Source organism: Oncorhynchus gorbuscha, linkage group LG10 (assembly GCF_021184085.1).
Source record: "Oncorhynchus gorbuscha isolate QuinsamMale2020 ecotype Even-year linkage group LG10, OgorEven_v1.0, whole genome shotgun sequence".
NCBI lineage: Eukaryota > Metazoa > Chordata > Actinopteri > Salmoniformes > Salmonidae > Oncorhynchus > Oncorhynchus gorbuscha.
Genome location: NC_060182.1, coordinates 43145729 through 43289907, shown reverse-complemented (window position 1 = coordinate 43289907; position 144179 = coordinate 43145729). Strand labels below are relative to the sequence as shown.

Below are 144179 nucleotides of genomic sequence, written 5' to 3'. Positions count from 1 at the left end.
GCTAATCAAATGGCTACCCCCCCTCCTCCTTTTACAATGCTGCTACTCTCTGTTTATTATCTGTGCATAGTCACTTTGACTCTACCTACATGGACATATTACCTCAATTACCTCGACTAACCGGTGCCTCCACACATTGACTCTGTACCGGTACCCCCTGCATATAGCCTTGCTAATGTTATTTTACTGCTACTCTTTAATTATTTGTTATTTTTATTTACATTTTTCACTTAACTCTTATTTGTCTTAAAACTGCATTGTTGGTTATGGGCTTGTAAGTGAGCATTTCACTGTTAAGTCTACACATGTTGTATTCGGCGCATGTGACAAAAAACATTTGATTTGATTTAGTGCAGACATCAGCAGATTGTTAGACAAGTTGAATATTATAGTCCACATTGAGGTAAATTACATGAGAAATGTGTGTTAGAACTGGTCAATTCAGTATCTATTTTTTAATAATTTTTATTTCACCTTTATTTAACCAGGTAGTTCTCATTTACAATTGCGACCTGGCTTACAATTGCAACCTGGTATTCCACATTGGTTGAATGTCATTTCACATTGAGAATCATGTGGAGACAAAGTTTATTCAACCAGTGTGTGCCCAGTGCTTTGTTCTGGCTGTCAGCTTAAAATATAAGAGCAAATAGACTGGCTCCATGCAAATAATGTACAGTTGATACCCCTAGCACAATGCAGGCTGAGACAAGGCTAACTAATCTCCTTCAACCTTTAAAAACCTCACATTTCAGTTCAAAGGGTTCTAGGCTGGGCTTCGCCGCTTGTCAGGGCTTGCCATCCTGGAAAAATATGTGATGGAGGTGTAGGCCTATCAATGAAGGGGGCGTATCAATGAGAGAGGCCCTATATTTCACACACGGAGTTGAAACTAAGTTCTAAATCTATCTGTGACCATGGAGTTTGTGACATTTAGCCTCCCCACATCACAAGGCAACAGATTCACCGCAATAAAATATTGTTTACCCTTTGACAGAGGGGCGTATTTGAAAGCAGTTAATCAGCTGGCTGGAGTGTTTACGGACATATTCAATCTCTCCCTATCCCAGTCTGCTTGCTTCAAGATATCTGCCATTGTTCCTGTACCCAAGAAAGCAAAGGTAACTGAAATAAATTACTATTGCCCTGTAGCACTCACTTCTGTCATCATGAATGAAGTGCTTTGAGAGGCTAGTTAAGGATCATATCACCTCTACCTCACCGGACACCCTAGACCCACTTCAATTTGCTTACCGCCCCAATAGATCCACAGATTGTGCAATCGACATCGCACTGCACACTGCCCTATCCTATCTGGATAAGAGGAATGTAAGAATACTGTTCATTGACTATAGCTCAGCATTCAACACCATAGTACCCTCCAAGCTCATCATTAAGCTCAGGGCCCTGGGTCTGAACCCCACCCTGTGCAACTGGGTCCTGGACTTCCTGACAGGCAGCCCCCAGGTGGTGAAGGTGGGAAACAACACCTCCACTTCACTGATCCTCAACACAGGTGCCCCACAAGGGTGCGTGCTCAGCCCCCTCCTGTACTCCTTGTTCACCCATGACTGCATGGCCACGCACGCCTCCAACTCAATCATTAAGTTTTCAGATGACACAACAGGAGTAGGCCTGATTACCAACAATGATGAGACAGCCTAAAGGGATGAGGTGAGGGCCCTGGGAGTGTGGTGCCAGGAAAATAACCTCTCACTCAATGTCAACAAAACAAAGGAGCTGATTGTGGAAAAATCAGAGGGAGCACACCCCTATCCACATCGATGAGACCGCAGTGGACACGTCTCTGACAATCAGAAATAGTCCAGCCACACAGACGGTGTGGTGAAGAAGGTGCAACAGTGCCTCTTCAACCTCAGGAGGCTGAATAAACCCTCACAAACTTTTACAGATGCACAATTGAGAGCATCCTGTCGGGCTGTATCATCGCCTGGTACAACAACTGCACCACCCGCAACTGCAGGGCTCTCCAGCGGGTGGTGCGGTCTGCCCAACGCATCACCGGGGGAAAACTACCTGCCCTCCAGGACACTTACCGCACCCGATGTCACAGGAAGGCCAAAAATATCTTAAAGGACAACAACCACCCGAGTCACTGCTCCTGCTATCATCAGGAGGCGAGGTCAGTACAGGTGCATCAAAGCTGGGACCAAGAGACTTAAAAACAGCTTCTATCTCAAGGCCATCAGACTGTTACAGAGCCATTACTAGACATATTCCACCCAGTTAAGTAATCCTGCAGATTAAAGGATGCTTGTAACGGCGTTCGTTCGTCGAAAGTGAGTTGGACCGAAATGCAGCGTGGTGGTTACTCATGTCTTTAATGAAACAAATGAAATATGAAATAACTTAATAAATACAAAAACAACAAACGGAACGTGAAAACCTATTACAGGCTATCTGGTGAACATTACACAGAGACAGGAACAATCACCCACAAAATACACAGTGAAACCCCGGCTACCTAAATATGGTTCCAAATCAGGGACAACGAGAATCATCTGACTCTGATTGAGAACCGTCTCAGGCAGCCAAACCTATGCTACACCCCTACTCAGCCGCAATCCCAATAACTACAAAACCCCAATACGAAATACAACAAAATAAACCCATGTCACACCCTGGCCTGAACAAATATATAACGAAAACACAAAATACAATGACCAAGGCGTGACAGAACCACCCCCCCCCCCCAAGGTGCGGACTCCCGGACGCACCTCACAACCATAGGGAGGGTCCGGATGGGCATCTGTCCATGGTGGCGGTTCCGGCTCGGGATGTGGACCCCACTCCATTAATGTCGTAGTTCCTCCCCTTCGCGTCCTGGGATAATCCACCCTCACCGCCGACCATGGCCTAATAGTCCTCACCCAGAACCCCACTGAACTGAGGGGCAGCTCGGGACTGAGGGGCAGCTCGGGACTGAGGGGAAGCTCGGGACTGAGGCAGCTCGGGACTGAGGGGAAGCTCGGGACTGAGGGGCAGCTCGGGACTGAGGGGCAGCTCGGGACTGAGGGGAAGCTCAGTACTGAGGAGAAGCCCAGTACTGAGAGGAAGCCCAGTACTGAGAGGAAGCCCAGTACTGAGATGAAGCTCAGGCAGGTAGTTGGCTCCGGTAGATCCTGGCTGGCTGGCGGATCTGGAAGATTCTGGTTGACTGGCAGATCTGGAAGAATCTGGTTAACTGGCAGATCTAGAAGATCATGGCTGACTGGCGGATCTAGCTGCTCTATGCAGACTGACAGCTCTGGCTTCTCCATGCAGACTGACAGCTCTGGCTGCATCATGCAGACTGACAGCTCTGGCTGCTCCATGCAGGCTGGCAGCACCTTGCAGACTGGTAGCTCCCTGCAGACTGGCAGCTCCTTGTAGACTGACAGCTCTGGCTGCTCCATGCAGACTGACAGCTCCTTGCAGACTGACAGCTCCTTGCAGACTGGCAGCTCCTTGCAGACTGGCAGCTCCTTGCAGACTGACAGCTCTTTGCAGACTGGCAGCTCTGGCTGCTTCATGCAGACTGACAGCTCCTTGCAGACTGACAGCTCCTTGCAGACTGGCAGCTCCTTGCAGACTGACAGCTCTTTGCAGACTGGCAGCTCTGGCTGCTTCATGCAGACTGACAGCTCTGGCTGCTTCATACAGACTGACAGCTCTGGCTGCTTCATGCAGACTGACAGCTCTGGCTGCTTCATGCAGACTGACATTTCTGGCTGCTTCATGCAGACTGACAGCTCTGGCTGCTTCATACAGACTGACAGCTCTGGCTGCTTCATACAGACTGACAGCTCTGACTGCTCCATGCAGGCTGACAGCTCTGACTGCTCCATGCAGGCTGGCAGCACCTTGCAGACTGGCAGCTCCTTGCAGACTGACAGCTCTGGCCAATTTTGTATTACCGATTCAACTTGTTAGCCAGGGATCGTGCAGATAACCAAGAATTTACAACTTTCAGATGAGACTGAATTCAGGTGTGGATTAATATTGACTGCTATTGATGTAAAATATTACTAGGTCTTTAAGAGTTTATTCAGAAGATAACAGCTCTATAAATATTATTTTGTGGTGCCCCGACTCTCTAGTTAATTACATTTACAAGATTAGCTCAATCAGGTAATATTAATTACGGAGAAATGATTTTATAGAATAGCATGTCATATCACTTAATCCGGCATAGCCAAAGACACGACACCAGTGATTTCAAGTCTATGTATATAGGGCAGCATTGTCACGCCTTGGTCATTGTATTTTGTGTTTTCGTTATATATTTGTTCAGGCCAGGGTGTGACATGGGTTTATTTTGTTGTATTTCGTATTGGGGTTTTGTAGTTATTGGGATTGCGGCTGAGTGCCCTACATTATTCATCTCATATGCATATGTATATACTGTACTCTACATCATCGACTGCATCCTTATGTAATACATGTATCACTAGCCACTTTGTTTACTTTGTCTACACACTCATCTCATATGTATATACTGTACTCGATACCATCTACTGTATGCTGCTCTGTACCATCACTCATTCATATATCCTTATGTACATATTCCTTATCCCCTTACACTGTGTATAAGACAGTAGTTTTGGAATTGTTAGTTAGATTACTTGTTGGTTATCACTGCATTGTCGGAACTAGAAGCACAAGCATTTCGCTACACTCGCATTAACATCTGCTAACCATGTGTATGTGACAAATAAAATTGGATTTGATTTGATTTGTCACCGATTGAAACACTATTTAGCGCACACCACCGGTAACTAAGCTAACGTTTCACATCCGTTACATTAACAAACACTACAGGAGCAAGATTATCCACATGTATCAATCACATTTTTACTAATACTGTAGAACTTTGTTCTAAAGCTCTATCCGTACCAATTTGGTGAAGTGATCACAATATAGTGGCTATATCCAGGAAAGCCAAAGTTATAACAGCTGGGCCTAAAATAATATATAAGAGATCATACATGTGGATGATGTAAAAAATATTTGTTTGTCTGATGTGATTAATGAGGAGCATCCAGACGCTGCACTTGATGAATTTATGAAATTGCTTCTTCCAATTATTGATAAAAATGCACTTGTTCAGATACTGACTGTTAGAACTGTTAAGGATCCATGGATTGATGAGGAGTTGAAAAACTGTATGGTTGAAAGAGACAGGGCAAAGGGAGTGGCCTATAAGTCTGGCTGCACATCTGACTGGCTGACTTACTGCACATTGAGAAATGATATGACTAGACTCAACAAAAAGAAGAAGAAACTGTATTATGAAGCCAAAATCAATGATATAAAGAACAATAAAAAACTTTGGAGTACTTTAAATGAAATTATGGGCAGAAACTCGAATCAGATGGCTTATTCATCACAAAACCATTTAATGTTGCCAATTATTTGACTGATTACTGTTACGGCCGTCGAAAGAACTGGACCAAGGAGCGTATATTTTTCCTTTATTTAAAATGACGCCAACAAAACAATAAACCATACAAAACGACTGTGAAGCTTAAGGGCTATAGTGCCACAAACAAAGACAACTTCCCACAAACACAAATGGGAAAAAGGCTAAAAAGCACTCTAAGGTCAGGGCGTGACAATTACTTCATTGGCAAAGTGGGCAAACTTAGGCAGGAAATGCCAACAACGAACAGTGAGCCATAGTATTCATGCATTTTTTTAAATTATGAAAGAAAAGCATTGCAAGTTTGAATTCTATAAAGTTAGTGTGGGCGAGGTGGGAAAATTATTGTTATTGATCAATAATAACAAACCTCCTGGCATTGACAACTTAGATGGAAAGCTACTGAGGATGGTAGCTGACTATAGCCACTCCTATCTGTCATATATTTAATCTGAGCCTAGAGGAAAGTCTTTGTCCTCAGGCCTTGGCGGGAAACCAAAGTAATTCCTCTACCCAAGAGTGGTAAAGCGGCATTTACTTGTTTTAACAGCAGACCTATAAGCTTGCTGCCAGCTCTTAGCAAACTGTTTGGGAAAAATTGTGTTTGACCAAATACAAAGCTATTTCTAACAACAGACTTTCAGCATGCTTATAGAGAAGGGCACTCAACAGGTACTGCACTGACACAAATGATAATAGGAAGATTTTGGGAGCTGTGCTGTTAGATTTCAGTGCAGCCTTTGATATTATTGACCATAACCTGTTGTTGAAAAAACAAATGTGTTATGGCTTGTCAACCTTTGCCATATTGTGGATTCAGAGGTATCTATCTAATAGAACTCAAAGGCTTTTATTTAATGGAAGATTCTCTTAATGTCAGACATGCAAAGTGTGGTGTACTGCAGGGCATCTCTCTAGGTCCTCTACTCTTTTCTATTTTTACCAATGACCTGCCACTGGCATTAAACAAAGCATGTATGTCCGTGTATGCTGATTATTCAACCTTATACACATCAGCAACTACAGCTAATGAAGTCACTGAAACCCTTAACTTCTTGGATATAGGGGGCGCTCTTTTAATTTATGAATAAAAAAACGTTCCCATTTTAAACAAGATATTTTGTCATGAAAAGATGCTCGACTATGCATATAATTGACAGCTTTGGAAATAAAACACTCTGACGTTTCCAAAACTGCAAAGATATTGTCTGTGAGTGCCACAGAACTAATGCTACAGGTGAAACCAAGCTGAAACTTCAAACAGGAAGTGAGCCAGATTTTTGAGGCGCTGTGTTCCAATGTCTCCTTATATGGCTGTGAATGCGCCAGGAACGAGCCTACACTTTCTGTTTCCCCAAGGTGTCTGCAGCATTGTGACGTATTTGTAGGCATATCATTGGAAGAATGACCATAAGAGACTACATTTACCAGGTGTCCGCCTGGTGTCCTCCGTCGAAATTGGTGCGTAATCTCCAGCTGCATGTATTTTCCCATGTGACACAGAGGAGAAACAAAACTGCCACGAATGACTTATCATCGAATAGATATGTGAAAAACACCTTGAGGATTGATTCTAAACAACGTTTGCCATGTTTCTGTCAATATTATGGAGTTAATTTGGAAAAAAGTTTGGCGTTTTGATGACTGAATCTTCGGGGGGTTTTCTCAGCCAAACGTGATGAACAAAACGGAGCGATTTGTCCTACACAAATAATCTTTTTGGAAAAACTGAACATTTGCTTTCTAACTGAGAGTCTCCTCATTGAAAACATCTGAAGTTCTTCAAAGGTAAATTATTTTATTTGAATGCTTTTCTTGTTTTTGTGAAAATGTTGCCTGCTGAATGCTAGGCTTAATGCTATGCTAGCTATCAATACTCTTACACAAATGCTTGTTTTGCTATGGTTGAAAAGCATATTTAGAAAATCTGAGATGACAGTGTTGTTAACAAAAGGCTAAGCTTGAGAGCCAATATATTTATTCCATTTCATTTCCGATTTTCATGAATAGTTAACGTTGCGTTATGGTAATGAGCTTGAGGCTATAATTACGATCCCGGATACGGGATTGCTCGTCGCAACAGGTTAACAAAGAGTTGCAGTCTGTTTTGGAATGGGTGGCCAGTAATAAACTGGTCCTGAACATCTCTAAAACTAAGAGTATTGTATTTGGTATAAATCATTACCTCAGTTCTAGACCTCAGCTGAATCTGGTAATGAATGGTGTGGCTGTTGAACAAGTTGAGGAGACTACATTTCTTGGCGTTACCTTAGATTGTAAACTGTCATTGTCAAAACATATAGATTCAATGGTTGTAAAGATGGGGAGAGATCTGTCCATAATAAAGAGATGCTCTGCTTTTTTGACACCACACTCCAAAAGCAAGTTCTGCAGGCACTAGTTTAGTCTAATCTTGATTATTGTCCAGTTGTGTGGTCCAGTGCTGCAAGGAAATACCTAGTTAAGCTGCAGCTGGCCCAGAACAGAATGGCACATCATGCTCTTTATTGTAATCAGAGGGCTGATATCAATACTATGCTGCCAGTCTCTCTTGGCTAAGAGTTGAGGCTGACTGCATCACTTCTTATTTTTATAAGAAACATTGTGTTGAAACAGCTCCAAAACAGCTCTGACACACACTTACACCACCAGACATACCACCATGGATCGTATCACAGTTCACAGCTAATGGGGATCTAACAAATACCATCCTAATCTTGTGTTACAGTAATTTTGGTATTTATCCTCATCGATTTTGTCCAATATTGACTCCACAAACTCCCCATAGGAGGTTTAGGGATTTTTTCCTCTCAAGAGACTTCAGTGCATATATATTTATATATTTTTATATACATAAGCTCTGTCAAAACAATGGCACTAGTTATGATTGGTCCAGTACAGACAGATTGATGGAGTAACACACCTTGTCATCCAGCCAATGAGACCTGGGTAAGCAGCACCATTGGCCAAGCAGTCTCCCATCCAGACCACACAGTGATGCCAAGCTGCAGCCAACTAGATCATCTGGCTCATGGCTTAATTGTCAAGTCATGTGACAGTGGTGCGATCGGGCGCACTCATCTAGTCCACACCTATTTATGTAGGCGCCGGCATCTCTACTATACTACAGCCAACCAACGGTATGACACTGTCTCTTGGGCATGTACCAACAACAGCTCCATGAGCCTGGCAATGCCGGACTGTACAGAGGATCTGCAGCAGGTTGAGAATATTTGTGGAATTCATCATCATGTACATTTAAACCTAATGAGCTGTCATGGTTCATGATTCATTGTCATGTTCTTCACTGACCCAATTTCATACATCTGTTCTGTGTGTGAAGGCACAAATTCAGTAAGTCACCAGGTAAGCCAAATTAGTCCTACTATTCAATTAATTTGTATAAAATTACTTAAATTTGGCCTCCAAGACTAACTGAATACCTGTCAATACCTAACCCTAACCCTAACCCTAACCCTAACCCTAACCCTAACCCTAACCCTAACCCTAACCCTAACCCTAACCCTAACCCTAACCCTGTCACAAACAGTATGTGTAAGGACTTTAGGTGTGGCTCTATACCCGACAGGCTATAGAGGCTTCTGCAGGTACTTGCAGCACAGAGTATGACCCCAGGGGAGCCTGTCAGCGAAGGGGTGTGGAGCAGAAAGTGAGAGTGACTGAGTATTGTTCTGTATTTAAAAAAATAAGGGGAGAGGCCGTAAAAGACGGAACAAGAAATAGAAAACTGTAAAGTATACTATGGAATATACAACGTACACAGACATTGACATAATCAGATATGGAGACTACTGATCGTTGCAGAAAGTTCAAAGGGTTACTCATCGGTTCAATAAATCGAAGTGTTAACACATTCGTTGTTTTTCGGTCATCAGGTAGGCTATGCCAGCACATTGTAATCAATAAAACATGTAGAAATGTAGCAATGACACATATAAATAACCATTTTAGTTCGGTTGACTACACAGTATTGTCATTTTTCTAGAAGTTGGTTTGCATCTTGAGGTCTTTGAGGTAATCCCTTTCCTGCAGTCAATGACCAAAAGCATCCTCTTTGGCCTCATGGGCGGACTGACTAGTGATGGAAAGGGTAGCGCTTTTTTACTGATTCAGAACTTTTTGACTCAGAAATTTTTCCACGAATTTAGTTCATTTGAGTCAGTAGTGCCCAGAGCATGCAGGACCAGCGAACAACGAACTGAAAATTCAGAAGAGTCCAAATTTGGCACAGACGTCAATTCAATGTCTGTTCCATGTTGGTTTGAAATGATTTGGAAACGATGTTGATTCGGCCAGTTGTGCCAGTGAGGGTCATGGTTCTACAAGCGTCTTGTTCACCATAGGGGCCAGCCAGGATCACCTATCGATGAACAACTAACTGATAACTCGAAAGAGTCATGACTCTACAAGCCTTTTGTTCACATGTCATTCACCAAAGGAGCTGTCATTTGTGAGTGAGACTTGTAAAAATGTGGTTTAAACAAGGTACATTTGTTGATTGCTAGGCATACAGATACGATTATGTCTTGATACATTTGAAACGAGACCTAGTTGTGGCCACAACCGGACTAAATTGTGAATTACACTTGGTGGAATGCATTACTTGACTCTCATGAGGATGATAAGCACAATGTAATTTGCGCACCATGCAATCAATTATCAGTTCTAAATGTCTTTTTCTTCTCTGTGCTCACAATCATCAGTATTTCCCTGTGCACATAGGACAGTTGGTGATCAGAGCATGTCTCTGGAGCTGCTGAGCAGAATGAGCGTGTATTCATTCTGCTGTAGGACTCATTGTGGCCAGCACTAACTAACTCTAACTCTAACTAACAGGGCAAAAAATGTATTAAGTGGACAATAGGTAATTAAGGAAATAAAAACAACAGTTTAAAGACAGTTAAAAATAACAGTAGCGAGGCACTATACATTAGCGAGGCTATGACAGTAGCGAGGCTATATACAGGCACTGGTTAGTTGGACTGATTGAGGTAGTATGTACATGTAGATATGGTTAAAGTGACTATGCATATTTGATAAACAGAGAGTAGCGGTAGCATGAAGGAGGGGTTGGCGGGTGGTGGGTGGCGGGACATAATGCAGATAGCTTGGTTAGCCAATGTGCGGGGGCACTGGTTGGTCGGGCCAAATGAGGTAGTATGTACATGAATGTATAGTTAAAGTGACTATGCATATATGATAAACAGAGAGTAGCAGCAGCATAAAAGAGGGGTTGGGGGGCCACACAATGCAAATAGTCCTGTTAGCCATTTGATTACCTGTTCAGGAGTCTTATGGCTTGGGGGTAAAAACTGTTGAGAAGCTTTTTTGTTCTATACTTGGCACTCCGATACCGCTTGCCATGCGGTAGTAGAGAGAACAGTCTATGACTGGGGTGGCAGGGGTCTTTGACAATTTTTAGGGCCTTCCTCTGACACCGCCTGGTGTAGAGGTCCTGGATGGCAGGCAGTTTAGCCCCAGTGATGTACTGGGCCGTACATACTATCCTCTGTAGTGCCTTGTGGTCGGAGGCCGAGCAATTGCCGTACCCGGCAGTGATGCAACCAGTCAGAATGCTCTCGATGTTGCAGCTGTAGAATCTTTTGATGATCTGAGGACCCATGCCAAATCTTTTTCTATACAGAAGAAAACCTTATTTTGGGAAAGAACAAGTCCATATTATGGCAAGAACACCTCAAATAAGCAAAGAGAAATGACAGCCCGTCATTACTTTAAGACATGAAGGTCAGTCAATGAGGAACATTTCAAGAACTTTGAAAGTTTCTTCAAGTGCAGTCGCAAAAAACATCAAGCGCTATGATGAAACTGGCTCTCATGAGGACCACCACAGGAAAGGTCCCAGAGTTACCTCTGCTGCAGAGGATACGTTCATGAGAGTTACCAGCCTCAGAAATTGCAGCCCAAATAAATGCTTCACAGAGTTCAAGTAACAGACGCATCTCAACATCAACTGTTCAGGGGAGACAGCGTGAATCAGGCCTTCATGGTGAAATTGCCGCAAAGAAACCACTACTAAAGAACAACCATAATAAGAAGAGACTTGCTTGGGCCAAGAAACACAGGCAATGGACATTAGACCGGTGGAAATCTGTCCTTTCGTCTGATGAGTCCAAATTAGACATTTTGGGTTCCAACCACGGTGTCTTTGTGAGATGCAGAGTAAGTGCACAGATGATCGTGCATGTGTAGATCCCACTGTGAAGCATGGAGGAGGAGGTGTTATGGTGTGTGTTGTTTTTTACTGGTGACGCTCTCTGTGATTTGTTTAGAATTCAAGGCACACTTAACCAGCATGACTACCACAGCATTCTGCAGCGATACTCCATCCCATCTGCTTTGTGCTTAGTGGGACTATCATTTGATTTTCAACAGGACAATGATCTAACACACCTCCAGGCTTTGTAAGGGCTATTTGACCAAGAATGAGATGGTGCTGCATCAGATGACCTGGCCTCCACAATCACTCAACCTCAACCCACTTGAGATGGTTTGGGATGAGTTGGACTGCAGTGAAGGAAAAGCAGCCAACAAATGCTCAGCATATGTGGGAACTCCTTCAAGACTGTTGGAAAAGCATTCCTCATGAAACTAGATGAGAGAATGCCAAGAGTGTGCAAAGCTGTCATCAAGGAAAAGGGTGGCTACTAACATCTAATATCTAAAATATATTCAGATTTTTTAACACTTCTTTGGTTACTACATGATTCCATATGTGTTATTTCATAGTTTTGATGGCTTCACTATTATTTTACAATGTAGAAAATAGTACAAATAAAGAAAAACCCTTGAATGAGTAGGGTGTGCCCAAACATTTGACTGGTACTGTATATATGCATTTATTCATTTACACCAAAGAGAACAAGTGATAGATAGCAGTTTGTAGGTGTAAAAAAGGTTTGTTAAAACCTATTAATTATAAATGTATAAATGAATTGATCTTCAATCATCAAATTATAAGATTTGTTTTGTTTAACTGTGTGTGTGTGTGTGTGTGTGTGTGTGTGTGTGTGTGTGTGTGTGTGTGTGTGTGTGTGTGTGTGTGTGTGTGTGTGTGTGTGTGTGTGTGTGTGTGTGTGTGTGTGTGTGTGTGTGTGTGTGTGTGTGTGTGTGTGTGTGTGTGTGTGTGTCCATGTGAGTGTGTAAGAGTTAGGCTACATGGAGGATATTACTATATGTAATGTATTTTCATAAAAATATCATTTTACACTGAGAAATATGCAAACAAGGTTGAATTAATTCTCAAGTTGAATTGTATGGTCACTCTATCTAATGCTATTTTGTTGACCATATTCACAATCCTATTTCAGTTTACAATTGTATGTTGAATTAACTTCTATTTTACAGTGAAGGTGGTCTGTCAGCATTTGCTTTCTTTATGCAGTTTGTTGTGGTAAACTAACAACAGACAAAGCTTGGGATACCCCCAGGTCAGCGCACTCTCTGGCCTATCAAAAACTACCGGAGGAAGAGAAGAACCAGCGCTACTACAGACCTTGAGGCTCTGGTTTGAATATCCCTGACCTAGTGTGAGTTAAGTAATGGCTTGGAAACATCAGAGCTTCTGTGATTTGGCTTCTTATTAAGACAATGATGTACTCATTCACCTCAGGGAGGACATATATTATCAGCAGTAATCTCAGTGACAGTCTTACATTCTTTCCTACCCCTTCCATCCCTTAAAGTAGGGCCAGTAGGTGCTGGGATTTGTACACACGCAGGCAGGAGATAAACATATGTGCCATGGGCGGCGGCATTAACTGCAAGGCCACCCTCAGGCTGACAGTCTCACATTCTACCTATAAAAATAGTATTTAGTATAGTATGTAAAATATATGCATGACTGTAAGTCCCTGTGGATAAATATATCTGCTAAATGTTGTTTAGAACATACACACAATGCTACAAATACCTATAGAGACACTCTTGTCAAAGAGAATTCTCTGTTGTTTAACCATACTCCCTTAAGAAGAGGTCTTATATTTTTTTAAGTTAAGTAACTGCTCAGGAGGGTGCGGTCTTCAACGGTTACATTTGACCTGGAGTGCCTGTCTTAACATCTGCACGTCCTTTGTTCAGAGTGTTCTCACCTTCTGTTTCCAAGCCTGGTACACTCAACTATTCATCTCAAACAAAAACCATCCACCTCCACCATCAGGTCGTCTATACAGATCCCGTGTACACAAACTGCCAAAACGCTGAAATCATATTCGTCGCCCCCCCGCCATGAATCTGACCTGTATGAAATGTTGCTTACCATATGAACTATATAATGTGTTGTTTTTGTTGTTACAATTTTGCTTGTGATTTACATTGCTGTATGTAGGGGAATATATGTATTTAAGCACGATACGTGGTGATGCTGTGCTGTTGAGTTTGAGATGAGATTGCAAGACAAATTTCCCAAAAGGGACACACCATAAAGAAATTATTATACCGGCAGCCAAAAGTCAACTGTTGGTGCAATAAGGAGAAAGTTAGAAACAATGCAGCATCATCAATGAGACATTAGCTGCGTGAAGCAGATATTCTTTCCTGTACTGCTCCACTACTTCTCTCTTTTCTGTCATACTCTATGTCTCACTCATCACATTTAACAAGGGCTGCGCCTACTTTAATTTTCTTTAGCTAAAGCAGGAATTTCACCATTCTTACTTTCACTACTATTACTTTTAAAACTCTTTGCATTCTCAGCGTCATTGTCATTCTCACACCCCTGAACTTTAAACTGAGAAGAATGTTCTTTAAGGACTAAACTCCCAGGGCGAAAGCACATGCCATAGTATGATCATTAAAATCAACCTTTGAAAATGTGTTCTCATCACTTCTTTGGGGAGCGGGTTCACATTTGTTGGATTTCATGCATGATTTATCTACTCAAATAACACGCTTGTTTACCTCAGCAATAAGTCACTGTAATGACTGGAAAGAGAATGTTCCTAACACCCACCCACAGTTACAAGTGAAATGAAGTTAATCTGAACAGAATGGTACGCTGGAGTTATAATTGTGGTTCTAAACCCGAAGACAATGTAGAGCTAATCCTTGGTGACTCTTGTTCAGGAAAGTGCAGCTATAGGTAGACCTAAAGCAGGGTATCTCAAGTATACCCTTGAAGTATTTTGAATATAAAATGTAGAATAATATCTGCCATTTAGCAGACACTTTAATCCAAAGTGATTTAGTAATGCATGCATACATTTTTTACATATGGGAGGTCCCAGGAATTGAACCGACTATCCTGACGTTACAACCTCCATGCTCTTACAACAACTACAGAGGATCATTTTATTGAAGTGTTTTTATAAGCTATACCAGCAGTGTTACGTATAACACACCATGTACAGTGGGGCAAAAAAGTATTTAGTCAGCCACCAATTGTGCAAGCTCTCCCACGTAAAAATATGAGAGAGGCCTGTAATTTTCAGCATAGGTACACTTCAACTATGACAGACAAAATGAGAGAGAAAAAATCCAGAAAATCACATTGTAGGATTTTTTATGAATTTATTTGCAAATTATTCTGGTAAAATAAGTATTTGGTCAATAACAAAAGTTTATCTCAATACTTTGTTATATACCCTTTTTTGGCAATGACAGAGGTCAAACGTTTTCTGTAAGTCTTCACCACGTTTTCACACACTGTTGCTGGTATTTTGGCCCATTCCTCCATGCAGATCTCCTCTAGAGCAGTGATGTTTTGGGGGTGTTGCTGGGCAACACGGACTTTCAACTCCCTCCAAAGAGTTTCTATGGGGTTGAGATCTGGAGACTGGCTAGTCAACTCCAGGACCTTGAAATGCTTCTTACGAAGCCACTCTTTTGTTGCCCGGGCGGTGTGTTTGGGATCATTGTCATGCTGAAAGACCCAGCCACGTTTCATCTTCAATGTCCTTGCTGATGGAAGGAGGTTTTCACTCAAAATCTCAAGATACATGGCCCCATTCATTCTTTCCTTTACACGGTTCAGTCGTCCTGGTCCCTTTTCAGAAAAACAGCCCCAATGCATGATGTTTCCACCCCCATGCTTCACAGTAGGTATGGTGTTTTTTGAATGCAACTCAGCATTCTTTATCCTCCAAACACGACGAGTTGGGTTTTTACCAAAAAGTTATATTTTGGTTTCAACTGACATTCTCCCAATCTTCTTCTAGATCATCCAAATGCTCTCTAGCAAACTTCAGACGGGCCTGGACATGTACTGGCTTAAGCAGGGGGACACGTCTGGCACTGCAGGATTTGAGTGTGTTACTGATGGTAGGCTTTGTTACTTTGGTCCCAGCTCTCTGCAGGTCATTCACTAGGTCCTCCCGTGTGGTTCTGGGATTTTTGCTCACCGTTCTTGTGATCATTTTGACACCACTGGGTATGATCGTGCATGGAGCCCCAGATCGAGGGAGATTATATGTGGTCTTGTATGTCTTCCATTTCCTAATGATTGCTCCCACAGTTGATTTCTTCAAACCAAGCTGCTTACCTATTGCAGATTCAGTTTTCCCAGCCTGGTGCAGGTCTACAATTTGGTTTCTGGTGTCCTTTGACAGCTCTTTGGTCTTGACCATAGTGGAGTTTGGAGTGTGACTGTTTGAGGTTGTGGACAGGTGTCTTTTATACTGATAACAAGTTCAAACAGGTGCCATTAATACAGGTAACGAGTGGAGGACAGAGGAGCTGTTACAGGTCTGTGAGAGCCAGAAATCTTGCTTGTTTGTAGGTGACCAAATACTTATTTTCCACCATAATTTGCAAATAAATTCATAAAAAATCCTACAATGTGATTTTCTGTTTTTTTTTTCTCATTTTCTCTGTCATAGTTGAAGTGTACCTATGCTGAAAATTACAGGCCTCGCTCATATTTTTAAGTGGGAGAACTTGCACAATTGGTGGCTGACTAAATACTTCTTTTTTTTTGCCCCACTGTATGTACAGTAGGGCCTGCACTTTATAATGTTCAGCTGAGTTAAATGAAGAACTCCCAAACACTGCCAGAGATGTGACATGCAATGATTCATTGAAAGTATAACAAAACAGTCCCTTAACATCAATAGTACTTCTTCTGCCAGAGGCTTATTTTACTCACATAATCACTCTAGCTTTTCTCATCAAATCTGCTGCCAAGTGCAGATAAACTGGATTTGAGCTGAGCTGTCACTGAAACACTCACAAGAGCATACCGCATGCAGCCTGCACCAACAGGCAAGCTGAAATGTCACATGTCATATCTGAGAAGATCAGATAAGATCATCTAGTAGCTGTACAAGATTGCATCTTTTCAACAATGCAACTCAAGTCAACAGTATAGTCACACAAGAGTCGTAGTCTCTTTATTATCCCCATGGGTGTCACGCCCTGACCATAGAGAGCCCTCTAGGTCAGAGCGTGACTAGGGGGTGTTCTAGTCATTTATTTTCTATGTTGGTGATTTGTATGGTTCTCAATTAGAGGCAGCTGGTAATCGTTGCCTCTAATTGGGGATCATATTTAGGAAGCACTTTCTCCCACCTGCTTTGTGGGATATGGTTTGTGTATGTGCTTGTTGAACTACGTTACGTGTCTTTGTTACGTGTCTTTGTTACGTGTCTTTGTTTGTTTGTTTGTTTGTTTGTTTGTTTGTTTGTTTGTTTGTTTGTTTGTTTGTGTTTGCTTGTTTGTTGAGAAGTTTCCTTTTGAATAAAGATGTGGAACTCAAATCACGCTGCGCCTTGGTCGGTCCATTCTAACAACCGTGACAATGGGGTAATTCATTTTGCCGGACATAGTAAAAACAATAGACACAAAAACAAAACAATATATACAACGATATGTACACAGAAAGTAAACATCTAAACTAGACATGAAAAGAAAGTCCGTCTGTACCTTAACAGTACAGTACTACAGCTTATTGAGAAAGCTGATAGTGTCATGTTTTGTCTTATATTGTCTTGTCATTTTGCTTTCCCTTCTGTTCGTTTCCCCCTGCTGGTCTTATTAGGTTCGTTCCCTTTTTCTCTCTCCTCTCTCTATCGTTCCGTTCCTGCTCCCAGCTGTTCCTATTCTCCTACTCAATCATCTAGTCTTTTCACACCTGTTCCCTATCTTGCCCTCTGATTTGAGTCCCTATTTCTCCCCTTGTTTTCCGTTTCTGTCCTGTCGGATCCTTGTATTATGTTCGCCGTGCTGTGTCTTTGTCTCGCCCTGTCGTGTCTTGTTTCCCTCAGATGCTGCGTGTGAGCAGGTGTCTGAGTCTGCTACGGTCGGTGCCTTCCCGAGGCAACCTACAGTTAATGGTCGAGTCTCCAGTCTGTCCTCGTCACTACGAGTGGAATTTAGTTTTTTATGTTTTGTTTTCTGCTCTGATTGTCCAGGAGTATTGCCTATATCCATTACTGGAATAAAGACTCTGTTTTCGCCAAGTCGCTTTTGGGTCCTCATTCACCTGCATAACAGATAGCAGCTGGGATGAAGTAGAGCAAGATTCCCCAACTGGCCCCCCAAGTTTTCTGGCGCACACACAGATAAAATTATTTTATATAGAGGTGCTGACTAACGGCAAATAATCTATAAGCTCTAAAAAATTAAGAGTCACACACAATATATAAACTCCCAGTAATTTATTGGGTAAATCACCAACATTTCGGCATGACTGTGCCTTCAAATGTAATAAATGTTTTGTTGTTGGACATAAAAGATTGTAAAAATACCAGCAAATCAATTCCAAGCGATTTACATTTTGGAAATCTATTCCAAGGTGTTCTCTCGCATAATAGAGAGATATTCATTGAGTGTACAAAACATTAGGATTAGGAATTTCTAATATTCAGTTGCACCCACTTTTTCCATCAGAACAGCTTTAATTCTTCGGGGCATGGACTCTTTCAAGGTATCGAAAGCATTCCACATTATGGAATGGCCCATGTTGACTCCAATGCTTGCCACAGTTGTGTCACGTTGGCTGGATATCCTTTGGGTGGTGGACCATTCTTAATACACACTCAAACCGGTGCGCCTAGAACCCACTACCACACCCCGTTCAAATCTTGGTCTTGCCCATTCATTCTCTGAATGGCGCACATACACAATAAATGTCTAAATTGTCTCAAGGCTTAAAAATCCTTTAACCTGTCTGCTCCCCTTCATCTACACTGACTGAAGTGGATTTAACAAGTGACATCAATAAGGGATCATAGTTTTCACCTGGATTTACCTGGTCAGTCTATAGTCACACAAGAGTCGTAGTCTCTTTATTATCCCCATGGGTGTCACGCCATGTACTGTATGTACAGTAGGTCATGGAAAGAGCAGGTGGTCCTAATGTTTTGTACACACAGTGCATGTGATCATACACAACCAATGTAAGCAAGGTTTTTAAATTATTATGTTTAAGTCAAATGTTATATTTGTTTGGTCTTTTTGCAGTCAATTTGCAGAAACACAAATGATTTGCAATTATGTTCCTGCCCCCCCCCATCCGCTGAAGAAAGAATTGGCCTGTGACTGAATCTAATTGGTAATCCCTGAACTAGAGTTTAGACCTAGGGCGCCTGTATCTGCACTCAGGGAACCAACGAAAATTCACCAAACAGAGGATGCAAGGAGTGCCTCAAAATGGATTGCACCTTACGTATGACAGGTGTCTGATACAGGTGAGTAAATTCATACCCATGATCCTGCTACCTAGTTTCACAATATTACCCAGCCTGTTCTTGCTCTCTAGGTTTAGATTACTGAACCAGCAGATCATATTGAGTGTTAGCTCTTGTGTATGAGCATTCATATACAGTACTGTATTTGCATAAGGTACATTTGCTTACAACCATACTGTAAAGACCATGCAGACCTTTATATTGATATGGCATTGACAATGTCTCCGATATCAGGTTTCCTTTTTCTGACATTACCATGTTTGGGAATAAAATGTTCTTAGAAGCCCTATGTGTGTGTGTGTGATGGTGTGTTGAGTGTGTACCTTCCATATGGGTGAAATACACCTGCACCCTGCAGACATTTTAGGTGTACTACGGAGAGAGGTATGTATCCGCCTGTGCCAAGTCTGAACAAGTATTTGGTGGTTATTTGAATAAGTCTTGACAGGTACTTTGTTCTCATTTTTACTACCGCTGTCTTTTCTTCTAAACTGTCAATGAAATAGTTCCGTTTTTGAATAATAAACTTGAAATAGCCTTTAAGGTATAGGACCATTTACAGTTAAATAATAAACCACTGAATGTTGGATACAGTGTGATCGCAAAAAAACTTGTTGGCATCTTTTAGCACCAAAGCGATAAGTGGTATGCTTCCCCCTGGCAGCCCATGCAGTAACAGGCCAACACACATAACACAGCCAATGCCATAGATTATGACTGAAAGGATTAGGGCTTTCTACCACCTCTCTTCACCTCAGCTTCTCTCCTATGCCTTTCACCAGGAGATGATGAGCCAATTAACAAACCAAATTCATACATGATGCTACTTGTCGGGACAATAATGAATCATAGCCTTGATATTTCTGTTATTAAGGCACTGTCAAATTTGCAGTAAATGGTGCCAAAAGTGGCGTCCCTTCAAAGCACCAACAACTCAATCCATAGTAAATATCTTTATCTGTGCTTTATCTCCCTGTGCTGGTTCTCTCTGTGGATGAGATCACTTACAGTATGTGTACCGACAGCACTGAGCTCACCATGTTTTGACTTGACAGGGTAACTATAGCAACACAAGGCCTACAGTCAACCCTAGATGTATAACTTCTTCTATGGCTTTTCTGCATTCCCTGCTTATCTCAACTGCCATTCCACAGTCTAGCTCTTTTTCAACCTTTCGTCGTTTCCTCAACCAAGACCAAGAGTAGCCCTAGATCAACTCTCCGCAACCACAAGACAGAAAACATACAGGAGAGAGGTTGAGACAGAGGCAGCATTTCCCCCCTGTGCTGCAACGCCACCTACAGAACGTGTTGATCAGAATGTAGTGTCAACGTATCTCTGTCACGCCACTATGAGGTCGGAAGAACCCTAAGGATAGTGCTGCAGAAATATAACCCACGTGATAATTGTGGATGTATCAATCTGTATATATGTAATAAAAGTGTCTTAGACCCTAACCAACACCAATAAATGTCAACAAAACATCCAACTATTCTCAGGCAAAATGATGGCCAGTCCAGTCTCCAGGATGACTCAGTCCAGTCTGTGTCCATGAGTGAAACATTGAGCAGAGAACAGAGATGTGTTTGTTTTTCCAGACAGTCCTAGTCTCTGTTGAGATGAGAAAGATGATAGCCTCTTCTGGTGAGAGATTAGGCGTGGTACAGTCTTCAGCAAATGTTACTCACTCAACATTTCCAGTAACCAGTACGCTATGCTATACTATACCGTCCATGTAGCAGTGGAGGCTGCTGAGGGGAGGATGGCTGATAACAATTTCAGAACGGAGCCATGTGGAAACCATGTGTTTGAATGTCACTACCATTCAAAAGTTTGGGGTCACTTAGAAATGTCTTTGTTTTTGAAAGAAAAGCAAAACAAATTGTCCATTTAAATAACATCAAATTGATCAGAAATACAGTGTAGACATTGTTAATGTTGTAAATGACTATTGTAGCTGGAAACTGATGATTTTTTATGGAATATCTACACAGGCGTACAGAGGCCCATTATCAGCAACCATCACTCCTGTGTTCCAATGGCACGTTGTGTTAGCTAATCCAAGTTTATCATTTTTAAAGGCTAACTGATCAATAGAAAACCCTTTATGTTAGCACTGTCATGTTTTGTCATTGATTATCATGTCTTGTCCCTGTGCTTCCCTTCTATTCGTTTCCCTCTGCTGGTCTTATTAGGTTCTTTCCCTCTTTCTATCCCTCTCTCTCCCCCTCCCTCTCTCCCTCTCTCGCTCTCTCTCTCTATCGTTCCGTTCCTGCTCCCAGCTGTTCCTCATTCTCCTAACTACCTCATTTACTCTTTCACACCTGTCCCCTATTTTGCCCTCTGATTAGAGTCCCTATTTCTCCCTCTGTTTTCCGCTTCTGTCCTTGTCGGATCCTTGTTTGATGTTTGCTGTTCTGTGTCCTTGTTCCGCCCTGTCGTGTTTTTTGCCTTCTTCAGATGCTGCGTGTGAGCAGGTGTCTATGTCAGCTACGGCCTGTGCCTTCCCGAAGCGACCTGCAGTCTGTGGTCGCGTCTCCAGTCGTTCCTCTCTACTGCCGAGAGGATTTCAGTTTTCCTGTTTTGTATTTACCTAAGATAATTTCCAGGATTATTGTTTTTGTTTAAGACTGGAATAAAGACTCTGTTTTTGTTAAGTCGCTTTTGGGTCCTCATTCACCAGCATAACAGAAGGATCCGACCAAGAATGGACCCAGCGACTACGGATTCTCGCAACACTGCCGTCGAGATCCAGGGAGCAATGCTCGGCAGACACGAGCAGGAATTGTCTGCTGCTCGTCATGCCGTTGAGACCCTGGCCGCTCAGGTCTCCGACCTCTCAGGACAGTTTCAGAGTCTTCGTCTCGTGCCACCAGCTACTTCCTGGTCTTCCGAGTCTCCGGAACCTAGGGTTAATAACCCACCATGTTACTCTGGGCAGCCCACTGAGTGCCGCTCCTTTCTCACCCAGTGTGATATTGTGTTCTCTCTCCAGCCCAACACATACTCAAGAGAGAGAGCTCGGATCGCCTACGTCATATCACTCCTTACTGGTCGGGCTCGGGAGTGGGGCACAGCTATCTGGGAGGCAAGGGCTGAGTGTACTAACGATTATCAGAACTTTAAAGAGGAGATGATACGGGTTTTTGATCGTTCAGTTTTTGGGAAGGAGGCTTCCAGGGCCCTGGCTTCCCTATGTCAAGGTGATCGATCCATAACGGATTACTCTATAGAGTTTCGCACTCTTGCTGCCTCCAGTGACTGGAACGAGCCGGCGTTGCTCGCTCGTTTTCTGGAGGGACTCCACGCTGAGTTTAAAGATGAGATTCTCTCCCGGGAGGTTCCTTCCAGCGTGGACTCTTTGATTGCACTCGCCATCCGCATAGAACGACGGGTAGATCTTCGTCACCGAGCTCGTGGAAGAGAGCTCGCGTTAACGGTGTTCCCCCTCTCCGCATCTCAACCATCTCCTCCCACCGGCTCAGAGACTGAGCCCATGCAGCTGGGAGGTATTCGCATCTCGACTAAGGAGAGGGAACAGAGAATCACCAACCGCCTTTGCCTCTATTGCGGTTCTGCTGGACATTTCGTCATTTCATGTACAGTAAAAGCCAGAGCTCATCAGTAAGCGGAGGGCTACTGGTGAGCGCTACTACTCAGGTCTCTCCATCAAGATCCTGTACTACCTTGTCGGTCCATCTACACTGGACCGGTTCGGCTGCTTCCTGCAGTGCCTTGATAGACTCTGGGGCTGAGGGTTGTTTTATGGACGAAGCATGGGCTCGGAAACATGACATTCCTCTCAGACAGTTAGGGAAGCCCACGCCCATGTTCGCCTTAGATGGTAGTCTTCTCCCCAGTATCAGATGTGAGACACTACCTTTAACCCTCACAGTATCTGGTAACCACAGTGAGACCATTTCCTTTTTGATTTTTCGTTCACCTTTTACACCTGTTGTTTTGGGTCATCCCTGGCTAGTATGTCATAATCCTTCTATTAATTGGTCTAGTAATTCTATCCTATCCTGGAACGTTTCTTGTCATGTGAAGTGTTTAATGTCTGCTATCCCTCCTGTTTCTTCTGTCCCCTCTTCTCAGGAGGAACCTGGTGATTTGACAGGATTGCCGGAGGAATATCATGATCTGCGCACGGTCTTCAGTCGGTCCAGAGCCAACTCCCTTCCTCCTCACCGGTCGTATGATTGTTGTATTGATCTCCTTCCGGGGACCACTCCCCCTCGGGGTAGACTATACTCTCTGTCGGCTCCCGAACGTAAGGCTCTCGAGGATTATCTGTCTGTTTCTCTCGACGCCGGTACCGTGGTGCCTTCTTCCTCTCCCGCCGGAGCGGGGGTTTTTTTTGTTAAGAAGAAGGACGGACTCTGCGCCCCTGCGTGGATTATCGAGGGCTGAATGACATAACGGTTAAGAATCGTTATCCGCTTCCCCTTATGTCGTCAGCCTTCGAGATTCTGCAGGGAGCCAGGTTCTTTACTAAGTTGGACCTTCGTAACGCTTACCATCTCGTGCGCATCAGAGAGGGGGACGAGTGGAAAACGGCGTTTAACACTCCGTTAGGGCATTTTGAATACTGGGTTCTGCCGTTCGGTCTCGCTAATGCTCCAGCTGTCTTTCAGGCATTAGTTAATGATGTACTGAGAGACATGCTGAACATCTTTGTTTTCGTTTACCTTGACGATATCCTGATTTTTTCACCGTCACTCGAGATTCATGTTCAGCACGTTCGACGTGTACTCCAGCGCCTTTTAGAGAATTGTCTCTACGTGAAGGCTGAGAAGTGCGCCTTTCATGTCTCCTCTGTCACATTTCTCGGTTCTGTTATTTCCGCTGAAGGCATTCAGATGGATCCCGCTAAGGTCCAGGCTGTCAGCGATTGGCCCGTTCCTAAGTCACGTGTCGAGTTGCAGCGCTTTCTCGGTTTCGCTAATTTCTATCTGCGTTTCATTCGTAATTTCGGTCAAGTGGCTGCCCCTCTCACAGCTCTTACTTCTGTCAAGACGTGCTTTAAGTGGTCCGATTCCACCCAGGGAGCTTTTGATCTCCTCAAGAAGCGTTTTACATCCGCTCCTATCCTTGTTACTCCTGACGTCACTAAACAATTCATTGTCGAGGTTGACGCTTCAGAGGTGGGCGTGGGAGCCATTCTGTCCCAGCGCTCCCATTCTGACGATAAGGTCCATCCTTGCGCTTATTTTTCTCATCGCCTGTCGCCATCGGAACGCAACTATGATGTGGGTAACCGCGAACTGCTCGCCATCCGCTTAGCCCTAGGCGAATGGCGACAGTGGTTGGAGGGGGCGACCATCCCTTTTGTCGTTTGGACTGACCATAAGAATCTTGAGTACATCCATTCTGCCAAACGACTTAATGCACGTCAAGCTCGTTGGGCGTTGTTTTTCGCTCGTTTCGAGTTCGTGATTTCTTATCGCCCGGGAAATAAGAACACCAAGCCTGATGCCTTATCACATCTCTTTAGTTCTTCTGTGGCTTCTACCGACCCCGAGGGGATTCTCCCTGAAGGGCGTGTTGTCGGGTTGACTGTCTGGGGAATTGAGAGACAGGTAAAGCAAGCACTCACTCACACTGCGTCGGCGCGCGCTTGTCCTAGTAAACTTCTTTTCGTTCCTGTCTCTACTCGTCTGGCTGTTCTTCAGTGGGCTCACTCTGCCAAGTTAGCTGGCCACCCCGGCGTTCGGGGTACGCTTGCTTCTATTCGCCAGCGGTTTTGGTGGCCTACTCAGGAGCGTGACACGCGCCGTTTCGTGGCTGCTTGTTCAGACTGCGCGCAGACTAAGTCAGGTAACTCTCCTCCTGCCGGTCGTCTCAGACCGCTTCCCATTCCTTCACGACCATGGTCTCACATCGCCTTAGACTTTATTACCGGTCTGCCTTCGTCTGCGGGGAAGACTGTGATTCTTACGGTTGTCGATAGGTTCTCTAAGGCGGCACATTTCATTCCCCTCGCTAAGCTTCCTTCCGCTAAGGAGACGGCACAAATCATCATTGAGAATGTGTTCAGAATTCATGGCCTCCCGTTAGACGCCGTTTCAGACAGAGGCCCGCAATTCACGTCACAGTTTTGGAGGGAGTTCTGTCGTTTGATTGGTGCTTCCGTCAGTCTCTCTTCCGGTTTTCATCCCCAGTCTAACGGTCAAGCAGAGAGGGCCAATCAGACGATTGGTCGCATATTACGCAGCCTTTCTTTTCGAAACCCTGCGTCTTGGGCAGAACAGCTCCCCTGGGCAGAATACGCTCACAACTCGCTTCCTTCGTGTCTGCTACCGGGCTATCTCCATTTCAGAGTAGTCTTGGGTACCAGCCTCCTCTGTTCTCGTCCCAGCTCGCCGAGTCCAGCGTTCCCTCCGCTCAGGCTTTTGTCCAACATTGTGAGCGCACCTGGAGGAGGGTCAGGTCTGCACTTTGCCGTTACAGGGCGCAGACTGTGAGAGCCGCCAATAAACGTAGGATTAAGAGTCCTAGGTATTGTCGCGGTCAGAGAGTGTGGCTTTCCACTCGTAACCTTCCTCTTACGACAGCTTCTCGCAAGTTGACTCCGCGGTTCATTGGTCCGTTCCGTGTCTCTCAGGTCGTCAATCCTGTCGCTTCTTCCGCGACATCTTCGTCGCGTCCACCCTGTCTTCCATGTCTCCTGTGTCAAGCCTTTTCTTCGCGCCCCCGTTCGTCTCCCCCGTCCTTGTCGAGGGCGCACCTATTTACAAGGTACGGAAGATCATGGACATGCGTTCTCGGGACGTGGTCACCAGTACTTAGTGGATTGGGAGGGTTACGGTCCTGAGGAGAGGAGTTGGGTTCCATCTCGGGACGTGCTGGACCGTTCGTTGATTGATGATTTCCTCCGTTGCCGCCAGGGTTCCTCCTCGAGTGCGCCAGGAGGCGCTCGGTGAGTGGGGGGGTACTGTCATGTTTTGTCATTGATTATCATGTCTTGTCCCTGTGCTTCCCTTCTATTCGTTTCCCTCTGCTGGTCTTATTAGGTTCTTTCCCTCTTTCTATCCCTCTCTCTCCCCCTCCCTCTCTCCCTCTCTCGCTCTCTCTCTCTATCGTTCCGTTCCTGCTCCCAGCTGTTCCTCATTCTCTTAACTACCTCATTTACTCTTTCACACCTGTCCCCTATTTTGCCCTCTGATTAGAGTCCCTATTTCTCCCTCTGTTTTCCGCTTCTGTCCTTGTCGGATCCTTGTTTGATGTTTGCTGTTCTGTGTCCTTGTTCCGCCCTGTCGTGTTTTTTGCCTTCTTCAGATGCTGCGTGTGAGCAGGTGTCTATGTCAGCTACGGCCTGTGCCTTCCCGAAGCGACCTGCAGTCTGTGGTCGCGTCTCCAGTCGTTCCTCTCTACTGACGAGAGGATTTCAGTTTTCCTGTTTTGTATTTACCTAAGATAATTTCCAGGATTATCGTTTTTGTTTAAGACTGGAATAAAGACTCTGTTTTTGTTAAGTCGCTTTTGGGTCCTCATTCACCAGCATAACAAGCACAGCTGAAAACTGTTGTTCTGATTAAAGAAGCAATTAAACTGGCCTTCTTTAGACGAGTTAAGTATCTGGAGCATCAGTATTTGTGTGTTCAATTATAGGTTCAAAATGGCAGAAACAAAGACCTTTCTTCTGAAACTCGTCAGTCTTGTTCTGAAAAAAAAGGCTATTCCATGTGAGAAATTGGCAAGAAACTGAAGATCTCGTACAGCGCTGTGTACAGCAGACGCCTCACAAGTCCTCAACTTGCAGCTTCATAAAATAGTACCCGCAGACACCAGTCTCAATGTCAACAGTGAAGGGGTGACTCCGGGATGCTGGCCTTCTAGGCAGGGTTCCTCTGTCCAGTGTCTGTGTTCTTTTGCCCATCTTAATCTTTTATTTTTATTGGCCAGTCTGAGATATGTCTTTTTCTTTGCAACTCTGCCTAGAAGACCAGCATCCCGGAGTCACATTTTCATTGTTGACGTTGAGACTGGTGTTTTGCGGGTACTATTTAATGAAGCTAATGGTTGAGGACTTGTGAGGCATCTGTTTCTCAAACTAGACGCTCTAATGTACTTATCCTCTTGCTCAGTTGTGCACCGGGGCTTCCCACTCCTCTGTCTATTCTGGTTAGGGCCAGTTTTCCCTGTTCTGTGAAGGGAGTAGTACACAGCGTTGTACGAGCTCTTCAGTTTCTTGGCAATTTCTCACATGGATTAGCCTTCATTTCTCAGAACAAGAATAGACTGGCGAGTTTCAGAAGAAAAGTCTTTATTTCTGGCCATTTTGAGCCTGTAATCGAACCCACAAATGCTGATGCTCCAGATACTCAACAAGTCTAAAGAAGGCCAGTTTTATTGCTAATTTAATCAGAACAACAGTTTTCAGCTGTGCTGACATAATTTCAAAAGGGTTTTCTAATGATCAAGTATCCTTTTAAAATGATAAACTTGGATTAGCTAACACAATGTGCCATTGGAACACAGGAGTGATGGTTGCTGATAATGGGCCTCTGTACGCCTATGTAGATATTCCATAAAGAAATTATCCGTGTCCAGCTACAATAGTCATTTACAACATTAACAATGTCTACACTGTATTTCTGATCAACTTGATGTTATTTTAATGGACAAAAAAATGGCTTTTCTTTCAAAAACAAAGACATTTTTAAGTGAACCCAAACTTTTGAACGGTAGTGTAGTTGTTACCATTCCACCAATTCCGCTCCAACCATTACCACAAGCCTTTTCTGCCCAATTAAGGTGCTACCAACCTCCTGTGCCATGCAGATATTAGTCTGTGCTACCAACCTCCTGTGCTAAAAATCCAGATTAAACTATGTGATGAACATTTAGTCTTCACATGAGAAAGTAATGACTCTGAGCAACCTCGTCCGCTCTCTCCCCAGCACTAACTGAATGGGATTGTCAGTCTTGCTTTCCCCGCCTCTCCCCTGGGGTCCTTCTGCCATTCCTCTGTGTTTGCACCTGGGTGTGCCGGAGCCTGATCAGTTTACAGGGTCTGGCACGGATACCTGTCTGACGAGCTCGATCACTCCAACCCTTCAGTCTCCAGGTGCGACAGCTAGGAGGCAGGCCGATGCTGGGGAGGAGCCCTGTACCAGACAGGTAGATATAAGCCACCTGCCATCAGAGAGGAGTCACTCAGAGGGGCTTGACCTTCCTCTTAGTAAGCGCACCTGCTTCACCAATCCTCTCTGTCTCTCTCTCTCTCCTTTTCTTTTACTCCCATCAGAGGATCAGAAAAGCTGCAACCATGAGTTACAGGAGCAGTGGCAGCATGAGCGGAGGCTTCAGCTCTGGCGGAGGATTCAGCTCCGGTGGCGGCGGCACTGTGAGGAAGAGCTTCTCAAGCTTCTCCTCCTCAGCAGCCCCTATGGGCTCCAGCCGTATTAGCAGCTCAACAGTTAGACGCTCCGGAGGCGGAGGTGGGGGCGGCTTCGGCATGGGCGGTGGTGGAAGTGGAGGAGGCTCCAGCTTCAGCTATATGAGCAGTGGTGGAGGCATGGGCGGCGGCGGCGGTGGAGGCTTTGGTATGGGTGGCGGCGGTGGAGGCTTCGGCCTTGGTGGCGGCGGTGGAGGCTTTGGCCTGGGTGGCGGTGGTGGAGGCTTCGGTGGAGGTGCAGGCTTCGGCATGGGTGGTGGTGGCGGCGGAGGTTGCTTCCCCCCCATCACAGCTGTCACAGTCAACTCAAGCCTGCTTGCCCCCCTCAACCTGGAAATCGACCCCAACATCCAGACCGTCCGCACCAATGAAAAAGATCAGATCAAGGGCCTCAACAACCGCTTTGCCTCCTTCATCGACAAGGTCAGTACACCTTTATTCTCTTAAAGCCCTTCAATTTAAGAGGATGTTAAACATATAAAGTATGCCATAACTATGGGCCTGTCCAAGTAAATTAAAATATGTTGCATTGCTCCTCATCTACCATATGCCAGCATAAACAGGGTACAGATATGCTGCAAAGGAGATACTGCAAAGGGATACTGCAAAGTATCTGGAAAAGGACACTTTGCAATAGCAGTTTATGGCTGGGATGTTGTTTTATGGTACTGGCTGCAAATAGCACACTTGAATAGTTGCAAGGCTGTGTCTCTTGTGTGCTACTGTAGGGCTCATGAAATATTTCACAGCCACTGATAACGCAGCCCCCGGGGAAACCGGGCCGTATAGGATCCAGTTAGAACTGGCTCTGAAAACAAATACACAGAATGATATGGTGACTGCATCCTCAGCCTGAATGTATTAACAGGGGCATATCACCTTATCACAGGTGGTCAAAGTCCTAATGTGCAGCCAGTTGCATCGGAACTGACAGTTGAGTAGTTTTCTTTGGCCGTAATTGCCCTGGCTCTGTGAGTATGGGAGTGGGAGCGGGAGTGGGTTTGGAAACCATAGCACAAGCGGATCTTATGACCATGAGGGAAGGGATCGGGTTATAATAGCCCCATTCCCATGGCAGCAGGAAGGGACTCACTGGCTTTCAATAGAATGCTATGTCTCTGATGGTGCACCTGAGAGTTTATCCTCTCTCCCATCTCTCCCTCACAACCTGCAGAGACACAGACACACACCTGCACAAAGTTGAAGCTGATACGGCTAATAATATACTTTATCCATATGTCTGAAACAGCAAGGAGTTGTGTTAAATTAAAGGTTCTTCCTAAACACTTTCATCTTTCAGACAACAGCACGATAGACAATAGTGAAAATCAGACATTTCCTCAAGGGAGAGTTAGAAACACACCCTGTTAGTGAAACTGCACAGTCAGCTTTTCATAGACTCTAACCACACCTGCTTTTATTTTGAATGAATGGACAGATTCAATTAAATCACCTCATTTTGCCTTCTTCTGCAAAACAATTGTATTTACCTTGTGCAAGGTAAAATACAACAATTAACCCTTAATTCCGCTGCTGTTACAGTCACAAATCATTAAATGCAGGTCATTCTCAAATTCGGCAGAATGCCTTATAATTACAGTGCATGGCAGCATGTAAGTTCATTCACTAAGAGGCGATTCCACCTCAGGCTAAGGCAGGGAAACCCAGCCATATCTGCTGGGACTTGCTATTACTTAGAATAAGGGGGGCTAAGGCGTGGCAGGCTTAGACTTCTCGCTCCCGCCTCAGGGATCTTCTGAGAGCGAAATATAAAGTGGATAGATCTCTTCATGTCTGCCCCAGCCCTTAGGGAATGACTCAGCTCAGTACAATAGGCTATGGAGGGCTGTGTGTGCAAGTCACTCCTTTTTTACAGAGGTGTGGGAGAATGCCAGCTCTGTCTGAGAAAGTCCCAATAAAAACTTCAAGCAGACCGTTTTCATTACGTCAGTGAATGTAAGTCTAATTTTGAACCACTACATAAATCCACAAGTAAACCTTGCCAGGGAGCTGTTGCCAAGGCAACATCACATGATACAACTGGATATGACATAATATGACATAACCCACGTTAAATTCTCAACGTAATGGAAGATGTGTGCCAACCTGGTTCGAGCAGTACATATGACCTGGTTGTAACTATTATATTTCTCTCTCTACACACAGGTACGCTTCCTGGAACAGCAGAACAAGATGCTGGAGACTAAGTGGAGCCTCCTGCAGGACCAGACCACCACCCGCTCCAACATTGATGCCATGTTTGAGGCCTACATTGCCAACCTGCGCAGACAGCTCGACGGCCTGGGAGGAGAGAAGGTCAAGATGGAAGGAGAGCTGACAAACATGCAGGGTCTGGTGGAGGACTTCAAGAACAAGTAAGTTTTACACAAGACATGGTATGGATGTTCTAACTGTCCTACATGCTGGCCCATGTAACCATTGGTAATCTGTTTTTCCAGATATGAAGATGAAATCAACAAGCGTGCCGCAGTGGAGAACGAGTTTGTCCTCCTCAAGAAGGATGTTGATGGTGCCTACATGAACAAGGTTGAGTTGGAGGCCAAGGTCGATGCCCTTCAGGATGAGATCAACTTCCTCAGGGCCATCTATGAAGCGGTGAGGGCCATGTCAAACCACAAAAAGCTTAGTTTTCAAAGCGCTGTAATATGAACAAAAAATCATCGACATTATGGCTTTCCTGACGTCCTTCTCTCTCATCTCTCTCCAGGAGCTGAGTGAGCTGCAGGGACAGATTAAGGACACCTCAGTGGTGGTGGAGATGGACAACAGCCGTAACCTGGACATGGACTCCATTGTGGCTGAAGTGCGCGCCCAGTATGAGGACATCGCCAACCGCAGCAGAGCCGAGGCCGAGTCATGGTACAAGCAGAAGGTATGAGGAGACTTAAGTATATTTCTATGGATTTCCTATAAATGAGAGGTGCAGTAAAATACAATACATAGGCTTCAGACTGACTAATGACTGTGCCAATCCTCTCATCCTTCAGTTTGAGGAGATGCAGTCCTCTGCAGGACAACATGGGGATGATCTGCGCAACACCAAGTCAGAGATTGCCGAGCTGAACCGCATGATCAGCCGTCTCCAAAACGAGATCGAAAACGTCAAAGGACAGGTATGTACAGTATGCTGGCAAATGACGGTCAATTCAAAATAGCATCAGGTCTGGCACAACACTAACATTCAATTAAGTGAAAACATCAATCTTACTTCTGATCTTGTCTTTTCTGTACCTGGTAGCGTTCTACCCTTGAAGGCCAGATCGCCGAGGCTGAGGAGCGCGGGGAGATGGCAGTGAAGGACGCCAAGCTCCGCATCAGAGACCTAGAGGATGCCCTACAGAGAGCCAAGCAGGACATGGCCCGGCAAGTGCGCGAATACCAGGAGCTGATGAACGTCAAGCTGGCCCTGGACATTGAGATCGCCACCTACAGGAAACTGCTGGAAGGAGAGGAGGACAGGTGAGCACAGGGTCAAATATAGACATTGTGAAACAACACGAGACAAATGCATGGCTAGGAAATGTAAAGGCACAAGAAATGGAAAATCTTCTAGATGCAGTCAGCTCTTTCACTATAGTACATGCTTAGAGATTATGTCAACTAATCTATAAATCTTTACAAAGAATTACCTCTGGAGGGGGAACGGCAACCATCCACATAACCTCCGGCAGCAGCGGTGGTGGCGGTAAGAACTTCATACATATGCACTTAAATTCAGTTGGACAAGAAAAATAAAATAATACTTGTAGGTCTGATTATCACCATCTTCAGTCCAAGTAATGACTTTTATCCTACCATCTTTCTCTCCCAGGCGGAGGTGGTGGATTCGGCATGGGCGGAGGCGGCGGAGGAGGCGGTGGCTTCGGATATGGCGGCGGCAGTGGCATGTCCATGAGAAGCGGTGGTGGCGGCGGTGGCTTTGGCATGAGCGGCGGTGGTGGCGGCGGTGGCGGCGGCGGTGGCTATGGCATGAGCAGCGGTGGTGGTGGCAGCGTGTCCATGTCCCGCTCCTCCATGACCTCCACATCCAGACGTTTCTAAACACAGGAGTCTGTATGTCTGTCCCCACCTCCCCCTCTCCTCTCCCTCCACAACCAAAACAAACTACAAACTCCTCCTGTCACATGCAAGGCACAGAGCGTCCACTGATCTACACTATAACTCAGGATGGGCTGTTAAATCTGACCCCTCCTTAGCTGCATATTCCCCATAGCTACTGACTGGTAGGAAATAGTAGATGATATCAGAGGATGCACTTTGAATGCTGACAGATCTTTTTTATCCCAATGTTTCCAGTGTTTTTAGTCCTACCTCTTCAGCATCCTGTCCCTCACAGATTCAGAACATAGCCCTTAAAGATAGAGGCAGTGATAGTAAGAACCGGAAGCAGAGAATTATGTCTGCTCCCTCTTCAGTCAGCCTGTCTTTAACTTGCTGGACGGTGCCTGTCATGGTGACACAACATTGGTTGGCGGTGCTGTGACAGTGCATCTTCATAAGGCAACACTAGTTTCTCATCGCACACAACATAGCGGCAGTCTCCAAATGAGCCGGCAAGGCAGGTGCCATGTTGTTCACTAAATGTTGAGACAACTGACAGTACAACATGCCCCTACCCTCTGTGTTCCACTGCCCCCATATTGCTGTGCATTCTGGTGAATGCCAGATCAATTTAAGCAGCTATACTAAAGTGGCACCCCCTTTCTCTGGGGTAAACAATCTAGCGTTAACTCTTAATTCTCCCTTTCCTAGGGACAATGGGTTCTCCACTGAGGTTTGCAGACAGTGTTTGGTTCTGTTTTTACTTTTCATTCTGATCAAAAAGGGATGACTGGTACACCCAGATTTATTGAATGTAATTGATCATGTGTCATCAACTAAACATCCTGAATAAATCTGAGTTTTATAAAATACCTGTGTTGAAATTTTTTCTTCCGACTGTATATAGGGGTGGCAGGTAGCCTAGTGGTTAGAGTATTGGGCCAGTAACCAAAAGGCTGCTGGATTGAATCCCCGAGCTGACAAGTTCAAATCTGTCGTTGCACCCCTGAACAAGGCAGGTAACCCACTGTTTCCCTGTAGGTCGTCCTTGTAAATAATAATTTGTTCTTAACTGACTTGCCTAGTTAATAAAAAAATTAAAAAAATAGGTTGTATTTACATAGACGGGTAGAAAATAGCTCTAGATTCGGGGTCAGATGAGTATCATTCAGAAGAATGAGACACAATGACGTTATTGACAGGGCTGATAGGATTACTTAAAGCAACAACAGTATTCAAATTGTCAGTTGAGTATCCATCAGAAGAAGTAGAAACAATGACTTTACTGACAGGGCTTATAGGATTACTTTAAAGCAACAACAGTATAAATGTTCTTAAAGAGTTAATTTAAATGAACTCAAACACTGTAAAATGCCTTCTTGACAGTTTAATCCACTTTGGCAAGTAAACGTAAAAACGTAATCCTTATGACTCAACACCTTGTATTTATTTAATGCCCATGGATAAAAGCTGTTACACGGTGCATACCCAGATAATATATAACCGTTAAGGCCTCTGACACAACGTAAAGGGATCTATCATCACTATAAACTATAGATAAACGCCAAGTTATTAAAGGGATAGTTCACCCAAATTAACAAATTATATATTTTTCCCTTACCCTGTAAGCAGTCTATGGACAAGGTATGCTATACTTTGGTTTCGTTTACCTGGGAGTTGTTTCAAATGCTGCCTTTTTAGCATTTGTGTCAGAAATCCAATGCAAGTCAATGGCACCTGTATTAGCATTTCTGCGCTTCATGCTGTCATACCTTGTCCATAAACTGCTTACAGGGTAACAATACCAATATATAATATAAATATTTATATCTGCTTCAATTTCGACAGGTAGGCTACAGGCAGACAACTTTAACTAATGTAAGATATGCATATGTCTACCGTACCACAAGTGAAGTGACAACTTGACCTATCTAACCCATTCACAAAAACACATCCCTCGGCTTATGCTGCCCTCTAGTGAGAATAGAGGGCAGCATACAGTAATAATATTATACTGAACAGGTGTCGTCTACTGTACAGTATGTGTAATTATTCTTTCAGATTCGGTTTTCTGGTATCTAACATAATCTTTCATTTTACCCACATGAAAAAAATAATATATTTTACTATAGAATACTAGAGTTGAATATACGGTCCTTCTGTAGCTCAGTTGGTAGAGCATGGCGCTTGTAACGCCAGGGTAGTGGGTTCGATCCCCGGGACCACCCATACGTAGAATGTATGCACACATGACTGTAAGTCGCTTTGGAGAAAAGCGTCTGCTAAATGTCATATATATAGAACACTACAAATCAAATCAAATCCAATTGTATGTGTCGAATACAACCTTTTAGTGAAATGCTAGCTTACAAATACGTGTTAAGTAACAGATAATTAAAGAGCAGCAGTAAAATAACAGTGGCTAAATAGAGGGGGTATCAGTACAGAGTCAATGTGCGGGGGCACAGGTTAGTTGAGTAATTCAGGTAATATGTACATGTAGGTAGAGCTATTGAAGTGAATATGCATAGATAATAACCAGAGAGTAGCAGCAGCGTAAAAGAGGGGGGGGGGCAATAAGTCTGGGTAGCCATTTGAGTAGCTGTTCAGGAGTCTTATATGGCTTGGGGGTAAAAGCTGTTAAGGAGCCTTTTGGCCATAGACTTGGCGCTCCGGTAGCATCATGAATCCTGGATGGCAGGAAGCTTGGCCCCAGTGATGTACTGGGCCGTACGCATTTCCCTCTGTAGTGCCTTGCGGTCGGAGGCCGAGCAGTTGCCATACCAGGCAGTGATGCAACCAGTGCTCTCCATGGTGCAGCTGTAGAACTTTTTGAGTATCTGAGGACCCATGACAAGTCTTTTCCGTCTCCTGAGGGGGAATAGGCGTTGTCGTGCCTTCTTCCAGACTGTCTTGGTGTGTTTGGACCATGATAGTTTGTTGGTGATGTGGACACCAAGGAACTTGAAGCTCTCAACCTGCTCATCTACAGCCCTTTCGATGAGAATGGGGGCATGTTCGGTCCTCCTTATTCTGTAGTTCATAATCATCTCCTTTGTCTTGATCATGTTGAGGGAGAGGTTGTTGTCCTGGCACCACACTGCTAGGTCTCTGACCTCCTCCCTATAGGCTGTCTCATCGTTGTCGGTGATTAGGCCTACCACGGTGATCAGGCCTACCACGGCGAACTTAGTGATGGTGTTGGAGTCTGTGGATCTGTTGGGGTGGTATGCAAATTGGTGTGGGTCTAGGGTTTCTGGGATAATGGTATTGATGTGAGCCATGACCAGCTTTTCAAAGCACTTCATGACGACAGAATTGAGTGCTACAGGTCGGTAGTCATTTACGAAGGTTACCTTGGCGTTCTTGGGGCACAGGGAGTATGGTGGTCTGCTTGAAACATGTTGATTTTACAGACTCGGTAAGGGACAGGTTTGTCATTACAGGGCTCCCGAGTGGCGCAGTGGTCTAAGGCACTGCATCTCAATGCAAGAGGCGTCACTACAGTCCCTGGTTTGATTCCAGGCTGTATCACATTTGGCTGTGGAGTCCCATAGGGCGGCGCACAATTGGCCCAGCGTCTTTCGGGTTTGGCCCGGGGTAGGCCGTATTTGTAAATAATAATTTGTTCTTAAAACCTCTTAAGGATCCACCCCTCTTTTTCAATTTTTGCCTAAAATGACATACCCCAATCTAACTGCCTGAGCTCAGGACCTGAATCTAGGATATGCATATTCTTGAAACCATTTGAAAGGAAAAACTTTGAAGTTTGTGGAAATGTGAAATGAATGTAGGAGAATATAACATATTAGATCTGGTAAAATATAATCTAGTGGCCAGCTACAGGCAGTTAGATTTGGGAATGTAATTTTAGGCAAAAATTGGGGCGGATCCTTAAGAGGATAATTATTAACAAAAGACTCATCTGAGTGTGCCAGAGCGCAGAATAACTGATGAATTTACGAACGCTCAACACCCAATGAATATGACCGGTGTCAGTAAATGTGGCAAAAAGCGTAATTAAATTGTTGCCAGCAGCACAGTTACAGTCACCAATGCTCTGGATAACATGAAAACAGCCTAACCATTTCTGATAGGGTGAGTAAAATGGTTCAAGTAGGGTGTTTTCTCATTTGTGTCTGGAAGTAGCTAGCAAGCTAGCCAATGTTAGCTAGTTAGCTTGAGTGCTTGACTGCCGTTGTGAGAACAGAACGTTAGAATCAACCCTACTCATCAGCCAGAGCATCCAGTGTGCACTCTGAACGCTCTGGAATTTACAATCTGACAGCACAGTTGCAGTCAGCATCACTATGGGTAATATAACAGCCTAATCAGCTCTGCTCGGGCAAGTGATTTTCAGTGAGCTGTTCTCTCATTTGTGTCTGGAAGTAGCTAGCAAGTTAGCTTGGGTGCTTGACTGCTGTTGTTAGTACAGAGCACTCGGACCAACCCTTAAAGAGATGGGTGGGGCTAAAGCTTAAGAGGGTGTGAACGATGCTTAATGGGTGCAAACAAAGAAGGGCTCTCCAGTAGTAGTACCAAAACATTCAAAGGCCATTTTCTCAAAAGTGAGTTTACAAGTTTATCAACTTTCAAAGCAGAATAACATTCCCATTGTTCCTCAACAGTACAGTATGATATACCATTTTGTAGCTCTGAGTCTCTACTTTAATCCAATGTAAAAAAAACACCATTTCAAATTCTGTTACATGAGACCGATTTGAGCTGGTCGGTCACATATTGTAAATACCTCACATGTTTATCCGACTCCGTTAAGACGATTAGCAATATGCAAGAGACGACAGTTGAACCATGTGCCGTCAAGTATTATCCATTTAGCAGACTAAGAGCAATGAATGGTCATGAGAAGCGAATATCAAAGCGAGTATTATTTAATAACTTTGTTAAAAAACAAACAGGTTCACATACAAGGCATAAAGCTTAAGTTACAAGGCAATACTGACATGAACAAAGCAAAATTCTAGGCATATAGATCCTAAGGTTAACTTGAGAGACAAAGCATGTACAAAGAGATGCTTACTAGGCCAGAGAAGAATAGAAGCCTAGGAAAGTAGAATTGATCATACAACCTTCCTCCATGGCTGGAAACAGGATAAGAGAGAGAACAAAGCCATGTAATTCCATTTATAACATCTGAAGGTGTAACCTTTCAACCCAAGACCAACCACCATTGACCAATCAAATGATACCAGGTTTACAGTGTAACCTGACCACAAAGGCCCAATCTACACAGGATGTCACAACATCTAAATGCTTGTGTAGCGGATTGGACCACTGTAAATGAGACAGAATTCCTGAGAGGACGATAGCACCGCTGAGCGTAATTTGAGTTCACCCTATACAGATACAAGTAACCACAGAGATCATACATACATATACACGTGTATATATCAGTTATTCTCAGTGAACAAGTTTCAGATAGATACAGGACATGGATACTATAGTATTATTATATCACATCCAATAGTTAATACTGTAACAGAGAGAAACATTTTGGCCCCTCGGTGGGGGAAGGGCTGACTAGTCCTTTTGCATTGTTCTCTGTCTTCCAACTCCAGGCGTCTGAGAGCACAAGCCTGCACTACATGGAACCCAATAGGGTTCGACCATAGGAGACCGATAGAGGATTCACTTTTGTATCTGTGCCATTATAGCGTCTATGTGAATTCTCTTATCCACGAATGGCTGATCCCTCCTGATGACCCGGTTGGACATGGATTCAAAAGGGTCATCCAAGAGGGATCAGCCAATGATGTTGAAAGTCCCACCCAGTTGACTACATTAAAATAGTGGAAGTACTCAATGGCGCTGACCATGCTAATACAGCCTTTCAGCCACTAGAGGCCTCTATCAAAAAGGGTTATACCAAAAATATTTCTTCAAAGGGTTCTCCTATGGGGACAGCCGAAGAACGCTTTTAGGTTCTCGATAGCACCTTTTGTGAAGTGTGTATGACCTTCCCTTTAAATATGAGGATTCCATAACAATTCTGACATACAGTATGAAATTTCATAAAGTCATAGACCATGTTGTGAAATGTGATACGCAAACTTTTTATAACATGTGATAACATGTTATTTTAGTTTGTCATGCAGTTCATATGCTAAACTCCATGGTTCAAAAACTGGGGGGAGCCAGTGCTCTGTGGCGTCTGTCCACTACAATGCAGTTGCACTGGGGTTACTGGGGTCGAAAGCCATAATCTCCATGTGGATCAGACCTTAACAGGAAAAATCAAAGCATTTTAGAATTGTATCACAGGAATCACACCATATAGTATTTTAAAATATCAAATCCTGAAAGGGAAACTTTGCAGAACTTTAACTGTAAGTCTCCAAGAATCGTGAGAAATTCAGGATAAATCATAGAGAAGATACACTCACTACTCCACTTCAAGCTCCAGGCTTTCAAAGGAGTCGTCGTATGTCGGGGAGTCGGGTTCAGATTCTGGGTCATGGAACTCAGCCAGGTAGGGGTGTGAGAGGCCCTCTTTAGCCGTCATCCTGGTCTCTGGGTCCAGCAGCAGCACGTTCTCCAGTAGATTCACCGCTGGACAGAGGAACACACAGGACAGAGAGAGAGAGAGAGAGAGAGAGAGAGAAAGAGAGAGAGAGAGAGAGAGAGAGAGAGAGAGAGAGAGAGAGAGAGAGAGAGGGAGAGAGAGAGAGAGAGAGAGAGAGAGAGAGAGAGAGAGAGAGAGAGAGAGAGAGAGGAGAGAGAGAGAGAGAGAGAGAGAGAGAGGGGAAGTGAGAGAGGGAGAGAGAGAGAGAGAGAGAGAGAGAGAGAGAGAGAGAGAGAGAGAGAGAGAGAGAAGAGAGAAAGAGAGAGAGAGAGAGGAGTGAGAGAGAGAGAGAGAGAGAGAGAGAGAGAGAGAGAGAGAGAGAGAGAGAGAGAGAGAGAGAGAGAGAGAGAGAGAGAGAGTCAAGAGAGAGAGAGAGGGGAAGTGAGAGAGGGAGAGAGAGAGAGAGAGATTCTAGAGAGAGTGAGAGAGAGAGAGAGAGAGAGAGAGAGAGAGAGAGAGAGAGAGAGAGAGAGAGAGAGAGAGAGAGAGAGAGAGAGAGAGGGGGGGATAGATAAGTATTACATACCTTAAGGGATGGTTAGTGAGAAAGTCCATATTGCAAATGTACGGTCCCTTACTAGACGTCCGAAAATGTTTGTAAAATTTGCGGACGGCGTCAGGCCGAGCGGCAGGGCCGGACCTACCGGGAAGTCATCAAATGAACTTTGTCGGACATTCGGTTTCCGTTTTACAAAAATAATCACATTTTGGTCATTTTTCCGCTGTCCCGGAAATTCCCACAAGAGGGCATAAGCAATCATATTGCTATTGGACAAAACATCACGATTCACGACGGGGCCTTATCTCGAAAACGGAAAATATTTTGAAGCCGAAACTCGGTGAGCATAGGTTTGACATAATGGGCAGTTGGCCCCGAACAAGATGGTGTCTAGGCCTCAACGGTTTTTGAGTTATGGCCATTTATCTGGGATTAAAGGTCCAAAATGAAAATAGAGAAATTATTTTTCCACTTCACGTCAAAGTCAAGGAGCCTCCGGTATCAATAAAAAAGAACCAGCCATTTATCTATCGTCATTTAAGAGAAATCGTACAATGACAGATTGGTGATGTTCACGGATAGGTGTTTTTTTTTCAACGGTTACAGATCCAGTTGCAGGGTGTTCTTACGAATCTTTTTAAAGTGTGCTGCGGAGCTCTGCGAGATTTCTGTGATTTTCTATGATTTTCTGAAATAACACACACTCACTAAATCCTCCGTAAATAACTCAGTTCTTAACGTAAAGACTTAAAACTCAGGATTCTGTAAAGGCATACCCCAATCAGGATATGAGTTTATTTATAGCTTCCTGTGCCAACCGGAAGTGTCTTAAATGGTGTCACAGTGGCAGTTTCCAAGGGTTAAAAAGGTCAGATCTTTTCAAAACTTCATATGTGTGATTAGGCAACCCCCATAAACTGTAAGTCAGTCATTTCTCCCAACAGATGTCAAAGAAAAGCTCTCTCTCACACACACACAGAGAAACACACACACAGCAAGGATGGAGTGACAAAGTGCGGTGCTTAAAGACACACAAAGCCTACAATGGCATTTCCATATTCTCTAGGCCGTGCCGAGCTCAACAAGCTGCCTCGCTTGACCGTAGCTCGCTCGGTCTAAGCACAACGACCATTAGAAAAGTAGGCCCAAAATGAAGGCTGGCCCTCAATGTCATTTGCTTTTGGGTGACAGTGAGAGAACCTTTAAGGTGAGAAGCACATTCGACCTCAGGAACGTACCTGAGGTCCTCCCGATCCGTGCAAGCCTAACCTTGACCATGTGGCATTAACCCTTACCATTTAAAATGAGGTGTTTACATCAAACAGATTGCATTGACTTCTCTCCCCATAGGAATACATTGCCTGCACCTCTAAATTCAACCTGAAGCCTATGTGGGTTATGAATGCCTTATGAACCTGTCTTCTATGACAGTCCATCAGACCACTATGAGGTCTACCTGTGTCGATTCTAAGCTACCTGGAGCAACCGGAAGTGGCTAAATTGACCCAAAAGGTGTTTTGATGTACATAACCTTCAAAGGTGAAAATGACTACATTCAACCCTGTGTAGATCAGTCAATTCTTAACTAAAAGACGTAAAACTCAGGATTCTATGAGAGGCTACCTCAGTCAAGACAGGTGTTTACTTATAGCTTCCTGTGCCAACCGGAAATGCCTTTAATTGGGTCACACTGTCTGTTTTGAAGGGTTAGAAAAGTCACATCTCTCCAAAACTTCATATGTGTGACTAGGTAACCCTCCTAAACTGTAAATCAGTCATTTCTCCCAGCAGATGTCAAAGAAAAGCTCTCACACACACACACACACAGCAAGGATGGAATGAAAAAGTGCGGTGCTCAAAGACACAGAGAGCAGGCAATGGCATAAACATAATCTATAGGCCGTGCCGAGTTCAACGAGATATCCCACTTGACCGTAGCTCGCTCGGTCTAAGCGCAGCGACCATTAGAAAAGTAGGCCCAAAATGAAGCCTGCCCCACAACGTCATTTGCTTTTGGGTGACAGAGAGAGAACCGTTAGGGTGAGAAGCACAATTCGATCTCAGGTACGTTCCTAAGGTCCTCCCGATCCGTGCAAGCCTAACCTTGACCGTGTGGCATTAACCCTTAACAGTTAAAAGAAGGTGTTTACTTCAAAGAGTTTGCATTGACTTCTCTCCCCATATGAATACATTGCCTGCACCCCTAAATTCAACCTGAAGCCTATATGGGTTATGAATGCCGTATGAACCTGTCTTTGGTAACAGTCCATCAGGCCAGTATGAGGTCTACCTGTGTTGATTCTAAGCTTCCTGGACCAACCGGAAGTGGTTAAAATCACCCTAAAAGTGTATATCCATACCCTGCCTGCAGTTTGATAGACATAGTGCATTCAACCCTGTGTAAATCAGTCAATTCTTAACGTAAAGACTTAAAACTCAGGATTCTGTAAAAGCATATCCCAATGAGGATATGTGTTGACTTATAGCTTCCTGTGCCAACCGGAAGTGCCATAATTGGTGTCTCAGGAGCTGTTTCGAAGGGTTAAAAGAGTCAGATCTGTCCAAATCTTCATATGTGTGATTAGGCAACCCCCATGAACTGTAAATCAGTCATTTTTCCCATAAAATTTCAAAGGAAAACTAAATCACACAGACACACAACTTGTAAGGAGGGACGTATTGGGGTGCGAAGAGACTGACAGTGCCTGCAATAGTTAGCTTTGTTCGAGTTAAAAAAGAACCTTCAGACCTAGAGTTCCGAAACTTTAGAAACCTGTTCTAGACCTCAGGTCGATAGTGCGTGGTGAGTTAGGTGGCTCTAGAAGGTTCTCGGACCGAGAAACAGCCTCGTACATTTGCAATGACTTCAATTCATTTTGACCATTACGAAAAAATGACGACATTTAGAAAAGTCTCAGAGACACAAGACTAGGTGCATTGAAACCGGCTCGGCCCATAGAGACGGACCCCAACGTTTCTGTCCGATAGCTCATTCAAGGACCCCATAGCTAGGCATGGAAAAAAGTGGATTTTCAGCACCAATTAGGGTTTTGCTCAGACACCGAATTACCGATCGAGCCGAAACTTGGGATTCGTGCACGTGCACTTGCAATATGATTCAACAGTGAAAAAACATCACAAAATGGACATGATGAAGTCAACACAACGAGCGATGGAAAGGAGCAACTATCACTGCCAGGCCATTCTGTGTTCATCAGGCCAGTCAATTTTCCATTTCTGCAGGATTTTTGAGCATGTCAAATTTCTTATGGCATTTGGCACCCCAAAAAAGTGACTTTTGACTTTGACTTTTGACTTCCTATCAAATCATATTGAAAATGGACAAAACATATTACTTATGCGCATGTAAAAAAAAAAATATGATAATAAAAATGGACAAAAGTGTATTCATACAGTTCTTACACATGTGTAATTGACAAAAAAAATCGAAAGAATTTCGAAAAACGGTCCAGAAAGCACTTTTTTAAGGGTGTGTGAAGTTTTTATTTTTATTTTGACATTTTTGACTTTTGACTTTTGACTTCCTATGAAATCATATTGAAAATGGACAAAACATATTACTTATGCGCATGTAAAATAAATAAATAAATATGATAATAAAATTGGACAAAGGTATATTCATACAGTTCTTACACATGTGTAATTGACAAAAAAAATCGAAAGAATTTCGAAAAACGGTCCAGAAAGCACTTTTTTAAGGGGTGATAAGTTTTTGACCAAAAAATCATTTTTTCAAAATTTTGCTTTTGGATGTTGACTTGGGTTACATTTCCAATATGAAAAACCATGGTGGAGCGGATTCGCCACCTGTTGGATTTTTAAAGTGTTACAATTGGCAATTGCCATATGGCATTTGCAATACACTTTGCATGAATCAACGCCGAATTGGGTGGTATTGGACAATGTGTATATGGTTTGTCCGATGCTAATGACATGCCATTCATTTTTGCCCAATACAGGGGGGTATTCCCTTACACAGTGAAAGGAAGGCATTAGGAAGTGGTGCAGGGAATACAGAGTCAAGCCAGCCCTCAACTGTTCTCGATACAAAGTAGGAAAACTGAGATATTCATAACCACCTTGCAGGACGTAACATTAGCACAGTGATAATAGACCAACTCACCGTTTACATGCAAGGAGCGAAAGACCTCCTTGAAGTTTTTCTTCTTTTGGATAGGGAGACTCTGTACATATGAGCGAGCCTGCAAGACAATACCAACAATGTTCAACTGTCAACTGCAGTTTTTCAACGTTATCTCCTTTTTCTTACAAGTTACCACCATAGTGAGCATACTTCTGATTTCAACACCAAGCTACGTTGAATAGTTGCGAGCTGAACAATTTGCCATTATATTGAGATGACAGTAGGCCTACATCTTTGCTCTGCATCTTCTGCACCAGGGAGGATAGTGGTGTTCCTGTAACGTTGAGGATCTTCTTCAGCTGGTCAATGCCTGAACAGGATGGTCAAGGATTGTGTAGGGACACACAAGGCAGACAGTAGAAACCACTACAAGCAAAATACTTAGAGCACTGATCAGTGAACAGTCTGCGACATGATTGGTGTTGTCCCTTGTGCAACTGCAGAATGATAACTAATTAATGAGATAACTACATGATACGTACATCAGTCATATACAAAGGAATGGGGTACAGAATATATGTTTTTGTGTTGATGTAAACTTAGTGAGTTATACAGGTGTTAAGAGGAAACTTGAGAGGATACTGTCACTGCCTGGGAAAAGAACCTGGCCTGTGATCATCTCAGCCAGGATGCAGCCAGCAGACCACAAGTCCACTGAGAGTGTGACAGACACACACAGAATAAATAACACATGAGCTACAGCTGAACCAATAGTACAAAATTAAGATCACCCCAGAAGTGCAGTGCATGTAATGTGAAGCCCAAATAAATGAAAAGGTATTTATTGTGTGTTGGTGACAGGTCACCTGATTGGCTATAGTGCATCCAGTTGAAGATGACCTCAGGTGACCTGTACCAGCGTGTCACCACATAGCCTGTCATCTCACTCTCTGCATGTCTTGCTAGACCAAAGTCTAGGATCTGAGATAGAAAGAGAAAGCGAGGGAATGTGAAAGAAAAGTCAATCGAAGCTTATAAAAAGAGAGGCTAATACGTAACCACAACAATCAAACAATAAAGTGTAGTCATTAAACACCAGTGTGTTGTCTTCCTAAATCAAGTACATTATGTTTATCTTACTGTCTGAAGGTTTTACAATAAAAGGTTCAGTATCATTAAACAATTAATAATTCAAGAATTTTGCCAAATTCTTAATTACCTTTAATTCACAGTTCTCATTCACAGCAAGGTTACCAGGTTTTAGGTCCTGAAGAATACATTTTAAAAAACAAACATAGGATCTTATATGATCTGGCCACTCAAATGTACTTAGAAATGTATTTCATGTATATTCATAAGAACCTAATACAAACCCGATGGATGATCCCTGCAGAATGGATATACTAAGGGAGAGAAAAATGTAAAGAAACATTATCTTCAGGTGAATATAAGATTACGATTTAAGATTAAGATCAAGGTCCAACCAAAATTTGACTTCCGCTTTATCCCGTCCCTTCTGAAAGATACACGCATATACAGGTTGAGAGGTCAGAGCAGGGGTGTGCCACACTGGGCGCCTATGGAGCAGTTGTTTTGGGGTGGTTTAAGTGCATTGCTCAAGGGCACAACGGCAGGCAAAGGCATCTAGGATTTGATACCAGCAAACCTTCGGTTGCCAACTCATTTCCAGATGGATAACCTTTTCCTCACAGATCGGGGATTCAAAATGGCAACCATCCATTTGCCAGCACCCCTCTCTGACGGCTAGGCTACCTGCCACCCCATCTAATACAATGATTTCTTAGTAATGGTGAACACCTTCAGGCCACGTAGCAGCTGGTAGAAGAGGTAAACGATGATGCGATCGGTCAGTCTCCTGCTCTTCATGATGCGACCGAGGTCCTGAGCCACAAAGGGCATTACCATGTAACTGTAACATGGAGGAGAGATGGGAAGTCAGATGTAAACAGTGTTACCATGTAACTGTAACATGGAGGAGAGATGAGAAGTCAGATACAAACAGTGTTACCATGTAACTGTAACATGGAGGAGAGAGATGGGAAGTCAGATGTAAACAGTGTTACCATGTAACTGTGACATGGAGGAGAGATGAGAAGTCAGATACAAACAGTGTTACCATGTAACTGTAACATGGAGGAGAGAGATGAGAAGTCAGATACAAACAGTGTTACCATGTAACTGTAACATGGAGGAGAGAGATGAGAAGTCAGATGCAAACAGTGTTACCATGTAACTGTAACATGGAGGAGAGATGGGAAGTCAGATACAAACAGTGTTACCATGTAACTGTAACATGGAGGAGAGAGATGAGAAGTCAGATGCAAACAGTGTTACCATGTAACTGTAACATGGAGGAGAGATGGGAAGTCAGATGTAAACAGTGTTACCATGTAGCTGTGACATGGAGGAGAGATGAGAAGTCAGATACAAACAGTGTTACCATGTAACTGTAACATGGAGGAGAGAGATGAGAAGTCAGATATAAACAGTGTTACCATGTAACTGTAACATGGAGGAGAGAGATGGGAAGTCAGATACAAACAGTGTTACCATGTAACTGTGACATGGAGGAGAGATGAGAAGTCAGATACAAACAGTGTTACCATGTAACTGTGACAGAGAAATAAAGTAGGGAAAGGGAATGATACAATACGTCATGTACTAAAGCTACCTCCTCAAACTAAGCATTACAACTGTATAAAATGATTACATAACAAAAATGCTGGTAATATCATACACTATCATACACAGACATAAAATATATGTTTTAACTCAGCTAACAGATTATATCACATACACAAGCACATACAAAGGAGCGAAGGCGAAGTAAGCACAAACAAACATGAATAAACCTGCACACACACACAGCTTTGTTTTGGAGTGTAAAAATGTTTGACAATTAAAAATCGTATTTTCCCTAACCCCTAACCTAACCCTAACCTAACCCTATAAACTTAACCTGAAAAACCCTGAACCTGACCTTAATCCCAAAACCTAATCCTTAAATTTAAAATAGCATTTGAACAAATTGAGAACATTCGGTTTAAATTTGAGGACATTGGGGTCCTAATAATGTAGGAAAACAAGTACACACACATGTACAAACTTCATGATACACTCTCAGCAGCCTGTCTCAACAAGCTGTGACAACTGGCAGAGGAATGTGGTTCACAGCTCCCCACTTACAACGTCTGGAATTTCTCCAGGGAGAAATCAGGTGTGAAGACATCGAGGAGGCTGATCACCTTTAAGGAAAACAACAGGAAGAAGGAAAGTAATGAACAGTTTATTCCTACAAAAAGGGACCACACAAACATATACATTGCAGTAATACTCATTCATCGCCAGTAGTACAAGTAGGCCTGAGGAAGTACAAGTGCTCTGTGAATATGTTGAGTGAAAACACTGGCCCATAACAGGGGCTATTCCTCTCCGCCAAACAGAAACATAGGAAGGAGGCAAAGGAATAAAACTGGACGTCTTTGGGTGACTGATATTCAACATACAGATTTGTTTAAAACTACAAATGATCCTGAGGTGAAGTAGAATGAATGACAATTACTGCGTTGTGATGGCTTTTCATGTTTGAGTGTCTGGAATCTCTGTCCAGGGGAGTGTATCTCAGATGTCCACTATTATAGTAGGTAATAAGGACTTACATTGTCATGCTGGATATGGCGTAACAGTCTTAGTTCACGGTAGGCCCGTTGAGCGTGGATTAGGGACTGAAAGGGACGATAGAGCTTCTTTATGGCCACCTTCTCCTTAGTCTGCTGGTCAATAGCAGAACTAATGAATAAAACAAGTTCAAAGTCAAATAACATTTGTGTTGGATAGAATAATTTTGCCACAGAATATAGACAAGGGGGCTATAGAATGGTTACTCTCAATGCCAGTAGTGATACTTCAAGTCAGTATAGATCAAAGGGTACAGAATCTTTGAGTAGCTATCATGTCAGTTTGAACGAATTGTTATAAGTAGTACTACAAATAACATTTCAGATGCTTGTGTGTTCATTCTATATTACCGATATCTGGCAGAGGTAAAACTGGGTTTCAAGATCTGTTAATATGGGGCTCGCTCCAGGTTGGGAGTGAATAATTAGTCTCATCTCGAGACCTGCTTTAATTGGCTAATTTCCTTGAGGCAATAGTGCCTCTGTTAGCAGTGTCCTGAGTCTTTTGTTATGGGAAGAAAATGGAACAACAAGCTTATATGACACAATATCCAATATTGTAAAATCTTGCGTATGTAACTAATAAGAAATGAATAAACAATTATAGGCTTAGGTAAAGTTGTTCCCTTATTCTGTTTATGTTCTATATTTTAAAGTGTATAAAATGCATGCTGGTTTGGCGAGAAGTTATTCCCGGAAAACTACCAATAATTGCCCCTTCACAAAGCCCCTTCACTCACCATACTGTCCCGTAAGCGCCCGAGCCAACTGCTTTCAGCGCGATATATTGCTCTGGAACATCCCATGTTGTTTTCTTTATCTCCAGTCTATGGAAACCTGTCTTCACAGGCGATTCCATTTTGTCAATAAAATATGTCGATCTAGTTCAAACCAGTGTGGTACCTATTGGTGAATTTTCATAGCCTTGAGGTTTCGATATGACAGGTAAGCAGAGGTAGCCTACAACTGTGAGACCCCACCCCACCTCACGTGATGTAAATGGCATTCCCACTGCACTGTACACACTCACCTGTCGCAGGCTCTGTATAAAACGCATACATAGGCCTACTAGTATAGTAGCCCAAAATATTGCTGCTCTTTCTGTAGCACCATTCCAAATACTGCAAAAAGCTGCCAAATTCCTCTTACTCTTCTGTTCGATCAGATGTGTAAAAAACAGGATTGAGTTGGTTTGTGAGATCTGGTATTAATAGTGCTTCTTGTTCCTGCTAAACGTCTCTGTCATGTATTGTATTGTCATGTCTTGTCCCTGTGCTTTCTCTTCTCTTCGTTTCCCCCTGCTGGTCTTATTAGGTTTCTTTCTCTCTCTCTATTCCTCTCTCTCTCTATCGTTCCATTCCTGCTCCCAGCTGTTCCTCATTCTCCTAACGACCTCGTTTACTCTTTCACACCTGTCCCCTATTTTGCCCTCTGATTAAGTCTCTATTTCTCTCTCTGTTTCTGCTTCTGTCCTTGTCGGATTCTTGTTTGCTGTTTGCTTTGCTTTTGTTCCGTCCAGTTGTATTCTGCCTCATTCATCAGATACTACGTGTGAGCAGGTGTCTCTATCCTCTACGGCCCGCGCCTACCCGAAGGGACCTGCAGTCTGTTGCTGCTAGCCCTGCAACTCTCCTCAACAACTAGAAGGGGGACTCTCCTGTTAAACTAGAGGATTTGTGTTTTCCCTGTTTGGACTTCCCCTGTAATGATTGAGGATTTATGTTTTCCCTGTTTGGACATTAAAAGACTCTGTTTCCGTTATATCGCTTTTGGGTCCTCACTCACCTGCATAACAGAAGAATCCGACCAAGAATGGACCCAGCGATTTCGGATTCTCTCTACTCAGCCGTCGAGTTCCAGGGAGCGATGCTAGGCAGACACGAACAGGAATTGTCTGCTGCTCGACATGCCGTTGAGACCCTGGCCGCCCAAGTCTCCGGCCTCTCGGAGGATATTCACAATCTCCGCCTCGATCCACCAGTTACCTCCTGGGCTTCCGGGTCTCCGGAGCCCAGAATTAATAACCCACCGTGTTACTCTGGGGAGCCCACTGAATGTCGCTCGTTCCTTACCCAGTGTGATATAGTGTTCTCTCTCCAGCCCCACACGTACTCCAGGGGTACTGCTCGTATCGCCTACGTCATATCTCTCCTTACTGGACGGGCTCGTGAGTGGGGCACGGCTATCTGGGAGGCAAGGGCTGAGTGTACTAACCAGTATCAGAACTTTAAGGAGGAGATGATATGGGTTTTTGATCGTTCTGTTTTTGGGAAAGAAGCTTCCTGGGCCCTGTCTTCCCTATGTCAAGGTAATCGATCCATAACGGATTACTCTATAGAGTTTCGCACTCTTGCTGCCTCCAGTGACTGGAACGAGCCGGCGTTGCTCGCTCATTTTCTGGAGGGTCTCCACGCTGAGGTTAAGGATGAGATTCTCTCCCGGGAGGTTCCTTCCAGCGTGGATTCTTTAATTGAACTCGCCATTCGCATAGAACGACGGGTAGATCTTCGTCACCGAGCTCATGGAAGAGAGCTCGCGTTAACAGTGTCCCCCCTCTCCGCATCTCTACCATCTCCCCCTACTGGCTCAGGTGTTGAGCCCATGCAGCTGGGGGGTATTCGCATCTCGACTAAGGAGAGGGAACGGAGAATCACCAACCGCCTCTGTCTCTATTGCGGTTCCGCTGGTCATTTTGTCATTTCATGTCCAGTAAAAGGCCAGAGCTCATCAGTAAGCGGAGGGCTACTGGCGAGCGCTACTACTCTGGTCTCTCCGTCAAGTTCCTGTACTACCTTGTCGGTCCATCTACGCTGGACCGGTTCGGCAGCTTCCTGCAGTGCATTAATAGACTCTGGGGAGGAGGGCTGTTTTATGGACGAAGCCTGGGCTCGGGAACATGACATTCCTCTCAGGCAGTTAGGGGAGGCCACGGCTATGTTCGCCTTGGATGGTAGTCCTCTCCCCAGGATTCAGCGTGAAACGCTACCTTTAACCCTCACTGTCTCTGGTAATCATAGTGAAACCATTTCTTTTTTGATTTTTTTGTTCACCTTTTACACCTGTTGTTTTGGGCCATTCCTGGCTAGTGTGTCATAATCCTTCTATTAATTGGTCTAGTAATTCTATCCTCTCCTGGAACGTCTCTTGTCATGTTAAGTGTTTAGTGTCTGCTATTCCTCCTGTTTCTTCTGCCCCCTCTTCACAGGAGGAGCCTGGTGATTTGACAGGGGTGCCGGAGGAATATCATGATCTGCGCACGGTCTTCAGTCGGTCCAGGGCCACCTCCCTTCCTCCTCACCTGTCGTATGATTGTTGTATTGATCTCCTTCCGGGTACTACTCCCCCACGGGGTAGACTAGACTCTCTGTCGGCTACCGAACGTAAGGCTCTCGAAGATTATTTGTCTGTAGCTCTCGACACCGGTACCGTGGTCCCTTCCTCCTCTCCCGCCGAAGCGGGGTTCTTTTTTGTTAAGGAAGAGGACGGGACCCTGCGCTCCTGCGTGGATTATCGAGGGCTGAATGACATAACGGTTAAGAATCGTTATCCGCTTCCCCTTATGTCTTCAGTTTTCGAGATTCTGCAGGGATCCAGGTTCTTTACTAAGTTGGACCTTCGTAACGCTTACCATCTCGTGCGCATCAGGGAGGGGGACGAGTGGAAAACGGCGTTTAACACTCCGTTAGGGCATTTTGAATACCGGGTTCTGCCGTTCGGTCTCGCTAATGTTCCAGCTGTCTTTCAGGCATTAGTGAATGATGTACTGAGTGAAATGCTGAACATTTTTGTTTTTGTTTACCTTGACGAGATCCTGATTTTTTTCACCGTCACTCCAGATTCATGTTCAGCACGTTCGACGTGTCCTCCAGCGCCTTTTAGAGAATTGTCTTTATGTGAAGGCTGAGAAGTGCGCTTTTCATGTCTCCTCCGTCACTTTTCTCGGTTCTGTTATTTCCGCTGAAGGCATTCAGATGGATCCCGCTAGGGTCCATGCTGTCAGCGATTGGCCCGTCCCTAAGTCACGTGTCGAACTGCAGCGCTTTCTCGGTTTCGCGAATTTCTATCGGCGTTTCATTCGTAATTTCGGTCGAGTGGCAGCTCCTCTCACAGCCCTTACTTCTGTCAAGACGTGCTTTAAGTGGTCCGTTTCCGCCCAGGGAGCTTTTGATCTCCTCAAGAAGCGTTTTACATCCGCTCCTATCCTTGTTACACCTGACGTCACTAAACAGTTCATTGTCGAGGTAGACGCGTTAGAGGTGGGCGTGGGAGCCATTCTGTCCCAGCGCTCCCATTCTGCCGATAAGGTCCACCCTTGCGCGTTTTTTTCTCATCGCCTGTCGCCGTCAGAACGTAACTATGATGTGGCTAACCGCGAACTGCTCGCCATCCGCTTAGCCCTAGGCGAATGGCGACAGTGGTTGGAGGGGGCGACCGTTCCTTTTGTCGTTTGGACTGACCATAAGAACCTTGAGTACATCCGTTCTGCCAAACGACTTAATGCGCGTCAGGCTCGTTGGGCGCTGTATTTCGCTCATTTCGAGTTCGTTATTTCTTATCGTCCGGGCTCAAGGAACACCAAGCCTGATGCTTTATCCCGTCTCTTCAGTTCTTCAGTAGCCTCCACCGACCCCAAGGGGAGAATTGAGAGGCAGGTTAAGCAAGCACTCACTCACACTCCTTCTCCGCGCGCTTGTCCTAGGAACCTTCTTTTCGTTCCCGTTCCTACTCGTCTGGCCGTTCTTCAGTGGGCTCACTCTGCCAAGTCAGCCGGCCACCTCGGCGTTCGGGGTACGCTTGCTTCTTTTCGCCAGCGTTTTTGGTGGCCCACTCAGGAGCGTGATACGCGTCGTTTCGTGGCTGCTTGTTCGGACTGCGCGCAGACTAAGTCCGGTAACTCTCTTCCTAGTCCTGCTCCTGGCCTTGCTGTGTCTCAGTCTGTCCCCAGCCACCGCATCTCTCCTGGTCCTGTTCCTGGTCTTAGCCTTGCTGTGTCTCAGTCTGTCCATAGTTGTTTCTCTCCTGGCCTGTTTGGTCCTGATTGCTCAAACTCTTACAGTTCTCTACCCGTGTCTCATTTTTATAATAGTAATTGCACTAGATTCCCTCTTCATCGTTTCCCGTTACGGTCCTGAGGAGAGGAGTTGGGTTCCATCTCGGGACGTGCTGGACCGTTCGCTGATCGATGATTTCCTCCGTTGCCGCCAGGTTTCCTCCTCGAGTGCGCCAGGAGGCGCTCGGTGAGTGGGGGGGGGTACTGTCATGTATTGTATTGTCATGTCTTGTCCCTGTGCTTTCTCTTCTCTTCGTTTCCCCCTGCTGGTCTTATTAGGTTTCTTTCTCTTTCTCTATTCCTCTCTCTCTCTATCGTTCCATTCCTGCTCCCAGCTGTTCCTCATTCTCCTAACGACCTCGTTTACTCTTTCACACCTGTCCCCTATTTTGCCCTCTGATTAAGTCTCTATTTCTCTCTCTGTTTCTGCTTCTGTCCTTGTCGGATTCTTGTTTGCTGTTTGCTTTGCTTTTGTTCCGTCCAGTTGTATTCTGCCTCGTCATCAGATACTACGTGTGAGCAGGTGTCTCTATCCTCTACGGCCCGCGCCTACCCGAAGGGACCTGCAGTCTGTTGCCGCTAGCCCTGCAACTCTCCTCAACAACTAGAAGGGGGACTCTCCTGTTAAACTAGAGGATTTGTGTTTTCCCTGTTTGGACTTCCCCTGTAATGATTGAGGATTTATGTTTTCCCTGTTTGGACATTAAAAGACTCTGTTTCCGTTATATCGCTTTTGGGTCCTCACTCACCTGCATAACAGTCTCTGTAGAGGTCAAAGTCATGCACATATTGCCGACAGAGTAAAGCAGTCACACAGATCACATTTACAGTATAGTAATAATCTAAGTTTTCTGTACTACCAACCATGGACCAATCAAAAACTGTAACTAGTATCTGTGGGGTGTATTACAACTTGAAGGCTACTGTAAAAACCATAGATACGTTATAAGAGCCTCCACCTTTGTCTGACCCCATTAAATGATTTACTAACTAAGATTCACTATCTTGTTCTTACCATTAGTGGAACATGGGCATCCTATAGACCCCCCTGGCAAAAATATTGTTCAATACAAAAAGTTTATGATTCAAAGCTAGCTCAAATTTTCTCATTTGAATGCTCAGATTGAATGATCAGCAACCAGAGTGAGGGACAGATGTATTGGGCATAAAGCAAGCATACTGCAGGGCACTCCGTCTGTAACGGTGCTGTAACGACAGATGCTTGGAGACGAGAAGCAAGTACAGGGCGTGCATTTAAGAATAAATAAACATGAAACATAACAAGAACAGCGTCTGGACAGGAGAAACATAACATCAATGCTGACTCGGAAATTAAACTGAGGAAGTGACAGATATAGGGGAGGTAAATGACATGATGGAGTGCAGGTGAGTCCCATAATTAAACGCAGGTGTGCGTAACGATGGTGGCAGGCGTGCGTAATGATGAGTGAACTGGTGACCTCGAGCACCTGAGAGGGGGAGCGGGAGCAGATGTGACACTGTCAAATAGGCCTACATTACATTCCTCTAGTCAAGTGGGATGAAAAAAAGTGCAGAAAATTCAGAGTCCACTACATTATTAAAAAACTTCTTCGGGATCGGTGTCCCTTCCATGGGACGGTTGAGCTAACGTAGGCTAATGCGATTAGCATGAGGTTGTAAGTAACAAGAACATTTCCCAGGACACAGACATACCGTCTCTGATATTGGCAGAAAGCTTAAATTCTTGCTAATCTAACTGCACTGTCCAATTTACAGTAGATATTACAGTGAAATAATACCATGCTATTGTTTGAGGAGCGTGCACAATATTGAACATGAAAAGTTATTAATAAACAAATTAGGCACATTTGGGCAGTCTTGATACAAAATGTTGAAGAGGAATGCAATGGTTCATTGGATCAGTCTAAATCTTTGCACATACACTAAATTGCACCTGGGCTGGAATAATACATTATGGCCTTTCTCTTGATTTCAAAGATGATGGTACAACAAAATACAAACGAACGGTTGTTTTTTTCTTTGTATCATCTTTTACCAGATCTATTGTGTTATACTACATTCATTTCACATTTCCATAAACTTCCAAGTGTTTGCTTTCAAATGATACCAAGAATATGCATATCCGCGCTTCAGGGCCTGAGCTACAGGCAGTTAGATTTGGGTATGTCATTTTAGGCAAAAATTGAAAAAAGGGGCTAATCCTTAAGAGGTCCTGAATGAGTCCAGGTCACTGTAAAATGGGAAAAAGCTGAATAGATAAAGATAAAGCTGGATTCCATTGAGTATATATTTTTTCAATGTAATGTGTGATTATCTGAAAAGTAGTTTTGTGAGACATGTGAGATTGCAAAACGTGTTCATACATGCAAAACAACCATTTTTCAAATGTCCATCTTTGGTTGGGTCTTTTGTTTTGTCCGTTTATTAGCAGCTAAGATAAAAACATACCAATAGGCTAATTCCGTAAAGGCAGATCTAAACACCGTAGGCACATTTTATTGAACTTTGAGCATTGACTGTAGGTGGAAAGGCACTTTATACATCCAATCAGTTATTTCAATTATTATTATTATTTTTCCAAGGTGTTACAGTGATAATGTAACTGTAATAACTGTACCACAGAGATTTTAAACCTGTATGTATACCATAGACAGAGATAGACAGCTCTAGCGCCCCAAAGCTATTTTAGTCAACTTGGTGGGACTTCCTATGGGTTAAGGAGGATCACATAATTCCATCCAGGTCATCAGGAAGGCTCAGCAAATTAATTATTCTCCTGCAAAAACATTCCATAACTGTAGGAAGCAGTACATTTCATTGAAATTACATGGAAACAACGTTGATTCCACCACTGTGTGCCCAGTGGGATATTGCTTACACCTGTAAAATCCTCTCAGATTAGTGTGTAGGGCTTAGGGGTCCATTTGGGAGTGGGTCGTTTACTCTCTTTGACTACATGCTCTCCATACCTGGGCATACCTGAGGTGCATTCAATATGACAGAGTGGTGTTCATCGTTTAATTAATACGGAAACGGTACTGTACTAAAAAAAACAGTTTGCGAACGATATGGCCCAGAGGGTGATTGTGTAAGGAGGTGTGCTGCATGAGTTTTGCGATTTCAAATGGTCACACCCATATTGATCAGGCCACACTCACCAAACGGGAGTAAATATACCTCAAAAGAACAGTTTGCACCATTTTGGGAAAACGTGTAGTTCGGTACAATGTTGATCCGAACTGAATGCACCCCAGGGTTGGGGTCAATTCCATTTAAATTCCAGTCAATTCAGAAAGCAAACCAAATTCTTATTTAAATTCCAAATGTTCCTCATTGAAAACCATTGTAATTGTAATTTCAGTTATCTTCCTGAGGTAGTATTGCATTACCATACCTCCAAATCAGTTTATATTAGCTGAAACGTCTAGATTAACCCCGTTCAACAGCCCTGCACCCCCACAGCCAAACATCCCCTATTTCCCCTTCACCTAAATCCAGATAGCTGATGTTCTGAAAGAGTTGCAAAATCTGGACCCCTACAAATCAGCTGGGCTAGATCATCTGGACCCTCTCTTTCTAAAATGATCAGCCTCAATTGTTGCAACGCCTATTACTAGCCTGTTCAACCACTCTTTCATATCGTATGAGCTGCCACGGTCATCCCCCTCTTCAAAGTGGAGACACTCTAGACCCAAACTGTTACAGACCTATATCTATCCTACCCTGCCTTTCCAAGGTCTTCAAAAGCCAAGTTAACAAACAGATCACCGACCATTTTGAATCCCACCGTTCCTTCTCCGCTATGCAATCTGGCTTCAGAGCTGGTCATGGGTGCACCTCAGCCACGCTCAAGGTCCTAAACGATATCATAACCGCCATCGATAAAAGACAATACTGTGCAGCCGTATTCATCGACCTGGCCAAGGCTTTCGACTCTGTCAATCACCACGTTCTTATCGGCAGACTCAACAGTCTTGGTTTCTCAATGACGGCCTTGCTTGGTTCACTAATTACTTCTCAGACAAAAATGAAATGCATGCTCTTCAACGGATCGCTACTGCCCGCCCGTCCAGCATCACCACTCTGGATGGTTCTGACTTAGAATATGTGGACAACAAAAAATACATAGGTGTCTGGTTAGACTGTAAACTCTCCTTCCAGACTCACATTAAGCATCTCCAATCCAAAATTAAATCTAAAATCAGCTTCCTGTTTCGCAACAAAGCAGCATTCACTCATGCTGCCAAACATACCCTCGTAAAACTGACTATCCTGCCGATCCTTGACTTTGGCAATGTCATTTATAAAATAGCCTCCAACACTCTACTCAGCAAATTGTATGCAGTCTATCACAGTGCCATCCGTTTTGTCACCAAAGCCCCATATACTACCCACCACTGCAACCTGTATGCTCTCGTTGGCTGGCCCTCCCTTCATATTCGTCACCAAACCCACTGGCTCCAGGTCATATATAAGTCTTTGCTAGTTAAAGCCCCGCCTTATCTCAGCTCACTGGTCACCATAGCAGCACCCACCCATAGCACATGATCCAGCAGGTATATTTCACTGGGAACGAATTGCAAAAATCACTGAAGCTAGAGACTCATATCTCCCTCACTAACTTTAAGCATCAGCTGTCAGAGCAGTTCACAGATCACTGCACCTGTACATAGCCCATCTGTAAATAGCCCATCCAACTACCTCACCCCCATATTGTTATTATTATTTTTATTTTTTTGTTCCTTTGCACCCCAGTATCTGTACTTGCACATTCATCTCCTGCACATCTATCACTCCAGTGTTTAATTGCTAAATTGTAACTACTTCGCCACTACGGCCTGTTTATTGCCTTAACCTCCCTAATCTTACCTCATTTTCACATACTGTATACAGATTTTTTTCTATTGTGTTATTGACTGTACGTTTGTTTATTCCATGTGTAACTCTGTGTTGTTGTTTGTGTCTCATTGCTTTGCTTTATCTTGGCCGGGTCGCAGTTGTAAATGAGAACTTGTTCTCAACTGCTCTAACTGGTTAAATAAAGGTGAAATAATAACACAAAAAAAATAAAAAATAACAGCCAATAAAATGTAGGCGCTGTAAGCCACGCCTACATTTTACTGGACGTTACATTTCTAGAACCCTCCCCCATTGTCTCATGTCAGATGGCTTTAATCTAATGCTACATGCACTTGCCAGGAGCCAGCGCAGACGGCAGTCGCTCTTTCTGATGTGTGACAATGCCACCCCCCCCCCCGACATGCCTGTAGATTGGATGCTGCATGTAATGACATGTGTCACTGGGTGTTCGTGCTCCTCACTCCAAGGACGTTCTATTTAGTACAGTCTTGTGAAGACGAGAGTGTGGAGAACTCATCAAAAATTACTTTTGAAGCACTGCACACTCATTGCTACTGCATTACCTTTGACCAATACAGACAAAACCAGATAACTACATAAATCAATAGCTAGCTTGTAATTTCATAATTATCAGCCTTGATGGGTAGCTAGCTAGCTACCAATGTTTCATCAGTTCGCCTGTGATCTATGCAAACTACAGTGGATATTTCAGGCAGTTAAACATGCCATAATTAACACAGTACATATTTATTAATGTATCAGGATAAAATGTTGTAGTCAGGCAACATACTTGTTATGTCTCGTGGGTTTCATAACGTCTTTATGACATCACGTCTTTATAACAATTCAATAATAATGATACAAGAATTCAGTTCATCCTTTTATCTCGAACGTGATCATCTCAACATACCACAACTCCCATGATGCTCTGCGGCATAACCCCAATATACAAAATCTCCTCCATTCCTTCTTAAATTGCCCCCATTATGAACAACAGTCATCAACTGCTGGGAAATGTCACCCGTATTTCTGGTCCAACAACTGACATCTGCTTTTCTAAGTCCTCTGAAGTCTGGACAGTGTGGGACCAACCAGTCCCTAACAATGCTGATAGTTTCTTCAGGTTTGAAAGCTCTGTCCTTTAATTTTTTTATTTTTTTAACTAGGCATGCCAGTTAAGAACAAATTCGTATTAACAATGACCCTTAAACCCTGGGACCACCAATCATGGCCAAATGTGATTGAGGATTGAACCAGGGTCTGTAGTGATGCCTCTAGCACTGAGATGCAGTGCCTTAGACCGCTGCACCAGTCGGGAGCCCGCTCAGTTCATGTTGTCACACTGTCTCCTTTGCGTTCAAAGGTTTGAGTAGGTTGAAACTTGTGCGTAGCTCTCTCTTCATGAGTAGTGATACAGAAAAAGCCTTGGTTGTATGTGGCATGTTCCTGTAGGATAGCAGGAAGCTATTCAAGCATTGGTGCCGTTTCCCTTGACCCTGAGACGCTTTCAAGTCATGTTTCATGGTCTACACAAACCTCTCCACCAGCCCGTTGGTTGATGGATGATACGGTGCAGACCTGATGTGCTGTACGTCATTCACCTGTAGGAACGAGGCCATTTCTTTGGACATTTCTGTGGTCCGTTGTTGTTAACGAGTTGGAGTAGCGATCCAAACCGACTAAACACTTCCACAAGCTTCTCAATGGTCTTCTCAGCGGTAGATCTCAGGATGGCAACCCCTGGCCACTTTCTATGAGCATCCACGACCACGAGAAACAAACTTCGACTGAACCTGTGAAGTTGACATGCATGCATTTCCTTGCCTCCTCCATCCAATCCCATGGATGAAGAGCTGCAAGTTGAGGTACGGTGTGAACCTTTTAGCACAGGGAACATGTTTTTGCTTTCTCCTCAATGTCTCCATCCAATCCAGGCCAAAAGTAGCTTTGTGTGATTTCCTTCATGCAAACCATTTGTTTCGCATTTCATTCTGCCTTCGCTGGTTTCATCAGCAAAGGCGAAATGATAACTTTCCTCCCCCACAGCTGGAAAGGTAAGGTTTCAGTTCCGGAGCATTTCCTGCGGCTTTACCTTGGATGATGATGTCCATCACTTCAGATAACACCAGTTCATTTCTGTTGTTTCTCCGCACTTGTGATGAAGATGTCAACTTGGCATGACTACGTCTTGACCACAGGTAGTGGTAACCTGGAAAGTTCATCTGCTTAGCATTACAGTTCTGACTTGTGGCACTTGATGTCGTAGGTGTATGCTGACAACAACAAAGCCCACCTTTGCATTGCTTGCTTGCAGTATGCGGTACAAAGATGCTAGTCAGTGGACAATGATCTGTAGGATGATTAGGACAGTGGAGTCAATCACCACCTTCCGGAGACACCTGAAACCCCACCTCTTTAAGGAATACCTAGGATAGGATAAGTATTCCCTCTCCCCCCCCCCCCCCTTTAAGATTTAGATGCACTATTGTAAAGTGACTGTTCCACTGGATCTCATAAGGTGAATGCACCAATTTGTAAGTCGCTCTGGATAAGAGTGCGTCTGCTAAATGACTTAAATGTAAATGTAAATGATTAGTAAGAAGGGTGAACTTCCTCCTGTACAAATACTGGTGAAATTTACGCACTCCAAAAACTATTCCTAGGTCTTCCCTTCTATTGCGTTGTTACTTTCTGCTTTCTACAATGTCCTTGATGCGAAAGCAATTGGCTTCTCTTCACCGGAATGGCATGATATAGGACATGACTGCTCCCACATCATAGGGACTAGCATCACAAGCTAGTTGGATGGGCAATGAAGGGTCGAAGTGTGTCCAGATGAATCTAAATCCCTCAGTTTCTTCTCTGCAAAGAAACCCACAGTACCTCCAGAGATGATATCTAGACCACGAACACATTCTAACCATTCTGATTGGTCCCAGAAGTTGATGGGTTGAGCCAGAGCAAGAACACACATGGTTAAAGCAGTGTTTTGAAAATGTGTCATTGGCTTTGATACTCTGATTGGTTAGAAATGATCCACTCATTTTGACATGAGTGGTGTTATACAACATTTGACTTAGATGATGGCAGTCACACTGAAGCATGTATCAAAACATAGAGCAGAGGAAGAAATCAGTTTGAGTCTTTAGGCAACAAATTAAGTGTAATATACAATGACATCGCAACACAAAAAAACACATAATTAGGAGGCAAAAATGGTTCCTACACAAGTAAAGAATAAAAGACATGCTATACAATTATGAGCGGTAATCAAATCTGTTATTTAATTTTTTTCCCTCGCCGGGTACGTTAGGTTATTTTTTGTGTAACTGTGCTTTCAGTCCCGCTGGCAACCACCAGAGGAGGCTCAAATCACATAGGTCTGCATACAAATTTTGAGGTGACGCTATCATTGAATTTCCTCCTGTAATTACCACCTGGAACTGTGAATTTATACCGTTCTTTGTTGTTTATAACTAATTATGTTTGCGGTGGTAACACTTATGTTTTGGGCAGGGGATAGGCCTACGTATGGGAATTTGCTAAGTCATTATATAACGAACATAATTAAAACGAGAATAAAATTATCCATTATTTCAAGTATTTAACTTGTTTTTGTGAAAGTTCGACGATGTCATTCATTTATTGCGCTTCTTGCTTGTCTGTAAACAATGGCTCACTGCGGGACGAAGCAATTGCGCTTCTACAAAATAAGTTGCCCACTCCCAGATATGCCTAGAAAGAAGTCTGCCACTCAGCTTGGGCTTGTTCGTTGTAGGAACTGTTCCTCTGAACTACCCGTGCGCAAACCAAGCGGCTTGTCAGCTGTGGGGATCCTCAAAGACAACGAATGTACCATACAACTGACAGTGCTGCTCGGTAAAGAATAGGAAGGGGCAGTAAAGTAAACGCACGTTTTTAGAATAATTTGTCAAACAATTTGCATTTGGATTAGCTGGAGAACAGACACTTTTCTCTCGCTTATAACGCCGGGGAGCTCACATCGAGACTCCGTGACATCGTACTTTTTAAGGTAAGAATACAGTTTGATTTGAGTCCCTTTTAAAACTCAAATTTACTTAAAAGTTGTTTTTAGTGCCTAATAAACATTATAACATAGAGGAGAAATAAATGCGACAATACGGGCTAGAGTTTCAAATGTAACCTCATTCCATAGATTTTTAAGATGGGAAGGTGCAATAATATATTACGTTGTTGCAATACTTTAAAAGTTCCTATGTTGTCAAAAAACAAGTCCAAGTCGAATGTAATATCACTCAATACATCCATTTGTCCATGAGCCTTTTGTTAAAACGTTTTTAACACTAACCCCTGCACCGAATGAAGGTATCCTTGAAATAAAAACTGGTTTTGCGTATGAGTGTATTGAATTGCTCAGTGGATAGTTGTCTAGTGTGATTATTCCACTTGGGGTCGTTGTTCAAACTGTCTAGGCATAGACCATCAAAACAAATGTTTTGTTTGTGTATTGTCTGACTATCATTTGGCAATTATCAGACAAACTATTGATGTACCACCATCACTTTTTGACATTATGCAAGTAAAGCTGCCAGCATGCCATTCTCCTCCCATATGTAGGGATTGATGAGAGGATGATCCAGCTGACAGGGTTGGGCTCCACTGTCACTTGAATACTGCAACTGGATGTGTTGTGTGATTTTTTTTCTTTTCTTTTTTTTTCTCCAAATGCCATTTTCAGCTGCTGTCATAATCTTTTGGATACAGACAGACACATCCTCTTCCTAACTGTCTAAAGCTGTTGTTCCCCCTTTGAAATTAGCTTACAACTTGCCATTGGCAAAATCAGTTGAATTTGTACATATCTGTATGTTTGCCTAGGTGTGATTCTGAAAAGGTTTGGTCTTATCTTTTAACAGGTGCTACAATTATAGCCTAACAGTGGAAGTGTATATTTTTTTTACATAGCCACTCCCTTTCTTTTTCTTTCTACCGCAGGAAATTATTGTGTAATATTCAAACTTTATTCATACAGTGGCCAACGTTTATAAAGGATCACACTTTCAGCTGTGATCAGGCTAGAAGAGGCTTTGTTTCAAATCCCCCAAAATCCTGTTTTGCACCTAATAAACCCTATTGAGATGGTGCTTTCATTCTTTCCCACCCCAGTCGGTTTTCACTTTCTTACCCTGTGTAGGTAATCCAGAAGTGCAATAAACAAAACCAGATTTATATATATTTTTGTATACCAAAGGACAACCTTTTTCTAGGTGTATTGGCTGATCAGATGTAATTTGAATACGTTGGATTAGGGTTTTGATTATCCAGCATTTTACCCTAGCCCAGTAACATCATTACAGGAAGACTTTGTAGTAAAATGGCCATGGGCATGACCTTCGAGCTCTTACTCTTTCACTTGTTTTGCTGTTCAAAACCCAGACGGACATTCTTGAATAGCAGGCCATCTGCTAGTCCAAGTGCTTTTTCCATGAGCACAATATCACATTACCCTCAGATCACTTTGCAATAGAGTGGGGGATGTGATTTGTTGGCAAGGGGGAATACAGTCTCATTCCCAGTAGTATGTCTTCAACACAATGTCTGGTAAAAAGGCTTTTACATTTTTGTGGGTGGCTACCACCAACACCATCTTTGCTTCTGCTAAAAACCCTGCCATCTGATTGGTTGAGACTTGTGGGCTCACTTTCCTTGGCTGGCAAAGACACCACCGGGGATAACTCTCAGATTTGGATTGCTGTGTACTTTCCATCATGTCTTAACTGTCTGACTATTTGGCCCAGAGGCCTATTTCAAGTTTTCAGGTAACAGGACTGAACATGCCGGCCTCCAGTCACCACTAGCCGGCCTCCTTTCCGGTACCCTGCCTTGAACCTTAGTCACTATTAGTAACCGGCTACCACCCGGTACTCTACTCTGCACCTTAGAGACTGCTGCCCTATGTGCGTAGTCACTTTAATAATGTTTACATATTGTTCTACCCACTTCATATGTATATACTGTATTCTAGTCAAGGCTCATCCTATATAACTACTGCTGTACACGCCTTTCTATTCATATACTGTCCATTCATACCATTTTCTATTTATATTCTAGACTCTGACATTGCTCGTTCTGATATTTTTGGGATTTGTGTGTTGTTTTATACTGTTAGGTATTACTGCACTGTGGGAGCTAGAAACATAAGCATTTCGCTGCACCTGTGATAACATCTGCAAAGTATGTGTACGAGACAAATGCAATTTTGATTTGAAAAGATCAAACGTTGAAGGCACTAGGACCTCTCGGATGGACAAAATAAAAAAACTTCATCAGCAGCTGCCGTTCAATCTTGCTTTGTGACTACATTTTTTACAAGCAATAGAAGGGAGGCTGTTATCTACAGGATATATATATATATACTTGATTGATAAGTGAAATGTTAAAGGGATACTTTGGGATTTTGTCAGTGAGCCCTTTTATCTAGTTCCACAGCCTCCAATGAACTCGTGGATACCACGAAAGTTCAAGTTTTAAGTTTCAATGTCGCATGCACAAGTACAGTGAAAGGTCTTTCTTGGAGACACAAAGCCCGACAATGCAATAATCAATAACGATGTATTGCTAGAAAACAAAAAAACACGAGTAAGTAAGCATACCATATACAGGAAATATTTCAAGTAATTTCCAATGCCATATTTACATGTGCAGGGATACGGGAGTGATGGAGGTAGATATGTATAGCGGTAAGGTGACTAGGCTACAGGATATAAGAAACAGAGTAGCAGCAGCTTGCATGTGTAGGTGTGTAAGAGTCAGTAAAAATGTATGTGCAAATTATCTGTGAGTGAGCAAATGATGGAGTGAGCGTTTGTGTGCATTTTGGTGTGCGAGTGTGTAGGGCTCTGTGAGTGTGCATAGACAGTGCAAATACTGAAATAGAAGGTCAAACTCGGTCCGTGTAGCTATTTTGTTAGCTATTTAACAGTCGTATTGCTTGGGGAACGAATCTGTTCAAGAGCCTATTGGTGTCAGACTTGATGCACCGGTACCTCTTGCCGTGCGTCTTTGACGATTTACCGGGCCTTGTTTTCACACCGCCTGATATAGAGGTCCTGGATGGCAGTGAGCTCGGCCCCAGTAAAATACTGAGCTGTCTGCACAACCCTCTGTAGTGACATGCGATCCAGGGTGGTGCTATTGCCATACCAAGCAGTGATGCAGCCGGTCAATATGCTCTCAATGGTACAGCTGTAGTACCTTTTCAGGATTTCAGGGTCTATGACTAACGTTTTCAGCCTCCTGAGGGGGAAGAGGCACTTTCGCGCCTTCTTCATGAATGTGCGTTTTAAACATTTTAAGTCTTTAGTGATTTGGACACTTGAAGCTGTCTACCTGCTCCACAGCCGACCTGTCAATGTGTATGGAGGCATGACCCCCCCCCCCCTGTTTCCTGTAGTCCACAATCAGCTCCTTGGTCTTGCTGACGTTGAGGGAGAGTTTGTTGCTCCGGCACCACACTGTCAGGACACTGACCTCCTCCTTGTAGGGTGACTCATCGTCGCCGGTGATCAGGCCTACCACTCGTGTTGTCAGCGAACTTGATAATGGGATTAGTCGTGCGTGGCCACATGGTCATAAGTGAACAAGAAGTACAGGAGGGGACTAAGCACACACCCCCTGTGGGGCCCCTGTGATAATGGTCAGCGTGGTGGAGGTGTTGTTGCCTACCCTCACCACCTGGGGTCAGCACGTTAGAAAGTCCAGGATGTAGTTGCAGAGGGAGGTGTTCAGACCCAGAGTCCTAAGCTTGTTGACGAGCTTCGAGGGGATAATGGTGTTTAACGCTGAGATGTAGTCAAAGAACAGCATTCTCACAGGTATTCCTCTTATTTAGGTGGGTGAGGGCAGTGTGGAGAGCAATTAAGATTGCGTCATCGATTGATCTGTTGGGGCGGTATGCAAATTGGAGTGGATCTAGGGTGGCTCGATGTTGTCAAAGCGTGCATAAAATGCATTGAGTTTGTCTTGTAGAGAGGCATCGTTGGGTAGATCATGGTTGGGTCTTCTTTTGTAATCCGCAATAGACTGTAGAACCCTGCCACATGTGGTGGGCGTCGGAGCCTGTGTAATATGATGCCCCCATATTCCTATATTTTCCTTTTGCTCGCTTGATGACTCTGCGGAGGTCATAGCAGGCCTTCTTGTGCTTATTTCTGTCTTCGGCCATAGCATCAGGGTTGTCTGTGATAGCTCTGTGTTCAGTAGCCCTGCTCTTTAGTTTAGCTCCAACCTCTGTTAATCCAGGGCATTTGATTGGGGAAGAAGCGAACCCTCACCGTGGGTACAACGTCGCCGATGCATTTTCTAATGAAGCCTGTTGCTAACTAGTGCTAGCGCAATTGCTAACCATTGTGCGAACGTTTGCGAAACTACCTCTAACTTCCTTCATACTGAACACAGAGACAAATGGTAAACACAAGTTAATCTGACTCTGGGTAGTATCCCTTTAATGATGTAGGCTAACCCTTTTGCTTTTCTCAACATGAGAACAAGCTGACCGATGGGGTGATTTGTTGGCACTTTTGAAACAGGATGCTCACTGTATGAGTAGGGGGTTTCCCAGAGTGACAGTTGCAAACCAGTATGTTCTGAGATAATAAAAAGTAACTCCTCACATGTAACATGAGCATTAATGGAATTTAGGGATTTTTTTTTTAGCTCTGGCCAGCTGGTCTAGCCATTTCTCCTCATCCTACTCCGACTGGTCGTGTAGACTTGTATTCTAGGCCCCAGAGACATAGACTATTGACTATTGGATTGGTGGAGATCTCAAGACACAGTCTCAGTTCGGCATGGCAAAGGGGATTGACACTTGTCTTCCTCTGAAGCAACAGTAGATGTACTTAAAGTAATTATTCTCACAGTGGAGCAAACACTAGCCTAGATGACAGAGACTTAACAAATAACTCCAAGCATATCTAGACAGAAGGACATTTTATAGTAATCTCCTTTAAAAAAGATATATTTTTGAGTGTTTGGGGAGAAGATGGCCATCTTGAGGTTGGGGGTGGGGGGGATGGTTGAAAGATCTGAGAGGTCAAGGATTGTTAGGAGGTATTTGGGGCGTCCACCCCATCAGTCACTCTAGCAGCAGCTGCGCCGCCCTTATGATGCGTCCTTGTGCTGCGGGGTGTGGTTTTATGATCTGCCGGGGTGTGGGAGGTTGACAAGGGGGCACCAACCATGGGGCACCACTCTGGACATACTGCGCAGAACATCACTGTGAGAAAATGAAGGAATATTACAAAGGATTTACATGGTGAAAGTATATAAAGTATTTTAACTGTTTAACTGGCAAAAGTTATGTGACTATCATAGGTAACTATGACGAACATACTGTACATCCTGCTGTTTTGGTAATTACATCTTTCAGCCAGACCTGTAGCTTGATACACTGCACAGGTTGAGTGTACTGTGCAGTCGCCATATGCAGATCTCCGAAGCTGCCGACTCCCTGACTGCTCTGCATTACATCACTAAGCCCACCCAGGATAGAATATTCATTAGCCAATGCTAACACGTGTGAAAGCCCTGCATTAGTTTCCCTTATTTTCTTTAGGTAAAACTGTCTCTCTCTTTATGTCCTTATCTGCTTTCATGTCTCCCCTCTCTTTCTTGCAAGTCACTGTGGAAGTTGGAACACACGCCGGCTGCTGATCCTGTTCTGAGGCTGTGCCCATTTTGTTTTGGCTTCCTAGTAAATACCCCTTTTCATTAGTGGTAAGCAGCTTCTGTGTTGTGCTTACCAATGATAAGCTTTTCCATTTCCTGACTAAGCTAGGGACAGTGCTGATGGTCATTACCCTCAATAAGGTCTGGTGGACTGGGTTGAAGATGAGCACTGTCTGGATACCAAGTTACTGCCTTTTTTAGTTATTTCCCTGGCCTTTGGAAACAGGTGATTTTTAGAGCCTGAGGAAACAAGGACGGTCACAGCCAACACCAACAGCTGTCAGATAGGTTATAGGTTAACAGAACATTGTTTTGCAAAAACATATTCCCATGGGCTGTTTTTCCACTCTATTCTGGTGTCATCACATTGTATGCTGTTTTCCATCAAGGCCTTAAAGGCTGTCCAAGTTCTATAGTGAATGTCAATCGATAATGTCCCTACGATCCACCTTAAAACACTTGAAATGCATAAGAAATAAACATAATTTAATTTTAAGTGTCAGTCTGCTGAAAATTCCCCCTTTTTCATAGCTCTTTGCAGTCCCATGGGAAGCCCCAGATATGGAGGGTGTGGTTATTGTGCCGTAACATGGCAACCTCCCTCACTCCCTCTGAACACTTGCCTGTGAGCCCAGCTCAGCTATGCAAGTTATTTCAATCACAGTTGTTAGCATTCCCTTGCTAAACGACATGCCAGTAGAACCTTGTGGTCCCAACTGGAACCTGGCATGACTGACAAATGGTGTTTATGCAGCATGGTATCAAATGTTCAGATATTAAAATTATGCATTATTGCACAAGTAATGACTAAAACCAGTTGATTGATTAAACAAACCTCCAAGCATCTTATCCCTCTGCCAATCGAGTTAATGCATATGGGATTACTGTACTTGAACAGAGGGGTGTATTGCAAAGTCAGCTTGGCTTCTCACAATTTCTCCGTTTCTCATCTTTATTAGCAGTGAAGGGGATTTGGAGAGAGTCTGGGTAGATCCTAGATAGGGGATCGCTTTAATCCCCTTTACCTCAGACAATGAGATTGAGGAAGAGGAAATATACACAGTAAACAAAGGTTAAGGACTATGGTCATGTTTCTTTACGCCATCTTTTTTTACTTCCAATATCTAACTTCCTGAAACACATTGACGGTTTTGTTAGATCCTCCTCAATTATGTGACCTGTGGCTCGATATCAGAAATAAAATACTAATATTCAAATGTAACTCTCTACCTTGCTTCTCCTAAGTTGTTTTGGAGGGTTGTTTCAGTATAAGAGTTTCTTGTCCCTTGTCCCTTGATTTGAAGGAAAATGCTAAAGAAGAGGAACTTTAATGAATTACACTCAGCCTTGACTTTAAAGATTAGACCACAGGGCTGGCCTCCCAGTCTTGATGCTCTGCCCAATACGCTGTGCAAGTGACGCGTTCCTAAATCATACTTCCGCGTTCCAGGTCCCTTGTCTTTTTGAATGCGCTTGACGATGATCTCATAAATTTCATAACAATTATGTTCTTGTTTGTTTATGAATTTACTTCTGCCAGATGCCTTTCATTAGAGCGTTGGACTAGTAACCGGGTGGTTGCAAGTTCAAACCCCCGAGACAAGGTACAAATCTGTCGTTCTGCCCCTGAACAGGCAGTTAACCCACTGTTCCTAGGCCGTCATTGAAAATAAGAATTTGTTCTTAACTGACTTGCCAAGTAAAATAAAGGTAAAAAATATATTTAAAAAATAACGTTTTGGCACTGAAGACCCTTTTAAAAAGCCTACAAAAGTTCAAAAACTGAAAGGCTACTTGCTGTGTCATTTTGCATAGCGTGTATGTCCTAAACTAGTTACAGTCTCTAGGACATTTGGTTCACCAATAACTGCCCTTTTTTAGAGTATTAGCGTGCCAGTTTGTTTAGACATTAGAAGGGAAAACTCAGCAACAAGGAATGTAAAATAAATATTTTGGTTATTTGAAGTCAACCTTTTTATTTTTAATCTTTGCATGCTTTGAACGATGTTGACCTTAGGTCTCAGTCAAAGGCAAGTAATTGGCTTCACAAAACATTCCCTTTTTGATCTCAAAATAATGAATGACATGGTTGTTCTGAAATGTCCACATAGTTAAACAGACCAGGGAAGATAATGCTGATATCTATCTATGTAGTGCACATGAATGTGCAGTAATGGCGTGTAATTCAGAGAACATATTCAGAGACCAAACCAGAGCCATTATGGTAGGAGCAGAGTAGAGCGGATGGCACGAGATGCTTTTACTTACATTGACAGTAAATACCCTCAAATCGAATAATTAAATCTTTAATTCCAAGAAGCTCACAGTATCTTGATCCCAAAATTCAAGATGCTTGTTTAATGTTTACCAGATGTCATTAAATTGATTATTCAACTAAAGTTTCTAATATTGCTAGTAGGCCTTTGACAGAACTAGAAGTAACTAGAAGTAACATTCTGTATTATATTTAGCCTTTTCTTCAAATTGTGTTAAAGGTTAGTTTCACTCAGACCGTGGTGAATAAGCAGACAGATTTATCCGGATGGTTGTATTGAACCTGAGGAGTGGCTTTAAATGACTTAAATCTGTGGTTGAAACCTAGCTACGTCTCAGACCAATGGAAGATGCCTTCTGCCAAGCCTCCCTACTTAGTGGTCTCTGAGACTGACTGCTTAGTGTTCTATCAAATGGCAAGTATTGGAATTTCTGTCTGTTGAACTTTGTAATTTAGTAGAGGATCTTGGCCAAGAAGACTGTGCTGTGTGTTCCAGTTCTATAGTCAGCAGAGAGTAAAACATGCAGAGTTGTTTTGACCACTGCAAGCGACTCTGTAGGCCTACAGCCTATTCAATCAAATCTCGGTAACACAAACACGTATTCTATTTCTGTGAGCATACATTTGCATTGTGTTCTGTATGCATTGCCTGTCATTTGATTCCTGAGAGTCTTGTCTATGTATGCCTCTGTCCAGGGATCTACTCAGTCACTGCACCTTCATTCATCAGTCTAACATTTATTGTAAAGACTTGGGGACTCTTGAGCAGAAGTCAAGTTGTGCTAGTGGGGTAAAGAAACTAAGGAGATTGTATTTTCCTAATTCGGTAGCTAGGTCTAGAAAAAACAAATTTTCCTTCGAACCTACAGTATTAGAGTAGACCACACAGTCTTTCTGTGGGGAAAGTGAGACAAAGAAAACAAACAGATCCTCAAGCTCAGTCTAATACTTTAAGCCTCTCTCCCCTCTCTCTGTCATTGTTCAGTCACAGCTTTGCTGCTTGCTTTTCCATGTATACTGAACAAAACTATAAATGCAACATGTCAAGTGTTGATCCCATGTTTCATGAGCTGAAATAAAAGATCCCTGAAATGTTCCGTATGCACAAAAAGGTTATTTCTATAAAATTGTGCACATCCCTGTTAGTGAGCATTTCTCCTTTGCCAAGATAATCCATCCACCTGACAGGTGTGGCATATCAAGAAGCTGATTAAACGGCATGATACTTACACATGTCCATGTTGCGCTGGGGGACAATAAAAGGCCACTCTAAAATGTGCAGTTTTGTTGAATATTAATTTCTCTACCATAAGCCACCTACCATAAGCCACAATTTGGCAGTACGTCCAACCGCCCGCACAACCGCGGACCACGTGTAACCATGCCAGCCCAGGATTGTCTGAGGCCAGCCACCCGGACAGCTAATGAAACTTTGGGTTTGCACAACTGAAGAATTTCTGCCCCAACTGTTGTCCTCACCAGGTTCTTGACCTGACTGCAGGCCGACGTCATAACTGACTTCAGTAGGCAAATGCTCACCTTTGATGGCCACTGGCACGATGGAGAAGTATGTTCTTCATCGATGAATCCCGGTTTCAACTGTCTTGGGCAGTATGGCAGACAGCATGTATGGCATCGTGTGGGTGAGCAGTTTGCTGATGTCAACATTGTGAACAGAGTGCCCCATGGTGGCGGTGGGGTTATGGTATGGGCAGGCATAAGATATGGACAACGAACACAATTGCATTTTATCGATGGCAATTTGAATGCTTAGAGATACCGTGACGAGATCCTGTGGCCCATTGTCATGCCATTCATCCTCCACCATCACCACATGTTTCGGCAAGATAAATACACATCCCCACATCGCAAGGATCTGTACACAATTTCTGGAAGTTGATTCCATGGCCAGCATACTCACCAGACATGTCACCCAATTGAGCCTGTTCGGGATGCTCTGGATCGACGTGTACGTCAGTGTATTCCAGTTCTCACCAATATCCAGCAACTTCGCACAGCCATTAAAGAGGAGTGGGACAACCTTCCACAGGCCACAATCAACAGCCTGATCAACTCTATGTGAAGGAGATGTCGAGCTACATGAGGCAAATGGTGGCCACAACCAGATACTGACTGGTTTTCTGATCCCCGACCCCACTTTTATTTTTTTTTAAAGGTATCTGTGAGGGCCTAATTTAGGGCCTAATTTATTTATATAAATCAGTAAAATCTTTAAAATGGTTGCATTTATATTTTTGTTTAGTGTAGAACTTGGCATTGCTCTACAACTCTCTCTGGTGATCTAGCAACATACTCCAGGGACCTTAACCCTGTCAGCTCTCATCTGCAACATTGTGTTTTCTGTGAGGATGTGATATGGGTCAAACTGAGTTGTTTGCCATAACAAAAAGTAATTAGTTAGAAAACATCCATGTCAATGAAAAGACAATGTCCTATGTGTTCCCTTTTTGAGACTCGCAGCTCAGGGATTTGTGTGTGTTTTTATTTACCTTTCTAATTGCTGCTGTTACGAAAGAGGCTAGCCTCAAACCATCCATTTGGGTTTAAGATGACAGCATTTGAAGCTTTTACTGTTTTTTCTTAGCACAATAATTATATAGGCTTACTTCCACAACACTACTAAAGACTGGAGCAGGCATTTTTTAAGTCTGTCTTGGCCTGTCCTCTTGATGTACAGTCATGTTGTCTGAATGCTTCAGGGCTTATGAAGTTGGAAATGTGATCCAAGAACATAATTAAGTGGTATACTGCATCTGCTCATCTTCATATACCTCTGTAATTATACTTATAATTGATTGCAACTGTTATTAAAATTTCAATTGAATCAGCAATTCAACTTAATCTAAATACACAGAACAAAAATTGACAGAAAAATATACAGAAAATATTTTAAATCCTAGATACTCAAATACCTGTGTTTGAACCCAGGTCTGATTCTACAACATTTAATCCGAGCTAAGAGACCCCATATCACTTTGAGACAGCACTAATTTCACACATGGTAACAGATTTAACGCTAAACTTTTCCAAAGCTTGCTGCATATCACCATTTTTAGACATTGAATTACATTTTGGAGATGTCTGACGTTAGCAAACATGGCAAAGTGGAGCCTAATGGACAAGCATAGCTGGCGACGTGAAATCCCACCTCCAGGAAGAGGATATGTTGCCAGACGCCCCAAAGAAATCTGATTTGCCGTAGTACATGCCGATGCTGTAGCCTGCATGCATTGTGACCACACAGTAGCTCCATACAATCCATCCATTGTGGCAACAGTCTGCTAACCAGGGGGTGTGTTCTCCTCTGTGTTTATACAGATGAGCCTCCCCGCATCTCTCCCTACAAGCAGCCCTGGCAGCATATTGTTTTAATATCTCGCTTTCAGCTCCATGTGTAATGGCAATTTGAGAAGGAGCACGGCCCACATGGTGGCTGTGTTTTTAATTGGGCGCTCCAGGGCATTCAGTGGCCTCTCCTCTCCCTTCTGTTCTGAGACGTGCTGCAGTCTAACCAGGTCTGTTTGTCCAGCTGTAGGATTGCCCCCCCCCCCCCCCCCATCTCCCCCTCCTTATTCTCTTTTTATTCTCTTTTTAAATATATGTGCACGCACACACGCATTCACGTGCACACACACTTGCTGAGAGTTTTCCAATCGGCCTTTGTCATGACAAAAATGGGTTACGTTTTCCCCCTTCACTCAATGGTATGTCCAAAGGCCATGTCTGTCTGTCTGTCTCCCTCGGTCCTTCTCCTCTCCTCCTTTCTCTCTTTGTATCTTTCCTTTTCCGGGGTGTGCAGTTTGACCCTCGTTGCCCTTGACACATGTGCCTCTAAAGGCTGAACCAATCAATATGGATCTCAGGGTCCAGTGTCAGATGTCTCCGATCACTAATTGAATTCAACATTTCAGTTTATGCATGAATGGAGGGACTATAGGCTAATATGCAGTATTGTTGATTTTGATTTTGGAGTTTTTGGTTAGGGGACATAAAACAGTAGGCCTAACCTATTTATAAAATGTCTCCAACTCAATCCCAAAAAGTGGCTAGAATAATTTCTTTGGAGCCTGAATGTTGCTGACCTGTGAACAGAGGGAATATGTTCATTTTATTTCAGAGAATAACAGACAGACAAGACAGTTGAAGTCGGAGGTTTACATACACCTTAGCCAAATACATTTAAACTCCATCCAAGTAAAAATAACCTGTTTTAGGTCAGTTAGGATCAACACTTTATTTTAAGAATGTGAAATGTCAGAATAATAGTAGATAATTATTTAGTTCAGCTTTTATTTATTTCATCACATTCCTAGTGGGTCAGAAGTTTACATACACTCAATTAGTATTTGGGAGCATTGCCTTTAAATTGTTTAACTTGGGTAAAACGTTTCGGGTAGCCATCCACAAGCTTCCCACAATACGTTGGGTGAATTCTGGCCCATTCCTCCTGACAGAGCTAGTGTAATTGAGTCAGGTTTGTAGGCCTCCTTGCACACACATGCTTTTTCAGTTCTGCCCACACATTTTCTATAGTATTGAGGTCAGGGCTTTGTGATGGCCACTCCAATAGCTTGACTTTGTTGTCCTTACGCCTTTCTGCCTCAACTTTCAAAGTATGCGTGGGTTCATTGTCCATTTGGAAGACCCATTTGCGACCAAGCTTTAACTTCCTGACTGATGTCTTGAGATGTTGCTTCAATATATCCACATAATTTTCCTGCTTCATGCTGCCATCTATTTTGTGAAGTGCACCAGTCCCTCCTGCAGCAAAGCACCACCACAACATGATGCTGCCACCCCTGTGCTTCACGGTTGGGATGGTGTTTTTCGGCTTGCAAACCTCCCCCTTTTTTTCTCCAAACATAACGATCGTCATTATCGACAAACAGTTCTATTTTTGTTTCATCAGACCAGAGGATATGTCTCCAAAAAGTATGATCTTTGTCCCCATGTGCAGTTGCAAACTGTAGTCTTGCTTTTTTATGGCGGTTTTGGAGCAGTGGCTTCTTCCTTGCTGAGCGGCCTTTCAGTTTATGTCGACATAGGACTCGTTTTCCTGGGGATATAGATACTTTTTGTACCTGTTTCCACCAGCATCTTCACAAGGTCCTTTGTTGTTGTTCTGGGATTGATTTGCACTTTTCGCAACAAAGTACGTTCCTCTCTAGGAGACAGAACGCGTCTCCTTCCTGAGCGGTATTACATTTACATTTAAGTCGTTTAGCAGACGCTCTTATCCAGAGCGACTTACAAATTGGTGCATTCACCTTATGACATCCAGTAGAACAGTCACTTTACAATAGTGCATCTAAATCTTAAAGGGGGGGGGGTGAGAAGGATTACTTATCCTATCCTAGGTATTCCTTAAAGAGGTGGGGTTTCAGGTGTCTCCGGAAGGTGGTGATTGACTCCGCTGTCCTGGCGTCGTGAGGGAGTTTGTTCCACCATTGGGGGGGCCAGAGCAGCGAACAGTTTTGACTGGGCTGAGCGGGAACTGTACTTCCTCAGTGGTAGGGAGGCGAGCAGGCCAGAGGTGGATGAACGCAGTGCCCTTGTTTGGGTGTAGGGCCTGATCAGAGCCTGGAGGTACTGAGGTGCCGTTCCCCTCACAGCTCCGTAGGCAAGCACCATGGTCTTGTAGCGGATGCGGTATGACGGCTGCGTGGTCCCATGGTGTTTATACTTACGTACTATTGTTTGTACAGATTAATGTGGTACCTTCAGGTGTTTGGAAATTTCTCCCATTGATGAACCAGACTTGTGGAGGTCTATAATTTATTTTCTGAGGTCTTAGTGGATTTCTTTTGATTTTCCCATGAAAAGAGCCACTGAGTTTGAAGGTAGGCCTTGAAATATATCCATAGGCACACCTCCAATTGACTCAAATGATGTCAATTGACTCAAATGATGTCAATTAGTCTGTCAATTAGCTTCTAAAGCCATGACATCATTTTCTGGAATTTTCCAAGCTGTTATATACAGTCAACTTAGTGAATATAAACTTCTGACCCACTGGAATTGTGATACAGTGAAATAATCTGTCTGTAACAACTTGTTGGATCAATTACTTGTGTCATGCACAAAGTAGATGTCCTAACCGACTTGCCAAAACTATAGTTTAACAAGAAGTTTGTGTATGTAAACTTCCGACTTCAACTGTGTGTGCGTGTGTGCATGCGTGCATATTACCTTTCAAAACTTTGGGGTCACTTCGAAATGGCCTTGTTTATGAATAACATAAAATTGATCAGAAATACAGTGTAGGCATTGTTAATGTTGTAAATTACTACTGTAGCTGGAAACGGCTGATTTTAATGGAATATCTACATAGGCGTACAGAGGCCCATTATCATCAACCATCAGTCCTGTGTTCCAATGGCACATTGTTAGCTAATCCAAGTTTATCATTTTTAAAAGGCTAATTGATCATTAGAAAACCCTTTTGCAGTTCATAGATTGTGCATGGGGGCTTACAGAGTTAGCCTACAGTTTTATAGTGAATTTGCATTTAAAAAATATATATTTCCAAAATTAATAGCCTGACACATGACGTTTTTAGCTACCGATTCTCACCACTGTGCGTTTCCACCTCTCTCCTTCATTCTTTTCTCGAGAGCTTAGAGAGTTGTCAACAGTTTAATTAATTAAAATGTGTTTTCCAAATTAAGCATGGGGTAGCTGCAGGAACAGTGTTGGAGAGTGTTGGACAGTGTTGGAGAGCCCATGGCATACAGAGTTTGGGTGTACTATCAACTGTCGCCCAGCGAGAGGCTGCATGCTTCTCAAACAGTGGTTGATGCCTGTTGTGAAATTAGTGTGTTTTATAAGTCCAGGCATTTCTATATGCAATCCTGTGTGAAAGCAGAGCTCTGATGGTTGCCACTAAAAATAGGAAGTTCCCAACCTTCTACTACTGATATTTATTTCTCAGCTAAAATATTAAGCATTGCTCAGCTATAAAACCAGGGTAGCCAACCCTGCCTCTGTTTCTTCCCATTTGATAATGGACCTTTTCTAAATTGAAATATACATTATATATTAGTAAAGACTAGATTACATTGAGAATAGTCTGATGGATGAAAATATGCTCACGTGATGAGAGAACAGCTTGTGCGGCAAAGAACAGAGTGCAGGCTTTTTTTGCTACTTTTTCAACTCCTCAATAGTCTACAGTCGCATCATGCAGCCCAATAATGTTTGAATTTCTAAGACATTATAGAGTGTGTATCATTCACAGCTAAATTTGACAATTAACTGTCATATAGGACCTGTTTCAAATGATCACTTTTACGCTCAACAAAGGGAAAGGGGTATACCGAGTCATGCCTTAATCAACATCCACGGTGCCTGGGGAACAGTGGGTTAACTGCCTTGCTCAGGCAGAATGACACATTTTTACCTTGTCAATTCCGGGATTCGGTCCATCAACCTTACGGTTAGTGGCCCAACGCTCTAACCACAAGGCTATCTGCCGGCCATCTTCACACACTCGCTCTGGAATTAGAAAAATATGCAGTTTTATTCAGCTAAATTCAATTATATTCTTCTTACTATAAAATCATATATTAGAAAATAATGGCACAGGACTTCTAAGCATGTCATCTACTAAATGAACTAGCCTACAACCTATATGGCATGGCGTATAGCCAGATAACATGCAGTAGGCCCACTCAGATTCTGTTCTTCTGAAATACATTTTCTTCAAAACATAATGTTTGTTTAGACCTGTCTAAAGTTAATGGATTTATTCTGATGGTGTATATTAAAAGGATTTAGAATTGTTTTAATGTAGATGTTCCAAAGGCACACGGCATGGCATGTATGCGTAGAGGCCGGGAGATGTATTTGTTAATTAATGGTCAATTACCAATACACCGGCAGTCATTTGCATGAGAATTACTGGCTGACAAAATTTCATGACCACCACAGCCCTACCCATGAGCCCTGTCATTGCATTTACTGAAACCAACATCCTTACCCACTAAGCAACCACCGACACCAGACTTCCATGGACATTGAAAGTAGTTACAATTTGGTCAGTCCATCCTTCCCTTCATCTCAATGTCAACCAGCTTTAATTTCAACGTCCACAGCTGTTGATTTTTGGACCGGCCTTGATTTGGCCGAAACACAGACGTCCTTGATTGGTTCGAACCGGACCACATCTGAAGCAGTCGTAGACATTTGGAAAGCACTGTACAGTCTGTTTTTTTGTGTGTGTGTGTTTTTAGCATAGTACATTAGAGCACAAATTAGAGTACAGTAGAGCACACAAGTTGAGTACACTATTGTTCTGTAATGTACAGAGCTCTACTGTTCTGTGCTTTACTGCACTCTACTGAGCTATACTATGCTGTACTTTGTATTTATACTTTTTTTTAAAATATTTACCAACAGTATTTAGGATAAATCATAATGATGCGATTTGATATTCATATCTATAATTATGCATTTCTGTGTAGTACAAATCAGGGACCCATGATGAAATCCTGTTTGCATAATTCTGTTTCCATGGAATTGCCCATAAAGTGAATCTTCAATCCCTCTGGAGAGAGAAATGTGTATATATATATTGTGAAATTCAATGTCACCATCTAGTTCAAGACACGTGGTTTTAAATCATTCAAACAACCTCTGCCAATTTTGGTTAATCCGTCAATTCCACTGGGAGGGCATGGCCAAAACGGCTAGCTAGTGTAAGCGGAAATGAGCTAAAATTAGCTAGCTAGCAAGATTAATGTGAACCTAACATTAGTACTCGGCTAATTTCGGTAGCTAGCTAGCAAATGTCTGATAACTAACAACGCAGGCACATTTGAAGGCACAGGTCCCTCATCAAAACATTAGCCTATTCGACTACATCAAGGGAAAGGTATTCCCTGAAGTCTGCTCTATTCAGGAACAATGCTTATGGATTGCCAGTAAAGATCTGTGTGGATTAGCACCGAGTGTCCTGTGGAGGAGGGATTGTGGCTCTGCTTACTAAGCTAATTAATCTCAGTCAGCAGTCTGAACATCCTCTTTTAATGAAGCTTTCGGTCTGGGTCACGGCACAGTTTGGGGATTTGGATAATTATTCAGAGATTCAGCAGTGATGCCAGCACAGACCTCCCTCTATTGTATTGTAATAGCCGTGGCAAAAACTCTCCGTCAGCTCCCTCTCTGCTAATAAGTCCAAACACTGGTATCTACTGCTGGGCTTTCCCCGGAATTCCAGGTTGCATGACTAGTTGCACTGAAAAATAAAGCTGAATGAACACAGGTTTGTGTCAGTTTTTTTATTTCTGTGTTTATCTACATATTTTCTGCAGTGCCTAAATACAGTAGGCTATAGATTCTCGGGGCAAGAAAGTTTCTTGCTGAGCAAAAATGTTGCCTACAGTACGTGCTACTTTGGAGAGAGCCGGCCGGGATAGTGGGGAAGAGGGAGTAGTGGTGTGGAAGAGGAGTGTACCCAACTAACCATCACGTTTCAGTCCCTGTGGAACACTTTAATGCTCTGTTTATCTTTCACTGATCTGGGCACAGCCAAAACCTAACACATAGCCGGCCACTGCAGCATACCAGTATTTACGGCTATTCTTTGATGTTAGTATCTACAGTATGCAGGGCTTTTCTGTCGCTGACTGGAACTGATCATGTACGTTTTGCTTGGCCTTTTGTTTGGGTGAACTTAACTCACTGGCTTAATACACCAACGCTGAGTTAAACCCTCAGTCACTCTGGCTGAAACCCATTGAAGCCCATCCACTCCCTCGTACTGGCCTGATCAATGATTAATGCAGTCCCCAGGTGTCAGTCCTGTTAGCAGACTGTCTCAGGACCTCAGGGGAGTGAGCTCCTGGTCTGACTCCTCCCAACCCCCATGCTATGTTTCCCAAGGCTGTCTCTCTCTCGCTCGCTGTCCGTCTCTCGCTGTATGTCGCTCGTGGTCTCTCTCGCTCGCTTGCTGTCTCTCTTGCTCTCTGTCTCGCTCGATCTCCAAGCATCAGAAAGATTGCCTCAATTAAAGGCGCGGCGGGGTTCCCTAAGCCATTATCCATATTAGTGTTGGGTCCATGACTGTGGCCCTCTTAAACAAAGACTTTCTAATGCTCTGTGGTGCGGCTCATCCATAATTATTCTGCTCAGTCTGATTTAGAACCCCATCTAGTCACAATTTACTAATCTTGTATCGAAATTGCATAAGAAAATCTTTGGTTTTGTTTGTGACAGATGTCATGGATTTCAGTTAAGATCTTTTCACTGCCTCCTCCTGCAGGTTCCATCCTAGATTTCACCACCCTATTGTCCTCAGGTCATAATTAAACACCTTTGCTTTCAACACCGCAAGCTCTGCACATCCATCATTAATGATTTTCTGTCAGGGTTTAGAGAAAGGGGTTGTGTGTGTGTGTGTCACATGCATGCACTTCTGCTTAAGAGAGAAAGAGTACACTCTATTAACCATTTGACAATTGAAGACCTCCCACTCGTAGAGACCTGCTCTGATTCTCTCCCTCTCCCATTATATTTTAAATGAAGCTGTCTGTCATTCAGCACACGAACAGAAGGCCACGATGGCTCCCACCTGCCTGGCTCTGCCCAAAACCCTTTTTTGGAAAGGCATTATTTTTGTAGTGATTTTTTAAAATAGAATTTAGACAACAAAAAATCAAATCAAATCAAATTTTATTTGTCACAAATTTATTTGTCACATACACATGGTTAGCAGATGTTAAATGTGAGTGTAGCGAAATGCTTGTGCTTCTAGTTCCGACCATGCAGTGATAACCAACAAGTAATCTAACTAACAATTCCAAAACTACTGTCTTATACACAGTGTAAGGGGATAAGGAACATGTACATAAGGATATATGAATGAGTGATGGTACAGAGCAGCATACAGTAGATGGTATCGAGTACAGTATATACATATGAGATGAGTGTGTAGACAAAGTAAACAAAGTGGCATAGTTAAAGTGGCTAGTGATACATGTGTTACATAAGGATGCAGTCGATGATGTAGAGTACAGTATATACATATGCATATGAGATGAATAATGTAGGGTAAGTAACATTATATAAGGTAGCATTGTTTAAAGTGGCTAGTGATATATTTACATAATTTCCCATCAATTCCCATTATTAAAATGGCTGGAGTTGGGTCAGTGTCAATGACAGTGTGTTGGCAGCGGCCACTCAGTGTTAGTGGTGGCTGTTTAACAGTCTGATGGCCTTGAGATAGAAGCTGTTTTTCAGTCTCTCGGTCCCAGCTTTGATGCACCTGTACTGACTTCGCCTTCTGGATGATAGCGGGGTGAACAGGCAGTGGTTCGGGTGGTTGATGTCCTTGATGATCTTTATGGCCTTCCTGTAACAACGGGTGGTGTAGGTGTCCTGGAGGGCAGGTAGTTTGCCCCCCGGTGATGCGTTGTGCAGTCCTCACTACCCTCTGGAGAGCCTTACGGTTGAGGGCGGAGCAGTTGCCGTACCAGGCGGTGATACAGCCCGCCAGGATGCTCTCGATTGTGCATCTGTAGAAGTTTGTGAGTGCTTTTGGTGACGAGCCAAATTTCTTCAGCCTCCTGAGGTTGAATAGGCGCTGCTGCACCTTCTTCACGACGCTGTCAGTGTGAGTGGACCAATTCAGTTTGTCTGTGATGTGTATGCCGAGGAACTTAAAACTAGCTACCCTCTCCACTACTGTTCCATCGATGTGGATAGGGGGGGGTGTTCCCTCTGCTGTTTCCTGAAGTCCACAATCATCTCCTTAGTTTTGTTGACGTTGAGTGTGAGGTTATTTTCCTGACACCACACTCCGAGGGCCCTCACCTCCTCCCTGTAGGCCGTCTCGTCGTTGTTGGTAATCAAGTCTACCACTGTTGTGTCGTCCGCAAACTTGATGATTGAGTTGGAGGCGTGCGTGGCCACGCAGTCGTGGGTGAACAGGGAGTACAGGAGAGGGCTCAGAACGCACCCTTGTGGGGCCCCCGTGTTGAGGATCAGCGGGGAGGAGATGTTGTTGCCTACCCTCACCACCTGGGGGCGGCCCGTCAGGAAGTCCAGTACCCAGTTGCACAGGGCGGGGTCGAGACCCAGGGTCTCGAGCTTGATGACGAGCTTGGAGGGTACTATGGTGTTGAATGCCGAGCTGTAGTCGATGAACAGCATTCTCACATAGGTATTCCTCTTGTCCAGTTGGGTTAGGGCAGTGTGCAGTGTGGTTGAGATTGCATCGTCTGTGGACCTATTTGGGCGGTAAGCAAATTGGAGTGGGTCTAGGGTGTCAGGTAGGGTGGAGGTGATATGGTCCTTGACTAGTCTCTCAAAGCACTTCATGATGACGGAAGTGAGTGCTACGGGGCGGTAGATGTTTAGCTCAGTTACCTTAGCTTTCTTGGGAACAGGAACAATGGTGGCCCTCTTGAAGCATGTGGGAACAGCAGACTGGTATAGGGATTGATTGAATATGTCCGTAAACACACCGGCCAGCTGGTCTGCGCATGCTCTGAGGGCGCGGCTGGGGATGCCGTCTGGGCCTGGGCCTGCAGCCTTGCGAGGGTTAACACGTTTAAATGTCTTACTCACCTCGGCTGCAGTGAAGGAGAGACCGCATGTTTCCGTTGCAGGCCGTGTCAGTGGCACTGTATTGTCCTCAAAGCGGGCAAAAAAAATATTTAGTCTGCCTGGGAGCAAGACATCCTGGTCCGTGACTGGGCTGGATTTCATCTTGTAGTCCGTGATTGACTGTAGACCCTGCCACATGCCTCTTGTGTCTGAGCCATTGAATTGAGATTCCACTTTGTCTCTGTACTGATGCTTAGCTTGTTTAATAGCCTTGCGGAGGGAATAGCTGCACTGTTTGTATTCAGTCATGTTGCCAGACACCTTGCCCTGATTAAAAGCAGTGGTTCGCGCTTTCAGTTTCACGCGAATGCTGCCATCAATCCACGGTTTCTGGTTAGGGAATGTTTTTGTCGTTGCTATGGGAACGACATCTTCGACGCACGTTCTAATGAACTCGCACACCGAATCAGCGTATTCGTCAATATTTCCATCTGACGCAATACGAAACATGTCCCAGTCCACGTGATGGAAGCAGTCTTGGAGTGTAGAGTCAGCTTGGTCTGACCAGCGTTGGACAGACCTCAGCGTGGGAGCCTCTTGTTTTAATTTCTGCCTGTAGGCAGGGATCAACAAAATGGAGTCGTGGTCAGCTTTTCCGAAAGGGGGGCGGGGCAGGGCCTTATATGCGTCGCGGAAGTTAGAGTAACAATGATCCAAGGTTTTACCACCCCTGGTTGCGCAATCGATATGCTGATAAAATTTAGGGAGTCTTGTTTTCAGATTGGCTTTGTTAAAATCCCCAGCTACAATGAATGCAGCCTCCGGATAAATGGTTTCCAGTTTGCAAAGAGTTAAATAAAGTTCGTTCAGAGCCATCGATGTGTCTGCTTGGGGGGGGGGGTATATACGGCTGTGATTATAATCGAAGAGAATTCTCTTGGAAGATAATGCGGTCTACATTTGATTGTGAGGAATTCTAAATCAGGTGAACAGAAGGATTTGAGTTCCTGTATGTTTCCTTCATCACACCATGTCCCGTTAGTCATGAGGCATACGCCCCCGCCACTCTTCTTACCAGAGAGATGTTTGTTTCTGTCCGCGCGATGCGTGGAGAAACCTGTTGGCTGCACCGCCCTGGATAGCGTCTTCCCAGTAAGCCATGTTTCCGTAAAGCAGAGAACGTTGCAGTCTCTGATGTCCCTCTGGAATGCCACCCTTGCTCGGATTTCATCAACCTTGTTGTCGAGAGACTGGACATTGGCAAGAAGAATGCTGGGAAGTGGTGCGCGATGTGCCCTTTTTCGGAGTCTGACCAGAACACCGCCGCGTTTCCCTCTTTTTCGGAGTCGTTTCCTTGGGTCGCTGCATGCGATCCATTCCGTTGTCCTGTTTGTAAGGCAGAACACAGGATCCGCGTCGCGGAAAACATATTCTTGGTCGTACTGATGGTGAGTTGACGCTGATCTTATATTCAGTAGTTCTTCTTGACTGTATGTAATGAAACCTAAGATGACCTGGGGTACTAATGTAAGAAATAACACGTAAAAAAAACAAAAAACTAGGAAGTTTCCTAGGAACGCGAAGCGAGGCGGCCATCTCAGTCGGCGCCGGAGAAGTCCCATGTACAGTGCATTCGGAAAGTATTCAGACCCCTTGACTTTTTCCACATTTTGTCACGTTACAGCCTTATTCTACACACAATACCTCATATTGATAAAGCGAAAACAGGTGTTTATACATTTTAGCAAATGTTATGAAATGTTCTAAACCAATACCTTATTTACATAAGTATTCAGACCCTTTTCTATGAGACTCAAAATTAAGCTCAGGTGTATCCTGTTTCCATTGATCATCCAACTTGATTGGAGTCCACCTGTGGTAAATTCAATGTGGTAAATTCAATTCATTGGACATGATTTGGAAAGGCACACCCCTGTATGTATATGTAAGGTCCAACAGTTGACAATGCATGTCAGAGCAAAAACCAAGCCATTAGGTCGAATGAATTGTCCGTAGAGCTCCGAGACAGACAGGATTGTGTCGAGGCACAGATCTGGGGAAGGGAAATGTCTGCAGCATTGAAGGTCCCCAAGAATACAGTGGCCTCCATCATTCTTAAATTGAAGAAGTTTGGAACCACCAAGACTCTTCCTAGAGCTGGCCGCCTGGCCAAACTGAGCAATCAGGGGAGAAGGGCCTTGGTCAGGTAGATGACCAAGAACACGATGGTCGCTCTGACAGGGCTCCAGAGATCTTCTGTGGAGATGGGAGAACCTTCCAGAAGGACAACCATCTCTACAGCACTCTACCAATCAGGCCTTTATGGTGAAGTGGCCAGACGGAAACCACTCCTCAGTAAAAGGCACATGACAGGCCGCTTGGAGTTTGCAAAATGCACCTTAAGACTCAGACTATGGGAAACAATATTCTCAGGTCTGATCAAACCAAGATTGAACTCTTTGGCCTGAATGCCAAGCTTCACATCTGGTAGAAACTTGGTACCTTCCCTACTGTGATGCATGGTGGTGGTGGTGGCAGCATCATGCTGTGGGGATTTTTTCCAGCGGCAGGGACTGGGAGACTAGTCAGAATCGAGGGAAAGATGAACAGAGCAATGTTCAGAGATCCTTGATGATAACCTGCTCCAGAGAGCTCAGGACCTCCGACTGGGGCGAAGGTTCACCTTCCAACAGGACAACGACCCCAAGCACACACAGCCAAGACAACGAAGGAGTGGCTTTGGGACAAGTCTCTGAATGTCCTTGAATGACCCAGCCAGAGCCCAGAGTCCAATCGAACATCTCTGAAGAGACCTGAAAATAGCTGTGAAGCGACGCTCTCAATCCAACCTGACAGAGCTTAAGAGAATCTGCAGAGAAGAATGTGAGAAACTCCCCAAATACAGGTGTGTCAAGCTTGTAGCGTCATAGCCAAGAAGACTCAAGGCTGTAATCGCTGCCAAAGCCGCTTCAAGAAAGTACTGCGTAAAGGGTCAGAATAAATGTGATATTTCAGTTTTAAAACCTTAGCAAAAATGTCTAAACCCATTTTTGCTTTGTCATTATGGTGTATTGTGCGTAGATTGAGGGGAGAAAAAAACTAAATCAATTTAAGAATAAGGCTGTAATGGAAAAAGTCAAGAGGTCTGAATACTTTCCATATATGCACTGTATATCATAAAATCTGACCTTGTACGGCGTCTTTCCCATATCAAAACTACCCCTTAACTTTCAGTCACTCCTCAGTGTGGTATTTTTCTCAACAGTGTTATTGAATTATTGCCACCTTGTGAAGGGTCGTCGTTCCATCGTGTGTGTGTGTGTGTGTGTGTGTGTGTGTGTGTGTGTGTGTGTGTGTGTGTGTGTGTGTGTGTGTGTGTGTGAGGAGAGTATGTAGTTAACCCTATGGTTAGTGTATTTTCTCCTGAAAACAGGATTACAATGCATTGCAGAGCTTCATGATCATCAATTTAGATGCATGTTTTTATAGTTTGACCAAAATATCTGGTACATCTGATTGTCACTCTGGGAAAGGAAAGCAACCCTTTATGAATAGGACTGATTGCGGTCTTTCTCTGGTCCAAAGGCAAAAGTTAATTTGGAACGCTTCTCACAGTACCTTTTTAACCATTCAGAGTGATTATTTCTGCATGACGTCTCTGGCAACCGATGAAACACATTTGTGATGAAAATAACAGTCTTTGCATACACTTGTCCTGAAAAATCATGCCAATGAGGTCATCTTGCCAAGTTCTCTCTCTTGGCTTAGTTACAGACTACTAAACAGATTTGACTTTCGATCCATCAGCATAAGTTATTGCTTCGGTACGGTATGTGATTCAAACAGAAGCTTTAATTACTCTGCCTTAAATACGTTGCTCTGGTTAACCTTGGCAATCCAAGTAGAATGACTGGTTTTACATGTGTCCTGGATAAAATGTCAGACCAGTAAAGAACATTGAAACCCATACTGAAGGTAACTGAGGCTGGCAATTATTCAGATGTATTGTGGTTTGACAGAGATGACTGATTTGAACACCTGTAATGAGTGAAGGTACATGTACGCGCGCGCACACACACACACACACACACACACACACACACAGCTAAAAGATCAAAGGTTGCAGACTACCACACTAATATTTAATTTCCCTGACCAACGGCATCCATTTGTTAATGGAGGAGGACAGAAAAGACACACTGTGTGTAACGGCGCTGGCCTCACAAGAGCCCCTCTATTAGACTGCCAGGGGGAACACCAGTTCAGTCTGCACAGCATTTAAGAGGACCAATCCCAGCTCTTGCTGGGTGATGCTCAGGGGGGAAAAAGCAGGCATAAATAAATAAGGGAGGGAAAATAAACTCCCATTTCTTCAGATTTCAAAATGCAGTCATGGAAAGGCTTCACTGTTTTTCTGACTTGATCTGCTCTGCGACGATGATGAAGTGTGTACTAATGACAGCTTCACCAAATTGACCCTCTGAAACTGTCTACAATGATGAACATCACTCTGTCCAAAGCACAATTCCTTGGAAATCGGCAATGTAGACCTAGACTGTATGTCTAGTTGGACAGTAAAGTTGTACAAGCCCAACCTGGCATGATACTAAGCAGAGATGTGCATGTTTCTACATGAAAATAGAAATGCGCCGAGCTGACTGGCGTATGTCTACTCGGACTACTTAAGGGCCTATTACAAGTGCTTAATAAATATGATTATTACAACACCACATCAGTCATTGAGGCCTATATTGCCCAGATAAGCTAAAACTTCTCCATTTTCCATTCCCCAGTAGTTGAATGTTTTGTTAGGGTATAAGCTCCTCCACACTGCTCTAGGCCAGAGCTTGGGAGAAGCCCTCCCTGCCAAGCATTCAGAAAATGCTTGGCATTCTGATAGGTGACTGTGATACCAGTCCCTGAAGGAAGAGAAGAGTGAGTAGTGCAGTGTATCTATGTTCTTATAGGCTTACATTGGGGGGGGGAAGGGGGGCTCTGCTGTTGCCGATGTGTTCTTATGAAGTGCTAAGAGCTTCTGGTTCATTTAGTTTCCACACTCCTCTATTTGCTGTTAGGGGGTCAAAGCCTCGTTGGGATCAGCAAAAATACTCTGCTTTTTCGAGAGAGAAAAATGTTCTACTCTTTTTCAAATGAAACAAAATAGCTCTGCACTTGTTAAAGCTTTTCAAATCATTTTTAAGATTAGGTTTGTTATTTTCCATCCATCTCTAGATTCTGAGATTACAAAGGGTCGGTAGAAACAGCTTTTGCCTGAACGGCACGTTGGAAATCCTTCCAACTGGTGTACCTTCTTGGTTTCGATTATAATATTTTCTTGTCAAGTCAGGGGAATAATTCAGTGCAGCATTAGGGAGCGTTTCTTACCACGACCTCTATTCCTTAAATGATAATACCAAGCACCTAACCATGAATTATTTTGTCAGGGAGCTTGAGTGGTTGTACAGTTTCTACTAATTCAAATGCCTATGAGTTGACGCTAGACTTCAGCTCTCCTTTTCATCCAACCACGAGACGTCGTCAAGACAACCACAAATGACAAAGGGCTTTCTCAGTCTATTCAGCGATATGAAAGAGAGGCTGTTTTGTGTGATGGAGATGTGATAGCACATGCAGTGGGTGGTAATGTATGCAGCCAGGGCACAAACACATGAATAAGCATGTTTCGCCACCGCTTCAGCCTCCTGTGATGCCAACACAAAGACATGCATTATCAATATATCCTATTGACGTGACGCTAAAATAACCATATGGTCCGGGAAAAAAAACACATTGACGCAATCGCAACAGTCCTTAATCGCACATTTCTGTTGTAGCTCCTTCTGCTCGACAAAACCAAACCACTAAATGCCATTTTTGCCACTTGGCAAACGTTTGTGGCACAGAAACGGGGAAAGAGTGTAAAAAGAAAGCATAGCTAGAAATAGAGGAAGAGATTTGAGATTTTCTGCATTCACACGCTCTTCCTGTGTTCAGATTTTGCTCACGTCAAATCCCAGAGGAATCTCCAGTCCAGTAGTTTTGTCTGTAATTTAGTTGGAGCAGTTGGATTCTGTCCTGGTCCCGTACCCACAGCAGTCAGCAGGACCTGACCACCAGACACTTACTGGCCTCTCGTCCTCCCATCATTCACTACCATTCTTTTGAAGGGTCCTTATTTTACAACAGGTCTCTTTTACAACAGACTTCCGTGCTGTATCGATCTTGCGTCACACATGTTGTTTGGGTTGATTTCAGACTCTACTGTCAACTGTACTCAAAAGTTCTTCTGCACCTTGCTTCCCGCTGACAAACCACCTTCAGAAAGGTCTAGGCCTACATGAAGGGTCCCGTTATAAGCCAGACTGTGTGAAGCTCTTTTTTGTTTTACAAGGAAGTGGCTTTATTCTCCACCCGGTCAGAGAAGCCACTTGGTCAGAGAGGACTGAAAGGGACACTATTCCCACCAACGGCTACACACAGACTCCCTTTTCAACACCGGGGGCATTTTTAAAAAGAGGGGAAGAGAGACCCTCTGTGCGTTTGTTAGAGTGGTTTGCTATAGACCTAAAGAAGTAGACGGAACTGGCAGAGGGCCGACGTGTGTGTGTGTGTGTGTGTGTGTGTGTGTGTGTGTGTGTGTGTGTGTGTGTGTGTGTGTGTGTGTGTGTGTGTGTGTGTGTGTGTGTGTGTGTGTGTGTGTGTGTGTGTGTGTGTGTGTGTGTGTGTGTGTGTGTGTGTGTGTGTGTGCATCCTCCTTTGAAGTCCGATTGTTAACATTTTCTTTGTCGACAAACATATTCTATTCTCTACTGTAGAAATCACATCTGTGACTGGCCGTGACTGTTTTTATTCACTACAAAAATACCCTCAAAGTCTGACGATCACACCCTATGCTGTGACGTTTCATGTGTTGTAAAACAGAAAATCTATGTCTAAGATTAACTGTACTGTAGTTGGATTCTGCCTCGTAGTCATAAAACGATGAACTATGGTGGCTGTGTGTTCCCCCGAGCCTGTCATAACTCAAGCAGACGGGTACAGTACCATTTGGCTGTGTTCCAGAGGGGAGATGCCAGGAGCAGCAGAACAATGTCAGGCCTCCGAGCCTGAGGCCGTCTCTCATTCAGACGCCGCATGAAGAATCGCACCCTTGTCTTTTTGGAGAGATTCGCTGCTGACCTCACATTTTTATGGGGTCTTAGCGTTCAGACCCCTGTCACAGATCATTAAGAGCTGAACGTTAAACGTGCACAGCAACCACTTTCAATGATTGATAAACATAGAGGGGAGTCTCGTCGAGCTGTGGAGCTCAGCGGACTTGGCTGTAGTGTAGTGGAATTGTAAAGCCCCGATCGGACCCCCAGTGATGCTGACAGGCTAATAGCCTAGCAGTAGTTATTTATAGGTTCCTTGGACTGCACCAGGGCAGAGCCATGCATTCCAGACACGGCCAATGAACTCTGGAGATTGTTGGCTCTGCATGCCCCTGTTACAGAGCCCCCCCCCCTCCTCCTCCCAAGTTATTGTTTTATCATTACAACCACTACACTTTACAGTGGTAGCAGCAGTAGTAACAAAGTGCTACATTACTAATTACAATATGGGCATTTGGCAGACTCTACTTTTCCAGAAGTACTTACATTCAGCTGAATAATCTTGTGAAAAGTCACTACAGCCATGATCAGGAAGAGGAAATGTGATGGATGTAAAATAAATCATTTAAAAAATGAGGCTACTTTATTATTTTTTTTGTATAAAAGGAATGACTATCGGTTTCCCAGTCCTATACTGCTGCTCCAGTTACTAAGAGGAAGTTCCCATGACGATTGGTCAACATGCACTATAAATATTGACAATGGGATGTCAGCCGTTCAAAGAGCTGGTGAGGACTGCAGACCAGTAGCATGGCTGTGTTCTCCATTGTTTCCAGGCCTCACAGTGCAGCTGTGTATCATAGGCCAATCGGTCTAGACTGAGACTGAGCATCAAGGACAACAGTGACAGGAATAGAGGCCCACAAATAGACATGTTGTGGATAGTGCTAATGGCTCTAGAAAGTGTTTTATTCCCCCATACTATTCTTATCTCTCAAAGCACCCCTATTCTGGACATAGGTTTGCCTCAGTAAAACATGACGCACATGGAATTATGCATGTATTTTTCATGAACTACCCTGTGGCAGTGGGCCTGAGAGTTACCGTCCAAGAAGTGACAGACCTCTTATCCCTCCATGAATAAGTAAAGAGGGGTCTGACTGAGACACTTACTGTATCAGAGCAGCACACCAGACGCACCTGCTCCAGGACCACCGACTAGGGCTCTCTCTCTTCACTCTCTTATGCCCCATCCTCTTGTCACTGGCTACAGTCACGTACTGTAGGACTACTGCACTTAGCCATTCTTGACCTCTCACCAGGGTGGAGGGTGAGGACGGGGAAGAGCTGCTCAATTATTGAAGGGGTTGCAGCTGTAATAGAGGACTCCCACTGGCCAATTGATTTGCTGGGGTAGTGAGGTGACGAGTGACAAGTGTCCTAAATGTCAGAATGCGCAACATCGCTTTAAGGCTCATGTGATGTAGATAAGTGGCAGGGTGGCAGATTCTAGAACATGATCCAACCAATGTTGTAACTCCTGATGGATTATTGGCTAACATTACATTTGCAATAATATTTCCATATTTTATTTTCTCTACAGGTGTAGTGAACAATAATGGGTTATGTTTGCGGATGATCAAGAGGAGACTGGCGTCTTGAGCTTATCGTCGGACACATGGTTAGACATATTGTATAGATATCTATTAATACTGTAAGCATTTGTATAGCTAACTTGATGTTGAGCTTTTTAAATATGTATTTATTTATTTGTACTATTCTTGTGTTTGCAGAATATTTGCCATGCCACTTGGGATGGCTCTGTTCTCAGCCCTGCTCATCCTCCTACTGATCACCACCTCATACAGCCTCGCTGTCCGCACTTATCCACGCTTCTCCAGAAATGACACTTCTTTTGAGCACCTGGTCCTGCACCCGGACCCCTCTGTGGGCACAGTTTACGTGGGGGCCAGGGACCACCTCTTCCAACTGGACGGGCTAGACGGCCTGCGTCTGGAGTATGAGGAGAGGACCGGCCCTGTGACTGATAGTAAGGAGTGTCTTCCCCCTGTCACCGAGGCCAACTGCCCCCAGGCCCGGCACACCTCCAACCACAACAAGCTGCTCCTAGTGGACCCCTCAGCCATGGAGCTCATCACCTGTGGTAACGTCCACCAGGGCACCTGCCAGAAGCGCAGCCTGACCTCTGTGAAGGAGGTCTTGTTCTCTACAGAGAGGCCGGTGGATACCCAGTATGTGGCGGCCAACGACCCGGAGGTATCCACAGTGGGGCTGGTGGTGGGGCCCCGAGGCGGGGAGCGGGCCGTGCTCTATGTGGGGCGTGGTTACACAAGCAGCCATCCGCCCATCTCCACACGCCATCTGGCCCACGAGCCTGTGTTCTCTTACGAGGAGACAGCCAAGCTGGCCGTGGCGGGAAGGCTCTCGGAGTACGACCACCATTTTGTAGCCGCTTTCGCTCGCCGTGGGCATGTGTACTTCTTGTTCTATCGCCGTGACATTAAGGCTGTGTCGCGGGAGTACCGTACGTATGCTGCCCGCGTGTGTCTGGATGACACCTCCTACTATTCCTATGTAGAGGTACCCCTGGTGTGTCACTCCTCTACCTCCTCCCCAGAGAGGAACTACAACCTCCTCCAGGCAGCCCAGGTGGGTCAGGGGGGTGGCAGAGAGGGGGAGACCCTGCTGGGGGTCTTCTCCACCCGGGTCAGCTCTTCCAACGGGCCCTCCGAGGACTCTGCTCTGTGTGTGTACCCTCTGGATGAGCTGGACAGACTCATCGACTCTACACGAGACCTGTGCTACACACTGGATGGCCAGGTGATGGGAGGAGGCGAGGTGGCCTACATAGAGTATGAGGTCAAGTCCAGCTGTGCCAACTTACCTACGGTAAGGTGTTCGGAGGAGCAGCTGTTGTAACAATACATGCAACTTTCACATGAGTCCTCTGCTTCCTCGGAATTAAACACATTTCAATGTAGGTTTCCTCTGCTCAATGCCAAGCATTTGCCCTATTTTTTTCCTAACATCAGACTACTACAAATGGAATGCCTTATCTAGTTAAATCCTACTTATTCTCTACCTTCACTGCTGTAATGGCTTATTGGCTTCAGCAGTCTGGAAGAGGAGTAGATCCAGCCTCCGCTCAGAGCAGCCGTAGAGAGAGGAAGGCCTGTAATTCATGAAAGGCCTTAATGAGCACTGTGCCAAAGAGCCAAGAGATCCCTGAAGCCGGGGAGGGAAGTCGCCCTGCAGGCCTACGACCCCGGGGTGACCTCCAGCCTGGAGCCCCGGAGCTCGTCAGGCCTGCCTGCCCTGCAGCCACGAGCGGTTTAATGGGATCGTTAGGATCAATAAAACTAACTGTCCCGACTCCGCTATCAGACTGGTAAATGAAGGCTGACACGGATGGGTAAGAGCCCTTTGAAGTCCAACGAGACTGACAGATGGATTGGACCACATAGTTAATTTGGTAAACAATTTGCTTTGAAGTAAACAAGCCCTGTAACAAAATACGTTCCAATTTACTGGAGTTGGGCTTGAAGACTTATTTGTAGGCTTTAAGGGGTTACGCAAAGGCACAAGATTGCATTCTTAGTATGCTTCCCACCTAGTATAATATTTAATCCTCTTATAAAATCTAAGAGGATTGGTTGGACTGTGAAAGACCTGTACATTCAATATTGCTGAATGAAAGTTATACTGTTGGACTTAAAATGAATAACCATGTTCCTGTGATAATGTGAATGGAACATTCTCTGAGAGATGTGTTTTTGTTTGTTCTCTTTCTTCCAGAACACCCTAAAGGCTTATCCCTGTGGCTCTGACCACACCCCCAGTCCAATGGCCAGCAGGGTACCCATGGAAGCTGAGGCAGTATTGGACAGCCCATCTGCCCGTCTCACTGCTGTGGCTGTTGGTATGAGGGCTGGGCACACCATTGCCTTTTTAGGAGACTCTAAAGGGAATTTGCACAAGGTATGTCAAGTTACAGTAGGTCATGATGCATTTTATTTGTTAATACTTGAGATCTAGATCAAGATAGTGTTTCAGACGTACTTCTACTCTGGATATCGTCTGGTAGCCTTGTTAAAGCTGTGGTCCGAGCCGGTGGGAGAGACCTTCTCAGACAGAAGAGAACAGAGGGCTTTGAGGTGCCTGATCAAAGCTCCCTTAGTATGCAGCTGACTGAAGTTACCCATTATAAAGGGATTATCTCATCACTGCACACCAAATTCCACAACCACCATTCAGACACACACGTGCACATGCATGCGTACACACACACACACACACACACACACACACACACACACACACACACACACACACACACACACACACACACACACACACACACACACACACACACACACACACACACACACACACACACACACACACAGTTTGGATACAACTTGCAGGTTTCTAAATCGAGTGTCTTATTTTGTCAGCTCGCTAAGGTGTGCTGACAGAAACTGCACTTGACAAGCAATTTGATTCCTGCTTACAGCACTGAGATCACTGCACAGGCTTATGGAGTCTGACATAAAAATCTATGCTAATCTCATTAAACTCAGGTAACTTGAGAGTTCGAGGGCTCATGAATCACTTAGGCAAAGGTGTCTTGGTATCCTCCAGATTAGATTTACTGACTGCCAATCAAATTAACTGTTCTCTTCACAATATGATCCTGCAGACAGTACAAATGCACCTTCAAATTGCTTTTAGACACATTCTAAGCCAAGACTTCTTTAGCCTTTTCAATGGTCTTTTTCCGTTGTCATATGTACTGTATGTGCTGAGATTTATAACCTTCACACTTGGAAATGGTTGATGGTTTCTGACCATAACCATCTGCTTCTCTCCAGGTGTTCCTAGGCTCTGGAGGCCGGGTGGAGATGTACTCCTCCATGCTCATCCAGCCCAACTCGCCCATCAGTAGTGACCTCCTGCTGGACCAGACGGAGACGCACATCTACGTCATGACCGGCGCAATGGTTAGTCTGAGTGAACAACACCGCTCAAACACATCCATCGCTAGCTAGATACTTGACTCCCCTAATACAGTCTAGGGTCTTCAGCTGGTGCAGGAATGCAGTGAAGAGGATCAAGAGTAGGTACTGTACAGGTGTGTTTTGAATTTTTGACCATGCAGTTCACTGGTAGTAGTTCAGGGCAAGGGCTATGAAAAAATATATAATTGATTGAACACAATTATAGCACCTCTACGGTTTCATTGTATAGTACAGCTGTTTTTAAGAAAAATATGTGGGTAACCTTTCAGGTGGAGAAGCGACCGGTGGCAGAGTGTGGAGATCACCTGGACTGTCAGTCCTGTCTTTCAGCCCGAGACCCTTACTGTGGCTGGTGTGTTCTGGAGGGCAGGTGAGGAAGCACCAACTGACTATTCTATACCAAAGAAAATTTAAGTTAAGAGCTCATCAAAAATATAGGAAGAGCAAAGGCAAATGTCAACATTAATGAATGATCACCTTCCACATTTCTCACTTGTTCCTCTCCTGTGCTCAACCCCACTTCCCCCTGCGATGGCAGGTGTGTCCAGCGTTCACAGTGCAGTCGGGGGGCTCTGCAGGGCCAGTGGCTGTGGAGCTTTGACCACCAGCAGCAGCAGTGTCTCGGTATCCAATCCCTGAGCCTGTATAACATCAGCCGTGGAGAGGAGACAGACGTAAGGCATGAGAGGAGTGGGAGATTCATTACTTCATTACTTGGAGACCCTGTATGTATTTTTGTCCTTCTCTCTCGAAGATTTCTGTGTCAGTGAAGGGGTTGCCCAGTCTAGTGCAAGGCGAAGCATACAGCTGTTTCTACCAGGATGTGGAACGTCTGGCCACTGTCACAGACACTGGTGTGATCTGCTCTACTCCCGACGCCAGCAGGCTGCCTCCCATTGGCCAGGGAGAAGGTGAGTGACATCCGTGTGAGTCCAATTTGACACGACAAAGCAGAATGATTCCTTTCTCTTTCTTAATGATCACCAAAGCTAACTATCCTTTTTGGAGGGTACTGTAATTTAGGGATGTTCTGACTTCTCTCCTGCTCAGACTCAGTCACCATCCCCCTGTCCCTTCGCTTCCGCAATGTGACTGTGGCTGCTCGGGAGTTCACCTTCTTTGACTGTGGTGTGGTCCAACAGCTCTCTGGACTCATGCCGTGAGTTAAAAGGCTGACATTTCTAGCCACAATGCAATTGTATATCTCCCCCTGTTAACATTGTTAACCTCTCTGTCTCGGTCTTCTCTCTGTTTTCAGGTGCAGAGGGTGTGTAAGCAGTCGCTGGGGCTGTAACTGGTGTATTCACCAGCACATGTGCACCAATAAAATCTGTGATGAGGGAGTCACAATTTACAACAAACACGTAAGTCTACCTGCAGGTTATCAGGAAGTGCAGTTATAGGACTGCTAGCTGGTACAAACTATATATACTAACCAGTGTATTCAGGTTTGCTTTGTAGTGAAACTGGTATCTGCTCCCTAGGTAACTGTTAGTTTGTACGTGTCCTGTCTATTTATGTTTTGTCGTGTTCCATTGTCTTTGTTTTAAATTAGTACTTTTTTTTAGTAAAAGTTAGTTTTTTTTGTGATTTCAGTCTTTATGTATTTATTTGCATATTTCTTGCTATTCCTCTTGTTTTACCATCGTCTCCCTCCTCTCCCCCTTTCTGATCATTTGTGTTACCATCTCAAGTTCAAACCAACATTCACTCCCCCAGCAACCAAACAATCTGACACTCTAACTCCAACTCTCCTGGCTGCTCCAACACTCCCACCCACAGGGACATCTATTAGGACCACTCCCCCAGTCCTGGCCAGCACACCTGTGCCCCCATCCACCACACCCACCACCACCACCCCCGAGCCAACCGCAGTCCCCACCACCCACTCCCCAACCATTGCCACCACCACACCCTCAACCACACTGGCCACTCAGGCTACCACTGCAACACTAGAGGTGACAACCAGTCTGCAGGCAGGGACACAGACCACCGCTGGAGAGACCTCAGTGGATGGAGACGGGAGCCTCCCCAGGACTACTGCTGGAACAGGGGAGACGGAGCAGACAACAGTCACTAGGGTTGAGCTGCTAGACTGGCCCGAGTCTCCAGAAACTGAGGCTCCTAGTAGTACAAATGGACTCACCGACACTGACCACACTGTGCCGGAGCCCTCCTCTGACACCACATCAACCACTGCTAGTGGTGTCCCCCTGTTAATGGACCTGCCCACTGGCTCTGACGGGGATGAAGTCCCCCTGTTAATGGACCTGCCCACTGGCTCTGATGGGGATGAAGTCCCCCTGTTAATGGACCTGCCCACTGGCTCTGATGGGGATGAAGTCCCCCTGTTAATGGACCTGCCCACTGGCTCTGATGGGGATGAAGTCCACCTGGCCCCCTCTGAAGGTACAGACTCACCCCCCTGGACAAAGGAATGGGAGATGGGAGAGTCAGAGATGGACCCTCCAACATCCTCTGCCACAGTGCCCTCTGGAGATGATGACCCAAACCAGCCCTCTCAATCCTTTACCCTCACACCTGACCCTGACTCTTCAGCAGACTACCAGTCTGACTCCTCTGAAATTGATCTGCCGGTGAGTGGGGTCTTTCAGTGGCAGTCTAGCTGATGCACCCAGTACAACACATGCACTGAATCGGATAAGTGCAGTTGCATTGGCATCGTGTAAAATAGGTTACTCTTAATTTGATCCGAAATTCCTACCCTCTTATTTATGTCTGATGTGTGCAAACATTGCATCGCCATTACGTTTTATGTTTTGAGTGTCATTGAAGTGGTCAACTGTCAATACTTTGGAGATCAAACCATCAAAAATGGCTGTCTTCAGTTTGAACTAAACCTGCTGTTTTTTTGTTTTACGCTTTGTCAGTGTTTTTGTTCTTCACTTCAGTCGCATATAATAAACTTTTAGACTGCAGAGCTACATTTTGGTGTGGGATTTGCTGAATTGTTCACACAGTCAGTCTAGTTTAATGCTTTGAAATTGGTGAGACCTCACCTGAAAATGTAAGCTGGTGTATTGTTTGATGTCATATGTCCCATGTGTGTGTGTCCTGTAACGTATGTCTTATAATATGATCAGGACTGCCCGTGTGTGGAGAAGGTCCAGGGCTCCTCTCTTGTTCCTGTTAATGTGGAGCGGAAGATCACTCTGGTGGGACGCCACCTTCACCTCTTCCAGGTGTGTGAGAAATGCTTGCAAAACCCAAATGGCTGATGGTTTACTTTACCCAAGATGCGTGGTGTGTAAAACGTGGCCTGTGTGTGTTTGTGTGTGTGTTGTGTGTGTTCAGGATGAGGATCTGGACTATGAGTGTGTGCTGACCATCGAAGGGCTGTCAGTGGTGGTCGACGCGTACGTGGAGCCAGACAACACCCAGCCCTCTCTCTACTTCATCACCTGCCAGCTACACCAGGTCAGTCTTCATACAGCATCAGCCTATGTGGTATTGCAACAGTGCTGTTCATTTGAACAGCGTTTGTCTGCATGGTGTTTCATGTTTTTTTTTAAAGTGATAGTTCAACTATAGTGCTGTGTGGAAAAAGTATTTGCCCGCTTTAAAATCTTCTCAACTTTTGCATGTTTTTTTAATACTGAACGTTATCATCTTCAACCAAAACCTAATATTATATAAAGGGAACCTGAGTGAACAAATTACAATTGCATACATATTTTATAAACAGTTATGCAACACCAATACCTTTTTTTGTGAGAAAGTAATTGCCCTCTTACACTCAATAACTGGGTGTTGCCACCTTTAGCTGCAATGACTCCAACCAAACGCTTCCTGTCGTTGTTAATCAGTCACGGTGGAGGAATTTTGGCCCAATCTCGGGATTAGGTCAGGACTGTCGAGGCCATTCCTAAACTTCAAATGTCTTGCTTTTTAGCCATTTTCATGTAGACTTACTTGATTGTGTTTTGGATCATTGTCTTGCTGCATGACCCAGCTGTGCTTCAGCTCACAGAAGGATGGCCTGACATTCTCCTGTAAAATTCTCTGATACCATACAGAATACAAAATTCCTTCTATCAAGGCAAGTCGTCTCGGTCCTGAGGCAGCAAAACATCACACTACCACCGCCATGGCTTGACCGGTGGTATAAGGTTCTTACTGTAGAATGCAGTGTTTTGTTCCCGCCAGGCATGAGGGGACCCATGTCATCTAAAAAGTTATACTTTTGACTCCCCTGTCTTTAGAAAATTCTTCCAAGAGTCTTGATCATCCAGGTGCTTTTTGGCAAACTTGAGCCCAATTAAGATTTTTTGTTGTTGTTGGTAAATGCAGGTTCCCTTTACCTAATATTAGGTTTTGGTTGTAGATCGGATAACGTTCAGTATCAAAAATTTAGAAAATCAGAAAGAGGACAAGTACCTTTTTTTTCACGGCACTGTAATGTGGGCATCTGTGATTGTGGTCACTGCTAAGACTACCTTATTTCTGTCGTGTTGCAGTACGCCTATACTGCCTTTGTGGAGGAGTACAATGCCGTGATCAATGTGAGGAGGAGAAACACCTTTCAGATTGATAGTGCGGACGACCTTCATGGTAGGTTATACAAGAGAGCTACTGATGTAGATCTCATTGAGATTACCTCTTCTTCAGATTATGCGGTGTTGTTGACTCCCGGTATCCTCTCTGTTCCAGTGACGTTGTTTAACTGCTCTGTGGGCCGGTCAGACTGCAGCCGGTGTCGTACAGCTGATCAGAAGTACGGCTGTGCGTGGTGCGGGGGAGCTCGCTCCAAATGCAGTTACCGGGACTCGTGCGCTGGCGAGATCAAGCAGTCCTGCCCAGCACCCGTCATCCACTTAGTGAGGCTTGATTTGCGTCCTTGTCTTTTTATGGTTGACGTGTCTTCAGACAGTGACATGGACTCGTTTTTTGAACTTCTCCGTGACTGTGTGTTGCAGATGGAGCCCATCTCTGGACCAGTAGAGGGTGGTACTGTGGTGACCATCTCAGGCTCCAATCTTGGACAGAAAGCTGAAGACATCCAGAACTCTGTCACTATAGCCGGTGTCCCCTGCACGGTCATCAACAGCAGATATGAGATCTCCTCAAGGTAATGTTCTTCTCGTGCAACAGCGTTTATTTCCATCTTCTGCAGCTCTAGTTGTATCTGCATTCAGAATGACAACCTCCATTTCCCCTCTAGGATTGTGTGTGAGACCACAGCCAGTGGGGGAGAGAAGAGTGGTCAGGCCTCAGTCGAGGTGAGAGGAGGAGGGCTTGGACTCTCCAGTCAAAGGTTCAGCTTCCAGGTATCTATAACAGACATTATTATACTCTACTAAAATCTTGCTCTAGCCAAATGGACACTTGCCCTCAGTCTGATAATGTATTCTTAATGCCCTTCCTCTTGCCCTCAGGACCCGGCTTTGATGGGGATAGCCCCTCAGAAGGGGCCCAAGGCCGGGGGCTCAGAATTGACCATAATGGGCCAGAGCCTGAAGACTGGACACCCCAGTGAGGTCAGCGTGCTTATTGGAGGAGTCTCATGCCTCATGTAAGTCTCTTACACATCTCTTCCATTCAAAGTCACCACATCAACCACTGTAAAGCAAGTGGAGTCAGCACTGCATATGAGAATTCATACATCATTTGTGAATGTCCTTAATAAAGTCCTGTAACCTGCTGTAGCAGTAGTTGTGATATCTTTTAAATGACTTATTTTTTAGCTCCTCTGAGGTCGTGGATGACCAGATTACATGTATGACAGGGGGCAGCAACAGAACTGGAGAGCATGGAATCACGGTCCGGTTTGGTAGAGCAGAACGCCATCTACAGGGAGCCATCTATCATTACACCTCAGATCCTAACATAACCATGGCTGCACCCTCAAAAAGCTTCCTCAGGTGGGTGTCACGATGTCACTCGCAATGAATTGCCATATTTTTTCATTCATGTAATAAATTCTTCTTCTCTCTGTGTGTCCAGTGGTGGAAGAATGATCCGTGTGTCTGGGCAAAACCTAGATGTTGTGCAGGAGCCCCGAATCCGGGTGACCCTTAGTCCTCTGGAGTCCCTTTCTCCAAGGAAGAAGAGGAGGACGAGGAGGAGCAGCAGAGATGGAGAGAGTAGAGTGAGACACACAGAAATCCCACTCAAGAGGCAAAGACGGATAGTTCCTGAGCCAGACTGTCTTGAAGACTCACTCTGTGTGGTAAAAAAGGTAAACTGGTGGTCCTCTGTTGGTAGAGCATGGTGCTTGCAATGCCAGGATAGTGGGTTCGATTCCCGGGACCACCCTTACGTAAAACATGACTAAGTTGCTTTGGATAAAAGCATTCTGCTAAATGGCTTATTTATTATTATTCTATTCAACTGAAATGTTGAGTCCTCTAACATGGTGTTCAGATGTCTACTGGCTTAGTTTGGGGGATAGGCTCTCTTTTCTTTGATCAGGTAGTGTGATGTATCACCTTTTTAAAGGTAAAGTTGAGAATCAATCACTGCTTTTGCTTTCAATAAATATCTATAAATACGCCTCTCATCTCTTGCTCTCCAGTTTGAGACGAGCTGTGCTGTGAGCAGCTCCTCTCTGATGCTGTGCCCTACGCCTGCTGTGGGGATGGAGGCCCACCATGCTCGGGTCAAGGTGGACTTCCTACTGGATAACCTGCACTTTGACTTCAACTCTGTGGGCAGTGGAGCTTTCAGCTACGAGCTCAACCCCAGACTGTACCCACTGAACCAGAATGACCCCAGCAAACCCTACCACCACAAACCTGGCAGCATCATCTCTGTGGAGGTCTCTGTTACATCCCATTTCTGCTACCATAACAGTTTCTCCAACCGTTTTTCAGAACCTGCGAGTATTGTCTGTTTCCTGTCCAGTTGGCTTTCTCCAATATCGTTATTGTTATGATCTAGGGGGAGAACCTGGACCTGGCCATCTTTAAGGAGGAGGTGGTGGCTCTGATTGGGGAAGGGGTATGCTCTGTGAAAACCTTGACCCATAACCACCTCTACTGTGAGCCTCCATCCCAGCAGCCCTCTGTGATGGCCAGCAAGAAGCAGGAGGGCATGGATTCTCTCCCCGAGTTCACTGTACGTCTTCACTCCTTGCGTCACCACTATTGGAATTGGAAATCAAAGAGGGCACATGTCTTTTGTGAATAAGTTTGTTCAAATCTGTGTAATTCTGAATATTATTTAGTTGTGGTGGTTGTAGGGATGACAAGTGTAAAACACTTCAACGTTGAATCTAATCCTTCCACTCTAAAATCAATTGCTGTCTTGTCCCAGGTCCAGATGGGGAACCTGAACTTCTCCCTAGGTAGAGTGCAGTATGACACCCAAGGCCAGTCCACCTTCCCCCTGGAGGCCCAGGTGGGCGTAGGGGTGGGGGCTTCCATCGTAGCCCTCATCGTTGTCATCATAGTGCTCATATATAGGTGGGTGTCAACAGTCACTCTACTTTGCCAAGTATACACCAGTTCATCTGTTCAAAGTAATGCTTGGTACAGTATACTGGATGTGAGCTTTTCTGTCTTTCCGTATGCATCTCTGTCAGGAGGAAAAGCAAACAGGCTGTGAGGGACTACAAGAAGGTCCAGATTCAGCTGGAGAATCTGGAGACCAGTGTGAGGGACCGCTGCAAGAAAGAGTTCACAGGTGAAAGTGCCATAAGCTTCAACATAAGTTCACAAAACCGCATCTTATATCACAAAACTAGTGGCTTCAAATAAGTAAGGTTTTTCAGGTGTAGGTTATATATGATTTTGCTGAAAGGATTCTCACGATCTCAATGTGGTCTATTTTCCTCCCTCTGTGTAGACCTAATGACAGAGATGATGGACTGTTCAAGTGACCTGGTGGGTTCTGGTATTCCCTTCCTGGACTACAAGGCGTATGCAGAGCGCATTTTCTTTCCTGGCCACCGGGAGTCGCCACTGAGGCGAGATTTGGACGTGCCGGAGTGCCGTAGACAGACGGTGGAGCAGGGACTGGTTCAACTGTCCAACCTCCTCAACAGCAAACTATTCCTCACCAAGGTAACCTTAACCAACTCTGAAGAAGTGAACTTGACCTACCGTACCTCTCAATACCATTCAGACTATAAAACGTCAGCGGTAATATGTAACGCATGCACGTTATGCTTCACTTTCACTGTGTCACTGTTTTGACCCCTTTGTGCCACTCTCTCCCAGTTCATCCACACCCTGGAGGTGCAGCGGACCTTCTCCCCTCGGGACCGGGCCTACGTGGCCTCCCTGCTCACCGTGGCCCTGCATGGGAAGCTGGAGTACTTCACTGACATCCTCAAGACTCTGCTAAACGACCTGGTGGTGCAGTACGTGGCCAAGAACCCCAAACTCATGCTCCGAAGGTGAGGGGGGCTGATCAGTATATGTTCTCATCAGTCTTGGGTAATGGCAGGCTTCTTCCTGTGTCTTTTTTTAAAGTCTCTTGTGGTTTTCCTATCTGTGTTTGACACATTCACGTGGGACATGTTCTGTTTCAGAACTGAATCGGTGGTCGAGAAGCTCCTGACCAACTGGATGTCCATTTGTCTGTTCACCTTCCTGAGGGTGAGTAGCTCAGCCTGCTCTTTCCCCATTCACCCCCCTGTGTCTCCTCACTAAAGAGGCATTTAAAGAAACATGTCCCATCTGTGCTGTGTTATTAGGACACTGCAGGGGAGTCCTTCTACATGCTGTTTAGAGCCATTAAACACCAGGTGGACAAGGGACCGGTGGACGCCGTGACAGGAAAGGCCAAGTATACACTCAACGACAACAGGCTGCTCCGCGAGGACATAGAGTACAAAACCTTGGTGAGAGCACAGCACACACAAACCCTGATGTCCTTTTACCATAAATACACATCTACATGCAGGTTTTGTTTATCATTATAAAGCAGGGGCTGGAATAAAGGAGCTGTGCAATTAGTCATGTTTTTTTTGTGTGGTGATTTAATTAACTACCATTAACCTTCCAGACGCTGAATGTCCTCATGCCAGCGACAGGCAACGGTGGTGTGCCCCAGACTGCTCCTGCCAAGGTGCTGGACTGTGACACCATAACCCAGGTGAAGGAGAAGGTCCTGGAACAGGCATGGAAGGGCATGTCCTTCTCCCAGAGGCCCCACACAGACTCTCTCCACCTGGGTGAGCCTCCACTACAGCTCTCTGTCATTCACTGTTCAATCTGAGAAGGTGACATCTTTGTCCATCCTGGCATGCCAGGTAGAAATGAAGCCAACGAACATTTATCCAAGTTAATGGGCGTACTATAAACCTGAAACACCCTAGAATTGACAAAGCCAACAGAATCCTTCCTTGGTCATCAGTTATAATCAACTTTTTTGATAGCTAATCTTTTGTATCGTGTCCTTGATCAGAGTGGCGTGCGGGCATGGCAGGTCACCTGATCCTGTCAGACGAGGACTTGACGTCGGTGGTGCAGGGTTCCTGGAAACGCCTCAACACCCTGCAGCACTACAAGGTCAGAAATGGCAGGCCACACATCCCATCTATCCCTATCTCCTTTAACTAGAATGACTAGTTTTCTAGTCTGTGACTGTGAAGTATTTTTTTGTTTGTTTACTTTGTTAATTTGATTTAATGATTTTACAAATGGTCTGCAGGTTCCGGATGGAGCCACTGTTGCACTGGTACCCCGGAACTCCAAGCACATACACAATGACAACCATGACTACTTTCCTGGAGAGAGTTGAGTCTCAACTAATCTATGGCACATACGTGCAGCATGGTCATAGGATATTATTCAGCATCCATACAATATTGCTACCATATTTGGACAATGCACAAGAGCTGCATTTGAAACATAAAGATATAACTTAGACACTGTACCTAGACTATATCAGAGATGTTTGACCGTGTGTGTCCCTCTATCAGAGACGCCCATGTTGGACGATGGGGACGAGGGAGGTGTGAAGCTCTGGCACCTGGTGAAAGCCAATGAGGAGCCAGACCTGCCCAAACACAGGCGTGGCAGTCTGAGAGAGAGGGAGAGAGAGAGGGCCAAGGCCATTCCTGAGATCTACCTCACACGCCTACTCTCCATGAAGGTGCCAGAATGCACATGCACAACACAACACAATGCAACAAACAAGCAGTCTCACACACACACACACACAAACGGTATGTGTAATATTTACACTTGTGCATATATTTATCCCCATATCTTCCTACTTTCTCTCCCAGGGCACACTGCAGAAGTTTGTGGATGACTTGTTCACAGTGATCCTGAGCACTAACCAGCCAGTTCCCATGGCTGTCAAGTACTTCTTTGACCTGCTGGATGAGCAGGCTCTGCAACACAACATTACAGACCCTGAGACCATCCACATCTGGAAGACTAACAGGTAACTCGGTACTACTACTACTACTGGCTCATTTGCTTTTGAACACAAGTGTTTCCTGTCCTTTGTAATTACAGTAACCAATACAGACCTGGGCTCGTTTATCAATATCAAATCACTTCTGGGTAACAATTATAAGTACCTTACTGTAAATGATTTCCATTGAAATGGGCAGAAAAAAGTTTTTTAACAAAACTATTTCTCAAGCAAGAATTTTGATAGGAATGTCTGGCCCTTACCAAAATATACCATGGTAGTGCAATAGAACCATGGCTTTTTTTTAGCATTGTTTTCTGGTCAACTCCATGGCAGGAAATTACAATGGTATTTTCACCAGTACCACGGTATTTTCCTGCCATGGTAGTGAACAAAAAAACATGATGGTACCAAAGTATTGTTTTTCATTGTTACTACCATGGAACAAAAATGTACTGTGGTAGTACAACGAAAAAATACATGTTTTTGTACTAGCAGTATGTGAACCATGAAAGTATGGTAGTTGTTTAAAATGTATTATCATGATGGTTGGTCTGTGACCCACCATTTTTCAGGTAAAGTGACCAAAAATGTAGTAATTTGTGGTACTCACATAATGCAACATTGACTTCTCGCTCTGCAGTGGCAAAGCTTAGGCCTAGTGTACCCTCTTAAACTCCTTTAGCTCATAGCAAAAAAAAACACAACACACATGATCTAGTAGTGTACCATCTTAAACCTTCTGATCTGGATATGATATTGTAAGAAGAATGAAGGGATAGTGGTGGAGAGTCGACTCCAGAGTAATTGCTTCCTCGACTCCTTTCCTGTTGGCTCCCAATTTTCCTCGAATCCTAAGATTCCGTTTTTTTTGCAACAGAGTCTGAGTAGTTGCCATAAGCTACTTCCAAGAACACAAACTCTCATATCTTTCATGGTAGAGCCAGGGGAGGGGCATAGGTAAGCAAGGTCGGCCACCAGGCAGACAGTCAAAATCATGCATAGCAACGGTAATCAAAAGTTGTATCTCTCAATTTCTTGGCATGCAATGTCTCCAAAGTTCATGAAAGTAGGGGATATCAATTAGTAAGTAGGCTCTTCTACACGCAACAGACACTGGCATATTTCATAGCGAAGAGGAACAACAGGCAAGCCAGTGAGGGAGAGCAAGAGGCAGTTGGAATATTTTAGTTAACCTTTATTTTACTAGGCAAGTCAGTTAAGAACAAATTCTTATTTACAATGACAACCTAGGAACAATGGGTTAACTGCCTTGGTCAGGGGCAGAACAACAGATCGGGGATTCGATCTAGCAACCTTTCGGTTACTGGCCCAAAGCTCTAACAACTAGGCTACCTGCCACCTAGGCTATCTTGGTAATCTATCTCGCAATGTCTTGTCTTGCAATACCTCGTAAATTCACCAAAAGCATTTTAAAGTATAAGCTTTCAATGAGTATGGCTATTCTACATTATGCCAGTGAATTTGAAGTTTAACATCACCAAATGGTTCAGTTTCATTAGGCCTAAATGTGCAATAAAATGTGTTATGCCTATAGTTTAGTTTATTTAATGAAACCCTGGCACCTATCAGCTCATCCCCAATTCCCCACTGAGCTAAACCTTTTGGAAATGGCAAGTTCACTTCCTCATCCAAGTGTTGCAAATGCTGTCCAGCAGCTCAAATCAGCAGGATTGGGGGACATTTTTATTAGGAGGGACATGTACCATGATCACAAAAATAATGATTATGATCACATGAGCAGCAGTGTCTGGCGTTGTCACACACTGCGGGGACACCTAGGGCTGTTACGGTGACCATATTATCGCAACACCAGCAGTCACGAGTCTTGACCGCAGTCAAATTTCACGTGACCGTTGGGTCACAGCAACTAGGCTTTTCTAAAACTGTGTTCTGATGCCACTGCTGGCCATTAGTAGCCTACCAAACTTGCTAAATGGCCTGGTACTCAGAGCTCTATTGTCCCTCGAATCACTCTGACATCAATGCAAATGCAATCAAAAATCAAACACTTCATGAGCACCCTGGCATTCAGAGTTTGAGTGGAATAGGATCACTTGTTGCTCAGCCAGAATCAGCTCCTCATAGCTGGTAGATGCATGGAATGAAATGCATTGAGTGGGCAAAATATTATTTCCATGCCATAGACTGACCAGGTAAATTCAGGTGAAAGCTATGATCCCTTATTGATGTCACCTGTTAAATCCACTTCAATCAGTGTAGCTGAAGGGGAGGAAACAGGTTAAAGAGGGTTTTAAGAAATCCTAAAACTTTAGGAACACCTTCGGAATATTGAGTTGCACTCCCTTTTGCCCTCAGAAACCTCTTTGTCGGGCATGGATTACAAGGTGTCAAGTGTTCCACAGGGATGCTGGCCCATGTTGACTCGTATTCTTTCCACAGTTGTGTCAAGTTGGCTGGATGTCCTTTGGGTGGTGAACCATTCTTGATACAGAAGGGAAACTACCATACCCCGTTCAAAGGCACTTGCATTCACCCTCTGAATGGCACACACACAATCCTTGTCTCAAGGCTTAAAAATAATTATTTAACCTGTCTCCTCCGCTTCATCGACACTGATTTGAAGTGGATTTAACAATTTAATCGAAGTATTCACCTGGTCAGTCTGTCATGGAAAGAGCAGATGTTCCTAATGTTTTGTACACTAAGTATTAAGCCATGTTGTGCAACATTTCTATAGGGTATGCTAAGCAATTGTGTGAGAAAAGAGTTTTGATGAACACTATTAAAAAGAGCAGGATCCCATCAGCTTTCTATAGGCTAGGCCTACTATTTATTTCTCAACTTTCTTAATATTAAGCGCATTGCTTCACTTTTCTAACATTCGTTATTCAGGTTCATACGCCCCTGTTCCGACAGCTGCATGATAATGGCCCATTCAAAATCCAAACTTATTTCACACACAGTGCATTTGTAAAGTATTCCGACCCCTTTTTTGACATTTTGTTACATTACAGCCTTATTCTACAATTTATTAAATAGTCCCCCCCCCCATCAATCTACACATCTACCCCATAATGACAAAGCAAAAGCAGGTTTTTAGAAATTTGTGCAAATGTATTAAACAGATTTTTTTTAAATCACATTTACTTAATTATTCAGACCCTTTACTCAGTACGTTGAAGCACCTTTGGCAGAGATTACAGCCAGGTTTCCGCCAGACTTGTCGCTTGGCATTCAGGCCAAAGAGTTCAATCTTGGTTTTATCAGACCAGAGAATGGTGTTTCTCAACGTCAGAGTCCTTAGGTGCCTTTTGGCAAACTCTAAGCGGGCTGTCATGTGCCTTTTACTGAGGAGTGGCTTCCATCTGGCCATTCTACAATGAAGGCCTGATTGGTGGAGTGCTGCAGAGATGGTTGCCCTTCTGGAAGGTTCTCCCATCTTCACAGAGGAACTCTAGGGCTCTGTCACGATTGGGTTCTTGGTCACGTCCCTTACCAGGGCCCTTCTCCCCTGATTGCTCAGTTTGTTCAGGCGACCAGCTCTAGGAGTCTTGGCGGTTCCAAATGTCTTCCATTTAAGAATAATGGAAGCCACTGTGTTCTTGAGGAACCTCAATACTGCAGGCATTTTTTGATACCCTTCCCCAGATCTGCAACCAAACGCAATCATGTCTCAGGGCTCTTACAGACAATTCCTTTGACCTCATGGGTTGTTTTTTTTTGCTCTGACATGCACTGTCAACTGTGGGACCTTATATAGACAAGTAAACTCAGCAAAAAAGGAATTTTATTTATTCCATTTTAGAATAGGGCTGTAATGTAACAAAATGTGGAAAAAGTCAAAGGGTCTGAATACTTTCCAAAGACACTGTATAAGGGTTGGGTTGGACGATACTTTTCTCGTTAATCTTTTTTTTAAACGGATACTTAAATAATAATCAACCAATGTAAGACTTTTTAAATGCTTTATTATCCAAATGTTCAAAGTGCGAGTGGGCGACAGAGAAACAAAATGGTGCAATTTGAGGCCATGTGGCAGAGAGTGCGGTGGGCGCTGGAGATGGGTGTTAGCAGGTGGGTCTGGACAGGTATGATGTAGTTGTCATTTGTGTGTGTGTGTATGTTATGTATTGTATAAAAATATCAAATAAAATATATATTTTTTAAATATGGAAAAAAGACAAGCTTGCAACACGCATCTGATTATTCATTTATGAATAGGATTTATTTTGTTTACATTCTTCATTGTAACCATAACGTCACATATAATTGAACCCACACAACATGAGCAGGTTAACTTTGTCAAAACATTTGATTTTTTAAAGACTATCAGAAAGAATGTTGGTACTTATTTATTTTGATCACTCAGCTTTGCTGACAAATAGTGTTATTTTGTGGCATAGCCTACTAAATAGGCTAAGCCTAAATTAATTAAATTGCCTAAATAAACTATAGTACATTTCATAGATAAAAGTAACTCGGTCTTGAAAATATCGACCATGTTTTCTCCTCGCTAGACTCTTTCATTCAGTTTATTCTTCACATCAGCAAAGAAGGACTCCGTTTCAGAAACTCACTTTATATAGAGGGGCCATCAAGTCTAGAATTTGTTTCTGTCTCTTTTTAGAGTGAGAGAAACCAAATGCCGACAATACCTATTTTTCGAAAAAATCTTCAGTCCACATGTCAAGTGTAGTTGCACCATTGTATTTACCCAAGTTATCTGAACTCTGGGACCACCTGCCAGCAATTATTATTTTTTTGCCTGATGCAGGAATCTATTGCCTTAAAGAGAGACTCTTGGACTGATACATTCACACCTCCATTAATTTACCAAAATATAGTCAATTTGTTCCACAGTTCAGACTACTGATAGATCAGCGTTCTTACTCCCCCTTGTGTGATAGTGTGATGCAATGACAGAATGACGCAATTTACCAGAATCTGCCACCATCTACCATAAATGGTCACGGCATAAGCTCAAAACCTTTAATTGAGCAAACACTGTAGTTCACTCCAAACGTGGTTATAGCGTTGACTGCATGCTGACAGTGAATTCAGAGACAGCTAACTAGACTACAAACATATTTTTGCCAGACCCTGTGAAGTCTACCACAACATACTAAACAGTTTCCTGATTAGCACGGGATAGTCTGCGTTTTAATTTAATTGTGTATTAGAAACGCAGTTTGAGATTATTTGTGTGCAGATTTTGCCAGTGGTTGAATGGGGAATTGGGCTTCCCGGGAACATGTTGTCTGAGGTTGAAACAGTAACCAAGGAGGGCGGAGCTTAGCGAAGGGTCAATTGTTGAGGAATGTACGTATGAACTATCTTGTGAACTTATTCTTTCTCAAAGGCCCAGTGCAGTCAACACTAAGGTTGGAATAAGACTGTAAAATTGTGCAAATTATGATCATGCTCTTTTAGTCTACGGTAAATTAGCTAATAGACCAATAAGAAAGAGTTTCAAACCTCTCTGCCAATAACAGCTAGTTTTCAGTTTTCCCCCTCTCCACTCAGACCATTCCCAGACAGTACTAGCAAAGTTCTTGCTTGAAAAATCACAGTAAGGTACCGTAATTTCTGGACTATTAAGCGCACCTGAATATAAACCGCACCCACTGAATTATTAAAAAAAAGATGTATTTTGTACATAAATAAGCCGCACATGTCTATAAGCCGCAGGTGCCTACCGGTACATTGAAACAAATTAACTTTACACAGCCTTTAAACGAAACACGGCTTGTAACAAAAATAAATAGGCTTTAACGAAACACGGCATTATGTGACGGTGCTCAGTTTTTTTGAAAGCGGGAAAAATCCATAAATTAGCCGCGTCATTGTATAAACCGCGAGGTTCAAAGCCTGGGAATAAAGTAGCGGTTTATAGTCCGGAAATTATGGTACTTAATAGTTACCCAGAAATGATTTGATATTGAAATAAAAATAGCTACATTGGGGCCTCCAGATTTGGCGCAGCGGTCTGAGGCATGGCATTGCAGTGCTAGAGGCGTCACTACAGACCCAATTGGCCCAGGATCATCCGGGTTAGGAGAGAGTTTGGACAGCCTGGATGTCCTTTTCCCATTGCGCTCTAGCGACTCTCCTATTGGCGGCCCGGGTGCATGCATGCTGACTTCGGTTGCCAGTTGTACTTTGTTTCCTCCGACCCATTGGTGCGGTTGGCCTCCGGGTTAAGCTAGCAGTGTCAAGAAGCAGTGCGGCTTTGCAGGGTCATGTTTCGGAGGACGCATGGCTCTCGATCTTCGCCTCTCCCGAATTCGTACTGGAGTTGCAGCGATGGGACAAGACTGTAACTACCAATTTGGATATCATGAAATTGGGGAGGAAAATGGGTCAAATGTTCAACAACGAAAAATGAAAGAAATTAAAAAATAAATCCAATGTAGCCATTTTTATTATATATATTTTTAAATGTTTTACATTTTTTGTGTAGTGTTTTGGGAATCTGGGCTCAGGGCTTGGTCATTGAATAGACTTAAGTTATTTCTGCATTTTATATGGTGCGACTTGTTTGTTGTTTTGTTTTCCCACCAGTTTACCCCTGAGGTTCTGGATCAACATCTTGAAGAACCCCCAGTTCATCTTTGATGTTCAGGCATCAGACCATGTGGATGCTGTGCTGTCTGTCATAGCCCAGACCTTCATGGACTCATGTACCATCGCAGAGCACAAGCTGGGCAGGGTGAGCCACACACAGGGAGAGGATACCTTACCAATGATGCTATAAGGGAGAACGGCAGGTCTAGCAGAAATTAAGGGAGAGTAGAGATGCCAGGGGTTTTGAAAGAAAGAATACTAGTTAATGAGAGCATGCAGGTTCTCAACATTCATGTAACCATACTGTGTTTCGAGTATAACATGGAAATGTTTTCCCCCCTCTAGGACTCTCCTATCAACAAGTTACTGTATGCCAGAGATATCCCACGGTACAAGCAGATGGTAGAGAGGTGAGAATACACCAGGCTCTTGCCCTCCTGATTGGCAGAGCAGAGGGGGCATCGCCACTGTATCAGTGCATTGCTGCAGCCACACTGAGCCTGCAGGGCTTCTTCTATGGAGAGTCTGTTTGGCAGCACGCTGCACACACCATTGCTGTAGCTATACACTATGCTTGAGGAAACTCAGTCATACGAATTCTACTGTACAGTCTTGGCCAAAAGTTTTGAGAATGACACAAATATTAATTTCCACAAAGTTTGATATTTTTGTCAGATGTTACTATGGAATACTGAGGTATAATTACAAGCATGTAATAAGTGTCAACGACTTTTATTGACAATTACATGAAGTTGATGCAAAGAGTCAATATTTGCAGTGTTGACCCTTCTTTTTCAAGACCTCTGCAATCCGCCCTGGCATGCTGTCAATTCATTTCTGGGCCACATCCTGACTGATGGCAGCCCATTCTTGCATAATCAATGCTTGGAGTTTGTCAGAATTTGTGTTTTTATTTTGTCCACCCGCCTCTTGAGGACTGACCACAAGTTGTCAATGGGATTAAGGTCTGGGGAGATTCCTGGACATGGACCCAAAATATTGATGTTTTGTACCCCGAGCCACTAAGTTAACACTTTTTCCTTATGGCAAGGTGCTCCATCATGCTGGAAAAGGCATTGTTCGTCACCAAACTGTTCCTGGATGGTTGGGAGATGTCGCTCTCAGAGGATATGTTGGTACCATTCTTTATTCATGGCTGTGTTCTTAGGCAAACTTGTGAGTGAGGCCACTCCCTTGGCTGAGAAGCAACCCCACACATGAATGATCTCAGGATGCTTTACTGTTGGCATGACACAGGACTAATGGTAGCGCTCACCTTGTCTTCTCCGGACAAGCTTTTTTCCAGATGCCCCAAACAATCGTAAAGGGGAGTCATTTTCTCTGATGAATTTACCCCAGTCCTCAGCAGTCCAATTTCTGTACCTTTTGCAGAATATCAGTCTGTCCCTGATGTTTTTCCTGGAGAAAAGTGGCTTCTTTGCTGCCCTTCTTGACACCAGGCCATCCTCCAAAAGTCTTTGCCTCACTGTGCGTGCAGATGCACTCACACCTGCCTGCTGCCATTCCTGAGTAAGCTCTGTACTGGTGGTGCCCTGATCCTGCAGCTGAATGATAAATGGTAGATTTAGGTGCAATCTTACTGGCAGCAATATCCTTGCCTGTGAAGCCCGTTTTATGCAAAGCAATGATGACGGCACGTGTTTCCTTGCAGGTAACCATGGTTGACAGAGGAAGAACAATGATTCCAAGCACTACCCTCCTTTTGAAGCTTCCAGTCTGTTATTTGAACTCAAACAGCGTGACAGAGTGATCTCCAGCCTTGTCCTCATCAACACACACATCTGTTAACAAGAGAATCACTGACATGATATATTTTGTGGCAGGGCTGAAATGCAGTGGAAATGTTTTTGGGGGATTCAGTTCATTTGCAGGGCAAAGAGGGACTTTGCAATTAAGTGCAATTCATCTGATCACTCTTCATAACATAACAAAGCAGCAGAATTTGTGAAAATGTATATTTGTGTCATTCTCAAAACTTTTGGCCACGACTGTAGTCATTAGAATGCAATGGATTTCAGAAAGGAAATGCCATGTATTCATTTATTAGAAAAAAGATTAACAATACATTAGGTATTGGGGATTGGCTCTGCCCCTTCAGGGTAGCTCAATGCCAGAGCAAAGCTTCAATATACAGTCAGGTCCATAAATATTTGGACATTGACCAAGTTATTATTATTTTAGCTGTCACAACATATTGGAGTTGAAATTAAATAATGAATATGAGCTGAAAGTGCAGTCTTTGAGCTTTCATTTGAGGGTATTTACCTCCAAATTGGGTGACCGGTATAGGAATTAGAGAACTTTTTATATATGGTCCCCCCGTATTTAAGGGACCAAAAGTAATTGGACAATTGGCTGATCGGCTATTCCATGGCCGTGTGTGTTATTCCCTCATTAGTTAATTTACAAGTAAGCAGATAAAAGGTCTAGATTTGATTTCAAGTGTGGCATTTGCATTTGGAATCTGTTGCGGTTAACCCTCAATATGAAGTCCATAGAGCTGTCAATGCCAGTGAAGCAAGCCATCATTAAGCTGAAAAATCAAAGCAAACCCATCAGAGAGCAAAAACATTAGGTGTGGCCAAATCAACTATTTGGTACATTCTTAAAAAGAATGAACACACTGGTGGGCTCAGAAACACCAAAAGGCCCGGATGTCCATGGAAAACAACTGTGGTGGATGACAGAATAATTTGTTCCCTGGTGAAGAGGTTTTTCTTCACAACAGTTGGCCAGATCAAGAACACCCTCCAGGAGGTAGGTGTATCTGTGTCAGAGTCAACAATCAAGAGAAGCCTTCACCAGAGTAAATACAGACGGTTTACCACAAGATGTAAACCATTGGTAAGCCTCAAACAGGAAGACCAGATTAGAGTTTGCCAAACATCTAAAAAATCCTGTACTGTTCTGGAACAACATCCTATGGACAGATGAGACAAAGATCAACTTGTACCAGAATGATGAGAAGAGCATGGATAAGCGAAGGAAATGCTCATGATCCGAAACGTACCACCTCATCTGTGAATCATGGTGGGGTTAGTGTTATGGCGTAGGCATGTATGGCTGCCAATGGAACTGCTTCCCTTATATTTATTGATGATGTGACTGCTGACAAAAGCAGCAGGATTAATGAAGTGTTTGGGGCTATATTATCTGCTCAGATCCAGCCAAATGCTTCAAAACTCATTGGACGGCGCATCACAGTGCAGATGGACAATGATCCGAACCATACTGCGAAAGCAACCCAATACTTTTATATAGTCCAAGAAGTGGAATGTTCTGCAATGGCCAAGTCAATCACGTGACCAGAATCCAATTGAACATGCATTTCACTTGCTGAAGGCAAAGCGCCCCAAGAACAAGCAGGAACTGAAGACCGCTGCAGTAAAGGCCTGGCAGAGCATCACCAGGGAAGAAACCCAGCATCTGGTGATGTCTATGGGTTCCAAACTTCAGGCAGTCATTGACTGAAAGATTAAAACTCACAATTTAATTTGTGATGGTTAGTTTGTCCAATTAGTTTTGAGCCCCTAAAATTGGGGGGACCACATAAAAAGTGGTGTAATTCCTACACTGTTCAACCGATTTTGGAAATAAATACCCTCATATTAAAGCTGAAAGTCTGCACTTTCAGCTCATTGTTTCCCTTCAAGTCCGTTGTGGTGGCGTACAGAGCCAAAATGATAACTTGGTCAATGTCAAAATATTTATGGACCTGACTGTATAATAAAATAACTACAGGCAGTGAGCACAGTATTCTATACATCTCCCCCTGCAGGAAGGAAAATGGAACCAAACAGGTGGAGGCTGGGGTGGTGGTGGGTAGCAAGAAAAAGCAAACTCATACTAGCAGTAGCAGAAAGTGGCAGAGGATGTGTGAGCAGAACCTGGTCAGTTTAAATAGACCGCCATATTAAGTATGAAGTGTTAGCATCTGATCTGCACCAATCTCAGACAGGTTAGCATTTTTCATCATGAATCTTGTTCTGGAGGCAACTCTGCAGTGGTCATTAGCTGACACAGCCACAAAGTCATACAATCAGATTTTAAACCTAACCCCACTGCTAACCCTAATGCCTAAACTTAAATTAAGCACATTTTTGTTTTCATTAATTTATACAATATAGCTGGCGCCATCTAGCGGAAATCGCTCAGATCTGCCTCCAGGACAAGATTAATTCATTCCAATAAACATCAATTTGCCAATCTTAGCTGATGCATACACCTGAGTTTCCCTTATGAACCAGCTTCTCTTTATGAATGAGTGGTGTATGAGTGGATTTTATGGATTTTATGAAGGGTGCACTAATCTCAGACTTCCATTCCATCTCTATTTCATTCTCTCTTTTCAGATACTATGCTGACATCAGGCAGACCATTTCTGCCAGTGACCAGGAAATGAATTCTGCTCTTGCAGAACTATCTCGAGTATGTTACATAAAAATAAAATGAAAACACTGGTGCATGTTTTGACATACATTTTCTGCTGTAGGCCTTTTCCGTTTAATCTTTGGTTGTTTTTGCATAGAGCACTTAGAAGTTATGAACCAAAGTTTTAGTATTTCCACCTTTCTTTACAGAATTATGCTAGTGAGGTGAACTACCTTGTAGCCCTGCATGAGCTGTACAAGTACATCAACAAGTACTATGATCAAGTGAGTCCAACATTTCTATCCATTGGTTTTTGAGGCCCATACTTGTCATTTCTATATGATGTTAATCTAGTTGATGAACTTAAGCTGTTATTGGTATTGTCTCCTCCCAGATCATCACTGCTCTAGAGGAGGACCCTACAGCTCAGAAGATGCAGCTGGGCTACAGGCTCCAGCAGATTGCGGCTGCCGTGGAAAATAAAGTCACTGACCTATGATAACAGTGTGGCCCTGAGACGGGACAGACCGAGACCCTGAGGAAAAGACACCCGCTGTGAGGAGTAGTCCGAAAGGAAAAGGAAAAAGACCTTGTGCATACAGTGTGTGATTACCCTCTCTTTTTGGCAGACTGAAGGAAGTAAAGAAGGTCGAGGGGCACTCAGTGGTGCTCTTCTCTTTTTGCCATATCTGTGTAGAGTTACTGTGCGTAGATTCTCCTGACAAGCTGCACAGGAGATTTCCATAGCAACCTGACTATATTTACCCGCTGCTACTCAGTGTGTACATACATAGACATTATCCTGAGTAAATTAGCAAAGTCCTGTTGAACTCTCTGGACTGCTGCAGAGTTTCTGCAACACAAACAACGTCTTACTGGGATGAAATGGATGGATAAAGCTTACAGGACTAAAATTAATTGAATAGCACTTATTCAATTATGCTATTGTCATTCACTTGCTAATGCCTTCTGTTTCCCTGAATCACATTTTCAAAGTCTTACTTTTCTGGTAGAACTATCCTTTGCAGACAACGTGTGAGGTAGTATTGTCTTCACTCATCCTTTTCACTCCCCATCAACGTTTTTGTCGATCCACAAAGTGTTTCTGTTTCATGTAGTTGAACACTAAAGAACAGACTGCTTTCAATACATTGTGAAAATGTTAGGTACTCCATGTGCTGGCTTTTATAGTCACCCAGCTTTGACATTCTCTATGATTTGAATGTTCCTTTCCAAAATCGGTATGATGTACAAATAATTTTAGTGCATTTCTGATGGTAATTCTACGGTTCCCTATAATTGCAGTAGCCAAGCTGATATTTTCCGTTCTGATGCTGAGATGATGATAGACATCTCTATCTTAAACCTCCAGAGAAATCTCAGCTAGTTAATGTTGAATCTGCAGAATGTTTCCTTCTCTTAGCAGGGTGCCAGACTTCACTACACATTGTCTGTGAATGGCAGACTAGAAGGTGTTCTCAAAAAGGTGTATTTTGTGAGCAGCAGGAGCTAGTAATCAAACACAAGAATTTTCAGAACTGAATGCGATCAAACAGTTTGTTTTAGAAAATGGCTGGTTATGTGTGACCAATATGACATTTTCTGTCAACACTGTGGGATGCGACGACTAACAAGCAACAGTTGTTCCTGTTTGCAGGTTTTTCCGACACTTGATTATTTAAACAAATCACGATTTAGCAGGGTGTGTATCATTTGAATTTCGGAAGGGGGGAGATGACATTTGTCCTTCTGACTTAAAAGAAACTTGTAGAGAAAGGGGGGTGAAGCTAACATTCGGCTTCCGCTCCTCATTCTAGTATCTTTTCTCATACATACCCCCCAGAACTTGAAAGAGTATCTGACGCAATTACGTAAGATTTTAGTTCTGGGTATTTGAAATTAGTATAGTTGTAAATGTTGAGCAAAAGGAGTATGAGATAAACAATATTATATTGCCAATCTCATAAAACTTGCAGCATGACATGTTTTTAGTCTCAACAATGAATCCTTTAGCCCAAGGCCTCATGACTGACCTTTTTTTATGACTGAAATTAAACGGTAGCCCTATTGTTTGATTTTCACTAATACAACATTTTAACCCTCAAGCTACTGACTGGAGTCATTTTGACACCATAGGTATATTTATCATAGCCCAAAGGTGGTTTATTAAAATCTTCAAATTTGTAATGACTTGTTCTTAACAAATCTAAATCCATGTTTTTAGTGTTTCTGTATCAATATGGGGGTCATTCCTCCAATTCGATGCCTTTTGGGATGTGTAATTTGGTGGGATTTTTTATTGTTGATTTCACCTCATTTTAACATTCTGTCATAAAAAGCACATGTTCAACTTAATAAAAAAACGTGTTTTCCCATCTCAATAGTTTAAATAATTACTATAGTAAGTGCCAAATAAAGTAACCTGGTTGACAATTTAACCGTAAATCCATAAAGCCATAAATCTCCTTGTGATGGGGGGAATGGAAGTTTGTTGTGCAACAGGGAGGGGCAATTTGAGTGCAAGCTTCAACATTTTTTTTTTTAAATATTAAAACATTTCTAGCCTGTTTATCTATGGGTAACAGGGTTGACACGTTATGCTCGAACCATTCGGTTTCCCACCAGAAAATGGCCAAAAAGTGTAGAACCATCTCACCTGTTTTTACACTCATTTCATTATCAATGTTCAATGTTTATTTTCAAACATTGAGTTCACATAACAGCGTTCACCTTTAAAATGAGGGACTGTTTTTTATTTATTTATTTTTTTACCTTAAAATGAATCACTAAATAAATAAATTAAATACTTTTCAGAAATTACTTTGTCAAAGCAACAAAATAACCAGGGCTACACAATCATGTGAGAACTTTTTGGGAAGTCACAGATGATGCACGGAGGGGCATGTCAAAATGTTGAATTTTGGCACATTAGCAAGGCTTTATATAAAAAATATGCTTTATTGAATTGTGCATGTGATCTATATTAAAAGGGCACTTCATTGAACATAACAGGTTTTTAAAATTCAATATTGGTGCAAAATTTTGCCTTAAAATGTCAAAAGGACGCAAAAGATACTAATTTTGTGGAACAACCCGTGGACTATTCAGAAATTCAATTCCTTTTGGGATAGTTTTGACCCTAGCCAAAAACACTTAATTTTGTCTATAGTAATTTGATTTAAAAAATGACTTTTTATTTGAATCTAGGTTTCTCTAGAGACAAATACAAGTTATCCATAGGGTGGAGGGGGACCTGTATCAGTGATTTTGATCCAATACAGATCCTCTGCAGAGATACAGCTCCCCATGTAACTTACTTGCCTAACATTGTACATTTCTTTACCATGTATCGTATGACTGTACTACAAAACCAAAATAACCTTATTTTTGTGCATGTAAAAATCTGACAATGGTGTACAAAGTTTGCCAGTGGTATAAATACTTGATACATTTACATTTACATTTAAGTCATTTAGCAGGCGCTCTTATAGAGCTGCAATAGAGAACTCCGGTACACTCCAGCTACATAGAGAGCTGTATTGGTCTGTATTCTCTGCAAAGTTGTTATTCTATGGCAAATCTCCCAAAAAATATTTATTTGAATCCAGGTTTCTCTGGAGACACAATATTAAGTTATACGTATCATTAGAGGGTGGAGGGGGACCTGTATGAGTGATTTTGACCAAATAGACCGATCACCTGCAGAGATGGAGCAGCTTATGTACTCGCCAATGGGTATAAATCAAATCGATCACATTTTATTTGTCACATGCTTTATAGGCAACAGGCGTAGACTAACAGTGAAATGCTCACTTACGGGTCCTTTTCCAACAATGCAGTTAAAGATTTTTAAAAATAGACATGAGGAATAAATACACAGTGAATAACTCAGTAAAAATAAAGAGTAGTGGTAGCTGCAGTGTGTGTGTGTGGTGTCTGGGGAGGGGGGGCAGTGTCGGTGTGTGTGCATAGTCAGTGCAAGAGAGTTGGTAAAAACAAAGGGAAGTCCAGGTAGCCATTTTAATTAGGTATGTAGCAGTCTTGTTTAAAGGTCTTATGACTTGGGGGTATAAGATGTTCAGGGTACTTTTGGTTCCAGACTTGGTGCATTGTTACTGCTTGCCGTGCTGTAGCAAAGAGAACCGTCTGTGGCTTGGGTTGCTGGAGTCTGACAATTGTTTGGGCCTTCCTCTGACACCGCCTGGTATAGAGGTCCTGGATGGCTATAACTAGGTACGACCGTGTACAAAATCTAAATTTACCTTCGATATATGCCAATTTGCAGTCAAAACAGCTCAGAACAGTCTGTCGGTCATATTAATACTTGGTAAAACTGTAATACGGAAACCCACTACCCTCTAAAATGAACACACAGTGCTGTGTATTCTCTATGGTAAATGTTACATAAATTCCTATATTCTATAGGTGCAAGCAACTTGTGATATTTTGGATGCTATACCATTTGTTTTGAGGTGACTTTGGGCATGCTTTTGAAGCATCCTGCCATAGCCTCTAACACTCCCATTGTTTTACTAACAGTGATGGTAATGCTGTCTGTGGGCTTAGTAAATAAAGTAAACTAAGCCATACATTTGGTACATTTCTTTCAGGCTCACTTTTTGAAGTGAATTTAATCATTACTTTTCAATAAAATGTAGAATATTTCAAATGGTGTACCATCTCTTTAAACGGCAGTACTTTTTACCACAAAATATGACCATTTATACGTTCAACATTCTGAAAACGAAATGATACTATAATAAAATAATGGTAAATGAGCTTTTTCTGTAGTAATGTGGATAGAATTTGGGAGAAAAGGCTGCAAATTGAATGAAGGAAACATGAGTTTTTACTGAATATGCTAATTAACTCTAATTTAGCTAAAATAAGTGTTTTGGTCTCTTTTTCAGATTACATTAATTACATGTCTAATGTTTTAAAAAGAAATATGTTGCTATTCTGTTATGACTGTTTCTTTTTCAAATATAGTTTCTTCTTGGGGTAACAATGAACCCAGATGGTAATCGATGTATGAAAATATTTTGGTAGCTTGAGGGTTAAAATATTTTTAGGTTTTAAAATTGTATTTATTTATTTATTTTCCTGTCTGGTTGGCTGCTGGTTCGTTATCTATTTACGAAGACCAAATAATCAATGGAATTACAATGAAATCCATTGTTTGAAAGTGAGATCCGATTTCATGCAAACGCCTGTCATATTCTTCTTTGGTACTGATGACATGGTCCACAATGAATGAATTACACTGTTCTTTTTTAAAATATTTTTTTATAAATGCGTAGAAGCTTTATGTAGGCCTATATTGGTCATGTTTTGACTTTTGACCCTTTTTGATTTCCATTACTCTGTGTTTGTGGGTTGGGTAAGGGTATACTTTACAAAAAATCTAAGTATCAAAATTACGACTCGCATTACATTCTGGGACTACTGCTTTTTGACATGTGAGTTTTTACATACATTTTTAGATGTCAAGCTATAATAAGGGAATATCTGTTTGTTAGTAATGTAGAGCAAGTTATGTTGGCGATTTTTAAAGTACATTTTTGTCATCTCTTGCCATGGACATAGCAAAAGCAATCCTTGTTTGTTTTCCTTGCTAAATTCAAACATTATTTGGATTTCCTTGTAAATACTTTAACGATTTGTAAGTAAGCCTACCATTAGCTTTCTCTAACTGTTTGATAGGTGAAATGTAACTTAATGTCATGCAATAAAATAGTCAAAATGTCAATGTAATTTGTGGTTTTGTATTTAAAGTGATAATTATAGAAATGTAGGGCTTTGAGAGTACCTCTGTTATGCCGGCCATCAACTGTGCTACAGCAAGAACCTTCAAGCTGGAGTTAATCCTACCCTATATGGAGCTAGTGGCCCTATATGTGCCTAGTGGTTAGAGCGTTGGGCCAGTAACCGAAAGTTTGCTTGTTAAAATCCCCAAGCCGTCAAAGTGAAAAGTCTGTCAATCTGCAGTTAAGCAAGACACTTAACCCTAATTGCTCCAGGGTTGCCGTCAATAATGGCTGATCCCTGGCCGTGACCCCACTCTCCGAGGGTGTCTCAGGATATGCAGAAAATATATTTCCATTTCACAGCTTACAATCATACAGGTTACCCACTTGTACATGCAGTGAAACAGGACTGCGTGTACTTTTGGGGGCCCCCCACCTCGCAACAAAACATTTTAGAGGCGCCCTTCTTGACAGTGGAGAGAAATTGAAGTTCACTTCCTGCACTTACATTTTTTTTGCCATGGCGCATAGAGAACTTGCTTTAAAATTGTACAATTTTCTATCAATTCTACACATTTTGTGATGGGTTGGAAATATTTCTTTTGTTGTTTGATAGCAAATTCCTGCAATTCTACACATTTTGTAATGACTTATGCCATGTTATGATATCCTGAGTAAGAATGACAAACCAAATTAACTGCATGCTTTCCCGAGTTGTAGTGGGAGGACCACGCAACATATCACCGCATGACTCCAAGCTTACTTCGATATGATGGTTATTATATACATTTTTGCACATAAACACGTTTCCACCGCCATAATTCATTTAACAGACACAAAAAGATCCCACCTTTTCTATTGTTATTATTTGGTCGGGGCCCGAAGAGACCACTTATGTTGCTTATGCCTGGATCCGGCCCTGTGTAGAAGTGCTGGCGTATGAAGAGTAAACTGTATCATTAAAAGCATTTTCACATCATTAAGTTCCAATTTGTCTGACACAGATTTACCATTGAACATGCATATTAGTCCAGGAGCTGGCACAATCTAAATCTGGAAAAGTGACTTTTTAATGAAGGGAACCACAGGGTACTGCAGCACACTACTTATGCCATTGACTCAAAATGTGAATTGTGTTGCTTCATGTAGGCAGATGGTTTACAGTAAATGGTGTTTTTCCAATCATTTTCAGATTGCTCTATTTGTTATGCTGTACTTCCAGCCAATCATTCTGCTGTGAGATATTTACAGTATGCCTGTCTGGTGACTGGTATGATGAAGAGGTTTAAGAGGAGCTCATGAAAATCAGATAGCCTTGGCAGAAAGTCCTCAGTGCCATGTGCTTTACCCTCCCCCCTAACAAGGGCCAGGAGGTTGTGAGTGTTCAAAAGTGGAAACAGTGTCACGTCAAATGAATGCAAGTCAGTGATGTTGTGCTAATGAAGACCTTGGGGTTTAGAGGGGAAGGTTGGTGGGTGAAATAAGTCAGTGGGGCCTGGCCTGTGGTACTCCCTGCTCGTGTCTACAAGAAGTAACCAAGTTTCTCTCTCGTTGCCGTACCATGTTTGGTTTTAGTCCAGTAGCATTTGTAGTACAGTTACAGTAGCTGGTGGCAGCACATCTAAAGATAAGTGATCATTAAAAAAAAAACGTGCTTTTGCAATAGGCGTACAGAAAGGTGAGATACATTAAACATTAACCATATGTTTATTGCACCTATTCAGTTTTAGACCGTAGCTATAGTGTAGAGTGTACAGGGAACATTTGGATTCCTACCAAGTACTGAGGATCAATCCCCTGTCTTTATGGGAGATTAACACTTGTCTCCGTTTCAGTTCATCTTTTAACATGGCTAGTTAAAAGTTTTATGCGATACCTATGTTATCCAACTTGTGTTTTATATGCACCCCCTTCTGACCCAGTTGTCAAACTCTCCTCATCACGTTTGCATCTCAGTCAAAGAAAAGCTACAGCTGAGCCCTTGTGGGTCTGCTACTTGTGTTACCACACATTGGAACAGCAGCCCTAATGGCTAACTGAGGCTTTACAGCTTATGCCGTGCCAAGATTAGGCCGTAATTCAACCAGGCCATAAATAGGAGGTGAATTATGTTTGCAGTAGAACAAGAATATTCAGCCTAAAGAAAATTCACCCAGTGTAACAGGATGAAACAAAGAGGTTATGATGACCTCTCAAACAAATCTGTCTCGTGCTAGAAAGATGTTTGCCCAGTTAGCAAAATTATTCCTGGGCAACTGTAGGCTACATACTTTGTGTTTTTCTGGCCCAGTATAAGCCTGGGTCTCCAGCCCAAGTCTGGTGCACATACTGTATCACCGTTAGATTAAAAAGGAGAGGCACAGATCTGGCCCACACACTGATAAACTACAAATGTGTGGCCCAGCTCTGGCCCACACAGTGTAAAATGATTCATTCTAAATGATGTGGCCCACATCTGGGCCATATTGTGCAAAACGATTGTAAAATAAAAAAGTGTGGTACTAGTTTTGCCTACACACTGACCCCGGTCCAGAAGTGGGCCAGATGTAGGCTGCCACATAACCTTAAATGGGGCTACATTAAACCAGCTACTCCCCAAATAACATTAAAATACTATGCTATTAAAATCTTCATTTAAACAAAAGACAGGAGTGGTTGTTTTATATAAAACGGATTGTTTGGATCCTGGCTGCTGATTGGTTGATAGCAGGGAGTTACTCACCACAATCCCCAGGTAATATTGACAGGCCATTTGAATTATCATTCCACTCCCCCACAGCCATGCCAGGCAATTCATAAACTTCACCTCACCTTGACAAAATACAGTATTCCCCATACTTGTAGCCTATATATTGGATTGCAACAGTTGGTGTTTGTCCAAACCTTGCTGCCTGCCTCTCTTTTGTTTTGCAATCCCCACTGTGCCATCGAGAATGAACTTGTCTGGGTGAGACTGACAGCTTCTATGAGCCAGGCAAATTCATTTATCAGGATCATTATAATGGATCTATCTAAAGAAATGGCAATAGAAACAAATGTGAAACTAACAAAACTGCACATAGTTTGCTGTCATTTCAGCTGCTTGTGTGCTATATTTAGTTGGCTAGATAGCAAAGTAGGAGCTAACCAGCATAGCAACATTATTTGCTTGGAATGGACGACCAGTCCGCTTGGCTGGCAACCATGCCAATAGAACGGACGACCAGTCTGTTTGGCTAACAACTTCAGAATCCCATAACCAATGACTGGCTTTTGCCCGGATTCTGCTTTATGTCGGGCCTAAGAACAGCCCTTACGACCATGATCCACTAACCTTGATAATTTGGACAGCCACACTAGCTTTGCCCTCATGTGGGCGCTTGCAAGCAAGCATTTAAGGGATCAACCGCTATATTGAACTTTGATTGGTCCATCGCTCTGTGATATAGCAGAGTACTTAGCTTTCTGCAATTTAGGTCCCGCCTTGTTCATACTTCCTCGCCTATGCATGCATCGCTCAATGCCCCCGCCCACTTCACTTATCTCTATTGAAAACGAATGGGTATTCCGTTGTTTCATCGCTCGATCGTGGACCTGGACTGTTAGTGGGGTGTTATTTACAGGATTACTCCCGGGTTCTCATGCCCCTTACTAAAACATGTTGAGTGTTTTGAAACGTTTCTTGCCAATATTGTCGCATTGATTTTACAAAAGCATTTCATAACGCTCGGACAGAAACATGGTGAGCTGTTGCAATTTGGCAACGTATTCATGTCCCAGCTATATCATATCCCCTGTAGCTCACGTTGTTGTTGAAAATGTCCCTGCCTTTGACCACATATATTATATTTATATTGTTATGACACTGTGCCTTTTCATGTAAAAAAAAAAGTCTTTATCAATAAATCCTGCACCTATGAATCATCTCACCTCCCGTGCCTATAATATCTAGGCACTATATTATTGTTTTAAATTTCTCTCGACCTGATTTAGGTCTACAGCCTAAAGACACATAAATTAAGGATTAAGGTCTTGTAAATACGCATTTCACGGTAAGGTCTACCCGTTGCTTTCGGCGCATTTGACAAATGCAATTTTGATTTGAAATGTACCAATAATTAAGGTCATAAGTCACCTTGGACCAATTAAACAGTCAACCCAGTCGTGTAGGCTATTGAAACCGAGCAGGGGGCCTCTTCCTCTCAGCTCCAGCAACTTTCATTCAGTTTATCGCTGTCCGCCTTGCGGTTTCTGAAGTGTCTTCGGGTGGCGTGTTGGAGCAGAGTGTTAACAGCCCAGTATTAATCACAAAGAGCAGAGCCATGCCTGAGACCTCACCCTGCTCCACCCTGTATCGTGACCGTGGATATTTTTACCCTCTCTTCAATTCCATGAGTGGGGTGGAAACATACTGATGAAAGTGTACGAAGTGTAGCTTCCCACTGATTTGACTTCCCACGGTGGCCATCAAGCAACTGACAGAAGTGAACTCAATGACACAAGACTCGTTTGATATAGCCCATATATCTACTTTTACTGTTCCTAATTAGATCAAATCAGATATAGCTTATTATATAATTAGATAAAGCTCTTTATGACTGCACCATAGAAGGACAAATCTAATGCAGTGTACAGCACGTGTCCAGTGCAATACTCTTGTGCTACGTGGTTTTACTTCATCATGCCGAGATTACTGTAACTCTTAGTTCAAAATTATGCAGCTTGGTTTTTAACAGGCACCAGAAAATGTAACCATTTGAAATCAAATTAAATTGTATTTGTCACATGCGGCCGAAAAGAACGGGTGTATACTTAACTGTGAAATGCTTGCTGACGAGCCCTTCCCTACTATGTATAGTTTAAAATTAATAATAATTAAAAAACAAAATACACACGAATGGAGCTATATACAGGGAGTACCAGTACCAGGTAAATGTGCAGGGTATGAGGTATTTGAGGTAAATATGTACATGAAGGCAGGGAAAAGTGACTAGGCATCAGGAGATAATAATAAGAGTGAAATAAAGAACAGAGTAGCAGCAGCATATGATGTGTGTGTGTGTGTGTGTGTGTGTGTGTGTGTGTGTGTGTGTGTGTGTGTGTGTGTGTGTGTGTGTGTGTGTGTGTGTGTGTGTGTGTGTGTGTGTGTGTGTGTGTGTGTGTGTGTGTGTGTGTGTGTGTGTGTGTGTGTATTTAAACACAACTATTTTAATTTCTCTACACTGGCCACTAGTCACTTTTAGAATAGATGTTAACCTTTTAGTAATCATGTTTAAGGCTTTTTTTTTAGCCCCGTCCTATATCTCAGATATTTTATCTCCCTGTGAGCCAGTACACAGCCTGAGATCCTCTGACAGGGCACTGTTGACCATTCCAAAGTCTTGGTTGAAAATGACAGGAGACTGGGCATTTGCATTAGGGCCCCTAGACTTTGCAATTGTCTACCAGAGGAGATCAGGCTTGTGCCTATTTTTACATCTCTGCTGAAGACACACTTTTATAAAGATGCTTTTCATGTATGATTTCAATTCATGATTTTCAATTTATGATTTCAATTGATGTTTTTCATTCTCCTTCCTCCTGTCTTTGTTTCTTTGTTAGTACTTTTATCTAATTATATTTTTTATGAGGTGAAGCATTTTGTTACTTGCATTGAAAAGGTATTATTATTATTCCTTGTTTTGATATATCATACTGTACAGGTATTTGCACATGGTGGGATAAGGGGTGCCCTGGCGTTCCTGTGAGATCATGAACTGTTGGACTGGGGTCGTTAAACCCCCCAGTAACCCCACACAGCTGTCATTTCCTCTTCCCTCTACCCTTTCACAGCTGTGGAGAGATATACAGAGTGGGGGTGAAGGGAAGAAAGAGCAAAAGAAGAGGACAGAGAGAGAGAGTTGGGGGGTTGGGGATTTCCATGTTTAGACCTGGCCGGCTCCTCATACATAAACACTGCTGACTGGTCACAGGCAGTCAGAGTCCTACTGTATACAGGCTCTGTATACTCAGTCATGGAGAGGAATATGTGCTCAGCTCAGACTTCTGTACAGTTGGCTCAAAAAACGTAAGTATCATCTGTTCTCACTATAAGTATGCCAGATCTAGAACAGTACACTGACTTGGTTATTACTAATTGAAAGGTGCACCTCTAAACCTGTAACCTGGCTGCCCACTAAATTGTCAGTGAGACACACCTGTTACCCATAGCAAGTCACAAAGTCAATGAGTGGAAGTATGGTATTTTTTGAATTAAGAAATATTTTTGAGGAACAGGTCTTAACCAGAGGACTTTAACCCTGTGTGTGGTTGTTAGCTAGCCTGGTGCCAATCTCTTTAGCTAACATTCCACTCCTTGTCATTGACAAGGAGGCCAGCCTTTCTGCCATCTTCAAATATGAACATTCTATCATTACTGAGATTGAGGAGAACAGAGGAGCTGATCCTGATTCGATAACCCTCACAGCTATCCTCCAATCACAAATTACCACGGCTAAATCTACGACGCTAAAATGCCTATTTACTCTGTTCCATCTGACTGTGCAATCCACTGTCTCATCAGCTATTTATAAACATGATCTCCACTATAAAAATCATCTAGATATTATCTCACATTTATTTTAGACTAACATTTAGTTTTCAACATATTTGTATAAACTTTGCTGTCTGTCTCTCCATTTGCAACAGTATTTCAATATTCAAATTCGATCTCCACTTGTACCATAGTAATGAACGAGCCTGGAATCAGGGCCAGACAGACAGGCAGGCAGCGTTTCTCAACCAGTCAAAATCATGGATCAGCTGGCATCATTTTTATGGATATATACAAAGAAATGTAAATTGAAAAAAGGGCAAATGAAAGGAAGTGCAGCAAGTTTGCCGTCTCTCCAGCTTCAGTTTGAAGTGATTGTGTTAGCTGTGTTGTTGGCTAGCTCTTTTGAACAACAGTGTCCTGACGAGTGAGCACATGTTTTATGCCAGACAAAATCACACCTCATCAACTCATTGTTAGGGATGTATCCAAATGTCTACAGAAAACAGCTTAAACAAAGCAAATGAAGCTACTTTGCCGTTATGCTGGCTTGTAGACGTGACTGTAAATTAGCCGTAGTTGGCTATCTAGCAATCAAGAGATACGAACGTTGCCAGCCTGTATGGCAATGGAACATCTCGAACGAACGACTGGGTCGCGTCCGTAGATACAGAACAAAAAGACTGAACGACTGGGTTGCATCTCGAGCAACTGAACCGATAGAATGAACGACCAGCCCTAGATTTGTGACGGGACTATATCTTCAGGACTATATCTTGTGGAAGGATGAAATAGTATGAATAAATTCATAAAATGTTTTTAATTAAAATATGTCAATCATTATTTGAATATGTTGGTAACCCGTTGTATAAAAGTGATAATGCCCTCGAAGCCAGTGTTTGGAGGATATATTGGCAACACCCTTGCCAATCTATCCTCCAAACACCAGCTTCGAGGGCATCATCACTTAATTGGTGCTGGATAACTATTTTTCACCAGAGAACATGTTGGTATCTGGTTGCTAATCAAAAAAAATTTGTCCAGATGAAACCAATCTGTCAAAAGTTGCTAGCTGAAGTCTAACTTCTCAAACTAAATACATACTGCAATTCCAATCACAAAACCTGGCTGGTTTGATTTGTAAGCCTCAAAATACAATAACTTGCCTAGTTAACAGCTAAATGTTTGTTTTTTACTTTGTTATAATTATAATTATATTTTTGAGGTTCTACATGTTTTCATGGAAAATATGAATGTTATTATTTCCATCGACCAATGAGCAATTCTGCCATAAACCTAGCTGCATATTGAACATTGACATTGCCTCAAGGCCAGTCTCTGTGGCAATGACATAGAGAGGCAAGAAGTGGAATGTTAGCTTAAAAAGACTTGAACCCAGACTTAGGGTTTGCCTCAGTAAATGGAAACCAATTTATAGCTTGACCCTAACCTTTTTTTCCATGGCCAAAGAGGCAGGGGCTCCATGTATAGCTCGCCTGGCACACAATGAGAATGTGTGCATTATTTTAGTGCCTCTGGAGGTGAATGACAGTTTAGAGTTTCACTGGGTCTGTCACAGTGTCAAGGACCTGGGCCAATATCCACGCTCTGAACTGGAGCCACAAAATTCTGAGAGACTGTCCTGGAGAGGATATTTGACTATAAATAAATTATTCAGAAAAGGAGCAATAATTGACAGATCTACACAAGACAATATTTGTAGTACACTAACCTGATATAGCATATCCTAATGAATTTGACCTTTGCCTCTTTTACGGAGGGTCACAGTGAGGTACATGTAGTCAGTGGTGATTTTAGCATGTACAGTGCCTTGCGAAAGTATTCGGCCCCCTTGAACTCTGCAACCTTTTGCCACATTTCAGGCTTCAAACATAAAGATATAAAACTGTGTCACAATCATGAAGTGGAACGCCATTTATTGGATATTTCAAACTTTTTTAACAAATAAAAAACTGAAAAATTGGGCGTGCAAAATTATTCAGCCCCTTTACTTTCAGTGCAGCAAACTCTCTCCAGAAGTTCAGTGAGGATCTCTGAATGATCCAATGTTGACCTAAATGACTAATGATGATAAATACAATCCACCTGTGTGTAATCAAGCCTCCGTATAAATGCACCTGCACTGTGATAGTCTCAGAGGTCCGTTAAAAGCGCAGAGAGCATCATGAAGAACAAGGAACACACCAGGCAGGTCCAAGATACTGTTGTGAAGAAGTGTAAAGCCGGATTTGGATACAAAAAGATTTCCCAAGCTTTAACCATCCCAAGGAGCACTGTGCAAGCGATAATATTGAAATGGAAGGAGTATCAGACCACTGCAAATCTACCAAGACCTGGCCGTCCCTCTAAACTTTCAGCTCATACAAGGAGAAGACTGATCAGAGATGCAGCCAAGAGGCCCATGATCACTCTGGATGAACTGCAGAGATCTACAGCTGAGGTGGGACACTCTGTCCATAGGACAACAATCAGTCGTATATTGCACAAATCTGGCCTTTATGGAAGAGTGGCAAGAAGAAAGCCATTTCTTAAAGATATCCATAAAAAGTGTTGTTTAAAGTTTGCCACAAGCCACCTGGGAGACACATCAAACATGTGAAAGAAGGTGCTCTGGTCAGATGAAACCAAAATTGAACTTTTTGGCAACAATGCAAAACGTTATGTTTGGCGTAAAAGCAACACAGCTCATCACCCTGAACACACCATCCCCACTGTCAAACATGGTGGTGGCAGCATCATGGTTTGGGCCTGCTTTTCTTCAGCAGGGACAGGGAAGATGGTTAAAATTGATGGGAAGATGGATGGAGCCAAATACAGGACCATTCTGGAAGAAAACCTGATGGAGTCTGCAAAAGACCTGAGACTGGGACGGAGATTTGTCTTCCAACAAGACAATGATCCAAAACATAAAGCAAAATCTACAATGGAATGGTTCAAAAATATCCAGGTATATCCACATATCCACATATCCAGGTGTCCAGGTGTTAGAATGGCCAAGTCAAAGTCCAGACCTGAATCCAATCGAGAATCTGTGGAAAAAACTGAAAACTGCTGTTCACAAATGCTCTCCATCCAACCTCACTGAGCTCGAGCGGTTTTGCAAGGAGGAATGGGAAACATTTTCAGTCTCTCGATGTGCAAAACTGATAGAGACATACCCCAAGCGACTTACAGCTGTAATCGCAGCAAAAGGTGGCGCTACAAAGTATTAACTTAAGGGGGCTGAATAATTTTGCACGCCCAATTTTTCAGTTTTTGATTTGTTAAAAAAGTTTGAAATATCCAATAAATGTCGTTCCACTTCATGATTGTGTCCCACTTGTTGTTGATTCTTCACAAAAAATACCAGTTTTATATCTCATTGCGAGCTCACAGAACAGGGCTCCGGGCAGCCGAGCGGAAATGGAGGAAAACTCGCCTCCCTGCGGACCTGGCATCCTTTCACTCCCTCCTCTCTACATTTTCCTCCTCTGTCTCTGCTGCTAAAGCCACTTTCTACCACGCTAAATTCCAAGCTTCTGCCTCCAACCCTAGGAAGCTCTTTGCCACCTTCTCCTCCCTCCTGAATCCTCCGCCCCCTCCCCCCTCCTCCCTTGTCTGCAGATGACTTCATTCAACCATTTTGAAAAGAAGGTCGACGACATCCGATCCTCGTTTGCTAAGTCAAACGACACCGCTGGTTCTGCTCACACTGCCCTACCCTGTGCTCTGACCTCTTTCTCCCTCTCTCTCCAGATGAAATCTCGCGTTTGTGACGGCCGGCCGCCCAACAACCTGCCCGCTTGACCCTATCCCCTCCTCTGTTCTCCAGACCATTTCCGGAGACCTTCTCCCGGTCCTCACCTCGCTCATCAACTCATCCCTGACCGTTGGCTTTCGTCCCTTCCGTCTTCAAGAGAGCGAGAGTTGCACCCTTCTGAAAAAACCTACACTCGATCCCTCCGATGTCAACAATTACAGACCAGTATCCCTTCTTTCTTTTCTCTCCAAAACTCTTGAACGTGCCGTCCTTGGCCAGCTCTCCCGCTATCTCTCTCTGAATGACCTTCTTGATCCAAATCAGTCAGGTTTCAAGACTAGTCATTCAACTGAGACTGCTCTCCTCTGTATCACGGAGGCGCTCCGCACTGCTAAAGCTAACTCTTCTCCTCTGCTCTCATCCTTCTAGATCTATCGGCTGCCTTTTATACTGTGAACCATCAGATCCTCCTCTCCACCCTCTCCGAGTTGGGCATCTGCACTGAACGCAATTGCGTTTACCTGACAGGTCGCTCCTACCAGGTGGCGTGGCGAGAATCTGTCTCCTCACCACGCGCTTCACCACTGGTGTCCCCAGGGCTCTGTTCTTGGCCCTCTCCTATTCTCGCTATACACCAAGTCACTTGGCTCTGTCATAACCTCACATGGTCTCTCTTATCATTGCTATGCAGACACACACAATTAATCTTCTCCTTTCCCCCTTCTGATGACCAGGTGGCGAATCGCATCTCTGCATGTCTGGCAGACATATCAGTGTGGATGACGGATCACCACCTCAAGCTGAACCTCGGCAAGACGGAGCTGCTCTTCCTCCCGGGGAAGGACTGCCCGTTCCATGATCTCGCCATCACGGTTGACAACTCCATTGTGTCCTCCTCCCAGAGCGCCAAGAACCTTGGCGTGATCCTGGACAACACCCTGTCGTTCTCAACTAACATCAAGGCGGTGGCCCGTTCCTGTAGGTTCATGCTCTACAACATCCGCAGAGTACGACCCTGCCTCACACAGGAAGCGGCGCAGGTCCTAATCCAGGCACTTGTCATCTCCCGTCTGGATTACTGCAACTCGCTGTTGGCTGGGCTCCCTGCCTGTGCCATTAAACCCCTTCAACTCATCCAGAACGCCAAATAGCCCGTCTGGTGTTCAACCTTCCCAAGTTCTCTCACGTCACCCCGCTCCTCCGTTCTCTCCACTGGCTTCCAGTTGAAGCTCGCATCCGCTACAAGACCATGGTGCTTGCCTACGGAGCTGTGAGGGGAACGGCACCTCAGTACCTCCAGGCTCTGATCAGGCCCTACACCCAAACAAGGGCACTGCGTTCATCCACCTCTGGCCTGCTCGCCTCCCTACCACTGAGGAAGTACAGCTCCCGCTCAGCCCAGTCAAAACTGTTCGCTGCCCTGGCCCCCAATGGTGGAACAAACTCCCTCACGACGCCAGGACAGCGGAGTCAATCACCACCTTCCGGAGACACCTGAAACCCCACCTCTTTAAGGAATACCTAGGATAGGTTAAGTAATCCCTCTCACCCCACCCCCCCTAAGTTTTAGATGCACTATTGTTAAGTGACTGTCCCACTGGATGTCATAAGGTGATTGCACCAATTTGTAAGTCGCTCTGGATAAGAGCGTCTGCTAAATGACTTAAATGTAAAATGTAAAATCTTTATGTTTGAAGCCTGAAATGTGGCAAAAGGTTGCAAAGTTCAAGGGGGCCGAACACTTTCGCAAGGCACTGTAAATCTTGGTGGGGCAAAAAAATTATAATACGTGGGATGCTTGCCAGCAAAGCCACTACGCAACACAACACTAAACAATACATTAATGGCACTATAACGGTGACAAACGGTGCCCACAAACTGTTAGATCCTACAAAAAGCTGTCCCAACATCTTACCACTGCTACACCTGGCTATCAGCGGAGCCTTGTCTGGCAGCGAAACAGTTCATTCAGCCTAATTTACTGCCAGGGTGAGGCACATGGGCTACTAACAGCTTACTACACAACATACACTTAGTATTACTTTCTTAGCTACAGTATACATATCTCCCTGGCATATTATGTAATTTTTGCAGCAGCAGACAAGACGTTTTTGGACTCACTTTGTTGTGCTGTGCTCACTTGAACAGGAAGGTGGCATGGCGGTCCTTCATGGGCAAATTTTGTCGTCAAAGTCTGGCTTTCTCTGGATTTATGGTGCTTTCAAGACAACTGGGTTGAATCATGATGACATCATTGATCTTTAGGTCGTAGCTCTAGAAAGATGCCCGAGTTCCCGACTTACAATGACGGTTCAAAATGTAAATGCTGAAAATGTATTTCCCAGTCGGAGCTCGTTTTTTTCCGGAATTCCCAGTTGTCTTGAACTCACTGAAGTCAAATTTTTGCAGTTCCGAGTTAACAGTTGTTTTGAGCGCGGCATAAATCATGCTTCATTGACAGCATGGCCAATGTTGAACGTTTATCATTTTAAACTTGGAAAATAGACACTTAATCCCAGAGGTGGGACACAGGGCCACTGCACTGAATAGCAGGCTAGTGATTTATTTGCTATGCTTGCAGTTAGCCATTGTCACTGATTCTTTCCAAACCACTCATTGTTCAATTTGCGATTTCTACCCTGTTGTGTAATGTTTATGTCCAAATGGCCGATGAGCACCGAAACATTTTATCTATAATTTCTCTTCGTTATTTCTCTTCTTACGACATGGATTAAAAGGGATTTGCCAGTAGATTGTCAACTTTATTTAGATTTTCAGGTGGGGCTCTACCCCACCTGCCCTGAATGACGGGTTGCCACCGCATGTAGTCCATCTGGCTGTAGACTATAGTGGCATGTCTATTAAATGTCTGAGACCCATTCTGAGTCCTGTCAGCTGGGTATCCATGTGAACACCCAGGGAAGTGTCTAAAAGTAGTCTCACCCTGTCTGCTCCCAGCAACCCAACACTGACTTAGACACAGAAGGGTCACATCTCTGCCCTGTGTGGGATCAGATAGGTTGACAGTGTGTGCACAGTATGTAGACAGTGTGTGTCTTTGTGTAAGTGTATTTGCATGTGTGTGTTTGTTGCAGCAGTAAACCTGGGACATCCAATGGACTTGATAAGCTGAATCGTTTGGAACAGCTAGAGCCAGAGGAGTCACTGGACAGAGAGGACCCCCGAGAATACTGCCATGGTCTGATATGGGTCTACTCAATCTGTCTTTCTCCTTACATGTCTTGTTGTCCTATTCACTCCTTTCCAGCATACACATAGTCTGTTTGTATTGAGTACCGTGTTTACACAGTAAATACAGTAGTTGGAGGCCTTCCGTGGCTAGTAAAACTAAATGCATGCTCTTCAACCGATTGCTGCCCGCACCCACCCGCCCGACTAGCATCACTACTCTGGACAGTTCTGACTTAGAATATGTGGACAACTACAAATACCTAGGTGTCTGGTTAGACTGTAAACTCTCCTTCCAGACTCACATTAAGCATCGCCAATCCAAAATTAAATCTAGATTTGGCTTCCTTTTTTGCAACAAAGCCTCCTTCACTCATGCTGCCAAACATACCCTTGTAAAACTGACTATCCTGCTGATCCTTGACTTCGGCGATGTCGTTTACAAAATAAAGCACCACTGCGACCTGTATGCTCTTGTTGGCTGGCCCTCACTACATATTCGGCGCCAAGCCCACTGGCTCCAGGTCATCTATAAGTCTTTGCTAGGTAAAGCCCCGTCTTATCTCAGCACACTGGTCACCAGCAACACCCACCTGTAGCACACGCTCCAGCAGGTATATTTCACTGGTCATCTCCAAAGCCAACACTTACTTTGGCCGCCTTTCCTTCCAGTTCTCTGCTGCCAATGACTTGAACGAATTGCAAAAATCACTGAAGCTGAAGTCTTATATCTCCCTCTCTAACTTTAAGCATCAGCTGTCAGAGCAGCTTTCCGATCACTGTACCTGTACACAGCCAATCTGTAAATACCACACCCACCTCATCCCCATATTGTTATTTATCCTCTTGCTCTTTTGCGCCCCAGTATCTCTACTTGCACATTATCATCGGCACATCTATCGCTCCAGTGTTAATGCTAAATTTGTAATTATTTCGCCTCTATGGCCTTTTTCCTGCCTTACCTCCCTACTCTTCTACATTTGCACACACTGTACATAGATTTTTCTATTGTGTTATTGACTGTATGTTTGTTTATGTGTAACTGTTTTTTTTTTGTCACACTGCTTTGCTTTATCTTGGCCAGGTCGCAGTTGGAAATGAGAACTTGTTCTCAACTGGCCTACCTGGTTAAGTGAAGGTTAAATAAAATAAAAAATAAAATAAAAGTTGGAGTAATAACTATTTGCTATCATCCTGTATGTTTCAATAGGGGGGTACCACCCTGTTCACATTGGAGACACCTTCAACAGGAGATACCAGGTTCTGTCTAAGTTGGGCTGGGGATACTTCTCCACTGTATGGCTCTGCTTGGACCTCAGGTTCATTCACTATGTTGCTGTGTGAGGATTTACTCAAATATCTTCTTCTTGTCATATAGGAAAAGCTCTAGTGTGATTAAAACAGTCTCTGTATGTGCAGATTTGGCAGGCGAGTGGCCGTGAAGGTTTTGAAGAGTGGAGAAGGATTCACACAGGCTGGGCAAGACGAATTGACTCTGCTACGCTGTGTGAGTCTCCCTTCTTGTCTCTCTTCATTTCTCTTTCTCTGCTTCCTCTATCACTTTCTCATCCTCACCCCTAACTCTTCTCTAAGGGCAATAGGGCATACATGAATAACACGTTTTGCTCTTAGTCCACGTGTTATTTATCTGTCACTACCACTTATTCACATCCACCCATGCTTTCATGGTTCATTATTTTTCTCCCTTGTCTCATACAGACCCATCTCTCTCTATTTAAACAAGTACTCGACCAGTATAGTCCGGACCCTGACTTTAACCTCTCTCACCTGCCTCTGCCCCTCTCCCCCTCAGGCCAGTGGTCCCACTGCTCGTCACCTCCAAAGCCGGAGGATAGTCCAACTGCTGGATGAGTTTAAGATAGCTGGGGTCAACGGGGTTCGTATCCTTTCTCAGACTGCATAGTCATGACATACACACACACAAACCTGCAGCAACATTTGACACCGTAGGGAGCGTCTTTGGTTCCTTGACCTCCTGTGTGAAGATGTATGCCTAGTGCTGGAGCTGCTAGGACCAGACCTCCGCTGTTGGCAAGTCTGTTTTGGAAACCCAGGGCTATCGCTGTCTTGGGTCAAACAGGTCATTGCTCAGGTAAAAGAGTGACAGAGTTCATAGTATGAGATGAGTCGAAACATTTGGGCTGTCATCGAATCACTACACTAATGGATGCATCTTTAGTTTGATGCAGGAGTAGTTGGAGTTCACAGTGCCATCACTCTTTCCCTGTAGGTTCTTCAGGCATTGGACTACCTGCACACTCAATGTAAAATCATCCACACAGACATCAAGCCTGAGAATATACTGTTATGTTTGGAGGAGCAGAACCCAAAACAGACAGCAGGGGGCAGTGCCTGTCCATACCCTGGGAAAGATGCCAAGACAAGGAGCACAGCAGGTAGTGTTCACTGTCCAGCTACAGGTGTTATAGAACTCTGTAAAGTCATATGACTGAATGGACCAGAAAATTAATCTGTTTACTGGACATCAAGGCTAGTATTCTGTTTCTATGTAACTTCAGATTGCCTGTGTCCAGTATGCTGTTGAAGTGTTTAAATCAGATCATAACCCTATACTGTATGTTGTTCATCTCTTACTGTCTATTCAGAGAAGGACCTGGTCACTCCCATCAGTCTGAAGAAAATCACAGTAAAGATTGCTGACCTGGGAAGCTCTTGTTGGGTGGTGGGTATGATCAGTCAGTCAGCGATTGTGAAATAGCATCCCCCATGCAATTACTACAAATGCCTCATTTACTAATTTCATGTTGTACATTGCTCTCTGTTACTCTTTTTTTGTGTGTAGTCATTAGCACAGTAAACATGACCCAATTTTAGCTCCAAGAAGCAGCCAATTTCAAAACCCGCAAAAGTAGATTGTGCTGATTTATTGGTGCGTGGAACCATGTTGCACGCCATAGTTTAAAAACTCAGTGGAAAGCGCTAAAACATTGACATCATATCGGAATTACGACGTCTTTATGAACCGTTGCCATTCGTATTCAGTAGTTGGTTAGAAAATAAGAGTAACTAATGTGGGATACTGCCCTGGGGTCAGGACTGTATTTCACACGCTGCCTTTGCTATGTGTGACATTCCAGTACAAACATTTCTGTGAGGAGATTCAGACCCGTCAGTACCGTTCACTAGAGGTTCTATTGGGCTCTGACTACGGCCCACCAGCAGACATCTGGAGTGTAGCCTGCATGGTAAGAGAGACAACCACCATACAACCAACACACCCGCAACAACACTTACAGTCTGCATCTGTTTACAGCTTCACTGAAGTAAAACCATGTTATCTCCTGTCTCCTCTGATTCACTTGCATCACTTAACTCTTGTGTCGTTCAGTTACCCTTCCAGTCTACCAGCACTCTTTACATCAAGACAAATTCACCCACTCCTTTAGCAGCTTATACGATAGATGCCACTACAGAATAGTTCCAGGCAATTCAATTCTTCTTCTTTTTATTCTAGGCTTTTGAGTTGGTCACTGGGGATTCATTATTTGAGCCCAAAGCTGGGAAGACCTTTTCTTTAGAGGAAGGTATGTCGATATTAGGCATGACAAATATTGACATAGGATTCAATGGAGATAACATTGTGTCCACTTTGTGACTTTTGCATAATTGTTTATCCAGTGGGGTTTTGGTTCTGTTCCCTCCAGACCACATCGCTCACATAATAGAGCTCCTTGGTAAAGTCCCTGCAGCAGTAGCCTTGTCTGGCAAGTATTCCATGGAGTACTTCAATAGCAAAGGTGAGTGAAGGATTTGCTTTGAAAATCATCAATTGATGTAAATGTTGCAGATTCTCATTATTTTATTCGATTTTTTATTTTGTTGTGGTACTTTTACCCAAATATCTCCCCAATTTCGTGATAACTACAGTCTTGTCCCATCACTGCAACTCCCCTAAGGACTCAGGAGAGATGAAGGTCGAGAGATATGCGTCCTCTGAAACACAACCCTGCCAAGCCACACTGCTTCTTGACACACTGCTGTCCATACCCTGGGAAAGATGCCAAGTCAAGGAGCACAGCCGCACCAATGTGTCGGAGGAAACACCGTCCAGCTGGCAACCAAGGACAGCTTGCAGGCGCCCGGCCCGACACCTTGAGTCGCTATGGGTCACCTTGAGAGTGCAATGGGTCAAGGAAAACCTGGCTGGCCAAACCCTCCCCTAACCCAGACGACACTGGGCCAATTGTGTGCCGCCTCATGGGTCTCCTGGTCACGGCCGGCTGTGACACAGCCTAGGATCGAACAAGGTTCTGTAGTGACGCCTCAAGCACTGCGATGCAGTGCCTTAGACCGCTGCGCCACTCGGGAGGCCCCCCTGCAGATGCTCATTTTTTTAAATGTTTTTTTTATTTATTATTATTTTTTACCTTTATTTTACTAGGCAAGTCAGTTAAGAACAAATTCTTATTTTCAATGACGGCCTAGGAACAGTGGGTTAACTGCCTGTTCAGGGGCAGAACGACAGATTTGTACCTTGTCAAATTTTGACAAATCATAGTGTACTTTTTTGTGAAGTCAAACCTACAAAGAATACATTTTCTTTCCAAGTCACAAAGCTCTCTTGTACTTACCTCCAATGTCTTTCCTCCTCTCTATTATGTGTTCTCCCAGGTGACATGCGTCATATCGGAGTGCTGCGGCCCTGGGGTCTATATGAGGTGTTGGTGGAGAAGTACCACTTCATGCTGAAGGAGGCCTCTCTGTTCTCTGACTTCCTGTTGCATATGTTGGACTTCCAGCCGGAGAGGAGGGCCAGTGCTGCCCAGTGTCTCCTGCACCCATGGCTTAGCTCCTGAACCCTGGCCCTGGAGCCAACTTGATACCAAGCTAGTAGATAAATGTGTTATGTAAAAGTGTTATGCAGAGACAAACACAGTGGTGCTGAGTCACTAAGACTATGGGAAAGATATACAGTATACATTTTGCCAATTGGCTCGATGCCAATGTTCCGGGTGAAATGTACTATTTTATGTTCATTCATTAAGTAAGACTAGATTTGTCTCTTCTGATAAATGTATGGGGCATTTGATTATCTGTAGTGTAATGAATGTATGAAGTACACACTTATATAAGTGTTGTGTGATTTACTGAAATGTAGTACTTGTGCTCAAGACTTTCCACTGCTGTGCTGCACAGTGCACTGCACCAATTGTACTACTGTATATTTGTAGTTATTTTTTACAGCATACAATAAATCATGTTTTGCTAGAAATGTATTGTTTCCATTGTCTCTTTTGGGCTTACATCTGCATGCCTTCTCTTTTCGTCTACTTGTAGTTTCCCCAAGATGGTGATAGGTACTTCTGTAGCTCAGTTGGTAGAGCATGGCGCTTGTAACGCCAGGGTAGTGGGTTCGATTCCCGGGACCACCCATACGTAGAATGTATGCATTTACATTTTTACATTTAAGTCATTTAGCAGACGCTCTTATCCAGAGCGACTTACAAATTGGTGCATTCACCTTATGACATCCAGTGGAACAGCCACTTTACAATAGTGCATCTAAATATTTTAAGGGGGGGGTGAGAAGGATTACTTTATCCTATCCTAGGTATTCCTTAAAGAGGTGGGGTTTCAGGTGTCTCCGGAAGGTGGTGATTGACTCCGCTGTCCTGGCGTCGTGAGGGAGTTTGTTCCACCATTGGGGAGCCAGAGCAGCGAACAGTTTTGACTGGGCTGAGCGGGAACTGTACTTCCTCAGTGGTAGGGAGGCGAGCAGGCCAGAGGTGGATGAACGCAGTGCCCTTATTTGGGTGTAGGGCCTGATCAGAGCCTGGAGGTACTGAGGTGCCGTTCCCCTCACAGCTCCGTAGGCAAGCACCATGGTCTTGTAGCGGATGCGAGCTTCAACTGGAAGCCAGTGGAGAGAGCGGAGGAGCGGGGTGACGTGAGAGAACTTGGGAAGGTTGAACACTAGACGGGCTGCGGCGTTCTGGATGAGTTGTAGGGGTTTAATGGCACAGGCAGGGAGCCCAGCCAACAGCGAGTTGCAGTAATCCAGACGGGAGATGACAAGTGCCTGGATTAGGACCTGCGCCGCTTCCTGTGTGAGGCAGGGTCGTACTCTGCGGATGTTGTAGAGCATGAACCTACAGGAACGGGCCACCGCCTTGATGTTAGTTGAGAACGACAGGGTGTTGTCCAGGATCACGCCAAGGTTCTTAGCGCTCTGGGAGGAGGACACAATGGAGTTGTCAACCGTGATGGCGAGATCATGGAACACATGCTTTTATGCACACATGACTGTAAGTCGCTTTGGATAAAAGCGTCTGCTGAATGGCATATATTATTATTATATTATACTTAGTGCAAGATGGCGTCGACAAAGATGGTCGCCTCGCTTCGAGTTCTTAGGAAACTATGCAGTATTTTGTTTTTTTAATGTATTATTTCTTACATTGTTACCACAGGAAATCTTAAGTTACATACAGCCGGGAAGAACTATTGGATATAATAGCGACTTCAATTTACCAACATTACAATCCCAAAGCAAATCCTCTGTTTGGACCACCACCCAGAACAATGGACCTAATCCCAGAAGCCAACCCAAAACAACGGTGCTGCAGAAGGGGCAGACGTAGCGGCCTCCTGGTCAAGCTCCATAGACGTGCACATCGCCCACCGCTCCCGAGTATACTACTCGCCAATATCCAGTCTCTTGACAACAAGGTAGATGAAATTCGAGCAAGGGTTGCCTTCCAGAGAGAGATCAGAGATTGAAACATTCTCTGTTTCACGGAAACATGGCTCTCTTGGGATATGTTGTCAGAATATGTTCAGCCACCGGGCTTCTCCATGCATCGCACTGACAGAGATAAAATCTAGGGGTGTATGCTTGATGACTAACGACTCATGGTGTAATCATAACAACATACAGGAACTCAAGTCCTTCTGCTCACTCGACCTAGAATTCCTTACAATCAAATGTCGGCCATATTATCTCCCAAGAGATTGATAACAACATCGATTTATACACTGACTCGGTGAGTGAGTTTATAAAGAAGAAATGTTGTACCCACTGTGACTATTAAAGCCTACCCTAACCAGAAACCGTGGATGGATGGCGGCATTCACGCAAAACTGAAAGGGTAAACCACCACATTTAACCATGGAAAGAGGTCTGGGAATATGGCTGAATATAAACAGTGTAGTTAATTCCCTCCAAAATGCAATCAAACAAGCGAAATGTCAGTACAGGGATAAAGTGAAGTCCCAATTCAACGGCTCAGACACAAGACGTATGTGGCAGGGTCTACAGGAAATCACGGACTACAAAAAGAAAACCCGCTACGTCACAGACATAGACGTCACGCTTCCAGACATACGAAAAACCTTCTTTGCCCGCTTTGAGGATAAGACAGCGCCACAGTCGCGGCTCGCTAACAAGGACTGGACCCCCCCTCTCCTTCTCCGTGTCCAACGTTAGTAAAACATTTAAACGTGTTAACCCTCGCAAGGATGCTGGCCCAGACGGGCATATTCAATCGCTCCCTATTCCAGTTTGCTGTCCCCACATGCTACAAGATGGCCACCATTGTTTCTGTACCCAAGACGGCAAAGATAACTGAACTAAATGACTACCGCCCCATAGCACTCCCTTCTGTCATCATGAAGTGCATTGAGAGACTAGTCAAGAATCATATCACCCCCACCTTACCGGCCACCCTAGACCCACTTCAGTTTGCATTCCACCTCAAAAGGTCTACAGATGATGCAATCGCCATCACACTGCACACTGCCCTATCCCATCTGGACACGAGGGATACCTATGTATGAATGCTGTTCATTGACTACAGCTCAGCATTCAACATTATAGTACCCTCCTAGCTCATCATCAAGCTGGAGGCCCTGGGAAATTGGGACCTGGACTTTCTGACACCCAGATGGTGAAGGTAGGAAACAACATCTCAACTTTGCTGACCCTCAACACTTGGGGCCACAAGGTTGCTTGCTCAACCCCCTCCTGTACGTCCTGTTCACTCAGGACTGCATGGCCATGCACGCCTCCAACTCAGTCATCAAGTTTGCAGACAACCCAACAGTAGTGCACTTGATTACCAACAACGACAAGACATCCTACAGGGGGGAGGTGAGGGCACTCAGAGTGTGGTGTCAGGAAAACAACCTCTCACTCAACACCAACAAAACAAAGGAGATGATTATGGACTTCAGGAAACAGCAGAGGGAGCACCCCCCTATCCACATCGAAGGGACAGCAGTGGAGAAGGTGGAAAGTTTTAAGTTCCTCGGCGTACACATCAGAGACAAACTGAAATGGTCCACCCACATAGACAGTGTGGTGAAGAAGGCGCACCAGCGCCTCTTCAACCTCAGGAGGCTGAAGGAATTCGGCTTGTCACCCAAAACCCTGACAAACCTTTACAGATGCACAATTGAGAGCATCCTGTCGGCTGTATCACAGCTGCACCACCCTCAACCGCAAGGCTGGGTGGTGCGGTCTGCACAACGCTTCTCCGGGGGCAAACTACCTGTCCTCCATGGCACCTATAGCACCGGATGTCACAGAAAGGCCAAAAAGATTATCAAGGACAACAACCACCCAAGCCACTGCCTGTTCACACCGCTATCATCCAGAAGGCGAGTTCAGTACAGGTGCATCAAAGCTGGGACCGAGAGACTGAAAAACAGCTTCTATCTCAAGGCCATCAGACTGCTAAACAGCAATCACTAACTCAGAGAGGCTGCTGCCTACATTGAGACCCAATCACTGGCCACTTTAATAAATGGATCACTAGTAACTTTAAACAATGCCACTTTAAATAATTCCACTTTAATAATGCTTACATATCTTACATTACTCATATCATATGTACGGTATATACTGTATTCTATACCATCTATCTTGCCTATGCAGCTCGGCCATCGCTCATCCATATATTTTTATGTTCATATTCTCATTCACCCATTTAGATTTGTTTGTATGAGGTAGTTGTTGGAAATGGTTAGATTACTTGTTAGATATTACTGCGCTGTCGGAACTAGAAGCACAAGCATTTCACTACACTCACATTAACTACTGCTAACCATGTGTATGTGACTAATAAGATTTGATGTGATTTGATTTAGGTTAGTTGATTATTCTGATCAGGGCTAGAGTAAATGTAATGTGCTTGCTTGCCAGATGTCGGATTTGTTTCACTAGATCTGTTCTATGCTAACAGAATAATGATCAAGCTTCACTGGCTCATACTGAATTACATTTACATTACATTGTAGTCATTTAGCAGACACTCTTATCCAGAGCGACTTACAGTTAGTTGTCTTAAGATAGCTAGGTGAGACAATCACATATTACAGCTGTAGTACATTTTCCTCAATAAAGAACTTATCAGAAAAATCAGTGATAGTAGAGCACATTAAATACAATTTGATCCAAACTAAATGTACGTTGAAATTTATATTATTATTTATAAGGTATGGTTTTCCATCTGTTAAGACAAAGGTTTGTTTTGTCTGATTTTCAATAGAAGTAGGTCATGTCATTCTAGAGGTTATGTTGGAAGACAATATTGTGTATGGAAGAAGAACATCAGGGCTATGTAAGAGGGAGCTCTTTAATGGAAAAATAATCATAACATTTATTTTACAAGCATATACATAT

The 144179-nt window shown here is 43.7% G+C and overlaps 4 protein-coding genes across 10 annotated transcripts; 3 read left to right on the top strand and 1 right to left on the bottom strand.

Annotated features, from left to right (window-relative positions):
* The first annotated feature begins 28232 nt into the window (after positions 1-28232).
* On the top strand, positions 28233-33420 carry LOC124046146 (keratin, type II cytoskeletal 1-like). The gene is made up of 8 exons (XM_046366218.1): positions 28233-28909; positions 30653-30861; positions 30946-31102; positions 31215-31379; positions 31495-31620; positions 31746-31966; positions 32131-32192; positions 32319-33420. The coding sequence occupies exons 1-8, from the start codon at positions 28358-28360 to the stop codon at positions 32546-32548; spliced, it is 1722 nt and encodes a 573-aa protein (XP_046222174.1). The 5' UTR covers positions 28233-28357; the 3' UTR covers positions 32549-33420.
* A 3712-nt stretch (positions 33421-37132) lies between these two features.
* Positions 37133-48668, bottom strand: LOC124046145 (mitogen-activated protein kinase 14A-like). Of its 2 annotated transcripts, none has more exons than XM_046366216.1 (11): positions 48174-48668; positions 47416-47545; positions 46943-47001; positions 45554-45665; positions 45109-45138; positions 44602-44716; positions 44378-44449; positions 44026-44105; positions 43775-43853; positions 38979-39118; positions 37133-37279 (listed from the first exon to the last, which is right to left on the bottom strand). In XM_046366216.1, the coding sequence occupies exons 1-11, from the start codon at positions 48290-48292 to the stop codon at positions 37244-37246; spliced, it is 972 nt and encodes a 323-aa protein (XP_046222172.1). In that variant the 5' UTR covers positions 48293-48668; the 3' UTR covers positions 37133-37243. The 2 variants fall into 2 exon arrangements, with proteins under 2 accessions (XP_046222172.1, XP_046222173.1); XM_046366217.1 differs by lacking the exon at positions 37133-37279 and adding an exon at positions 37425-38789 and having other exon boundaries at positions 38953-39118.
* A 12209-nt stretch (positions 48669-60877) lies between these two features.
* On the top strand, positions 60878-121062 carry LOC124046144 (plexin-B1-like). 2 transcript variants are annotated; one of them, XM_046366214.1, is made up of 38 exons: positions 60878-61379; positions 90600-90677; positions 90790-91906; positions 92813-92995; positions 93889-94017; positions 94305-94405; positions 94574-94709; positions 94790-94946; positions 95086-95194; positions 95294-95399; positions 95730-96632; positions 97140-97238; positions 97351-97473; positions 98514-98607; positions 98707-98873; positions 98973-99124; positions 99218-99323; positions 99432-99568; positions 99741-99917; positions 100000-100234; positions 100571-100813; positions 100936-101112; positions 101311-101459; positions 101579-101679; positions 101842-102059; positions 102216-102394; positions 102530-102596; positions 102695-102841; positions 103006-103174; positions 103408-103511; positions 103654-103738; positions 103925-104097; positions 104234-104394; positions 110914-111061; positions 111262-111326; positions 115290-115365; positions 115518-115592; positions 115703-121062. In XM_046366214.1, exons 3-38 carry the CDS (start codon positions 90800-90802, stop codon positions 115805-115807), a joined length of 6663 nt encoding a protein of 2220 aa, XP_046222170.1. In that variant the 5' UTR covers positions 60878-61379; positions 90600-90677; positions 90790-90799; the 3' UTR covers positions 115808-121062. The 2 variants fall into 2 exon arrangements, with proteins under 2 accessions (XP_046222170.1, XP_046222171.1); XM_046366215.1 differs by lacking the exon at positions 95730-96632 and having other exon boundaries at positions 60879-61379.
* Positions 121063-126885: 5823 nt separating this feature from the next.
* Positions 126886-139773, top strand: LOC124045177 (SRSF protein kinase 2-like). 5 transcript variants are annotated; one of them, XM_046364427.1, is made up of 12 exons: positions 126890-127101; positions 134425-134525; positions 135726-135855; positions 135935-136022; positions 136329-136416; positions 136522-136628; positions 136767-136932; positions 137143-137219; positions 137635-137742; positions 138012-138081; positions 138202-138294; positions 139169-139773. In XM_046364427.1, exons 1-12 carry the CDS (start codon positions 127049-127051, stop codon positions 139351-139353), a joined length of 1266 nt encoding a protein of 421 aa, XP_046220383.1. In that variant the 5' UTR covers positions 126890-127048; the 3' UTR covers positions 139354-139773. The 5 variants fall into 5 exon arrangements, with proteins under 5 accessions (XP_046220386.1, XP_046220383.1, XP_046220384.1 ...); XM_046364428.1 differs by having other exon boundaries at positions 134422-134525; positions 135726-135834; positions 135920-136022; XM_046364426.1 differs by having other exon boundaries at positions 134422-134525.
* The last annotated feature ends 4406 nt before the right edge of the window (positions 139774-144179 follow it).

What these genes read in the sequence shown, in the direction of transcription:
- LOC124046146 (XM_046366218.1), top strand. Translation starts at nt 28,358, where the DNA reads ATGAGTTACAGGAGCAGTGGCAGCATGAGCGGAGGCTTCAGCTCTGGC. An exon ending in TCGAAAACGTCAAAGGACAG is followed by an intron (nt 31,621 to 31,745) that starts GTATGTACAGTA and finishes TGTACCTGGTAG; the next exon opens with CGTTCTACCCTTGAAGGCCA. An exon ending in CTGGAAGGAGAGGAGGACAG is followed by an intron (nt 31,967 to 32,130) that starts GTGAGCACAGGG and finishes ATCTTTACAAAG; the next exon opens with AATTACCTCTGGAGGGGGAA.
- LOC124046145 (XM_046366216.1), bottom strand. Translation starts at nt 48,292, where the DNA reads ATGGAATCGCCTGTGAAGACAGGTTTCCATAGACTGGAGATAAAGAAA. An exon ending in TCTTTTCCCAGGCAGTGACA is followed by an intron (nt 44,106 to 44,377) that starts GTATCCTCTCAA and finishes CATCCTGTTCAG; the next exon opens with GCATTGACCAGCTGAAGAAG. An exon ending in AGAAGATGCAGAGCAAAGAT is followed by an intron (nt 43,854 to 44,025) that starts GTAGGCCTACTG and finishes ATTGTCTTGCAG; the next exon opens with GCTCGCTCATATGTACAGAG.
- LOC124046144 (XM_046366214.1), top strand. Translation starts at nt 90,800, where the DNA reads ATGCCACTTGGGATGGCTCTGTTCTCAGCCCTGCTCATCCTCCTACTG. An exon ending in CTAAAGGGAATTTGCACAAG is followed by an intron (nt 92,996 to 93,888) that starts GTATGTCAAGTT and finishes GCTTCTCTCCAG; the next exon opens with GTGTTCCTAGGCTCTGGAGG. An exon ending in ACATAGAGTACAAAACCTTG is followed by an intron (nt 102,842 to 103,005) that starts GTGAGAGCACAG and finishes TTAACCTTCCAG; the next exon opens with ACGCTGAATGTCCTCATGCC.
- LOC124045177 (XM_046364426.1), top strand. Translation starts at nt 127,049, where the DNA reads ATGGAGAGGAATATGTGCTCAGCTCAGACTTCTGTACAGTTGGCTCAA. An exon ending in TTCATTCACTATGTTGCTGT is followed by an intron (nt 135,856 to 135,934) that starts GTGAGGATTTAC and finishes CTGTATGTGCAG; the next exon opens with ATTTGGCAGGCGAGTGGCCG. An exon ending in TCTGGAGTGTAGCCTGCATG is followed by an intron (nt 137,743 to 138,011) that starts GTAAGAGAGACA and finishes TTTTTATTCTAG; the next exon opens with GCTTTTGAGTTGGTCACTGG.